A 144179-nucleotide genomic window follows, 5' to 3' on the forward strand; every position below is an offset into this window, starting at 1 on the left:
GGTGTGTTCATTAAATAGACAACGTTACTATTCATTTTTTTACCCTTGTTAATAGTAAATGACGATTTTATAAAAAATATTTTTCCTTAGACTTTCAAAAAAAGTTCCGCTTTGTACCGCTTTCTGTCCTAAATATTTACGCTTGTGCATTTGTTGACTATTAGTATTGTAAATTCTAGGAACTCAAACCAACGCATTGTGACACCAGACTCAGGTAGTCGGAGTGGACCAAGTCACTCGGAATTAAATATGAGGAAAATGGATCTAGTTTTAGTGTTAAAAAAGGAGAACTTTTACAATCACAGTCTAAGTGTATAGAACGATTAACGACTCACATACTGGATAAATTTAGTGAATATAAACAGTCAAAAGACAGTGTATGTAAAATTAAGTCAATTTTAAAAGTGTTTGTCTCAAAATTGCTACAAAAATCCAATTGGAATATGGAAAGATTTACCAAATCCAATTCAGAATGGTTAAAAAACGACTTGGCCTTGCCATCTCTAAGCACTACAACCACAAACGAAGAGTTACACGTGAAAAAAAAAAAAAACAGAGGAAGAGCTGCAAAATCTTTTAAAGAGAGCTCTCAACGATCAAAACGAAGAATTTCTATTCACAATATACATAAATGACCTGGTGGATGACATCGGAAGTTCACTGAGGCTTTTTGCAGATGATGCTGTGGTGTATCGAGAGGTTGCAACAATGAAAAATTGTACTGAAATGCAGAGGGATCTACAGCGAATTGACGCATGGTGCACGGAATGGCAATTGAATCTCAATGTAGCGAAGTGTAATGTGATGCGAATACATAGAAAGATAGGTCCCTTATCATTTAGCTACAAAATAGCAGGTCAGCAACTGGAAGCAGTTAATTCCATAAATTATCTGGGAGTACGCATTAGGAGTGATTTAAAATGGAATGATCATATAAAGTTGATCGTCGGTAAAGCAGATGCCAGACTGAGATTCATTGGAAGAATCCTAAGGAAATGCAATCCGACAACAAAGGAAGTAGGTTACAGTACGCTTGTTCGCCCACTGCTTGAATACTGCTCAGCAGTGTGGGATCCGCACCAGATAGGCTTGATAGAAGAGATAGAGAAGATCCAACGGAGAGCAGCGCGCTTCGTGACAGGATCATTTAGTAATTGCGAAAGCGTTACGGAGATGATAGATAAACTCCAATGGAAGACTCTGCAGGAGAGACCCTCAGTATCTCGGTACGAGCTTTTTTTAAAGTTCCGAGAACATACCTTCACCGAAGAGTCAAGCAGTATATTGCTCCTTTCTACGTATATCTCGCGAAGAGACCATGAGGATAAAATCAGAGAGATTAGAGCCTACACAGAAGCATACCGACAATCCTTCTTTCCACGTACAATACGAGACTGGAATCGAAGGGAGAACCGATAGAGGTACTCAGGGTACCCTCCGCCACACACCGTCAGGTGGCTTGCGGAGTATGGATGTAGATGTAGATGTAGATAGTGCATCCAATTATTGCTGGGTCAACCCCAGAGCTTTTGTGTGCTGCTGCTCAAAGCAGCCTTAATAAGAGTGGAAAAAGAACAGCTTCACAAGTAGTAAACTTAGCACTAACCACAAGCCCTCGCAGATACAAACGCATGAAACACATTCACGAAAAGCCATCATATTCGATTATGAAGCCTTACTCAGCCGAAGAAGCCTTAGCGCTCTTTATTGACTCTGACATGGAAAAAAAGATTATATTCATTTGAAAAAAGGGGCGAAATCTCGAGGCGCGAACATCTATCCACCTTACAATGTCATAGCGCAAACAAAGAAGCAATGTTACCCGAGTAACATAACAATCACGGAGACCGAAGTGAAATTGCAGTTCATGATATTTTGGACCACATAATCAAAAGACTTGCTCATGTACAGAATGATGTAGTTCTGTTACACCACGATCACACTGCAAACTCAGCGATTGAAGTCATCTACAAGTGAGGCCTTGACGGTAGTGGTGGACATTCCAATGCCAGTTTGCTGCCAACAACTCGCTGTATGGAGATACCAACATAAATCTATGTACTATAGTTCCATTGCAAATGTCAGAGATCACAACGAATGGTAAACAGATTTTCTGGCAAACCCCGAGTAGGCTACTTCTTTGTCGAGATATAATCGCATCATTCGCGTGCAGATTGAAAATGAGACAAAGGAATCAGTAAAACTCCATTGCGAAGCAATTGAGGAACAAATATCAAGTTTGCAGCCTACTGAGGTGATCCTTGGGGATAAATCTTACACATTGAAGCATCGTGCTGTATGTACAATGATGGACGGAAAAACGTGTAATGTGCTCACAGACACTTCGCAAACACAAGCGTGTAATGTGTGCACCCAAAGAACTCAACAACTTTGACTTACTTTTGCAAAAACAATAATCTGTGACTAGTTCATTTAAGTTTGGGATATCTGTTTTACACTAATACCTTAGATGTTACGAGTACTTGTTAAATATATCTTATAAATTGGAACTGAAGCAGTGCAAGCAAGAGGTCAAGAAGCCAAAGAAAATATAAAAAGAAGAAAAGAACTAAATTCTATCGTGAAATTGGATTAGTGGTAGATGAGCCCATGCAAGGAGGAGGTAACTCGAATGACGGAAATACTGCAAGAACATTTTTTGCAAAGTCCACGAAATCTGCGACTGTAACAGGTCTAAAGCCCGAAATTATAAAAAGATTTGCAAACATTTTAAGCGTTTTGTCTTGCGGATTTAATGTTAATTACAGTAATTTTAAAAATGATTGCCCCGAAACAGCAAAAATCTGTTTAAACACGTACAAGTGGTACAAAATGAGTCAATCGGTGCACAAGCTGCTAATACATGGTGCAGACATAATAAAGAAACTACCTTTGCCTGTGGGGCGTTTTTCAGAAGATGTCTTGGAATCTAGTCAGAAAGAAAATAAAGGTTTAAGACTTTTCCATGCACGGAAAACTTCAAGAATACATACCAATACGGATATTGTCCACTGGATGCTGATGGCTTCAAATCCTATCATTGCGTCCAAAAGGAGGAGGCACATCAATAAAAGAAAACCCTTTCCTAAGGAGGTACTGTTAATGTTAGAAAAATCTGTTGTGAAAATGCTTGAAGATAATGGTGACGAAGAAACAATAGATGATGATGATGATGACGCCGCCGACGACGACGGAACAATGGATGATTATGATGATAGATACTAACTGTCTCACTGTCTGTAAACCTTAAGTAAAGTATACTAATTTGATTTTGATTCTACTTCTTCATTTTAGCTACCTATAAATCACCTTTTAGGTTGGTAGGTACTTTCAGAATCTTGTCAAATCTGAATACACATCAACCGAAAAGTCAGATGCTTTTCCCAGTATCAATGCACATATTATTTAACATAATAGCGTTAATTAGTAGAACAATGATCTTCATTTTTTCCTTAGACGACATTCACGCATCACTCACACTACTAAGCATAAACAAAAATCTAAAAACATAAATAAACAAAAAAGCCTTCAATAAATAAACAGAACAATTCACAAAAACATTCTCTTGACCTGTTTCTTGAATGTCTCAGTGCGCTACTGGATTCGGCGGTCAAAACTCTTAACTACATTATAGTTCTTTCTTTTTAGTCCTGTCCGCTACGATCCTCTAGCAGATGAAAATTAAAACTACGTACTCGAATGAAACCGCTTCAAACCATCTGTCGCTGTACACGCTTGAGTCATTCTCCAGATACTCTAGGCAGGAGTGATATAAGGCGTCACGCCTCAGTTTGTTGAAATATTTCCGTTTGCTCTCTTTCTCGCCTATAAAACCCTAATTACTAGATCATTACAAACAGAGAGGTAGTACAGACGTTACGAGAACTAGGTGAAGGAACCTGTGTTGGCTGTGTTCGAGGGTCTATGCTAGTTTTTGTTTGTGGCGATTCAGGAAAGCCTCAAAGAATCTAAATAAGTTTGAGTAGTTTTTAAACCTGGACTACAGTGAAATAAAGTTAAAATTTTAACACTTACCTGTTGCACTCTAGGGATGGAATCATCGGTGATCAGTAGTTCTTCTATGGCCAGATCAAAGGATCATTACTTCTTCTAATATCATTACTCTCTCTGTGCAAACAAATGGTAAGAATTTCAGCCCCAAATAGCCGTGGATGTAAGTGTAACAAGGTTGCTATTCACTCTATTCAAGTATATGCTAGTTCGTCAACACACACAAAGCGAGTGGTTATCGTGCCAGTTAAGCATGCGTCAGTTGCAGAAGAATTTGTACTTGTTGCTAAACGCTGCCCTTGCGCCTTGCAAAAGGCCAGCTGCCGACCTCTCAATTTCGTATACTCATAAAGAAAAATGTATTCCAGCAGCCCTTCACATCTGATATCAGAAAGTCACCGAAAAGATAAACGAGCTGACCTTAGTAGTGGAGCGTTCTGCACAAAGAACAGAGAATGCATAGGGTAGGACTCTTCCTGTCGCCGTGAGTGACAGTGTAGAATTAAAGTCGCTATTTCGTTTCAAACAAACACAGGGTGACACAAATAAAATAAATAGTAAGATGCTCGCGGATCTGCTGTGAATAAACGAACGCGAAGCGACCTGGGGCCCCATTCTGTATCGTTCATACCGATCGGTGTAGTAGGTTAGTTCCGGTAGTGACGTCATTTTCGGTTCTTTATCGAAATATCCTATTCAGTAAGCTTCTGAGACTTGTTACCGAACGGTCCTCCCACCGATTTTAAGACAATTGCACCGAGAGGTTTCGGATTTCGGTCTGGCCCTGTCGATCGGTGAGCTGTGGTTTATGTACACCTATAAGGTGTTATTTGAAACATATTTAGCGGTTTTAGCTTTTGATTTAGTGATTCTGTTACTAGAGAATCACCAGAGGATGCATCCGGTTGGAAAGTGTGTTCATAATGGACTATTTTTCCTTTGATAGAAATATTGTTAGGTTAGGTTGTTACTGTGAATTATTACATCCAAAAAAAGTTATCGGTCTATACTCTCTCAAAATACGTGTTATTTTTGTGCAAATAAGAGTTTAAAGGTCATTAAATATCAAGACATCGGCTCTGCTTACGTATATTGCATGAGTGTGAACTGACGTTACTAGTGTCTTTGTGTACTTTTTCCCACAAATGGGTCAGTTAGTGTTTATCGAAACGTGTTTACAACTTTCAAGTAAAAATGGAAAGCAATTATGTAAATCCTGATATTGGAAACCTTCCAAATTATCATGCATTTATGACTTACGCAGCACCGTTTGGTAACGAAGTCAGCCTACGTTCCTCTAAACAATAATACAAGAATTGAGTACAGCTTGTCTGCTGTTTGGCGCGGCAAAAATGGTTAGGGCGAGGGATTGCGATACGAAAGGATTTTTCTGAAGTATTCGTTATTACATACATGTAAGAGTGCACTTCCTCAGTAATGAATTCGTGATTTCTGTGTGCTTAAAATACGAAATATGAAATTGTTGGAGACTAAATTGCTGTGAGTGAAGCAACCGACAGTGACCTTTATATTTTTTCTTGTCAGAAATAATTCACCATTTTTTTCCGTATATGTAGCGATTTCCGAGTACGCAGTTAGACAGGAATCTAAGAGCACAGCTTAAATTACTGGGAATGTAACTAGCAGCTGTCATCTTCATAATCTTGCTTGTCACAAGTATTTATCTGCGCTCGAATCCTCAACCACAGTAGACAGAGATGAGAGCTCTCTGCCGTAATATTTTTAGACTGTACCATCATATACGAAACATTTTCATTCATGAGAGGCATGTTATAAACTTCGACTAACTGCAGGAGCTCTCAAAAATGCGTTTTGTTTTTCTTTTTTTTCAGTTTTGTTTTTAAGACCCAAATCGTTGACGTATCATATAGGGAAGTGGGCTACTTAATCATTTGGATCTCTAGGAGCGAGTTATAACCACATTCTGTTTATCTTCTTATTCTTTGAAACTCTCAGAATCAATTTTTCGGGTGTTTTTATGGATGTATGAATACAATGTGGTACTACACACTATTCCTAACTCCTTTTCCGAAACGTAAAATCCAAACACGATGTCAGTGTGAATAAGAATAAGACGACATAATGTGGCATTTACGACAATCTGCAGAATATCGTTATTATGCATGCATGGAAACATGCGGTCAGAGAAACTGTAAAAAGGTAATGCATTTCAGTTGAGACTCGTGGAAATGTATATACTGCGCCAGATACTGTTAAGGAGGAGGCAAGAGCGATGAAGGCGGGCACGTCAGCTAGATGGAATGTGTCGTCATGCGTTATGGTAACGTAAACGCAATTTTCGGTACTTGGAAGAATAGCAGGCATGTGTCGTCTGCTGGCCGCTTTGTGTTCGTTGCGCTGTGAGCGCTGCAGTGCGCATACGCGGATCTGCGTCCGCTCGCTTTTGATTGGCCTGTGCGACGCAAACCGACAACAGCGCTTCGGTTCTCTAGACCCGAACTGTATCGCTACTGAAATGCATTCTGAATAATGCCGAAACGATCGGCACAATGGCGGAAACATTAAGAATAGACACCCTGGCACGAACCAGAAACAGAAGCTGGGTCACGTAACAGAAACAGCAGCGAAAACCAAAGTCAGGAACATAAGGAACTCCATCAATTGAAGGCGTGCCTTTGTGATGGTCGAAGAACTGGGCAAGATCTGGTTTTCACTAGCAGAAGTACTGGTACGTCACAGAAGATGAAAATTTAAAGCATTTCGTCGCGGTCCTGAAATACTCTGTATTTCCAGACTCCAACAGTTTACAGCACCCCCGAATTTAGATTTCGCAATCTGACAATGCTCTACCTACATCGTGGGAGGCGCTTTTGCAAGTGAAGTGCGTTTATAATCATCTCTGAGATGAAGCAGCCGTTAGAATGCAACCCCTGCTTCAACAGTGTAAATCATTTGCGAAATTCAGTGGAGCGTTCATTTGGAGACCGAGCCGGAAAGAACAAGATTGGAAATCCTTATGAATGCGAATTAAAACGACACCAATCACACACATCCTGCTGCTTACTTCCGTGACTCGGTGTGACGAAATCAAAATTTCGACGCACCATACTTTCCTTCCGAGCTGCTCAGAATATGTTTAACTAAACTAACCCAAAATTTCAGATGCGTAATCATAATTGCAGGGAGAGGATTACAAGATGTCATATCTTTTCAAGAGCTTGGCCGACCGCGAACTCAGAATAGTTGGAATGCAGGCTGAAATAGAGTAGAAGGCGGGCCCCCACCAAATGATGATCGCCGCAGCTGGCAGTAACACGCTACACAGCGGAAATGTGGCCAGTGGGACAGAAACAGCGGAAGGAGTAGTGGGAGGTCGCGTCCATACGAAAGTCGTAAACCACATAACATGGAGCGCGGGCCGCGAGCGATCCCCGCCGCATGTAGACGTGTGAGCCTGAGCTTTGTGCAGAACGTAATACCCGACAATGACTGAGCAACAGTGCACAGGGAAACAGAGGGTGATGAAGTCGGTATATTTGTTGCAGACTTCGGCAAGATTCGTGACGAATTACTTGGAAAAGGCGAAGAGATAACTACCGTAACGTGCTTAATAATAAGCATAGAAATTACGGTGTGATTTTGCCTTCTGTGGTAGACTCGGGCAGCTACGCGTCAGTCGTTAGGGAAGACGTTAAGCCGATGCAGTACAAATCGTAGGTGGCCGTCCGTGCCACTGAAGAAAACTACAGTCAGGGCTGTAGTACAGAGCAAGAGTGTGGATGTACGAGAGACACACTTAGAATTCATATGCCAGTCACATGAATTCAACGTCGTATTCTTGGTACTCCCGCTTCTTACGGCGGAAGTAATTCACGAACGTGATTTTCTAATTGCGTACCAGGCCGTCCTTGACTTCAAACAGAGCTTTGTTTCCTTAGCCCTGAAAGGGCTCACAGTAATCATTATTTCTGACGATAAAACGGGTTCCTACGGTGTCGGTCCGAGCTGTTTGGCATGAAGATTGCATCAGAAAGATGTTTAGGCTGTACTGAGTTCACAACCAGCACGAAAAATGAAAGCCACAGTACTAAGCTAGATTTCGACCAAACTGTGAAGGGCAAAACGAAGCCTGTAATTTCAGAGGAAGATAGGAAAGAGTTGCAGGAAATTCTGTACCACAACGCAACAGTGTTCTCAGAAATTCCAGGAACAACCCGAGAGTTTGTTTATGACATCTTTGCCGTCCGTTTACTGTACGACCGAATGGGATACCGCTAGCGAATAGAAGTGAGGCTGAGGCAGAAATACAATCAATGCTAGAACAGAAGATCATAGAAACAGCTCTAAATACCAACAATAGCCCTTTGCTCCGTGTTGCAAAACAACCGTATCTTTCTCTATTCCAGGCAAAATTACACCATAATCGAGCCAGAGACGGACTGCCGGGAAACATTAGGCAAAGTATTACAACGATTTCACTGAATGAATGTCTTGACCTCAGCTGACCTTCGCCGGAACTTCTGGCAGGTCAGCTTGGCACCCTCCTACAGAACGTACACTGCTTTCTTGCGTTACGAAACATGTTTTCTGTACTGTAAACTCCCATTCGGGCTTAATGTTTTGTCGTCCGCGTTCATACGGGCGCTTAATACGGTAGTACTGACTGAAATTAGGAACAGAGTGACACTGTACGTGGAAGATGTACTCATTGCGGAGACGTCGTGGACATAGTAAAATAAACTGCTCAACATTCCGCTTAGGACATTCAAAGACAAAGGCTTCACCGTGAATTTAAACAAACCTGGAATTGGAAAAAGAGAATTAAATATCCTGGGACACGTTGTGTCCTCTGATGGCATCCGCCCTGATCCCGGTACCTAGAATAAAACGTCAGTTGAGCAGTTTTCTTGGGGTACTCGATTTTATAAGCATTTTGTGAAAATGGCTTGTCTGACAACTCCACATCTATGTAGTCTAACTGCGAAGAACGCTGCGTCGATCTGGGATAACAATACCCAAGCTGAATTCGATGAATTATAGAAGTTACTTCTCGCTGCATCCCTTCTCCCACATACTGATTTAAGCAAAGTGCTCTGCCTATCTTCGGATAGTTCAAGGGTCAGATTGGGTATGACACTGTTTCATAAATTCGAACATGAAAGACAGTTAGTACCACGACCCATCGTGTTTGCAAATCGGGTATTGAGCAAAGCTGAACGAAAGTATATCATCACAGAGTAGGAGGCTTTATCGATCATTTAGAGTTTTACCAAATTCAGGTAATACCTGTACAGACGTACGACGAACATCTACACTAATCATAAGGTCGTCCAATTCCTCATTACGGCAAAGTCGCACAACGGTAGGCTTAGGCGATGGGCGGTCTACATGAAAGAATTCCAATACAACATTGTCTGTATTTCTGGGCCAAAGAATATAGTGCCAGGTGCCCTATCGGACTCGCGGGAGGTGTAGACATCGAACAAAATTGGGACCGGTTCGATCTCATATATACCGAAAGTTCCCTTTGAGAATTTTATTACTCAACCACTTTCTGATGTAAGAAATGAGCAAGATAAAGACTCCACGTGGTCACTCATGAACAATAGACTCAGGGAAGAAAGAGCTTCCTCACTGAGAAAATATTATGTAGTTAACAATGTTGTTCTTTTATTCCAAAACGCTGTTATGACACGAACTGGCGTCTCTTTATTCCAGACGCATTCATTAACAAACTAACCTCGTACTGTCACTTAAATTATGGTCTTTTGGGGTGCAGAAATGCTGCAAGAAGCTACAGTAGTTAGTACACTTTGACAATATGGCTAGACGCATTAGATGTGTGCTCAGTGCATGCAAGATTTGCCAGAAACCAAAATCCCCGCTAGTGCGGCACCCAGTTTCGTCGGCGCGACTTCATCCGCCGCGATTACAATCGTTTCAAGTGGCGACGAAGACGCCGTTCATACGAAGGCGATATAAGATAAGCGATATGTCGTAAGCGACATACGATACGATACGCGACATGCAGTGTGTAGGGATTGCATCAGTTGGTTTCAGAAAGTATTCACCTAGTTTATTCCGTAAGCGATTTGCTTCGTTCAAATTGTTGCTTTGACTGAACGCACTGTTACCTGGTAATGCTGGTATCACAGAACATTTATTAAATTGCTGTGGAACATACGGTTGGCCTTCTCGTCTGAGAATAAAATTATGAGGCACGCATGCTGCCTTAGTAGTCTGCACAGCGTTACTTATGTTGGTATAAATTGGTTGGTCAAACAGACGAAATTTTGAGGCTACAATTCCAAAGCTGCATGCCACACTTTTTCCGCCTCTTGATAGTCGAAAGTTGAATATTCTTCTGGCATCATTTAAAAGTCTTTTTGGAAAGGGCCGTATTACATTACGCTGGAGAGGGAATGCTTCGACATCCACAAAGTAGAACAGAAAAGGATTGTCATTTGCTTCGCCTGGCTAGGGAATTGCTTCGGGTATTCTCAATTTATTACTGTGCAATAATTCTCCAACCTCTACTGCGGTGAACATTCCAGCTGCATCAGACAAAGCCAGTAGAACTATTTCAACGAATCATTTGTAATTATAATCTGTGGACCCACTATCTGGGAAACAATGAATGTCTGCCATCGAGAGAACCAATACAGTTAGGTAAATTCCATAACTCATAATGACGTTTTGATATTTGCCTCGCAAGTTTCCTCCGTTGGTTGTGGCACATACAGCCGCAGTACAAGTCGAATAAACAATGTAACTGACAATTGATTTACTCTGTAAAATTGCAAGGAAAGACCCTCAAAACTGCTACCTGAAATAGTTACAAAAATCTTGTGTCTTCGTTTTCAACAAGTTTGACACTACAATCAATGAAAACAAAATAATGACTATAAGATATATACCGGTACTAACTAAATTGAGGGTTTTAAATCGTAAATAGTTGCATAAGAATCTCTGTTTTCATATGTATAAACAACATTATGATTTCATTTTTATAACAACATTTTTAAGTAAATCCTATTGATGTCTACTTTTTAAAATATAGTTTCAGAAAAGAACTGTCGAGAGCGATGCAAGAATATCAGCACAGAAAATGTGCATTCGCAGAGACCACCAAAGTCTTGAACTAGCCAGAATCCAAAGAAAACATTTTATTTGAGTGAGCATTTAGCTTTTCTGCGACCGTATTTAAAAGGAGAAAATACGTTCCGCAATCTGGGCGTTGAAGATACAGTAGTAGAGGGGTCCAACATTACTCGAAACGATGAAAGCGACACATTTGTTGAGGAGGAAATGTCTGACTAAGGTCCTTCCGTGCAATTACTTCAAAAACCCGTTAGTAAAAGCTCAAGTGAAACACACAAAAAACGAAATGGAAAAGACCAAGTCGACGATGCTTTTATAGAATGGATGAACATGAAGAAATGCGCTAATAAAAGTGACCAAGATGCTGAACAGCATTTTCTTATTTGTCTTTTACCTGATTTGAAAAACTTTAGCACTCATCGGAGTAGGATTTTCAAAATATAAACAATGTCTCTTTTAAATAAGTTGTTGTAAGAGGACGAATAAGAGGAATCCAGTGCTTGATTTGGTTCCAGTATTTCTACTTGGAGTTCGTCATCCCATCATGACATCTTACAAACTCAGTCTAACATGAGCAATATTCCAACGACATCGGGATTCAATCCGATTACCCCAGTGCCGTAAGAAAGTGAAACTAATTGGTACAGTTTGTAAAATATTATAAAACATTATAAAAATAAAACTTGAAAGGTCTCTGTTGGATTCCTTTCATGTTAATTTCTTAAATCTGTTGCCATTTACGGCACAAATTCCTCTTCTAAATTCACTGTGGTGTTTCTGACTATCTGGGAGGAGACTGAGCAGTGTTACTTTTCCACATAAACAAGAACGATCTGTCACACTACTACACTTTAAAACACAGTTTATATGCAATTCATGTCACACAGTCTCATACGGAACCTACGTCCGCTTTCTTTTATGTACTGTATATGATAAGATACTGTCATCCCCCTTCCCTTCTGTGTGAGAGGATGAATGAGCAAATGTATTTCTAGTTGCATGCTTGAGGGTAGCAGACAAGCCTGTCTGCTAGAGAACAGTAGGACCAACGGCGGAACAGGTAGCTATGCTTTCTAAAAGCAAAGAGGTTTCTATCCTTAGTATGGTTCTGTCCGTCCCTTGTCATGTTGGTATAGGAAGCTGCCTCTCTGGTCACTTCCGTTTTGTATCGGGAAGCACGCTCGGTAGGAGCGCAGGTCAGTCTGTCCGCGGCGAGCGTCTGAAGTGGTAAGATCTCCGGCTAAGCGCGTGTCTGCTAAGTCCGCAGGACAATGGATTTCTTAAGTTCAGCCTAACTGAAAATTTAATCAACTTTATTTCAGGTTTAGCTCTGAAATATCTAATGTTATCTTAAGTTGCAACGCAGTGTATTTCGAGTGCGAACTTCAGATTATTTTACAGTAGTTGCTTTGTCACTAGTTTGTGAGTAAAGTGGAACCACGTGTTGATCAGTAACTCTAACTAAGATCATCAATCTTAAATGCGAATGTGCGTGAGATTATAACGTCTCGCCTTAACAATATTTTTCAATATAGCAACTTTTCTTTACGTTCAATCCACGTGGGGTGTACTTCGTGAGATCAGTACCACGTGCTTGTACAATTGTTTGACCCATCAGGTTAATAGTAAGATGATAGTAACCAGTTCGAGGTTTTTCTTTTGTAAATTGCTTTTCGATCTAATTTATTTTAATTATCAAAATTATTGTGGCATTACACTCTTTGTGTAAAGCAAGTTAACCACGTGAAGCATGTGGTGTAATCATCAAAGTAGCTCTCAGGTATTCTTTTCGGGAAGATTTCACAGAGAGTTAGTATGAATTTAGTATACCAGGGTGTTGTAATTACATGACGGACAGGATTGCGCTACGAACGTTACTTCTTTGGGTGAAAATTGAATCGGTTGGTTGTGGTTAATTTCCTCTTACATATGTTTCAATGTTCTTCATGTGTTATTTTATGAATGTAGTGTTGTATGCAGTCTCCCAATCTTGGCTCCCTATTTGATGTGTTCCGTAAGATTACAAACTCACATTTTCACAATCCAAAATAAGGCACCAGCTTAGTTATGACTCAAGTTTAATATGCTGAAATTTCAATGATCAATGTTAAAATAAATTTCCAAATATAAACTGATTTATTTATTTTTATTTAAATTCTCTTTTTTATATATGTATCACCGGTTTTCGTATGACTATTAAAAGATTATAATTAATGTTAGTCTGGTTGGAAATTTGGTAAGCTAGATTGGATACCTGGTGAAACAGTTGCTCAGTAATGCAACGTTAACTTCCTCAGATAGCTCACAGGTTTTAACCCTCTTTTATTGTCTATCAGCACCGCTTTTACACTTCAAATTAATGTAACAACATTACAAACTGCTCATTTCATCAATACTACCGTTTATATTTATCTCTATTCACCTTATAGTAATCAGTTTTTCATCCGGAGAAATAACCTTCCTGAAGCGTGTATATGTTTTTCAAAGGTTTGTGACACTAGGCGCTTCAAAAAATGGAAGTTTTCAGGAGTCATTCGATAAAACTCCCTGAATTTTGATTCATGTTGAGACAGCACTCGAGAAACAGCAGCCTAGTTGTGGTAAGATCGTATCGATGTACCCAGTATTTCCTTTTTCTCATCCTACGCCTGAACCAATAAGCTACTACAACGTCTTCATTACTGGAGTTCATATTTGTAACTGAAGTAATGAGACATGTTCATACCACATTTGTATCCCTCATGTAGCGCCGATTTATCGCCCGCTGTCAGGAACCTTCCTAGAAGTATGTCGTCGCAATATATTTCTTACTACGAATCTATTAGCTTATGACGCTATAGTATGAACGATGCCTAATGCCACACTAAGCGATTTTCTCCCCTCGATAACAGTCACCTAGGGTGCCACACTTCAAACGATTATAACGGCGGCGGATATAGTGGCGCCGACGAAACTGGGTGTCGCACTGGCGACAAAAATCGATGGCTTCTGCAGCAACCAGCCACGAGAGACACCATGCATGATGACCTGTCATTCAAAACTGAAATATTTAGCTGCAGGAGCATTATATGTAGTTCGACGTCGCAGAAGGCGTAACCGCCAACGAAAATTGTGGATTCAACCAGTTATTATGAATCTTCCAAGTGAAAGAAAACTTGTGTTGTTACACAAGGAACTTAGGAGATATCCGGAGAAATTCTTTGATTATTACCGCATGTCCTCAGCATCTTTAGACTTATTGCTCCCAAATCTACATCTACATGACTACTCTGCAATTCACATTTAAGTGCTTGGCAGAGGGTTCATCGAACCACAATCATACTATCTCTCTACTATTCCACTCCCGAACAGCGAGCGGGAAAAACGAACACCTAAGCCTTTCTGTTCGAGCTCTGATTTCTCTTATTTTATTTTGATGATCATTCCTACGTATGTAGGTTGGGCTCAACAAAATATTTTCGCATTCGGAAGAGAAAGTTGGTGACTGAAATTTCGTAAAAAGGTCTCGCCGCGACGAAAAACGTCAATGCTTTAATGACTTCCATCCCAACTCGTGTATCATATCTGCCACACTCTCTCCCCTATAGCGTGATAATACAAAACGAGCTGCCCTTTTTTGCACCCTTTCGATGTCCTCCGTCAATACCACCTGGTAAGGATCCCACACCGCGCAGCAATATTCTAACAGAGGACGAACGAGTGTAGTGTAAGCTGTCTCTTTAGTGGACTTGTTGCATCTTCTAAGTGTCCTGCCAATGAAACGCAACCTTTGGCTCGCCTTCCCGACAATATTATCTATGTGGTCCTTCCAACTGAAGTTGTTCGTAATTTTAACACCCAGGTACTTAGTTGAATTGACAGCCTTGAGAATTGTACTATTTATCGAGTAATCGAATTCCAACGGATTTCTTTTGGAACTCATGTGGATCATCTCACACTTTTCGTTATTTAGCGTCAACTGCCACCTGACACACCATACAGCAATCTTTTCTAAATCGCTTTGCAACTGATACTGGTCTTCGGATGACCTTACTAGACGGTAAATTACAGCATCATCTGTGAACAGTCTAAGAGAACTGCTCAGATTGTCACCCAGGTCATTTATATAGATCAGGAACAGTAGAGGTCCCAGGACGCTTCCCTGGGGAACACCTGAATATAGAAACTAAGTTACAAAAGAAGGATACCAAGTTAAGTTACTGTGTTGGTGCGGAAGAAAAACTTGCAGTAGCATTGAGGTACGGTTTTTAATTAGAGTAAGTAATTTATGGACATGAACATACACTTAACATAACGCTAACATAAACAACTGTTTACATTACTAGCTCATGTCAGCTGCCTAATCACTTGTAAGATTCTTCTAATGACAAGATCGAGTCTTCATCCCGCAGTCCAGTAACTGGTGAAAAATATGTGACTGGACTCTCCGGTGTAGGGCTTTGTGTGCTTGCCGATGCCGACGTGCCTGACGGCTCAGTATTTATCGAGGAGTCAGTAGTAGTGCTGCTCTCTACAGTCTTTCGGCCGTAGGATTTTATTAATTTAAATGTTTTTATTTGAAAGCCTAGTTTATCGTCAGTAGCAAAAGAGATGTCAAAAACAACTCATCAGAATTATTTAGTGGTATATCACAAGTAGAACTATGTGTCAAAACTCTTATCAACTCTCTTCAGCAGTGGAAGGCTTAGCATCAGTGTTAGGTGGCACTGCACTGTCTTCCTGAAGCTTTTCCGCGTCATCATACTCGAGAATAGAAGCATCATTCATATTTCCTGAGATCCTGAGGTCCTGAAATTAAAATAAACATTTTTGGAAAAAACACATATGTTACTTTGTACTGTGCAAATGTGTGGGATGTGATAAGTATATAGTAAGTCGGTATTGAGTAGGTAATTAACTACCATGTCCATTGGAAATACATTTAAATGTTACAAATTTGCAGAAGAAAGTTTTTACTTACTGCGTCAATTTCATGGCCTCTTGTCTGCCTATAGAAGACATATGGTTTTCTTGTAGTCGTTGCGCTGCCACTCCTTTTATTTTTTTGTAATTCTTTCAGGCTGCAACTATGTATCACGCATATTTTTCCACCGTTTTTGTACTTATTTTCCTGTAGGAACGTTACAAATAATTATTCTTACACCTGCTCATTGAAATTAATTAATTTCCATCAACAAGATATTGTGTTTTATACTCTACTTATTTATCATAGGTATCTTGGAACGGGTTGCTCCATGAGGTCTCCGCCCTATGAGCTTTTAGTAGGACGCTCAACTGTTGCATCTATAATTGAAGATACATGCAGAGAAATTTGCAATTGCTTACAACCAAAGTACATGACAATGCCAAAGAAAAGTACTTACAAGAAATAGCACTGTATTTTGAAAAAACTACAAATTTTCCTCGCTGCGTAGGTGCCATTGACGGTAAGCACGTGTGGTTGGTCAAGCCCTGGAATAGTGGAAGTGAATTTTTTGGTCATAAACAGTTTCATTCCGTAGTGTTTATGGCAGTTGCAGATAGTGACTATTGCTTCCGATACATTGATACTGGAGGATATGGAGACGATGGTGATTCAAATATTTTACAAGGAATTAACTTCGGAAGATCACATTATAAATGAAGATTACCTTTTCCATACGCCAAACCTATGACTAATGAACCAAATGATGAAAATGTGCCTTTCGTATTTACAAGTGACAAAGGTTTTGCTCTTGATAAACACTTGATGCGGCCTTTTGCAAGAAAATCACTCACATTCTCGAGGAGAGTGTTTAATTATAGGCTGCGTTGAGCAAGGCGTGTGGTCGAATGTTCGTTTGACATCCTTGATGACAAGTGGCAAATTTTCCACGGGACAATAGATGTTAATATTAACTTGGCTGAAAGTATTATAAAAACTTGTTGCGTGCTGCATAACTTTGTGCGGAAGCAAGATGGCTTTCGGTTTGAAGATACTTTATTCTCTGGAATCTATGGAAAACGTAGGGCTAAGATGTAGCAACCGTGGTTGTGACGTTAGAGATACGTTTTGCAACTACTTCTGCTCTGTGGAAGGATCAGGTCCTTGACAAAATGCATACATTGTCGGCAAAGATAACTAGATGTCTGTAGGTGAGGATGTCATTGGTGTCGTAAGCTGTACTTAGTTGTATTAATAGCTGATACTTTGCAAGTTCACATTGTCATATTACACAATTTGGCTTATGACTTAAATACATAATGCTACGAATACGTTCACAAGAATACCATTCTTTCGAACAACCCTTTGTAGTTTCCGTTTTAACTTTTGAAATAACTTATTCCATAAAGCCTTAAGTTTTCGATTTTTTTTTCAACTGTATTCTCACCTTAAATAATATTTAATTAAAATATTAGTAAGAAAAATTTGTACAAATTCGGAGTATTTATTTTTCTGACTTTTATACAGTATTGAACATGGTCTTAAAATACCTCTAAAAACATTGTATTAAATCATGCAAAATTTCAACACAATTAATTAATCTGTTTTGGTGCAACAGGGTTGTATGCATGTCAAACTACTAGAGCGAGAAGGAAAAATAAAAATTAATTATTTTCTTAGTAGTTGTCTAGGCGAAAGTTACGCCGATTGTCATAAACCTTTGCATTCACCTATTTACAAGTATGTATGTATATCATCTTACCTATTGCATTTTGTGCATCCAGTGTAACGAGTTCCACGTCTCAGCCCCAACAACATCTGCACACACCTCTACTTGTTTCTGGAACCCTGGAACATTTAAGACACATCGACTGTCTTTGTGACTGCAATGGACATAGTGTACAAAATTAAACTCTTAATAAAATTAAAAAAAACTGCAGGAGGACGCAACATAAGTTAAAGGTGTGCTATTCACGAACATAGAGGAGCAGATTCAAGTTATGAAAAGCGCAAGGAAATTTGTTAAAAGTATGATTGATGAAACTGAGCAACGGTTTGATGAGAATGCAATAAAAGTGATAGAACTAAGTGCATATTTTAAAAGTTTTAAAAAATTTCTAGGGTTTAGTGATAATGATTGTAAAGAACTGTGCTTGATTTGCGACTGTTATTGCAGACTTGCATTCTTTTAGGTACGTCGTTAGTAATAAAATGGACGATTCGTCTTCTGATGTTGCTTCTTTCATTCTGAGAGCCAACATCGGCTACGAAGCACTACGGACACTCGCTGAATATGTCCTGTGCGTTCCCTTTTCGACTTGCAGTGTGGAAAGGTCATTTCGTACAATGAACGGGGTGATGACAAAATTAAGGAATAGGATGGGTCAGGAAACGCTCCAAGCTTGTGTGAAGATTTCAACTGAAGGGGACGACTAGCCAACAAAACGTTTTATTGAGGACGTCATCAAGAGATATGCTGTAAAAAAAAAGCCTCGACGTATTAGTTTGTTGTAAATGTGAGTTTTTTTTGCATGCACTAAAATTATTTTATTATTTAATATAATTAACTTAGGCTTGGCCTAACAAATTAGTACTTAACCCACATTCTACTTAATTATATATTAGCTATTCATGAAAAATTTTAAATATTAATAGCGCTGCTACGTCTTTAAAACGCCATCACTCAAATTTTAAACCTGTAACTAACTTTGTCCTCTACCCACCCCCCACCCCCCACCCCCCGTCAAGCTATATATCCCCCCCCCCCCCCCCCCCCCCCTGGGGAAAGTGGCTGTATTCATCACTGCGAGCGTTGTCATGGAGAATGTGTACGCCCTTGCTCAACATTCCTCTTCTCCGGTGCTGAATTGCCCGTTTGAGTTTTTTCAGAGTCTCATAGTACCTGTCAGAGTTCATTGTGGTCCCAGTGGGCATAAAGTCGACCAACAATACCCCTTTCCGATCCCAAAAAACGGTTGTCATGACTTTCCTGGCAGACTGTGTTTGTTTGAATTTCTGCAGCTTTGGCGAAGAAGGATGTCGCCACTGGCGTGATTGTTGCTTGGTCTCAGGTGTAAAGTGGTATGCCCAGGTTTCGTCACCTGTGACAATTGAGTCCAGAAAGTTGCCCTGTTCGGCTGCAAGGCGGTGAAGAAATGCGCGGGAAGCACCAACTCGTTGCCGCATGTGGTCCTCAGTCAGCATGCGTGGCACCCATCTTGCGCACACCTTCCGGTAGTTCAATGTTTCCGTTAAAATTCTGTGAACGGTGCTTCGGGAAACCTCAGGAACCGACTTGCAGAGATCATTCAGGGTGATCCGCCGATCTTCACGCATCCGTGCGAATGTAGAGAGGTCTGTTTAGTTGTAGGAATGTACATGAGTTAACGTTGCCCTTGTCTAGACGGCCAGATAGCGAACTAATACTTAGTATGTGTTTGGCGGTTTTCGTGACCAAATGTAACTTCGAGGATGTGATATGACTGCAATGAAGTGTTATTCCCGGCCATGTAAATTGTTCGGTTGACTGTTTGTGCACATTTTGCGTATTTATTTAGTTGAGAGAAGACCGAATGTGGTGTGTGGAAGATAGGTTTGCCCGTTCTCTAAACATGGGAAGGACCTTAGTTGGCTTGTAAATTATATGGATGATTTGGAGTATGTTAGATCAGCGAGATCGGTATTCGCGGTTGGAAATATGATTTTTCATACGTTTGTTTCTAGTTACCCAGTGGTCTAGAGGACGCCCCATGTACCTAAAGTTTGGTGTTTGTAGAGAAATCATTTCGAGTCTATATGTCGGGAATTATGTTGCGTTAGCTTTCGGGAGGCTAGTGCTGTGTACTTGATATCGAGAAGTGTAGCGAATATGGTATAATATTATGGAGAAAATACTTGTGTTCTTGTAATCTTTGAGTCTGGAGATGTGAATAGAAAAGCGAGCGGGCAAGCAAGTAGAGACAGTAACTTGCATGTGTCGAGGTGAAACGATCGCTAATTTGTAGAACAGGCCTGAGAGTGACTTCGGTTCACTGATGTAAAAGGGGTGACTTTGTATGATGTGGGATGTGAACTGTATGTTTACTAGATCGACAAGGTACTCGGTGATATATTGCTGGGATGGTGATCGGTTTCACGCTCCAATATTCTTACGAGTCTGGTATGTATTTCATGATCTGTAGAAAAAAAAAATCGCTTGCTGTACAGTTATAAAAGATAACTGCACTGTTTGTCTAAAATGTGTATAAATTGTATTGTAAAGTTACTTTGGCTTACACTGTGTTAACTGTGTATATATTGCATTGTAAAGATAGCTATTTTTTATCTTATGGCATGACTAGAGACGATGACTACATGTTCTATGGTGAGGGACGTTTAGATTGAGCAGTTTGATAAGGATGACGGTATGAGTGAGAATTTTCAAGTGGAAAATGATATTCGCTATAAGTACTGAAGTACAGTCGCCAGGAAGAGAGATTACAGGTACACTCATTGGTGTTAGACTGTAGCAGGAATAGTAATATTTAATTGTAGTTAGAGTGATAAATTTGTCCCAGGCTTGCAATATTCTTGTCAATCTGGTATGTATTTGATAATGGGGCGACAATTTTGCGGGTTTAACTGTGAATGCAATTTAGCGTTCTGTGTAATATAACGGCTGAAAGCACCAGAAAGAATAGGTGGATCGAGCTTCGATTCCGGGTGCATAAGTAATTGGGCGTGTAAGTTAAATAAGAGCAAAAAAAAAATGCTCCATCATTTGTGCTGGGATATAGGGTTCTGTACAGAGCGGAGAGAACGTTTGCGTATGTTGAAATCTGGAGGGGAAAGACGTTAGGAGCGCTGGGGTGAGTGCATTAGATGTTACTTTCGTAAGGAGGTTTGTTAGAGTAGGAATTTCCGTGTATACAAGCTGGGACATGTAGAAAGCTAGCGTTAACTATTTCTGGGAGAATATACAATTCTGGAGAGGTGAGATGGTTATTATTTTTTTTAAAGCATGATGAGGTAAGAATAAGATTGGGAACGTTGTGACATGGCGAGCCGCGACGCAAACAGGCAAACATAGCTGAACACGTCATGTATGTTCTGTTAGGTGGAAGCATGCTGCGCTATTCTTCATTCCGCGGTAAAGACATATCTGGCCTGAGGGGTCTCAGGTATGGGGCTGTGCCTTGGAGTTCTGCGACGTGAGTATAAGGGACACTATATAGACGCAACTTTCGCCTGCGTTCGGGGGCAGCTCGCCACTGCGCTCCCGCCCGAGAATTTCTCAGAAATGAAGTGTGCATGAAATGCCACCGCCTGCCGGACGCGTGGTTTGACAGTGGCTGCGCCACGTCACTGGGGCTGTCTGTGCGCTCTGCTGTACAGGGGTTGCCAGAGGGTGCTTGTAGGCATTGATTGAATCACGTTGCGAGGAGGTGTGTAGGCTGTGCTATGAGTTATCGGGATAGTTCACGAGTACTGAGCGTGTCCAGACATACCCGTGCTGAATTATTTAGGAGGAGTGTGAATGTCTGTATTCAATTATTTGCGTAAATTACGAGTTGGTTGCGTATCTGTAGATTGTGTACTGGGAGCGTAAGGATAAGATAAAGAGTGTTTTGCCTCGGTGTGATAAATATATTAGAAGTCTAACTAAAATCTTTGAAAGTAAATAGAGTGGACTCCTCCCTTACTCTCCCCAGCAATGTAGCGCAGCCTGTGTAATTTTAGGATATTTCTCGGCCCCAAAATACCACACTCTGGGGTTAGGTCATAGGAGGGATGACAGTACGATCTGATGGCAGTAATGTGTACTATGTCAGTTGGACAGTAAACCTCGTGGTGGAGACACGGCCTGCAAAATAAAGACTTTTGTTCAGATGTGTTTTCCCATCATTTCGCAGCACCATCTTGGATGATGTCATGCGCTGTGCACTTTAGTGCACGTTAGTAAACGTTAGTGCACATTAGTGCAGGTTAGTACACGTTAGCCCAAAAACATGGGTCGGTAACGGGCATGGTGCTGGGTTGAGGATCGTGGTGGAGACTTTAACTATTTGATTCCAAGTCCAGGTAAGTGTGGAACTGGTGAAAATTGATTCCAATTCCTAGGTTCAATGAAGTCCAATCACATGACTAATGCAGCAGCCAATAGGAGTGCAGATTTCTAGGGGTGGGGGGTTGCTAGGTCATGAATGAACACCGCGCTGATAGTGGGAAAATGTGGAACTTTTCATTTGATAATTGAATATTGAAATTGTAAATTGACTTATTGAATATGATTAAAATCGAAATGTAATTAAGTACTTAGGTAACTGTTAGGTTAGATGCACGATGTTGGTGTTAGTTTAGTTAGCATATTTACAGAAGACTATGTACGGCGCGAGTATGGAGGTGGCGGCCGAGGGTGTTTGATGTAAGCGGTCGGACGCCCGCGGCGAGAGAGAGAGCGGACGATCTTGTGTCATCAACCCCAGTCACGGTAGCGTCCTCTGGCGGCTACGATATGATCTAAGCTAGTTGGGCTCTGGAGCTCGTGGTGGATACATTGGGTGCAGCCATCTTGACTTACGGTACTTGCGTCGCGATCTGACATTACGATGGCGCCCTCTTCTGGCACCGATATGAACTAAGCCAGTTGGAGTCCAGACCCAGTGGAGAACACATGTGCCTGAGATTGCTTAAATAATAAAGATGTGTCCTTTTCTCGCGCCATTTTCTTTGCTTAGTAGAGATAACTGGGGTGTGATGGATTATCATATTGGAATTCGAACGTGGCGCTATTTTTCTTGGGGACGGGGGTGTGGCGCTTTACCACCAAAATTCAAACTTAACACCAAAACATGCCATTATGATTGACGTCACGGCCGCCATCTTGGATAATGGTACTTTGTCCTGAAACACAAGTTATCCCAATACTGGTGAGACTTGTGGTATTCAGCTTGTGGCACTTTCCAACTGTAGCGACAGTAGAACTGCATATTTATTTATTTATTTATGCATTTATTTTACCTGGCAAGATTAGGGCCTTCAGGCCCTCTCTTACACCTAACCAGGCATACTCAGATTGAACGAGTTACAGTTTCTACATAACATTAAGGACATATAACGTATTATGCAGTATTGATGTTAAAGAAAAAAAAAAGATATTATAACAGTAGTAAAATGATAATTATAACAATAAAAATAATTATAACAATCAAGAATAATAATGATAATAATAATAATAATAATAATCAAAATATCCACGGGTGTACTGCCGGTCTATAGTGTCCAACGGGCACAATATTTCGGCGATCAAACATGTCGCCATCATCAGGTGAACTGACGGACTGAGCTCCTGTGAACGTGCCGGCACGGAGATCCGTACGCTATGGCTGCTCAGGGGCAACTGTGTTCGGTCACTGCCACTGCCACTGCCAATTAACTTACGAGTCTGCCCTGACTCGTGGGGTTGCAGGCTAAGCTTTCGTTGCTATTCCTGCGTTAACCTAGTTATTTGGGAAATGGCTTCCTCTCTTTGTGAATGGGCCTCAGGTTGATAGCTGGGGATGATGTCCTGGCTCTGTTGCGGGGTTTTACACCCGCAAAAGGTCAGGCCAGCGCGTTGTTGGCCTGTGGTGAATAGGGTGGCCCAGGTTCCTAATGAGCCGGTTGTTGGACCGTTCGGCCCGCTCGTAGAACAACCGCGCCGACTGTCTGATTCGGTCGCGGAGGAGGGGGATTCCTGTCTGCTCGTGTAGACGAGCAGTCGAGTACCGCCTCGGCAGGCGCAGGGCAAGCTTGAGCGCCCGGTTCTGCACCCTCTGCAGCCTGTTGATGTGAGTGTCGGCTGCATTGCCCCACACCACGGCCGCGTATTCCAGCACTGGACGTACCAGTGCCAGGTACAGCGTGATGCCGTGATGGGGAGGCAGGGCAGACGACGGATTGAGCAGAGGGTACAGAACGCGTAGGCGCCCTATTGCTCTGCCCCTGACGTCCTCTATATGTGGCTTCCATGTCATCTTTCGGTCTAGGGTGACTCCCAGGTAGCGGCCAGTCTTACTCCATGGGACGGGGCTTCCCATGATGATCACTGGTGGTAGATCAGGTGGCAGTGGTCTTCGTGTGAACACCACTGCCTGGCTCTTCGCAGCATTCTGCTTAAGGCGCCACTTGGTCGACCATGCACCAAGGGCCTCACAGCCTCGCTGGAGCTGCCGACGCATCTGCACCGCATTCATGCTCCGCACGAAGAGCGCAGTGTCGTCGGCGTATAGTGCCAACTTCACCGGCGCCACGCGCGGAGCATCGGCGGTGAAAATGGAGTACAGCAGGGGGCCAAGAACGGACCCCTGCGGCACCCCAGCACGGATGGGTCGATGTGTGGAGGTTCCATCGTCCAGTCGGACGTGGAAAGTCCTGTCTGCCAGGTACGACCGGAGGAGGACCCCGTGTGACGTCGGTACCCCGTGCACAAAGAGTTTGTACACGAGGCCGTCGTGCCACACGGAGTCGAACGCTCTGGAGACGTCAAGGAACACCGCCCCGAGGAATTCCCGCGTCTCCAGGGCGCGCATGGCCTCTTCCACTAGCCGCATCAGCTGGTGAACTGTGGAATGTCCCCTCCTAAAACCGAACTGTTCATCCGGGATTACTCCCTCCGCCGTTACGTGGCGAAGCAGGCGCCTGGCGTAGAGGCGCTCAAACACCTTGGAAAGTGCTGGCAGCAGACTGATGGGTCTGTAGTTGGCGGCTTCTCGTGGGTCCTTGTTTGCCTTGGGGATAGCCACCACCTCTGCATGTTTCCATACAGAGGGGTAGACCCCAGAGCGAAGGACCTGGTTGAAGATGCCTGCCAGGAGCAGATGAGCCCCCTCTGGCAGGTTCTTCAATAGATGGTTGGTGACGCCATCAGCCCCACCAGCCTTCCTGGTGTTGAGCACCTTCAGCTGTGCGGCCACTTCCTCCTCTGAGATGGGGTCAATTTCGTCCCTTTCGTCTCTGGCTTCCAGGAACACTGGGAGCTGTTCTTCAACCTGGTGGAGGTGATTCTCGTCTAGGTTGTCATCCACCGGGGTGAATGACGCCTCGAAATGGTCCGCCAGGGCGCCTGCTTTACCGTCGGGGCTGGAGATGACGTCTTGCCCGACCGTGAGCGGTGGGATGCGTTGTCGTCTGCGCAGGAATGTTTTTACAGTGCGCCAGATACTGCCGTCCTCTGGGTTCAGGGAGGCGACGAAGTCCGACCAGACGCGGTTCCTGTGCGCTTCCGCCGCAGCTTTGATTTCTCTCCGCATGCGGTTTAGGCGCTTCTTCGTCGCGGGTTGGCGGGTTAGCTGCCACTCCCGGAACAGTCTGTTCTTCTCCCTGATTGCCTCTCGGATGGGAGGTGGTAGACTGCGGGAGAAGTCCCTGGGCCCTTGTGGCTGGGGAGGGGAGGCTGCATCTGCTGCTTCCAGCAGCTGGCGCGAGAAGACCCGCAGGGCCTCATCTGCTCCCACTGTATTAGGGTCGGGGGAGTCTGTGATCGATTCCAGGATGGTATCCCGAAACCGGTCACAGTCCATGCGTCGGTATGTTTGACGGCGTAGTGGCAGCGTGGCTCCGGCGACGTCTATTCCGAAGACCACCGGTAGATGGTCGGACGACAGCGCACACCTTGTGGATGCGGTCGTGTGGTGCCCGATGCCCTTGATGACGGCGACATCGAGCACGTCCGACCGTCCCCTGGCCGGATATATGGTGTGTTCACGTGGTCCCAGGACTAGGGCGTCGTTCCGCTGGGCGGCGCGGAGAAGTCGACGGCCACTGACGTTCGTGAGGCGGGAGTTCCATTCCGGGTGCTTCGCATTGAAGTCACCCGCAATGAAGACCCTCCCCCCAACCGCCAGCAGCGCGTCAACGTCCGCCTCCAGGAGATTTCCTCTGGGTGGCCTGTACACAGCCACGAAAGTGATCTGCCCAGCTGCTGAGGTGACAGTGACTCCGGTGGCTTCCATGGTGGCCAGGTCTGGGAGTTGTACCTGGTGGTGCCGAAGTGAGGAGCGCACATATATGGCGGTGCCCCCACCAGCTGTTGGCCTGTCGTTTCGGTAGCAAACATAGTTTGCTACTTTGACGTGGACCCCCGGCTTCAGGTGAGTTTCGCAGACCAGGCACAGGTCGATGGCCTCGTCCTGCATGAACTGCCGAAACTCTCCCTGCTGGGGGAACAGGCTGTTTGCATTGAACTCGCAAACGGTCAACCCGTGGATGTGCGGATTATCCATGGAGTGGACTATTGGCGACGGTAGCGGCCTGGAGGGCCCCCGTTACTGCCGTGACGAGCACTGGCAGTTGCTGAAGCAGGGCAGAGAGGGAGCTCAACAGGGCTCCCAGGTCTGCAGCTTCTGTTCCTGAGGGAGGTGAGGGTGCCGCCATGGGTGCCGGTGCGTGTGCGGGGGCGGCAGGGCGCGGCGTTGCGACCGCATCCGTTCGCCAGGCCACACGCCCAGCTAGCTGGGGCATGGGAGTGGTGGGGGGACGGGCAGTTTGTCGTCGTCCCTTGTGGTGGTCGGCCTGGGTGTCAGCCTGATCGGCTGGCGGGGCAGGCGCAACGATGGCAGGCGTGGACTCGGTCGAGTCCTTGTGCGGAGGTGTTGGAAAGGCCACTTGTCGTTCCTTGTTGGCGCTAGCTGCCTCTCCCTTGGTGGCAGAGACGTAGCTGGTGCCAGGTTGCACCTTCCTTGCTGGTGCTGCGCGGCCTTGTTGCCGAGGGCGTCTTCTGAATGCACTGCAGCCTCTGTAGCTCGCCACATGTGGCTCGCTACAGTTGCAGCATTTAGGTGCCTCCTGTCGTTTCTTAGTGCAGTCCCGGCTCTGGTGGGAGTCGGCGCACTTGACGCATCGCGGCGGCATGGAGCAATAGCGCGCCACGTGGTCAAGGCCTTGGCAGGAGAAGCACTCTGTGTTCGGTCGCGGCGGCGGCCGATTTAAATACCCTCCGCCCGCGGCGCGATCCCTCCGCCGTCCGCGCCCCGCGCCACGGTCGCGCGGTGGAACAGATTGCGACGGCGTCTGAGATGACGTCGGTGTGATGGCTCTGTCCGCCGTGGTCGTCACAACTATGCGTTTGCTCGATTTACTCTTGATTAACCCAATCGCTGGTTCCCAAGCCTTGCTAAGATTATAGCCACAGTCACGGTTTCTGAGGTCGTCATTGGTGCGAATTTCGATGGCCTCTCTAACAACGCTGTCCCAGTACCTCGAAGTCTGTAGCAGAATCCTCGTGCGGTCATACTCCATAGCGTTATTTTCCGACAAACAATGTTCAGCGACCGCCGACTTGTTCGGATACATCAGTCGAGTGTGCCTATGGTGTTCACGGCATCGATCCTCGACGGTACGCATCGTCTGACCAATATACGACTTGCCACATTGACACGGAATCTGGTACACGCCGGCCTTCCTCAAACCGAGGTCATCTTTGGCGCTCCCCACCAGTGCACGAGTTTTATTCGGAGGACAAAACACAGTTCCGACCTGGTGTTTCTTCAGAATGCGGGCGATTTTCCCCGAGAGTGCGCCTGTGTGTGGAATAAATGCAGTGCCTACCTCCTCCCTCGTGACTTCATCCATCTCAACAGGTTGTGCTGCAGTGGTTGGGCGGAGAGCACGTTGGATCTGCCACCCTGAGTACCCATGTTTTCGAAACACAGTTCTCAGATGTTCCAATTCCTGGGGTAGACTCTCTGTGTCAGAGATAGTGCGCGCCCTATGTACTAGAGCGACCGAACCCAGTTCCTCCTGAGCAGCCATAGCGTACGGATCTCCGTGCCGGAACGTTCACAGGAGCTCAGTCCGTCAGTTCACCTGATGATGGCGACATGTTTGATCGCCGAAATATTGTGCCCGTTGGACACTATTGACCGGCAGTACACCCGTGGATATTTTGATTATCAATTACGCCGGGAGAAACTCAAGAATCACAATAATAATAATAATAATAATAATAATAATAATGACTATGTATATGAAAGTAAACATACTTTTCTTTTGTGAATGTCAGTCCCATTGTTAGTTGAGAATTTTCTCGTTATGTTCTTGCAGCTTGTGAGTTATTCTCATCGAGCAGAGACATAAGACGATAGAATGGGGTGAAAGAGATATATAAGAGGTAGATAGGTTAGAGGAAGAGAAATAGAATGGTAAAATTCGAAGCTGTGATGGAGAGGAGAAAGAAAGTGATGGGAGAGGCACAACAATGGTGGCTATACCGTCCGTAATATGTAAGTTTTGAGTTCCCTCTTGAATGTTAAGTGGTTCGGGATAAGACGCAGATCACAGGGGAGCGCGTTCCATAGTCGTATGGCTGAGATGGAGAATGACACGGAGAAAGATTTTGTGTTATGTAAAGGTACAGCCAAGATGATAGACGTATCCGATCTGGTATTGCGATTGTGGAATGATGATAGGTGTTTAATGTGAGAAGATAAGTATTGGGGGCACCAGTGGCTAAGAAATCGATGAAATAAGCACATCGTGTGGAGATCGCGTGCCTTATGTGGGCATATCCAACCTATCTGGGAGTATGAAGGACTGAAATGATCATACAACCGAATATTGCACACGTATCTAACGCAAGCATTCATCACTAGCTCGAGGCATCTAGAATTTTCACTATTTGTGCCGTGTTGAACTACATCGCAGTAGTAAAGATTAGGCAAGACCAGTGTTTGGACTAATTTTTGTTTAACATGGGTTGGAAATATTTTTCTAAATTTTTGAATTGCATGTAGGGAGGAGAGCGATTTCCGGCAAGCTGTGACTGTTTGTTCTTCCCAGTTTAGGTGTTCATCCAAGATTATTCCAAGGTCTTTTACTGTTTTTTGGTATGGTAGTTGGGTACCATTGAGGGGTATTTAAGGGACTGTTTCGCGAAAGTACCGGCTGATTAACTTTGGATGAGATATAAGTATGACCTGGGAATTCTTGGGGTTTAGTTTCAGACCTAGGTTCTGTGCCCATCGAGAAACAGAGCAAAGATCTGCGTTCATACTCGCTACTGCGCCAGCAATGTTATTGGGGCTTGCACTTATGTACAGTTGGATGTCGTCGGCATATAGATGGTAGTTGCAGGAGTGAATCACTGAAGAAATATCATTAATGTACAGTGAGAAGCGTAGTGGACCAAGGACGGAGCCTTGGGGAACTCCAGAGCGCACGCTTTTCCATGATGACTTTTCCAACCCACAAATGACTTGTTGACTTCTGTTTTTGAGGTAGCTGTCGAACCAGTGTATTGCGCTGTCTGAGAAATTCAGCTGTTTCATTTTAATTAGTAATATATCGAAGTCAATTGTGTCAAAAGCCTTGCTAAAGTCAAGCAGTGTTAGGATAAGAGCTTCACGTCTGTCCATAGCATGTTTAATGTCATCAGTTACTTTGATTAACGCAGTTGCTGTACTATGGTGCTTTCGAAAGCCTGACTGATATTCGTCATGGATGTTATGAGTTTTGAGGTAATCCGTCAGCTGTTCATGGACGATGTATTCTAGGGCTTTAGATATTGCAGGTAATATGCTGATTGGCCTGTACTCACCTGGCGACTTAGGGTTGTCAGTCTTAGGTATAGGCTGAATTAAACTTTGCTTCCACTCAGTAGGATATGTACTACTGACAAGAGACAGGTTGAAGATGTCTGTGATAACTGGAATAATAGTGTCTACGACGTTCTTAATCATGCCAGTGCTCACTCCATCATTTCCTACTGCCTCGGAAGAGATTCTCATAATTGCCTTGTGTACTGTGCCGGTAGTGACATGTTTTAGGAAGAACTTGTCTCTCGAGAGGTTGATATCTTGGGGCTGGTAATTTGTCGCTGCGTGGTAGTTTACAGCTGTTGAGAAGAAATCGTTTAGTTCTTCTGCAGACGCTTGATAAACAGCGTCAGATCTTCGCTTCCCTATACCGAAACTGCGCAGCTTTTTCCACAGTGCAGCAGGTTTTGATATGCCGCATACGACATAGCGGGCATGTCTGATTTTGGCATTCCTCACGCTTTGCTTGGTTCTGTTTCGGAGTTTCCTATAAGCTTCGTACGCCTCGGGAGTTGGGTTACGCTTGAAGGCCCTATGTGCAGCATCACGTTTATTCATTAACTGGCGTAATGCAGTGGTGAGCCACGGAGCGCGAGCTCTCTTTACCTTGACAGTGCGTTGAGGAGCATGTTTATCATACAGTGCAATAATTTTGCGACATAATTGCCGAATTTTTCCGTCTAAAGTCGGTTCATTGCTTATATCATGCCAAGGGATGTCTGAGCAATCCTTTTGAAGAGCGTCATGGTTAACATTTTTTAAGTTTCTGTAGGTTACCAGGTGAGATTTTTCTTTGGTAGTATGCATTGAGTAATTTAAGAATATCACGTCATGAGCAGAGAGTCCCGGAGCGGATGTCTGATTGGCGCGGATTATTTTATCTGGTCGCTTTGTTGCTATTATATCTATGATTGTGTGGCTGTGTGGCGTGTGATGAGTTGGGTCCAGAGGTGTTAAACTCATATCATTGGAGTGGAACAGTCGCCTTAGTTTTTCGGCAGAGGGAGATTTTAACTGTAAGTCGATGTTTGTGTCGCCCATAATGATTATGTGTTCATACTGTGTCACGAGTGAGGACAGGGCAGACTGAAAGGAGGACATGGCACCGAGGTTTGGAGGTTTATACGTAGATTACTCCAATTAGCAGTTTCTGATTTGATGTATTTATTTCGAAAAACAAGAACTCCGCTTCTCCTTCGCCCTTTGCATCCGATGTGCATAATACAGTAGGTGTCAGATCAGAGCGAACATAGGCACCCACACCACCCGCGCGTCGTGTTTCACGATCTGCCCTTAGGAGAGAGTAACCAGCGATTCGGATAGCGTCGGAAGAAATGTTTGGTTTCAACCAAGTTTCAGAGACGAGGATAATGTGGAACAGCGATTGGCAGAACAGGTCACAGAACTCGTCGAAGTGAGCCGTTAGCGACTGCGCGTTCGCGTGGGCCACAAAGAGCCCGCCGCCGGAACCGGTCCGTCCCATTGTGGCCGCCTGTAGGACCGAGCGCGCTCCGTTTACCTGCTGGCCGGAAGAGGGACAAAAGCTGGATTTCGAGGGGCAAGACATATTTACAGGTGTGTCCAAGGTCGTGACTGACTCAAGCGTCTGTGGACTAAAGGTGAAAAACACGCTGGAAGTATCGGAGAAGGGAGCGGAAAGAAAGATGGAAAGTGGCAGTAGTGGTTATGAAAAAGATAATAGTAGTAGTAGTGGTAGTGGCGAAGATGAAAATAACAGATATAGAAAGGCGGTTGTAAGGAGATTCCTGTTAATTGACAATGTTAATTCCCATTTGACTGACAATATGAATATACATGAGCACTTATGATAGACAAATTAAAAAAATGGTTCAAATGGCTCTGAGCACTATGGGACTCAACTGCTGTGGTCATCAGTCCCCTATAACTAAGAACTACTTAAACCTAACCTAAGGACATCACACAAATCCATGCCCGAGGCAGTATTCGAACCTGCGACCGTAGCTGTCGCACGGTTCCAGACAAATAAAGAAACAATATTTTTGTGAAACAATTGACTGATTTTAAATAGAGTACTTATGATACTTATAGAAATAACGGAGCAGTATTTAAGCTAAAAAATGAAAATAAAGAATAAAAATTAACTTATATTAGATAGATTACAATATGAGACTTTGTGTCTCGCGAGATTTCGCTCAGTCTTTCAGTTCGAACATGTTTGTCACCGTTTTCCTCCCTCCTTCCGTCTCGATTACGATCCTGCCATCCTGGGTCCATACATTTTGAAGGCCGAACTGTGTGATCGCAGCGTTCGAAACTTTTAGTCTTTCGCGCGTCAGATCTTCCCTCAGGGTAACCCCACTCTTGGCGAGTTTTCTTTTCTGAGCAAATACTTCAGCTCTTTTCCGGTAAGGCACAAATTTAATTATTATGGGCCTGGGTTTCATGGTACCTGGTATCCTGCGCCCAACACGGTGGCCTCTGTCAATATCGGCCACGTCGATCTGCACGCCAAGTTTCTCACGCACGAGGCTAATGGCCAGGTCGTCGGTGTTTTCGCGATCGTTTTCAGCTACCCCGAACAAGCGCAAGCTGTTCCTTCGCTGATACTGCTCAATTTCATCGGTGGCAGCAGACAGTTTAGCTTCTAGGTCGGCGGCTTTTTTCTCTTGTGCGGGCAGGGACTTTCTAAGAGACTGGATTTCGGTGCTGTTGCGCCCGAAAGACGCTTGCAGTTTGTACATGACTGCGGCCGTCACAGAGTCCGTGATGGATTGCACGATTACGTCTAGCGTGTCTGCTGTGCAGCGCCGCACTCACCTGGGACCGGACGAGCTCTCCGATGTCGGGAAGCGGGGCCTCACCTGCCGCCGGAGACCAGGCGCCCACGCTGCCTGTGCCCCTGTAGCCTCGCCTGCTGTCGCTTACTCGCGCCCTTCCCAGTTTTCACTCACTTATCACTTATCACTTGTGGTAATCAACGGAGAACAATACACCACGGCAAGTAACACTTGTTTAGTCGGATGCACACGTTGTGGACTGCCGCACTTCTCTGTAACACCTACAATCATCGAAAAAACTCGCGAGCCGAAGAAACGCGAGTCACTCAGTGGCCGCCATCTTACGCTTCATATCATCTCGGAAATATCGTGTGTCGTGAAGGTGAACTTATTCGTCCTAAGTGGGCTGTCTGACGTTTGACAATTCCAGCAGGCGCCATCGTGCCTGTGAGTCAGGTTGGTTGGCCAGACCAGCGAACGGGTGCACCTCACACTGGACTCTGCCGGGATTTCAGGCCTCTGATAGGGAAGTTTCCCGAGTTCTGGTAATCAGAACGCCAGTCCGCATAGTTTACGAGTTTTCACTGACACATCAGAACAGTACAGCTGACGCCGCGCTCCACCCCTCGCCCACAGCATGCCGTGTCCTTCAGCAAGGTGAAAGGCTTAAGTATTGCTGCACCAGCCTTGGGTTGTTAAATGATATTCACAGCTCCCTGATCTCCATGAACCACAGTCTGTGGTGTACCTGGTCACAGTTGATTCCATTTGGCCTCACAGTGGATTAATGTAAATGAAGTCTGACTGCATTGTAAAAGGGATTAATCCACGGAAGAACTTGCATAGTTTCCATCCCAATGAATGCTTTGCCAATCAAGCACCACTCCTTCACGATTTATGTATGTCATTTTTTGTAAGATTTATGAGCTCGATTGTAGTTATAAAAGGACGAATAAAAACTTGTCATTATTTTTGTAATCTTAGATACGCGACTGTTCTCATTCATACTCCTACAGCCATACACTGCTTTTGTTTTATTGTGGTGATACATGGATACACCAGCAATTCAGAAAGCAATCGTACTAAATTAGTTACTTTGATGATTAATTTAAGTACTGAGAAACACCGCACACTAAGGCAACAAAAGTGCCAACATTAAATTCACTAATTTCATACATAAAAATTAAGGGTGTAGCTCATGATTTGAAGATTGTCGAGAAGACAATACTCTTCTACACGTAAAGGTAATAACATTAGGATCACTTGGACAACCCGCCGGGCTATCCGCGCGGTCTAACGCGGTGCTTCCCGAGCGGGAAGGCTTGCTGGTCCATGGCACGAATCCGCCCAGCGGATTTGTGTTGAGGTCCAATGCAACAGCCCGCCTGTGGATGGTTTTAAAGCGATTTTCCACCTGCCTCGGCAAATGCGGGCTGGTTCTCTTTATTCAGCCTCAGTTACACTATCTCAACGATTGCTGCGCACAGTCTCCACATACACATACACCATAATTACTCTACCACGCAAGCATTTTGGGTTAGAATTGTCTGGTATGAGACGTTCCGGGGGGGGGGGGGGGGGCACTGGGGCCGAACCGCACAATAACAATAATTACTAAATTCTATACTTGAATTGAATGACGCAGTGATGACTCGGTGTTGTGTGATGTCCTTAGGTTAGTTAGATTTAAGTAGTTCTAAGTTCTAGGGGACTGATGACCATAGATGTTAAGTCCCATAGTGCTCAGAGCCATTTGAACCATTTTGAATGACGCAATGAACACTTATGCCTGTGAGAAGTTGTATGTGCAAAAGAACACATCTATGCCTGAATGAAATGTGCGATAGATAAGCATCTTACTGGAGTTGCTTTATTGTCTTGTCTTTTATCTGCGATGTTGCTAATTTACGGGCAAGTTCCAATAGGAAAAAAGGAACTGATAAGTAAAAATGTATAAGGTAGATTTTGTCTCTGGCGATACTAACTCGTCTAACTTTTACCCAATAATTGGGTGCATGAAAGTCGGAACAAGGTGGAGAAAAGGGACATAGTAATTGTTCAGTTACTGCATAGCCAGCAGAGAAATATTGGTAAAAGGGATCTTCGTCAACCACAGCCTCTCAACCAACGCTTTGCATTAAGTTAGTGGAGTCACCTATCCTAGTCCACTGACTGTGTATCTTGATAGAACTAACTACTATTAAGCGCCAAAGAAACTGGTATAGGCATTCGTATTTTAAACATTCATGGTGGTGTCTGATTGTTCTATATCGTGTCTCCCTACCACTTTCGCGCAAGCCAGCAGAGAAATATTGGTAAAAGGGATCTTCGTCAACCACAGCCTCTCAACCAACGCTTTGCATTAAGTTAGTGGAGTCACCTATCCTAGTCCACTGACTGTGTATCTTGATAGAACTAAATACTATTAAGCGCCAAAGAAACTGGTATAGGCATTCGTATTTTAAACATTCATGGTGGTGTCTGATTGTTCTATATCGTGTCTCCCTACCACTTTCGCGCAACGACGCTCTGAGCGTGTTTTTTAGGGAATTGACTAGTTTGAACCTGGGACCTGTTGCTGGTAAGGAGACGCCAGACCACACATGACATGTAGAATTCAGAAGAGTTCAGTGAGACTAGCGATGATATAACCAAATACTAAATGATCTCAGCGTCAGCTCCAGTGCACTCCCTGTAAAAGAATCTTAATACTAACTAAATATAGTGGAAAGGGTTCAAGGCTTTCCTATTTTTAGTTAGCTGGTAAAATAACCTCGAAAAAGCAGTTCAGTTTACCATTGGAAATTTTATTCTCCTCACAAAACATCATTTATAAATTGCACTATTGATAAAAGGAAATGTTTTAATACAGGATGGTAGAAACCAACTGTGTTCAACAAAAATGTGAACGAATATTCCCTGAATGGGTTTCCAAGTTCTACAATCGATCGAAGGATGACCTATGCCATATCACATCTATAATCTAGGTTTAATTTAAGTATCACAAAAGACAAAACTATCAAAATGGTCTACCGTGACCCTCAATTATCTTTAATTACTTATCTAACTTGTCGTAAATTACAGTGGCTGATGTGGCTTCTCAGTAACTTTATAAAAGAAAAATCATCGCGTTTCAGATCTGTTCTTCAAGTGGCAAATGTGAACACCATGAGTTTTAATTAATGATCGACACTAGTATTACGCATAAAAGGGGTTAAAAGATGAGACTTCTGCAGTTCTGAGTGTAGCTTTATGCGCTTTTATGCGGCATAGCGTGTGTTCATTACCTTGTCGGTGTTCGTCAGGGGGGCGGCGGACGGCGCAGCAGCCATCCAGCTCGCCGTCTCGGAACTAACTCTCCTCTAACTTTTCCTTACTACAATTCACCGAAGTAGATTTAAAAAAGCTATCTGGTTGTGTTTTCATCTGACCAATCAGGGTCTCAATGTTCACCTTAAGCTCCGCCTACAAAGATTCTGTCTATCCAATGAGAAACGTTATACTTTTCGCGGTGGGGCAATGCTTTTAAAGTTTGCAACGTAACAGAGACGCTAAAAAGTCTCACGCTAAAACCTGCAGCTGGTGTGGTCCTTTTAGCGTTATCGTAAGATCTATACTGTTCTTCTGGAGGGCTCTATCTTTTAACATGGGCTGGGGGGTGGTCCTTGACGTACCTGAGACGCGAAAAAGTCTCACACTAAAACTTGTGGGTGGTAGTGGCCCTTTTTGTGTTATCATAAGATCTATACTGTTTTTCTGGAGGGCTATAGCTTTTAACATGGGCTGGGGGGTGGTCCTTGACGTAACAGGGACACTAAAAAGTCTCACGCTAAAACATGTGGGTGGTAGTCTTAGAGGTAGGCTGCCGACGTGGGTGTCCAGTCCGTCCCTTATTGTAGGGCCTTCTAGCTTAACACGGTTCTGCTCTCGGATTCTGTCCTCGTTTCTCCCCTCGGAACTGCGTCGGTCTCTGGGTGGGAAGTTACGACATGCATTTAGGCATTCTTGTGTTAGTCTGTGGTATTCCGTTTGCTCACTCGTTACTCATATTACTTTGGTTAATTTAATGTCACGATTTATTCGGAGCTATGTGACATACTACTGGATTTGCCTATCATGTCAGGGTTTTCATGGAAGGTGATGGTTTTGCCTGACATCTTACAGTATTGATATACATAGAAATATCTAAACAGGCAGAATCCGGCGCTGCGGTCGGCAACGCCTATACAATACAAGACAACAAGTGTCTGGCGCAGTTGTTAGACCGGTTACTGTTGCTACAATGACAGGTTATCAAGATTTAACTGAGGTTGAACGTGGTGTTACAGTCTGTGCACGAGCGATGCACACAGGATCTCCGAGGTAGCAATGAAGCAGAGATTTTCCCGTACGACCATTTCACGAGTGTACCGTGAATATCATGTATCCAGTAAAACATAAAATCTCCTACAGCTCTGAGGTCGGAAAAACATCCTGCAAGAGCGGGACCAACGACGACTGAAGAGGAACGTTCAATGTGACAGAAGTCCAACTTCCGCAAATTGCTGCGGATTTCAATGCTGGGCCATCAACAAGTGTCAGCGTACGAACCATCGAAATGGGCTTTCGGAGCCCAAGGTCCACTTGTATACCCTTGATGACTGCACAACACAAAGCTTTACCCCTCGTCTCGGCCCGTCAACACTGACATTGGATTGTTCATGACTGGAAACATGTTGCCTGATCGAACGAGTCTCGTTCCAAATTGTATCGATTGCATGGACGTGTTGGGTACAGAGACAACCTCATGAATCCATGGTCCCTATATGTCAGCTGGAGACTGTTTAAGCTGGTGGAAGCTCTGTAATGGTTTGAGGCATGTGCGGTTAGAGTGATATGAGACCCCTGATAGGTCTAGATACGTCTCTGACAGGTGACACGTACGTAAGCATCCTGTCTGATCACCTGCATCCATTCACGGTTACTGTGCCTTCCGACTACTCGGGCAATTGCAGCAGGACAATGTGACACCCCACACGTCCAGAATTACTTCAGAGTGGCTCCAAGAAGACTCTTCTAATTTTAAGCACTTCCGCTGGCCAGACATGGATATCATTGAGTATCATTGAGCATATCTGGGATGCCTTGAAACGTGCTATTGAGAAGAGATCACCACCCCCTTGGTACTCTTACGGATTCGTGGAAGGCCTTGAAAAATTCATGGTGTCAATTCCCTTCAGCACTGCTTCAGACATTAGTCGAGTCCATGCCACGTCATGTTGTGGCACTTCTACGTGCTCGTGGGGCCCTACACGATATTCGGCAGGTGTACCAGTTTCTTTGGCTCTTCAGTGTAAAATGTAATCGACTAGCACTTAAGTCACTTATGCCAATAATTAGATAAAATACTTTATATGTCGCCGGCCGGTGTGGCCGTGCAGTTCTAGGCGCTTCAGTCTTGAATCGCGTGACCGCTATGGTCGCAGGTTCGAATCCTGCCTCAGGCATGGATGTGTGTGATGTCCTTAGGTTAGTTAGGATTAAGTAGTTCTAAATTTTAGGAGACTGATGACCACATATGTCAAGTCCCATAGTGCACAGACCCAAACTTTATATGTCAATGTATGGAAAAGCTTTCTTTTGTAAACATTGTGCCAGATGTAAAGCTTCCATGGCAAATTTAGCTTAAGCACTTGTAATTTATACATCTTTTCTTGTTGACCTTTAGTTTTATGGCTGTAAGTGATACCAAGATAATTAAATTTAATAAATAGTGACATTTGAGATTAAAGAACAAATAACCTTGAAGTCTAAGCTGGATAGTTCATGGAACTAACAGTTTTTAAAAATGTAACAAAATAAGTTTGAACATGCAATATGTGTTGCGTTGGGTTGTGTTGAAAGCTAACCCCGGGACGGACGACGTACCCCACTGCAAGAGACGACATTGCGGTGGGAGCAGAGCTGCTGCAACGTGAGGCACTGGACGGCATCTTGACAGCGGCCTCTTCATGCAACACAGGCCAAGGTCATGAGTACAGAGCTGCTGGCTTCCGCGAGGAATCGTTAGCGATAGGATTTCACTCAGAACAAGTCCCTCCCACTCACCCCTCTGGAGGAAGTCCCGCCCATTCACCCCCGGTTTTCCCGTTCTTTGTTCTGCGCCTGGGCATCGTTTTAGTTGACCCACGTGGTTTACCGCGTTCCGCTGCACTTGGAGTGAATGTGAAATTAATATCTTGCTAGGCCTTAAATTTTACCAGATAGTTAAAAGACACGTTACAAAAAAGTGCACAGTTGGCCTCAGCTGTGCCAGTTGCTTCCACACCAAACATAACAGAAAACAATTTAGCACTGAATTCTTTAAATGCGAGAACTCAGTATTCAGATGAATAGCCTATGAAGAAACATACTTCTATGAGAGAAAAGCACCCAGAGCTAAAACAGGAAAAACCTTCCCTCAAAGAATAATTTGCTTGGAGAGAGAGGAACCACAGTATACTTGACACCCAAGTTTCAGAACTGAGACAGTATATGTGAAACAAGCATCAATGTTCACTATACTTCCAAAGGGCATCAAAATTACTTTGTTCTTGCTAGATCGATCCACGCTGGTTTTGCATGTTATTCAGTGAATAGTTTTGCTGAAAAGATTTGGGGGTGGAGAAGAACTATCACAGCATGGACGTTTTACAGCTGTGAGACACTGCAGTATTTATTTCCTCCATAACTGCTCTGTGACAAACATACACATCATCATTATTATTTTTTAAAAATGGTTTGAATGAAATTTAGGAAATTAACAAATCTTTTGGTTAAAAACAGATAGAACAAAGAATAACGACAGATTATTTTCCTGAGACGTTTGCAACAGCATATAGGACATTAATCACACAGAAACAGCCACAATTCTTTATAACCTCGTTTATAACGCGCAGGAAAAATTTACCAGTTAAAATTCACCCATTACCCATGCAAATACCAACGAAAAATGTCATATAAGCAAATATCTTACAGCGTTCATTAGGCATTTCTACTCTATGGCATTCTTATATTCTTTAACTTTCGGCAGCTACTATGAGGGCCTACATAAACAAAACGACTTTGACTTATTTCTATATAAGTCTGATTTTAGACACCAGTGGCTTTACTACTGTAACAGGATGACCGGAGCGGGCGACATGGCCGGGGTTGCAGGGCGTGGCTGAGTAGAAGAAGGTGGCTGTTTTCAGCAATCTTCCCCTTTACTGTAGGTTCCTCCAATACATTTTCTGGTAGCTCAGCCCCACCGCTCGTGTCGTGGTGGAGACGTGCTGACGCACGCTGCCTGGGGAACGTGACGCCGTGCTCGGTCAGCAGCTGTGCAGGCGGTAGGAGGTCATCAGCACGAGGTCCAGCCTAGCTCGCCTCCTGCAGACGCCGCGGCTCGTGACGACGCCGGCAGTCGCCGTGCAGCAGCGGGCAACGCCCTCTGTCGCCAGTCCTTGGTGACAGCGTTACTGATGTCGACTATATAACAGCTATCGAACGCCCAATCGGTCGAACCAATGGCGATGCGCACCTCTGATGCCCTTAAATAGTGCAGACCGCTGCTGAATCCGCCGGTTACATGGCGCCGTGTTTATTACAATGTTCTCGATGAGTTGGCTAATGCAACTACACCACACGTGGCCCGCACGTGCATAATTCTGCTAATGCTGTGTTCTGGCTGTTGATGGCTGCCACAAACCTACACACATACTGGTGCTCATTGCAAAACTGTGTCACCTGCGTAACGCGCCAGCCAGCCTTCATCCGCCGTCTGCCGTGAGGCTGGCGCATCGCACACTGAAACACACTAAATCACAATTTTGCACCATATTTCCTAAAAATAACCCCTTGTCCTCCACAATTCCTCCCTCGTACGAAAAGAATTCGTCCCCAAATTCAACCAAAAAGTCAAAACAACTAGAGTTCTCTTCAAAAACACCACAAAATGCGATTGACTCACTATTTACACTGTGTTCATTCACTTCTATCCTCAGTCTAATCTTTTTTCATAAACATTACTCAGTGTTCTGCTGCAGGCCCCCACCCTGCAGCGCTCCCAACACCTTCTCCAATCCCATCTTGACTGGTTCACCGCTTGGTGCAACCAGTGGTTGCTCAAGGTCAATCCCCCCAAAACCCAGACGATCATTGTAGGCAAAACCACCCCTTCCTTCCGCCTCCTTGATTTCTATCTCACCGTCTATGGCCGTCCTATCGCCCTCACCCCCACCCTCAAGTACCTTGGCGTCACCCTCGACCGTCGACTCTCCTGGACCCCACATCTCTGGACAATCCAAGCCAAGGCACGCTCCCGTCTCTATCTCCTCAAGCTCCTTTCCGTTCGTACGTGGGGTCTAGACCCCTCCACCATATTCCACACCTATAAATCCCTCATCCGCCCTATCCTTTGTTACGCCCATCCGGCCTGGATCTCTGCCCCCACTACCTTTTACAAATCCCTCCAAATCCTTGAACGCCATGCTCTCCACCTCGCCTATCGCATCCGTCTCCCCTCCCCCATGCCGATCCTGTATGATCTCATTCCATTCCCCCACCTCCTCCTTTTCCTTGAGAGGCTAAGGATCCAGTACACATCACGCAAACTCGATCCTCCTCACCCGCTTGTCTCGCCCACCCTCTCCCTCCCCCGCCCGCTGCCGCGCCTGTATTCCCACGTCCCACCCGGTCTCCATCTCTCTACCCTCCTTACCCTCTCCCAAGGTGGCTTCCGCCAGCTCCCTCTCCCTGATGATGTCCTCCTTCCCTCCATATACCTCTCCTACCAACTTTGATCCTCCTTCCCTCTTCCTGTCTCTGTTCCTTTGGGCATCCTCCCTCCCTCATCTCTTTCTCCCCACTCCTCTCCCGGGCTTCCCCTCCCCTGTCCCTCTACTACTCCTCCTATGTCCTCAGCCATTGGCGTCTTTGTCCTCCCCTCTCCACCCCCCCCCCCCCCCGCCCCTCTTCCCCTCTTGACAGGTCCCCGGACTCGCACATGCTACGTGGACTTTCACGCGCCAGAGATCATCGCCATCAGTGTCTCGTGTGTGCCGTCGTGTTTGGTGTTCAGTGTTCACCGTCGCACTCCATCATCCACCTGTGTCATCGCCGTCTTCCGTGTTTGTGCGTCGTGTCACCAGTTTTAAGTGTGGACTATCGTCAAGTGTGAACGGCTCCGTGTTTGCCTTTCTGTGTCAACTGTTTTCTTGCCCACCATTCTGTAACCTATGTGTAATCTTTCTGTCTTTTCTCATCTTGTATCCTCTGGCTGAAGAGCAGCATAGAACGCTGCTGACAGCCTGCCTGTTGTACAGGTTTTAAAATTACAATAAAGAAAAAACAGTTCTGGTGCAGTGCCTCGCACCTTTTCAATGATTTTGTCTGGCCCCTTAGATGAACGGTTGGAAGGGGCAGGATTTGGGCTACCTTCTTCTTGAGCCGATAGTACACTAATCCTACGACAAAGATAAAAATACATGTGGCGGTGGTTGATGATCAAATAACTAGCAAGTGTTGTTTATGTTCATTAAAGTACTAATGCACTCATTGAAATCAGATGTTCCATAGTTATACATCCATTCTGAGCTACTAGCATCCAGTCCAAAGAGGTGAGCAAAGTCGGGTCTAATGTGCTATTCAAAAAGAGTGATATTTTCTTTCATGACGAATTGCACTGGTTGCTCGGGTACATAGATCAATGCGCGTGTTATGTTCATCATTGTAGCTCCAGTAATCACGGCTGGTAAACGGAAAGTTGGCCCTGAAATGTCACACTGTGTGCCGTTAATTAACAGTGCCTGCCCCTGCAATTCTATTCTTTGCATACTCCCTTGCTTATCCTGGCCGTAACAAACGCAAATAACGACTGTGTTTTCCATTACTGAAAATACCAATGTGGACCCACTTGCTAAAAGAACTGCACCATGCCTGCTATAATTTCCTTAGGACACTCTGCGATTAATTCTTGAGAGCGGAATATAGAATACTCACAAGATTTGGGAACAGTGTGTAACAATTTCGCAGGGCAGATGGTAACTTGACCTGTTCGACAATGCAGCAAGTCTTGTGCATTGAGGAACGCATGAGCTTTTCTGTTATGTGCCACTGACAGTATTTCCCGTATGGTTAATTGTACGAATTTCTGCAAAATTTCCCACTTCACTGGATATGTATACACGGTGTAACGTTATAATTTACAATCCTTACATGTTAATGGTGTTATGATATGAATTCTCAGCAGCGTACCCGTCTGAGTAATGGTAACAGTGGTCATTTTGTAGTAGAGAGATAAGTGTTCGTCTGTTAATGTCGTCAGTAGCTCCAGGGATGCGGGCAGTTCCAATTGAACTTTCCGTAATCCTTCCCGAAATTGTTCTGAAGGTAACACTACCGGGGTTAGGTGCCCACGCATTGCATGCAACAAATCCCCCTGTAGTTCTGTGGCTTCTATGCGTCCTTCCGTGTCACTATCAGCAACAATACAAAGCAGCTATGAGTCGATGTTATCCAACCGGTACTTGATTATACCCAAGTCGTGATTGGCTGTGTAGGCTGTGGCCTTCATGTGGGACATCATGGTCGCGGCCAAAGCTAGCAATTGGCACGTATTATTAACTACCTCTTTCTCCAAACTCTCTAATTGGGTTATGTGAAGATCTAGCATTCCCTGGTTGCTATTCGCATTATCCTGTGCCTGCCATAGCGTGTCATTAATACTTTTAACATCTTCTGTGTCAGCGGTCCCAAAAACACTTATAGGATATGGCCACCTGCGTCTAATCATCCTCTTTTCCTATGGACGTGCAGGATTAACCCTCCAGTTTGCCACAAATGAGCTTGTAAGGATGCAAAAGCTTATCGTAGTAGCTGATATTCCCTCTGTGGGTCATTAAACCTTGACTGATTAGCCACCATGGAATGAAGTTTATTAAATGTATCCTCTGATTTACAGATTTCGTCTTCAACCGCCCAGATATTACAGTTCACCCTTAAGATCCATTGATGTCCGGACCTAATTACATCCGCTTGTCGAGAGAACAAAACACCACTTGATATAGGACATACCTTCTAGGCTTCAGCTAAGTTGCAACACCAGAACAGCATAACTATGGTGAGAGATAGTGCACACCTTCCCTCTTCCGCACAACCCATGACGTTGGAACTGCTGGTCTTACCAGAATGTCAAGCCTTCTGAGAAAAAAAATTCACATTAGTTCTTCCTTTTCACGCATGGCCTAAGAGCATAATAGTATGTCTGATCGCTTCCTCAATTAACTTGGTTCTCTTGTTTATCTACACCTTTCTTATTCTTTTTCTTAGAATCATCTTTCTCTCCACTAGAAGTTACTGCAGACAATGAATTTCCTCGAAATTACTCTTGAAAGGCCTAATTTGGTTCACATGCACAATAGTAGGGCGAGTTAGAATCTGTAATTTTACATTCAGCAATGATGTCATCTCGATCACTTGGAAAGCACCTTGATAACGGGATACATTTTTTTCGTTTTCCCTTTTGGCACATACGGATTATTCATCATCACCCATTTTCCTACATGATATTTGGGTAAAGCCACCTTCCTATTGTGAACTTTGTCCTGTCTCTCCAACGCTTTAGTGTTCATTTTTTTTCACCTGCCGCCAGATTGTTTACAACTTTGTGGATAAATCCTTAACAGCCGAAATATCGGTTCCTGGTGGGGTCTTGAGCAATTCAAACAGAGATGGCATCTTCCGACCGAACAGTACTTCATATGGGGACGATCCTGTACTTTCATGCACTTTTGAGTTATACGCCACAGCTACAAACGCCAATAGGGTATCCCAATTCTTGTGTTGCGAATTTACATTATAACTTAACATCTTAGCTATTGTACTATGAACTCCCTCGGTCTGACGAGCTAATTCTCAATTTCTTTACATGCAAACAACTTGCATAACATCAAATCGGACATAAAGTTTGTCCCTTGATCTGTAATTATCGTTTCAGGTGTTCCGAATTTCAATATCCATTGATGTACCATGTCGTGAGCCACTGCTTCAACTCGCTGGTCCGGAATAGCTGTCATAGACACATAGCGCGAAAAATGATCTATTATTGTTAAAACATAGCGATTACCCGCTGTTGTTTGCACAAACTGTCCCAAGACGTCTAAGCCAAGTAATTGGAAAGGTCTATCCACTTCCGGTAGTTACTGCAACACAATTGTCTGATGCCTGTTGAGCACATGGAATGCAAATCTTTATGCACTGCTCGACATCTTGCCTATGTGTTGACCACCAAAAACTCTGTGCTACTCTCCTTTCTGTTGCTCTTCGACCTGAATGATCAGAAAGCATAGAATCATTTGCCTGCCTTAAAATTTCGCTTCGCAATTTTTCTGGTACAACTATGCGTGGACCTTTCCTAGTTTTATGATACAATATCCCATCTTCCAGAACAAACTGTTGTTGCGAGGTAAGTCGTTGACAATTTGTGCTGGCAGTTTGTGCCTCCTCCCATACGTTCTCATTTATTCCTGTGCATTCCATGGTGCATACATTACGAATCAGACCATCCGCATTTCCATGCCATTTACCCGGTCTATGAATCACTTCAAAACCGTACTCACTAAGATGCAAAGCCCACTTAGTTAATCTACTCATTGGGTCTTTAAGCCCTAACAACCACTTAAGTGCTGCATGGTCAGTAATCACCTTGAAACGTCGTCCATACAAATAACATCAGAAATAGGTTCTTCCAAAAATTAATGCCAATAACTCCTTCTCAGTTGCTGAGTAAACTTTTTCTGCATTGTTTAGGTGTCTGGAAGCATATGCTATCAGGTGTTCCTGCCCATCTATTTCCTGAGATAATACAATACCCAAAGCAAAATTGCTAGAGTCACAAGATAATATAAACTGTTTACTAAAATCTGGAAAAGCCAAAACCAGACTAGATGTTAACAAATTTTTTAGCTTTTAAAAAGCCTCTTCGCATTCTGTTGAGCAGTGGAATTTTCCTCCCTTCTTCAACAACTGCGTGAGGGTCCTCGCTATTTCCGCAGATTTTGGAATATACCGCCTGTAAAAATTGGCAACACCTAAACAAGACTGCAAATCTTCTACTTTTGTAGGTGTTGGAAAATTCATCACTGCCTCTACTCGTTTTGGATCTGTGCGGACACCCTCCTATCCTATAATGTGAACTAAATAACGAACTTCTTGCAACAAAAAAATACATGTTTCCTTATGAAGAGTTAACCGCGCTCTTTTCAGATGATCGGAAACTTCGCGCAAACAGCGCACATGTTTTTGCACGTCCTTTGACAAAAAAATTATGTCGTCCAAATATATCATACACTGATTAGGTTCCAGCCCTCGTAACATGCTATCCAGTAACTGTTGGAAGGTTTCCGGGGTATTTTTGAGTCCGAAAGGCATTCGCTGATACTGAAAATGACCTGTAGGTGTTGAAAAAGCTGTCTTCGGTCGGTCTTCCAGGGCGACTGGTGGTACCAGCTTCAAATATCCAATTTTGTGACGTACCGACACTGACTCAAATTATCCAGAGTTTCAGTGATATTAGGCATTGGGTAGGCATCCAATATAGGTTTTTGAGTCAGGAAACGATAACCACAACAAAAACGATATTACTTGCCCCTGTCAGGTGATTTCTTACCCACTATTGCGACAGGAGCGGACCAGAGACTACTACTGGTTTCTATTGTCTCATCCCTAAGATGTTGATTAATGAATTCTTCCATGAGAGGCTGTAAAATTTTTGGAACACGATATGGACGTTTATACACCAGTGCTTCATTACCAGTGGGGATGTAATGCTGAACTAACAGTGTGACGGGCAGTGGACCCTGAGAATTAAATAATTCTTCATATTCCGTCAAAAGGTTCTCCATGACTTCTCTGTCTTGCCCTTCTAAATGTGCTACTTTACCCCTGAGCGCGGACCAGCTGACAGACTCTCCCGGCATTGTGTAATCTGCTGTGAAATCATTAGCCAGTTCATCTTCCCCTTTTATCTCCAGATTCGCTATTATGGTACCCCGTGCTAACTGCACCTCTTCAAGGCCAAAATTATCAATACTGACAGGCACAACCTTTTTTCCTTCTATCTCCCGCATGTAGGACACGCTACGGCGCGTAAAACACTTCATTTTATCCAGCGGCTCATTCTGAGACAAAGGTTCAACGACACACAATGAATTTACTGGCACACTAGCTCCAACATCTGCCCAGATTATTTTCCCTGTACCCTTTGGTATAGTGTCCCGCAAGTTAACTCTAAGGGACCTTGTACACAGTTTAGGTGGCCCACCTGACGTCTGGGCGGTTCCTTGCGACAGTAATGGTTTTTCAACCGCAGAACCTAGGTGAAGTTGTATTCTGTCCAGTTCTACTGTATGCTGTTGCAGGTTAACTTATGTGTGATACACAACCAGGAAATCCAATCTGAGTATGACATCATAGCTGCTGCCAACAATTGGAAGAACTTCTACCTTCACCTGAAGTTCCTCATTTCCACTCGGAAGTTTAACACCGCTGATCTGAGTGACTTCACCTGTCCCCACTCACGCCTATTAACGCCCAGCGTGGTGGTTTTAATTCTACTTTACCAAGTACGTTTCTACTTGCCACAGATACCTGAGACCCGGTATCCAATTAAAAATTTCCACGGTCTGCCCCTCACCAAGCCGGTCAGAAAAAAGTCTGCCACTTATTCTGCACTAGCATTAATCATTACTGGGGGTGTTGCTCAGTGAACACACCACCCCCTGCCCCTTTTAACTGAGGGGGGTGAGGCCCACCTTGCAGTTTCCTATCATGTTTCTGCCAGGACGCATTGCAATTATGCTCCTGATGACCCCAACGTCTGCGTTTCCTACACTGCTCTTCCTTATAATCACGTCTAATGTGTCCCATCCAACCACATCTGAAACATTTTATTCCTGCATTAAACACTGCTTTCTTGTCCCATGTCTTTGTTACTGCTTCAACTTCCTCTAACGCCACAGCGATTCCGACTGCTTCATTGAGATTCTTAGGGAATTCAATCCTAATCTTGCGTGAGGTTTCGGGTTGTATTCCCGCAAAAATGCGTCTAGTGCCCTCTGCTCAGCTTCCTGCAGAATGGATTCATTAACCTTATCGGAATCCGTTAGCTCATAGGTATTAACATTATTTTTTCGAATTCTATTGATTCCGCATTCCTTTGCTAAACTCTATTCAATTGTTCCTGATAATATCTAGACGTATTTTTCCTCCGATACCTTTCCAGCAGCCCTTTTTTGAATACTTCAAATGTCCGACCATCCCTTAATCCTTCATGGCATGTAATGTACGCTCTGGCATCCCCAGTTACTTTCAACTTAGGCACATGCAAAAGTGTTTCTGCACCCCAGTTTCCCAATTTAGCGGACGTGTTAAGGTTCTCAAAAAAAATCATAACATCCTCCCCAGCTTTTCCCGAGAAAGGGGTGACCAAAGATGGAGCGTTACTGTCAAGAATTACTGCATTAACAAATCTCTAATTCCAACACTCACTCAAGTAGTTGCTGAATAGCCACCTCGGCTGGCACAGACTGCTCCATCACTACCAGACAACAGTAAGACCAGAAAGAAAAACAGGAAGGGAAGACAGGCTATGCTACATGTTCAGACAAACCACCAAACGAAAAATTGGCACTTACTTGTCATGTTGCAGGTGTTGCTGATCCATTGTTGCCCTTCTCAGGTGCAACATATCCTCGTCGATTACCAACCACAATTTCTTCCAAATTCAGGGAGAAGACCACTACTGTCACCAATTAAAACACGAGTGTGTGATGCGAAGGTTGCCCGACTGACACCACTTGCTGTAGGATGACTGGAGCAGGTGACGTGGTCGGGGTCGTAGGGTTTGGCTGGGTAGAAGAAGGTGGCTGTTTTTAGCAATCTTCCTCTTTACTGTTAGTTCTCCAATACATTTTCCGGTAGCTCAGCCCCACCGCTCGTGTCGCGGTGGAGACGTACTGATGCGCGCAGCCCGGGGAACGCGACGCCGTGCTCAGCCAGTGGCTGCGTAGGTGGTAGGAGGTCATCAGCACGAGGTCCAGCCTAGCTCGCCTCCTGCAGACGCCGCGGCTCGTGACGACGCAGGGAGTCGCCGTGCAGCAGCGGGCAACGCCCTCCACCGGCCGGTCCTCGGGACAGCACCACTGATGATGACGACATAAGAGCGACCGAACGCCCAATCGGTCGAACCGATGGCGACTCGCGCCTCTGATACCCTTAAATAGTGCAGAGCGCTGCCGAATCCGCCGGCTACATTGCGCCTTGTTTATTACAATGTTCTCAATGAGTTGGCTAATGCAACTACACCACACGTGGCCCGCGCCTGCGTAATTCTGCTAATGCTGCATTCTGGCTATCGATCGCTGCCACGCACGTACACACATACTGATGCTAATTGCAAAACTGTGTCACCTGCATAACGCGACGACCAGCCTTCGTCCGACGTCTGCCGTGAGGCTGGCGCATCGCGCACTGAAACGCACTAAATCACAATTTCGCACCATATTTCCTATAAATAACCCCTTGTCCTCCAGACTACCGACATGACAGATTCAAGACCACTGTTTTCGTGCTGTGTGTTTACTCTGCTGTTTCCCTCAAATAAACATATTATAACAAGTGAATTAGTTAATGAAAATTTCGCTTTATTGTCTTTAAATAACATCACGTTCTTTTTTTCTTCTATTGCTGGCGATGCTTTCAATTCTCAATAAATACTTTTATTTCGTTAATAATGTACATTCATATTATATTACTATCCAGAAAAATTTCTTATCATTACTGAATTTCATCACAGTCAAACATGTGTTGGAGTGTGACGATAACAACTTTGATGTAGCTTCTTCCAGTCTGCGAAAGTGGCGGTGGTTGAGAGGAGGGCCTTACGCTACGAATAGGCACGGAGGGGGTTGAATGGGCGGGACTTGCTCCGGGTGAAATCCTAGCGCTAAGGGAAACGTTAGCGCTAGGATTTCACCCGGAACAAGTCCCGCCCACTCACCCTCATCGGAACAAGTCCCGCCCATTCACCACCGGTTTTCCCAGTCTTTGTTCGTCGACTGGGCATCGTTTCAGTTGACCCATGTGGTTTCCGCATTCGGCTGCACTTTGCAGTAGAGCATTGTTCTTTTAGCCGATTTATTTAACACGTTCCGCATGTGAAGTGTTTTGCTTGTTAAAAGTGTTTTATCGTGTATTGAGTGTGAAAAGTGTTAAAAGTGTTTAATCGTGTTAAAAGTGTTTTGCGTGTGTTTTATCGTGTACCATCTGTGTGTGAAATATTCACGTGTGAAAAGCGTTTCGCGTGTTGGAATAGTGTATAATAATGAGTTCTTTTAAGTGTGAAGTTTGCGGCAAAGTGTATAGTTACCGCAAGACTCTGAAGAGGCATATGTCCACAGCCCATCCACATAAGCTGAGCGAAATGATGCCTCCTGTTACAGATAAGGAGCCTTCGTGTACATTCCGATGCTACATATGGGACAAGGATTTTACTTGTAAAGGTAGTTTAAAACGCCACCAACAAAATATTCATGGCCAACCACAACAGCAAGGGTTTAAGTATACGATGTGTGCATTTGAAACCGATTCAAAAAAGTGCTGCATGGATCATTTCCAGTCTGCACACGGATTATGTGTGAAACCAGAAGCCCTGAATTCCCCAGTGAAGAAGAATTTTTAAAATGGAAGGAAGAAATGGAATGTGCTACACATTCCAAATTCATTAAAGGCTGTGGCACTAAATTTTACGATGATGGCCCCATATGTTATTACGTTTGCCATCGCTCAGGTCAGTTTACCTCCAAAGGTGATGGGAGACGACATCTGAAATTGACAGGAAGCAACAAAATTAATAGCAAGTGCCCTGCAGAGATTAAAGTACGATACAAAGAAGGAACATGCCATTTTACTTTTGTGTCCACTCACGTTGGTCACGATCTGGACCTAAGTCATCTCAACCTCAATGAGAAAGAACGGATGAAGATAGCTGAAGACATTGCCGTAGGAATCCCATTTCCTACTGTCCTCCAAAAAATTCAAGAAACAGTGCAGAGTTCAAATTTGGAGAGAGTGCATCTTACAACGATGCAGGATTTGCATAATATTGCAGCTGCGTATAACCTGTCTTCAAAGTCAGTTAGACATTCAAATGATGCGATCAGCGTTGAAGGTTGGGTGCAAGAAGTGCAGCAAAGTGACAGTCCATGTGTATTGTTCTATAAGCCTCAAGAAATAATTAATGATCTGTACCCTGAACTGAAAAGTGAAGACTTTGTATTAATTATAATGAACAACGCACAAGGCGAAATATTAACTAAATATGGAAGTGACTGTATTTGTGTCGATGGAACTCATGGCCTAAATGGCTATGATTTTGAAGTGACAACATTACTTGTACTGGATGATATGAGGCAAGGATTTCCATGTGCTTTCCTCATATCTAATAGGAATGACTCGGATGTTTTGAGTATATTTTTCAATTGTGTTAAGTCTCAGGTTGGACAGATTTCCCCAAAAGTATTCATGACGGACCTGGCAGAATCGTATGGTATCGCTTGGAACAAAACAATGGGACATCCTGAAATGAGACTTTTCTGTACCTGGCACGTCGATAGAGCCTGGAGGGCCAATATTAAGAGCAAAATTAGAAGTTTGGACAAGAGAAACGAGGTGTACAAACTTGTTAAATCGTTAATGCAGGTAAGAGACATTGCTGTATTTCAAGAATCGTTGGTACAAGCATTGCAGAAACTCAACAGCGATTCAGAGACTTCAGAATTTGGTCACTATTTCAAGACATATTATGAAAAAAATGTGAAGTGTTGGGCATATTGTCATAGGATGCGATCCGGACTCAACACAAACATGCACCTGGAGAGCATGCATAAGACATTGAAATATATACATGCTAATGCTAAGCAGGTGAAACGTTTGGACAAAGGTATATCTGCTTTGATGTTGCTTGTAACAGCAAAGCTGTTTGACAGGCTCATTGTCAACGTGAAAGGGAAGCTAACAAGTAAAATGAAAAACATTCGCTGTAAACACAAATGCAGCATTCTGATGAATAAGGACTCAATTAGGAAGGTAGGCAGAGGTTGGGAAGTACCAGCCACAAAATCACATGAAGTTTACCTTGTAGAAGAAAATAATATATTCTGTAACTCTAAATTAGTGTGCACTGACTGTAAAGTGTGCATTCATAGGTATTCCTGCATGTGTATTGATTATAGCATTAAGTTAAATATGTGCAAGCATATACATAATGTTTGCCAACTAGACAGTAGAGAACAAAATCCTTTTGAAATTTCTGAATTACAAAATGCAGTAGCTACAAATGTTGGAGATATGTCTTGCTCTAATGAGAAAGAAGTGATTCTGAAGCAAGTAAGTGGAAATGCTAAATCCTGCACCCCAGAAGCTATGGCAGAAGAGAAGAGAAAAATTATTTCTAGGTTTTCAGAAATTGTTTCTGGTATGTCAGCTACTGAAGTTCAGCTGGCTAACAAAATGGTGATGTCATTGAAGGTTAATGTAGGTGCTGTTCGCACCAGTAGTCGTATCTCTTTCATTAGCCCACAAAGAAGTCTCAAGAGGAAACTTGTGCCCCAGAGGAGGCTGTTTTCAATAAAGAAGACAAGTTCCTCAAAACGCATATCCATGGCAGTTCCTAATGCAGAAGAAACCAGTAACATCCTGAAAACACTTCTGGATGAAGGTCTGTACCATTAATTTGCAACTACATGCTATTAGTATTAAAATATTTTAAATGTTCATGTGCCCAAATCTGTTGTGATTAGTTCTACATTGGGATGTAGTATGAACATTCTGACATGAAAATCACTTCAAAATTTTATCATTACATAAATGTCTCATACAAATGAAGATAGTGACATAAGTGCCCTGTCAATTTCACCTCTTTATACAAATTGATAACCATAATCTAGGTTATAATACATATGTAGTCACTTCTTCAGGCTATCACCGTAGGCAATAATCTATTGTGAGAGTGCATATGGTGTTACTTGACATTATTATCTTTCGGTACATTTTCTACAGTATGATATAGTATCAATATCTTTCAGATATCTTACCATGTGTGCCTCAGTATTATTATTACTATTTTGCCGTACTTCCTCTTTCAGATTTTATTTATAAATTTCATGTTCATGTGATGTGGAGTTTTTTCATGTACTTTTAGTCTGTGACTAAATCACTCTCCCTGAAAAACCTGTGGATTACGATTCAGCTCCCACTATGGCTCGGATAGTATTTTTGGTAGTCTAAAAGCATTGAGGAAATTAGTTTTCTGAAAATCCCAAAATTAATACATTAGGTGATGACTGAAATAAAATATGCGCAAGCTATATTTTTTTAAAATTTAATCAGTGATATTATTTATGGTGTTCATGATTTTGTTAAGAAATGAAAGAGGAAGCCGTCTGGTAGAATTTTTCACAGAGCATAACCTAATCATAGCTAACACTTGGTTCAAGAATCATAAAAGAAGGTTGTATACATGGAAGAATCCTGGAGATACTAAAAGGTATCAGATAGATTATATAATGGTAAGACAGAGATTTAGGAATCAGGTTTTAAATTGTAGGACATTTCCAGGGGCAGATGTGGACTCTGACCACAATCTATTGGTTATGACCTGTAGGTTAAAACTGAAGAAACTGCAAAAAGGTGGGAATGTAAGGACATGGGATCTGGATAAGCTGAAAGAACCAGAGGTTGTACAGAGTTTCAAGGAGAGCATAAGGGAACAATTGGCAGCAATGGGGGAAAGAAACACAGTTGAAGAAGAATGGGTAGCTCTGAGGGATGAAGTAGTGAAGGCAGCAGAGGATAAAGTAGGTAAAAAGACGAGGGCTGCTAGAAATCCTTGGGTAACAGAAGAAATATTGAATTTAATTGATGAAAGGAGAAAATATAAAAATGCAGTAAATGAAGCAGGCAAAAAGAAATACAAACGTCTCAAAAATGAGATCGACAGGAAGTGCAAAATGGCTAAGCAGGGATGGCTAGAGGACAAATGTAAGGATGTAGAAGCTTATCTCACTAGGGGTAAGATAGATACTGCCTACAGGAAAATTAAAGAGACGTTTGGAGAGAAGAGAACCACTTGTATGAATATCAAGAGCTCAGATGGCAACCCAGTTCTAAGCAAAGAATGGAAGGCAGAAAGGTGGAAGGAGTATATGGAAGGTTTATACAAGGGCGATGTACTTAAGGACAATATTATGGAAATGGAAGAGGATGTAGATGAAGACGAAATGGGAGGTAAGATACTGCATGAAGAGTTTGACAGAGCACTGAAAGACCTGAGTCGAAACAAGGCCCCCGGATTAGACAACATTCCATTAGAACTACTGAGTGCCTTGGGAGAGCCAGTCATGACAAAACTCTACCAGCTGGTGAGCAAGATGTATGAGACAGGCGAAATACCCTCAGATTTCAAGAAGAATATAATAATTCCAATCCCAAAGAAAGCAGGTGCTGACAGATGTGAAAATTACCAACAATCAGTTTAATAAGTCACAGCTGCAAAATACTAACGCGAATTCTTTACAGACGAATGGAAAAACTGGTAGATGCGGACCTCAGGGAGGATCAGTTTGGATTCCGTAGGAATGTTGGAACACGTGAGGCAATAATGACTGACCTTACGACTTATCTTAGAAGAAAGATTAAGAAAAGGCAAACCTACGTTTCTAGCATTTGTAGACTTAGAGAAAGCTTTTGACAATGTTGACTGGAATACTCTCTTTCAAATTCTAAAGGTGGCAGGGGTAAAATACACGGAGCGAAAGGCTGTTTACAATTTGTACAGAAACCAGATGGCAGTCATAAGAGTCGAGGGGCATGAAAGGGAAGCAGTGGTTGGGAAAGGAGTGAGACAGGGTTGTAGCCTCTCCCCGATGTTACTCAATCTGTATATTGAGCTAGCAGTAAAGGAAACAAAAGAAAAATTTGGAGTAGGTATTAAAATTCATGGAGAAGAAGTAAAAACTTTGAGGTTCGCTGATGACATTGTAATTCTGTCAGAGACGGCAAAGGACTTGGAAGAGCAGTTGAACGGAATGGACAGTGTCTTGAAAAGAGGATATAAGATGAACATCAACAAAAGCAAAACAAGGATAATGGAATGTAGTCAAATTAAATCGGGTGATGCTGAGGGAATTAGATTAGGAAATGAGACACTTAAAGTAGTAAATGAGTTTTGCTATTTAGGAAGTAAAATAACTGATGATGGTCGAAGTAGAGTGGATATAAAATGTAGACTGGCAATGGCAAGGAAAGTGTTTCTCAAGAAGAGAAATTTGTTAACATCGAATATAGATTTATGTATCAGGAAGTCGATTATGAAAGTATTTGTTTGGAGTGTAGCCATGTATGGAAGTGAAACATGGACGATAACTAGTTTGGACAAGAAGAGAATAGAAGCTTTCGAAATGTGGTGCTACAGAAGAATGCTGAAGATTAGATGGGTAGATCACGTAACTAATGAGGAGGTATTGAATAGGACTGGGGAGAAGAGAAGTTTGTGGCACAACTTGACAAGAAGAAGGGACCGGTTGGTAGGACATGTTCTGAATCATCAAGGGATCACAAATTTAGCATTGGGGGGCAGCGTGGAGGGTAATAATCATAGAGGGAGACCAAGAGATGAATACACTAAGCAGATTCAGAAGGATGTAGGTTGCAGTAGGTACTGGGAGATGAAGCAGCTTGCACAGGATAGAGTAGCATGGAGAGCTGCATGAAACCAGTCTCAGGACTGAAGACAACAACAACAACAACTTATTATCCTGCATTGTTAACTCCATTATATCGTTTTAATTACTGGTACACGTACCTTTTTGACACAATTTTTTGGATGAAATAGTGTATTTCACATAAACATTTCACAGTCTTTTTTTTTTTTTTTGGTGAAGTGAACAATTCCTGGGTCGGCACAGTTATTTGCTGTGGTGTGCTGCTGTATTTCCACTCAGTCATTCTATCAGTATTGCTGTAACCTTCAAATAAGTTTGAACTTATAGTATGCAATTATATGTGATGTTTGGTTCAGTCTGACACCATCCTCTGCACAGATGACTCACAAATAATAGGCTGCTATAACACTGGTGAAAATTTAATATGCCACGTTGAGTAAAAGCTTGGAGAGTGTGCTTTCTCTGTATGGCAGGTTAAGTATACCATTAGAATTACTGAGTGAAAACACAGTGGCACACACAGCAGTGAGACATGCAACATGCATCCCTGTTATGTGTTGGTAATTCCATGAAGTGGACCACACTGCATCTGATTTATCTTCTATTTCACACATATGCAGTGCCATTTTTCTGTTCTATGGATGGAACATGATTTAAAATCCTGTACCTGTCAGTATGTATATGCAACAAACTGAGTCAACCAATGCAGCAACAGCTCCAAAATAGCACACTCGTTATTAGATTAATTCTGTGTTACACACAATACTGAAATGCCTTGTGAGACATCTCTATATTCATGTATGCCCAATGTTACTTCCCTGTTCCAATATACAATGCCTGCATTGTGATTTAATGTTTAATTGTTTACTTACAGAGCCTGACACTGAGTGTGATCAGCAAGGTTTTGGTATGCCATGGCAGCAAGAGCTTCCTCACATCACACCAGGTATGAGATTAATTCTGTGTTATGCACAATACTGAAATGCTTTGTGAGACATCTCTACATTCATGTATGTCCAATGTTACTTCCCTGTTCCAATATACAATGCCTGCATTGTGATTTAATGTTTAATTGTTTACTTACAGAGCCTGACACTGAGTGTGATCAGCAAGGTTTTGGTATGCCATGGCAGCAAGAGCTTCCTCACACCACACCAGGTATGAGATTAATTCTGTGTTATACAAATACTGAAATGCCTTGTGAGACATCTCTATCTTCATGTATGCCCAATGTTACTTCCCTGTTCCAATATACAATGCCTGCATTGTGATTTAATCTTTAACTGTTTACTTACAGGGCCTGACACTGAGCATGAGCAACAGGCTTTTGGCATGCCATGACAGCAACAGCTTCCTCACACCACACCAGGTATGAAATTGATTCTATGTTATGCACAATATTGAAATGCCTCGTGGGTCATCCTTCTATTAATGTATGTCCAATATTTCTTTCCTGTTCCAACACTCAATGCCTGCATTGTGATTTAATGTTTACTTACAGGACCTGTCAGTGAATGAGTTTAGAATGGTGCTTTCGATAAACCACGAAAGCAAGAGCTTCCATACAGCACACCAGGTATGAGATTAATTCAGTGTTATGCACTATACAGATACGCCCTGTGAATCATCCCTAAATTCACATATGCTCAATGTTACTTTTGTGTTACAATGCACTATGCCTGCACTCTGGTTTAATATTTACTTTCAGGGCCTGTCGGTTTGTCTGTGTGACATTGCAAGTGTCACTGAAAATGGCAGCAACACATCCAACATGCCACCTTAGCTAGCTATGTCTGTCCCTGTAGCTGTGTGGTTAGAGAGACTGATAGCTACACAGGGTCTCAGGTGCAATTCCTGTCCTAGTCGGAGAGTCTAGCCTCTCGGGGGCTGGGTTATGTGTTGCCATTATCACCATTTTACCTTTTTTTCAAATGCAAATCACCAAAGTGGTATCATCTGGTGAAGACTTGCAGTAGGCAGCCGAAAGATTCTGCATAGGATCTCCCACACAGAAATGCTATACGGTCATTTCGTTTCACTCTACGTAAGAGACTGATGCTATGTTATGCACATTTTTGAAATGAGTTGTGAGTTATCTCAGAATTCATATATGCTTAGTAAATTTAATATTTGTTTGCAGGGCTCTAGAGTAAGCAGTGAGTAGCTGTGTACACTATGATGCTTTGTCATGACTGACACCTAGCATGGCAATACAGCATACCACTATAATGGTGTCAACAGTGTTAGATAGTTTGTCTGCTCCAATGGATGGTGGTGCATGAGAAATAGACTAGTCAGGAAGCCCAGTCGGACCTCTGTACCCCAGGTTTGCAGTTTGGCCAGTGGATATTTGGAGCAAATCCACTAACACTCAGGTATTAAAAAGTTTATTTATTTATCTTTAACATCACAGGATCATGTTTCCATATCTGCATCCATCCCTCCATTCCCCATTCCCCAGTGACAGGGGTCATAACTATTTTGTGAGTTTGTGCATGGAGCACATGAGTCTCCTAGTAATTGAATCCTTTCTACTTTTCCAGGCTGCATTAACTCTCCCATGCTCATCCATCCCTGTCCTCACTTCTTTCCCTCTTCCCTTTCTTTATATCTCTGTTTCCTTGCTTACACTGGCTTAGCTATCCTGGTTTTTCGCTATCTCTTACAGTTTTATTCTTCTTGCTTTTCACTTTCCTATTTGGAGTGTTTGGTCCCTCTTTTGAGTTTGGACTCTAAATTTTGTCTCCATGGTGTGAGCCACAAGGGGAACGCCAACATACATGAAGTCTTTAGCATGTGGCCCTACCAGCTCTTCCATTTTTTACCTGAAGCCATTGTCCTTTTCATGCTCTGCAGCTAGCATGGTACCCATTTCATGTGCTTGGGGTGTTATGTACTCTTTTGCTTGACTCCTCTGACAACACAGGGATCACAGTTCTGATACTTGAGCTGCTACCTCCCCTTGTATGCCTAAGAGTAGTGGCTTGTCGTTCTGGAGCATTGGAACTCCCAGCAACAGCTCCTATTCCAGGTGGCCATTGGTGTGGCTGAGTAGTGCATTTCGATGTCCATTACTCCTCAATAGCCTTTGAATATGTTTCAGGGTGTCATTTCTCATAGTGACCTCATCTTTCAACTGGTGAACTGCAGGGCAGTCTGGAATAGCAAGGCATTCATTTTGTTCAGAAAGACTGTAAGGACAACCACATTGATAATGACCACATTATTCGGGTGTCAAGGTTATGGTTTATCAGTGTGATGTGATACCGTATTGCTTCACATCAGATTCCTTTTTGCTCAGTCTTGGGCTGACTCTTTGAGTCCACCACCTTCCCAATAAACTTCCTGCAATAAGGGGACTCGTACCGCATGGCCTACAGCAGATCTACTATCCTCTGATATCTTTGTATTGGTCATACCAGATTTACTCAAGCCTCTTACTCCATAATGATCTGCCCCTCCCCCTGCCCCTCACTGTAATCGATATTTGACTAGACTCCCCCATCTTTTGGCCTTTCGCATTAAACATGCTCTTCCACCCTCCATTGTTACAGACATTGGCAGACGACCTTGTGTAGTTACATCTGTCTGCAGTTATCATCCTAAAATTGGTTTGTCCCCTATATTTAAGTACCTGAATTTTCTTCTATAACTGGAGGCCTCCATCATTGCCTTCATTCGGGCCAGGTTTCCCTCCCCCATTTCTCTCCACTTTGTTTGGAATTTTGTATTGTTTCCTCCCCACCCCCCTCTTCTGGTGTCATCTTCCCCTGGTGTTGTCCCGATTGTCACATTCATGGTATGATGTGGCGACCAGCGTGGGTTTGCAGTGATTCCAGCACCCTGTTGCACATAGCATGATTGAGGCACATTATGATCTCCCCCTACTCCTGTTCTTTATTCTTCCTGCCACCCCAGGGTTCCTTCTGCATCTTTGTTTGACTGTTTTCTTTTGACATCGACTAGACTGTGCTGCTGGTTTTTTGCTCCCACAACCTCTGACATTTTGGAACTTGGGACCGATGACATCACCATTTGGTCCCTCTCCCCATTCAAACAATCAATCAATATCTGCATCCAGCAGACAAGCAGTGAGACTTAGTATCTGCTCTGTTAGCATCTGTGTCAGGATGTTACTTGTATTAATGACAAGTTTGAAATTATTACTTGTTACCAAATACAAAAGGCATTTTGTTCTCTGATAAATTAGGGGTACAAACTATGTGCCAGTATTATGGAAATAACAACCAGTTAAAAATAAAACATTCTGGAATATGAGTAATTTGGTTACAGATAACTTTTGAAATAGGAGATTTTTAAAAAAGTGAAATATATACTACAAAGTGGAATCAAAAAGGCTTTCAGCTGAGTTATATATCAGAATGACTTATCCACTCATTCCTAATTCCACCTGCATGTGTTTATACTGATCGTGAAATAATATTTATTTATGACATTTATTTTTAGGTAAATGAGTTACATTATCAGGAAAATTGATTGTGAACAATCAGATGTAGATATATTCCCAGCTAGAATAAGAAAATATTTTATCTGTTTAACAGGTATTACACTGAGCCTGAATCACAGTCATCACTGCCCAACTTGGCTTGGGAGCGGAGTGACCTAGCAATGCTACCATTCTAGGCTGGTGGCAAAAGCAGCATCAATTCCTGGCAGTGCATAATATCCCACATGTCAGCGGAACTGCCGTACCAGAGACTGGTGAAGAAGTAAGGAAGATTGACGTTTGACATCCTATCAACAGTGAAGTCATCAGAAACAGAGCACAAGTTTTGGCACTTTCAAGGACAGAGAAGAAAATCTGCCTTGGCCTTTCAAAGGAACCATTCCATCATTTGCCTTACGTGATTTAGGGAAATAATAAAAAACTAAATCTGGATGACAGGACACAGAAGATAACCAATGAGTTCCACAATACGAGACCAACATGCTAGCTAATGTGCTATAAATCTTCATATAGAAGTGGTCTCAGTAACTTGTTGGTTACTTCTGAAACACGAACTGCCATGAGTATGTGGCCTGAGGAGTTTGTTTTCTTCACTGAAAACAGTCTACTCTGCAGTTCAAGTTTTCTCTTTTGTCTACTTTGTGGGCTAATGAAAGAGATACCACTACTGATGTGAACAGCACCTACATTAACCTTCAATGACGTCACTATTTTGTTAGCCAGCTGAACTACAGTAGCTGACATACCAGAAACAATATCTGAAAACCTAGAAATAATTTTTCTCTTCTCTTCTGCCAAAGCTTCTGGGGTGCAGGATTTAGCATTTCCACTTACTTGCTTCAGAATCACTTCTTTCTCATTAGAGCAAGACATATCTCCAACATTTGTAGCTACTGCATTTTGTAATTCAGAAATTTCAAAAGGATTTTGTTCTCTACTGTCTAGTTGGCAAACATTATGTATATGCTTGCACATATGTAACTTAATGCTATAATCAATACACATGCAGGAATACCTATGAATGCACACTTTACAGTCAGTGCACACTAATTTAGAGTTACAGAATATATTATTTTCTTCTACAAGGTAAACTTCATGTGATTTTGTGGCTGGTACTTCCCAACCTCTGCCTACCTTCCTAATTGAGTCCTTATTCATCAGAATGCTGCATTTGTGTTTACAGCGAATGTTTTTCATTTTACTTGTTAGCTTCCCTTTCACGTTGACAATGAGCCTGTCAAACAGCTTTGCTGTTACAAGCAACATCAAAGCAGATATACCTTTGTCCAAACGTTTCACCTGCTTAGCATTAGCATGTATATATTTCAATGTCTTATGCATGCTCTCCAGGTGCATGTTTGTGTTGAGTCCGGATCGCATCCTATGACAATATGCCCAACACTTCACATTTTTTTCATAATATGTCTTGAAATAGTGACCAAATTCTGAAGTCTCTGAATCGCTGTTGAGTTTCTGCAATGCTTGTACCAACGATTCTTAAAATACAGCAACGTCTCTTACCTGCATTAACGTTTTAACAAGTTTGTACACCTCGTTTCTCTTGTCCTAACTTCTAATTTTGCTCTTAATATTGGCCCTCCAGGCTCTATCGACGTGCCAGGTACAGAAAAGTCTCATTTCAGGATGTCCCATTGTTTTGTTCCAAGCGATACCATACGATTCTGCCAGGTCCGTCATGAATACTTTTGGGGAAATCTGTCCAACCTGAGACTTAACACAATTGAAAAATATACTCAAAACATCCGAGTCATTCCTATTAGATATGAGGAAAGCACATGGAAATCCTTGCCTCATATCATCCAGTACAAGTAATGTTGTCACTTCAAAATCATAGCCATTTAGGCCATGAGTTCCATCGACACAAATACAGTCACTTCCATATTTAGTTAATATTTCGCCTTGTGCGTTGTTCATTATAATTAATACAAAGTCTTCACTTTTCAGTTCAGGGTACAGATCATTAATTATTTCTTGAGGCTTATAGAACAATACACATGGACTGTCACTTTGCTGCACTTCTTGCACCCAAGCTTCAACGCTGATCGCATCATTTGAATGTCTAACTGACTTTGAAGACAGGTTATACGCAGCTGCAATATTATGCAAATCCTGCATCGTTGTAAGATGCACTCTCTCCAAATTTGAACTCTGCACTGTTTCTTGAATTTTTTGGAGGACAGTAGGAAATGGGATTCCTACGGCAATGTCTTCAGCTATCTTCATCCGTTCTTTCTCATTCAGGTTGAGATGACTTAGGTCCAGATCGTGACCAACGTGAGTGGACACAAAAGTAAAATGGCATGTTCCTTCTTTGTATCGTACTTTAATCTCTGCAGGGCACTTGCTATTAATTTTGTTGCTTCCTGTCAATTTCAGATGTCGTCTCCCATCACCTTTGGAGGTAAACTGACCTGAGCGATGGCAAACATAATAACATGTGGGGCCATCATCGTAAAATTTAGTGCCACAGCCTTTAATGAATTTGGAATGTGTAGCACATTCCATTTCTTCCTTCCATTTTAAAAATTCTTCTTCACTGGGGAATTCCAGGGATTCTGGTTTCACACATAATCCGTGTGCAGACTGGAAATGATCCATGCAGCACTTTTTTGAATCGGTTTCAAATGCGCACATTGTATACTTAAACCCTTGCTGTTGTGGTTGGCCATGAATATTTTGTTGGCGGCGTTTTAAACTACCTTTACAAGTAAAATCCTTGTCGCATATGTAGCATCGGAATGTACACGAAGGCTCCTTATCTGTAACAGGAGGCATCATTTCCCTCAGCTTATGTGGATGGGCTGTGGACATATGCCTCTTCAGAGTCTTGCGGTAACTATACTCTTTGCCGCAAACTTCACACTTAAAAGAACTCATTATTATACACTATTCCAACATATAGCTACAAGTGGTAAAAACAGCCACAATGTACAATATCTCTTTAAATCAACAAAATGGTTCAAATGGCTCTGAGCACTATGGGACTTAACTGCTGAGGTCATCAGTCCCCTACACTTAGAACTACTTAAACTTAACTAACCTAAGGACATCACACACATCCATGCCTGAGGCTGGATTCGTACCAACGACCGTAGCGGTCATGCGGTTCCAGACTGTAGTGCCTAGAACCGCTTGGCCTCTCCAGCCAGCTTAAATCAACAGTTTAGTTTATGGTTCACTACTAGAAATAAGAGTAATCTACAGTAAAGATGTAACTGTAGTTACTTTGGTGTTGAAGTTGTTCATTGTTCAAGAACACACCACTTAAATAACTTATTTCTTCAAAACATGTAACTAGTAATACACTCCTGGAAATTGAACTAAGAACACCGTGAATTCATTGTCCCAGGAAGGGGAAACTTTATTGACACATTCCTGGGGTCAGATACATCACATGATCACACTGACAGAACCACAGGCACATAGACACAGGCAACAGAGACGACGCTTCATCCAGTCCCAAACATGCTCAATGGGAGACAGATCCGGAGATCTTGCTGGCCAGGGTAGTTGACTTACACCTTCTAGAGCACGTTGGGTGGCACGGGATACATGCGGACGTGCATTGTCCTGTTGGAACAGCAAGTTCCCTTGCCGGTCTAGGAATGGTAGAACGATGGGTTCGATGACGGTTTGGATGTACCGTGCACTATTCATTGTCCCTCGACGATCACCAGAGGTGTACGGCCAGTGTAGGAGATCGCTCCCCACACCATGATGCCGGGTGTTGGCCCTGTGTGCCTCGGTCGTATGCAGTCCTGATTGTGGCGCTCACCTGCACGGCGCCGAACACGCATACGACCATCATTGGCACCAAGGCAGAAGCGACTCTCATCGCTGAAGACGACACGTCTCCATTCGTCCCTCCATTCACGCCTGTCGCGACACCACTGGGGGCGGGCTGCACGATGTTGGGGCGTGAGCGGAAGACGGCCTAACGGTGTGCGGGACCGTAGCCCAGCTTCATGGAGACGGTTGCGAATGGTCCTCGCCGATACCCCAGGAGCAACAGTGTCCCTAATTTGCTGGGAAGTGGCGGTGCGGTCCCCTACGGCACTGCATAGGATCCTACGGTCTTGGCGTGCATCCGTGCGTCACTGCGGTCCGGTCCCAGGTCGACGGGCACGTGCACCTTCCGCCGACCACTGGCGACAACATCGATGTACTGTGGAGACCTCACGCCCCACGTGTTGAGCAATTTGGCGGTACGTCCACCCGGCCTCCCGCATGCCCACTATACGCCCTCGCTCAAAGTCCATCAACTGCACATACGGTTCACGTCCACGCTGTCGTGGCATGCTACCAGTGTTAAAGACTGCGATGGAGCTCCGTATGCCACGGCAAACTGGCTGACACTGACGGCGGCGGTGCACAAATGCTGCGCAGCTAGCGCCATTCGACGGCCAACACCGCGGTTCCTGGTGTGTCCGCTGTGCCGTGCGTGTGATCATTGCTTGTACAGCCCTCTCACAGTGTCCGGAGCAAGTATGGTGGGTCTGACACACTGGTTTCAATGTGTTCTTTTTCCATTTCCAGGAGTGTACATTCAATTTAAGGGAAGGTTAAATGGGTAACTGGTGGCTAACTTCCTCAACTCCATTCACAAATTTATTTGTAGAACTAGCTGATGTAACATGTCTACCAAATAACACAAATTGTTCGGAAAATTTTACCTCTGTAGATGTTCGAATGAGTAATATATTCTGCGTAAGTAAGTGTGCACTCTGATTTTCTGTTTGATGGTGCGTATCTATAAAAGGTTAAGAATGTTTTGTACTCCAGTATATTGTGGATTTACATATTGTCTTTAAAGTTTATTATTACTTCTTAAATGATGATATGATTAGGAGTTATTTATTTGCTTCATGTCCATGAAAACCACTTCACATAGAATCTGTGGATGATGTGTTAGCATATTTATTCTTTTGTAAATAGATGTATCGTGTATGTTCTCACTGTGAGCTTGTATGAATGTATGTTTCTGTGTAAATGAAAAATATTATGTCATCTCTCAGTTCTCACAGTTTGATTAGTGTAATTTGGCAATCTCATTCTCGATTTGCTATGTTATTGGTGCCCAGCATTCTTGTTTGATTGTGTAATGTCCATATAAGGACATATCATTATTTACTAAATTTTGGCACACTGTAGGATATAGTTTAATGTATACACTATTTTATTTTTTATTTGTGTCTGTTACTTTTTTTAAAAAAATGACCTTTGGGAGTTATTTGTCCTTTTATATAATTAGACTCATCAGTATTGTCTTCATTGCTTAAGTCTCAGAGTATTTTTGGAAAATGGGAAGTGAGCCAGTAATGATATTTGGCTCCCTCAGTAAAAAGTAATCATAATTTAATTCGAGTTCTGAGTTATTTCAAAACATTCAAGAAAGATTATTGTTTTCGGTAAAGCTGAAACACATGCTTCTGTCCCTTTGGAAATGTTCAGAGTTATTTCTGACTGTTGAACTTCAGCATTACTGTTGTGCATACCATACTACCAAAGCCAACTGACTATTTGACCTATCAGATGCCCACTTGTATGTCACTTACCCTTTATTTCCACATTTGTTTGATTCTGATGCATTAAGTTGTTATAAAAATTTTACAGAGGCAATAAAAGTATGTCGTATTAGAATATGTGTTTTTTTTTAATTCCTTGCTCATTTCATACAGTTCCAAGTTAGTAATTGTGTGGGAGATCTGAAGTGGTGCTGCTGAAACTTCACAGTAATGTAATAGCTTTGTGATTTTGTTCTGCATAAAAGACACTAGTAGTTTAAGACCCCTTCATTTGGATCAGTATTGTTATTTTGGCTGACAAGTAACTTCATAACCATTTCTTACTAACTGACTTTTTCAGATGATCTTTGTAACAAGTTTGCACTTATGCACCTGAAGTATGGCAAGTGGTCTCATTAGCTACAAAGAAATGAAAGTGCTACACAAGGGCCTGTTTATATGGTCTAGGTGTGACTGGATGTAATCTGGAATAACAAAAATTTTCATATTCTCAAAATATTTTACTAGCTCAAAATACTTTATTATTTACTAAAACAACCAAACCTTTTACTTTGACATGAACAAGCAATTTTTTGACACTTGGAGCACTACGCAGAAGCCCTTTGAAGAGAAGTGGCAATACTTGTGATATTTGTCTCTGTTAGTTACAATAAATGTTGGATAAATCATGAAATATATAATCATTACAAGTTACAATATGCAGTACACATAGGCTTCCCACCTATATTCAAATTCTAGGGAAGTGCTTTTGTTGTGTTACAATAAACTTACAACACATATGAAAGTTAGAGTTTTGAACCAACAAACTTAAAACCAAGCTAACTGCATAACTCGGTAATCACCATTTAAAGTTATGGATCTGTAAAAGATTATGTTAATCCAGAGTTACTATGTAGGCTACATATCAGAGGAAGAATAAATTTCTTTTGTATGTACCTACTTGTGCATTTACTGGTATCAACAATTCATTACTACATTGACTGCAGCTGTTCCAAAAGTGGCAGCTTCTATAAGAGCAAATATTGACTACATAGTTCACTTCCAGAGGATCATTTTATATCAGATGGGTTGGAACTGTGTATTTGGTCAATTGCCCGACAAATGTAATGAACACATTCATTAATCGTTCACTCGATGAAAAAAACACAAAAGGTAAACATTTTCAACTAAAATATCTGATTTCTTTCACACTCACTGCATTCAATGATCATGGTTAGTGATGAAAAACTAACAATCTGTAGAAGTATATGGCAACTCTGTGGAAATTTACAACTTTGAAACAAATTAACACATCTCAAGATAAATGACTATAATTATTATTCTAACACATGTGCAGCAATGGAAATCCTACTACTGAAAACTAAATTTCCATGGTTTTATACATGGATTCACTTACTCCAGTAACCCTTCACTGTTTCCCTCCCTACTACAGATTTTTATTGGCTAAGAATAAAGATGGCCACAGGTGTGCTGCACCTCTATTAATTTCAATCTGTTCTTCTGTGGTTTCCTTTAATAGAATAACATGCAGGAGTGTATGATATCTTTCACTTCCATTTTCATCAGTAGAATAAATAGCTGGCCAGTGTGGGTGAGCAGTTCTAGGCCCTTCAGACTGGAACCGCGGACCTCTACGGTCGCAAGTTCAAATCCAGCCTTGGGCATGGATGTGTGTGATGTCCTTAGAACTACTTAAACCTTACTAACCTAAGTTCTGTGGGACTGATGACCTAAGATGTTAAGTCCAATAATGATCAGAGCCATTTGAACCATTTGAAAATAAATAATTGTCTTTTTTATCAGTTTATTTTCTTAAATGCATAGATGATATACCAATCCATTCGTGTCATTTGTAATTCCACAAAAAGTCAAATAAAAAAGCTGAGTTCTGAAATGAAATAGATGTTGTCGTCCTGTGCATCAGTTCAAAAGTCATAATGTACAATTTCTGAAATTATACAATACTTAACACTATGAAGAGGTATAATTTATAATTTTATAGAAATGGGCAGATGATGATTTACTGAAAATGGATAAAAACCATGACATTTGGTACATTGCATTTGGTATAAAATGTTACTTTGCTATTTCATTGTTTTAGTAAATCATTTAGAGACCACCAAAAAATTTCATACAATATTTGGAAACACCTTTTTATATTTTAGAAATGATACAATAAAGTAGTTCATTTAACTCATTTACTGCCATAATTTTATATTTAACACTATGGCTGCAGGTTCCCACAACAGAGGCTGATGCTGCGTGCTTGCCAGCATGGTGGTGAAACATCCATCACTGTGCATGAAGCATTCAGAGTGTTTGAAGGAAACATTATTGTGTTCTCCAGACTGAATTAAGTGAGATCATATTAGTCATCAGAATGAGGCAAGGAGTATACGCTGAAGTAATGAACAAATCACTATTTACACAGTTATCAGTCCAATTTCATATGCCATTGTATCTGATTGCCTGCAGGATGATAAGCTAGGTGTTCATGCTATTAATCAGAAAAGAGTACTTCATGAAAAAACTTATTATCTTAAAGTGATGGAAATATTCTGTGATGGAAACATCATCAAGTTTGGTTTCGTGTGAAAGCTAGACAAACTCTCACTACTGACTGCACGTCTTCTGTGCAATGTACAAACTCCCTAATGTAAGTTCCAGTGGTGAAGGGGAAAACCTAAGCTGACCAGGTACAGCTGTACCAGAATAACACCAGGTCTCTCCCAAGCACTCAAGTGCACAGTCTTTGTACCATCAGGAAATGAACAGTAAATGAGATTGTTGTTTGGAGATGGCACAGACTTCCAGTTCATACCTAACAGCAACCAGAGTGGTCAAGAAGAAACATTCCTAAATTCTTTCACTGCCTGTTACATTAGTGGAAAATTGTCATTGTTTTTTTTTAGGAGAAGATGTGTGTGGAGTGCTTGATAAGATCTTGGTTGTATGTTGTTCATATTGAGGTATCTCCATACAAAACTAAGTAGCGTATGGATTTTATTTTCATGTTATTCCTTCACTTTCAATTGTACAAATGTTATGTCTGTAAGGATGGAACTGTCCAGATGTTTAAAAAAAATATAGTTTACAACCTATCTCTCCCTCACACACCTTATAAATGTAAACTGTCCCTCATATCTCTCCTCGTCCCTAACGCTCATGTTGGAACAACATGACAGAAACAGACGTTCCCATTATAATAAAATCCTCTCCGTTCCACTGAATCGCTCAGTCACCTTCTCCAAGTCCTTTACAGTAGCGGGAACCCGACTCTGGAATAACCTCCCTCGTTATGTTAGAGAACTTAAAAGCATGTCCAGCTTCAAAAAACAGTTAATGACCTATCTACTTAAGCAACAGTAATGCCTTCCTCTGTACATGAATGCACTTCACCTCATTACTTCCCTCTTTCCCCCTCCTTAAATCTCCATTCCCTAAAACACGCTAAACTAGTAAACATCTACTTTACGCACATCTGCACAAACCTTCATTACTATTGCCAATCCTTCTCATGTTTGTCATTATTATTTGATTTTTTTACTGTTATTATTATTGCTTTTATCATAATCTGTATGTATAGCACCTGCTGTAAAAATACTGCCACCATTTAATTTATTAGGTCTTAGTCATGTTTATCATTAAATTTTTTTACTGTTATTATTATTGCTTTTATCACAATCTGTATGTATAGCACCTGTTGTAAAAATACTGCTGCATTTACTTTATTAGGTCTTAGTCACTAGTCTTTATTCATATTGTCACTAGAGTAAGCTAATATTCTCATTTAAACTATGGTCTTGATGCAACTCTGATGTGTGAAATGCTGCATGTGTGGAACACTGGTCCTATATAAGAGAGGGCCTGATGGCCCTAATCTGATCAGATTAAATAAATAAATAAGTAAATAAATAAATATTGTCAGCACCTTGCCAGTGAAATTAATTTAAGTTGTAGAATATACAATGATGCATGTGCTCGTTAACATATAACAACAAACAATTAAAAAACAGAAGTGCTTCTTTATTCATATTGTGGCTTAGTACATATGTATAGTTCAAAAGTTTTTCCAACACATTAAAAATTGATTTCAAGGCACAATTGTGAAATTACAATAGATTTACAATAGATGCAAACAGACATAATGTTCAAACTTTTTGGAGTGAATGTTAAATTAATATCTTCTTAGGTGTTAAATTTTGCCAGATAGTTAGAAGGCATGTTACAAAAAAAGTCCACAATTGGTCTCAGCTGTGCCAGCAACTTCCACAGAAAACATAAGAGAAAACAAGTTAGCAATGAATTCTTTAAATACGAGAACTCAGTATTCACATGAACAGCCTATGAACAAACATGCTTCTATGCGAAAAAAAGCATCCAAAACTAAAACTGGAAAAACCTACCCTAAAAGAATAAATTGCTTGGAGAAAGTGGAACCACAATATACTTGACACTTCAGTTTCAGAACTCAGACAACATATTTGAAACAAGCACCAATGTTCACTATACTTCCAAAGGGCATCAAAATTACTTTGCACCACATGAAGGACGTTTTACATATGTGAAACACTGCAGCATGTATTTCCTCCATAACTACTCCGTAACAAACAAACACATCATCATTATTATTATTTGTAAAAATGGTTTGTATGACATTTACGAAATTGATAAGTCTGTTGGTTAAAAACAGACAGGGCAGAGAATAACGACAGATTATTTTCCTGAAACGTTTTCAACTGCATATAGGACACTAATTACACCGAAACAGCCACAATACTTTATAAGCTCGTTTATAATGCGCAGGGATGGCATTGAAAGAATTTACAAGTTAAAACTCACCCATTACCCATACAAATACTAACGAAATATGTCATTTAGGCAAATTTATTACTTTCATTAAGCTATCTTCTTTACGGTATTCTTATATTCTTTAATGTTCGTGAGCTACTATGAGGGCCTACACAAACAAAACGACTTTGACTTATATCTGTATAATGTTGATTTTAGACAGCAGTTATTCGACTGCTTCCGTGGTTTTACTACCGACATAACAGATTCAAGACCATTGTTTTCGCATCGTATGTTTGCTCTGCTGTATCCCCCAAATGAACGTATTATAATAAATGAGTTAGTTAATGAAAATTTGTCATTATTGCCCTTAAATAACATCACGTTATTTTTTTGCTTTCTCTTGCTGGCGATGCTTTCAATTCTCTATAAATATTTTTATTTCTTTATTAATACACATTCATATTGTATTACTATCCAGAAAAACTTAAATTTCTTATTACTGAATTTCATCGCAGTCTAAAGTGTGTTGGACTGAGACGATAGCAACTTCGCTGTAGCTTCCAGTTCGCGGAACTGGCGGCTGTTTAGGGGAGGGCCTTACACTACGGATAGGCGTGGAGGGGGGTGAATGGGCGGGACTTGTTCCGGGTGAAATCCTGGCGCTAAGGGCACGTACGTGCAGCTACGTGGCCTCGGTAGCAGTGGTGGCGGGAGACCAGTGGCGCCTTTATCGGGGAAGCGTGTCTCTGCGGGCTCTGCTGTCCGGATGGTTTAGCCGCACCAGGTATACGCGCCACGCGGTGCTGAGAGATAACCGCTGTAGAGATAGAGTAAATAAGTACATTGCCTACTGCGGTGAATTCTAACGATCACACACACGGTTATAAGGAGAGTGAGTAACTACCTTTTTGGCTCTGACTTCTTGGCATGAACAATTTATCGGGGCAGTCTACTGCCCCCTCAAAAAACTCACCCATCTCATCATCGAATAAGTCGTTATAATCATGTAGAACAAACAAGTATATATATAAATGGAATTGTTCGAGAAAAAGAAATAAGTATATTAATATTATTAGAGATAGGTAATTTTTAAAGAAAAAAAACTTACAAGTAGGCTGTTGTTGTTCTAATTGTTGCTGAATTGCCTCGATCTCCCTATCAACTTCATTAAGGTCGTCAATGGCATTTCCTGTAACAGAATGACATATAATTTTAGTTACTTTGAAAGGATAGCTAGAGTAAAAGACGATAGAGATCGACTTATTTTTCGATATACTTACGTGAGTGTCCGCAGCTCGTGGTCTCGCGGTAGCGTTCTCGCTTCCCGAGCACGGGGTCCCGGGTTCGATTCCCGGCGGGGTCAGGGATTTTTCACCTGCCTCGTGATGACTGGGTGTTTGTGTCGTCTTCATCATCATCATCAATCATCCCCATTACGGTCGGAGGAAGGCAATGGCAAACCACCTCCACTAGGACCTTGCCTAGTATGGCGGCGCGGGTCTCCCGCGTTGCTCCCCTACGCTCGGTAAACGGAGTATGGGACTCATCATCATCATCACTTACGTGAGTAGCGCTGTTCTGGCGCATATGGAGCTGGGGGCCAAATCCAATTATGTAGGGGGCTACTGGGGACAGCCCCCAGCTCTACTTCAAACTCGAATTGGATTTGCCTTAAGTGATCTAGAAACAAAGAAAAAATAATAACAAGTACGAAATAAGAAAAGAAATTTTTAAATGCTTAATATAAATGACGGACAGATTAGATGTTAAAATTATGCTCACAAGGCAATTCCGGTTGTGTGTCGACCACAGGAGGTTGCTGGGCTGCAGTCTGTTCCTCGCAATCCAGAATGAAGTATGCAAGGTCCACTATAACAATGATATATATAATTAATAAGTGGAATGTATAAGATATACAGAAAAATGGATACTAAAAAACGGAAATTATTTACGTACTGTTTAATGGCGTATCCTGGACTCTAGATCTCTTGGCTGTTGAGGGCTTGCTGCTGATGCTGGAGCCAACACGCTTCATCTTAGCAGATAACAACGAAAAACACACAAGAACAAACAAACGAACGATCCATAGGACAACAAAAAATGGTTCAAATGGCTCTCAGCACTATGGGACTTAACATCTTTATTCATCAGTCCCCTAGAACTTAGAACTACTTAAACCTAACTAACCTAAGGACATCACACACATCCATGCCCGAGGCAGGATTCGAACCTGCGACCGTAGCAGTCGCGCGGTTCCGGACTGCGGGCCTAAAACCGCGAGACCACCGTGGCCGGCTCATAGGACAACAGAAGAGTCAGAAAGATGAGCAGCGGGTGACTCCTTATATAGGTGTGATGACAAAGTATAATGTGTTCTTAGAATGAATCAATGGGTGTTGAGAATTTTGTGGGAGATGGTGATTGAGTCCACTAGCAACCCTAGTGGCTGAAAGCTGAACTAGTCAGTTGCTTCCAGGGTATGGTGGAGAGCAGAGTTTTATAATTTATAAAATTATAGAGAAATAATTGATACTAGGAGTGAAGATCTTATTTAGAATAGAGACTGGATGATAGTGAGATCATTATGTGTGTATATTAGAAGCTATTGTGTTAGGATGAATGATTTATTAAAAGTATGTGGGGGGATGCTATATATATATGTAATTCGATGTTGGTGCTATTAAGAATGGCGCTGAAGGAAATGATTTTTAGAAAGTCTGGATATGGATATTGCTAGCTATTTTTCTTGGTAGAGAGTTTATGGTAGGGAGCGAATTTGTTTTGTATGAATAAAGGGAAGGTTAAGTATTTGTGGGACAATATAGAATTTGAGTGGGTTCTTTTTTTTTAAGTACCATGGCGACAGCGCGCGTTTTCGTGAAGATCTTGGGTTAGGTAATCGGACCATGTGGAGTGAATAATGAGACTCGGGTGATCAGTTAACTTAGTGAGAGCGTTGTTTGTCCCACAAAGGCACGTCGTGGATCACCTGTTGTGACGTCGGGGAAGATTCCACTGTTGAGCAAACAACTTTGGCACAAAGCATGTTCTTTGACCGCCACGAAACCACGTGGTGGACCGCTAACCGACTGTTGTGACGTCGGCATCAGCAGGTTCGAACCTGTCCAGGAAAACAATTTTGGTGCCTAAGTATGTCACGGCGTTCTTTGTCCACCACGTGCTGGACCAACGGACCGACCATTGTGTGACGTTGGGGAAGATTCCACTCTCGGGTGAACAATTTTGGCGCGATTCGTGTGGGAGGGACGAATACACGTGTGAACAGAAAACCTACCGTTGTGAAGTCAAAATCGGCAGGTTCGAACGAGCAAAACATGTTTACGCCGCTGGACCCGAGCAGCCGCTGGCTACCGCTGACCGGTGGTGCCAGGGGTAGCCTCCTCTTCTGGCGACAGATTTGATCTAAGTCAGTTGCAGTCTGGACCTAGTGGCGAGCGCACTGGGTGTCGCCATCTCGAAGATGTGTACTAACTCTGTCGGAGAACAAATGGTGATGTTACTGCTTGAAATAAAGACTTCAGTCCTTTTTCCCTGCAAAATCAGAAGATGTGAATTACGTTAGCACAAGTGCAGTTTATTATTTGACGCGATTTTGATAGGTTAGCAGTGAAAAAATATAAGTGATAGTCGGAATTTGAACTTGTGACCGATTTTATTGTTATGGATGTAAAGCAAATGGCTTTCTTCCTGCCAAAATCGGACATCTTGAATAAATAATAAATGATAATAATAATAAATAGAAGTACAGTTTTCGAGACATTATCAAGTTGGAATTTGAATTTGGCGCAATTTTCTAGTGGAGGTAGGCCAATAATAATAAATAATAATAATATATGATAATGAATGATTATAAATGACAATAAATGATAATGAATAATAATAAAGACAAGTATAGTTTTGCAGCCATTGTCCTGTTGGAATTTGAATTTGGTGCAATTTTTTTCTGGAGGGTTAGGTTAGTGGACATAGCCCAATTGACCTATTTTCCCGACCAAATCCACCATCTTGAATGACGTCATGCACTGTTGCCAAGTCGCACACCATCTTGGATGACGTCATTGACACCATCTTGAATAAATTTGGCAACAATGCAGAGTGGAACAGAACACAGGTAGTTGTACTACTAGCAGTAACTCTAAATACGACCACTTCCGCTATTAGTCTGATTTCTGAAGAAACGTTATTCTAACCAAACCTCAGCTATGTGGCCTACATCATTTATGTGTCATTAATTTAGTTCCCGATATTATTATTACTATTGTGATATGTTATGCTCACTTTATATTACGTGAACTTGCCATCAGATAGACAATTGAACCAAAGGGTCACAAGTTGCTTGCCATCATGCAGTAGCACGCACGTGAGACATACTTTGGAGGAGTCGGTGAACAACCTCCACTAATCAGTTTTATAGTCAATGCCCATAGCTGCCCTTAGTCCCTGTATATCAATACAAAATGCCAAGTTCTTTTCGCTTCTGAAAAATGGAAGAAATGGCATATGGCGGTTACGGAACGTAGTCGCATTTACCGTCAAGACAATTCCATTATTGTAGTCTTGGCACCAACAGTTCAGCTTTACCTTTCTGCAGTTCTAGATCTCCCACTAGGTCATTGAGTTCACATTGCATTAGTTTGTGAGTCCCTGTACACTCATCGTTACACACAAAATCAGGATCTTTCGAAGATCGTTAGAATCACAGTCAAGTAGTACAGGAAAAGACAGTCTGTCTTCGTGAGGCGCTGGTAGCATGGCCGACGGTAGGTTAGCATATGTCAACGCAGACTTTTTCTTCTTGGAAATACTACGTGTTAATGGAGTTGTAATACAAAAGTAACAATCATTCACGTGGTTTGATGGTTCTCGCCAGATAATGGGTATAGCAAAGCCCATGGAAGATTTTTTACGATTCAGTCGCGAACGAACACTCGAGACACAGGGTATGCAACATAGATGAGGACCCTAAGACATGCCTTGGTCCCCGATTTCACAACCAAAGTACAGTCTGTACGTCTTCCAATACATGGCGTTTTGGACTCCTTTGCGTGTCTGCAGATGTAGCAAAAACTGTCAGCACTGTTTACGCGTTTGCGAGGCATATTGAATCACAGGAATTACAATGATCTCATGCACTAACTACATTTCAGTAACACGTTATTCCAGCACACGAACAAAGCACAGTTTGTAACACACTGAAACTAAGCTTCAATGAAACATGCTCCGCTTCCACCTTCCTCTTCCCCTTCCCCTCGTAGCTATGAGGTGTTGTTGTTGTTGTGGTCTTCAGTCCTGAGACTGGTTTCATGCAGCTCTCCATGCTGCTCTATCCTGTGCAAGCTTCTTCATCCCCCAGTACTTACTGCAAGCTACATCCTTCTGAATCTGCTTAGTGTATTCATCTCTTGGTCTCCCTCTATGATTATTACCCTCCACGCTGCCCCCCAATGCTAAATTTGTGATCCCTTGATGATTCAGAACATGTCCTACCAACCGGTCCCTTCTTCTTGTCAAGTTGTGCCACAAACTCCTCTTCTCCCCAATTCTATTCAATACCTCCTCATTAGTTATGTGATCTACCCATCCAATCTTAAGCATTCTTCTGTAGCACTACATTTCGAAAGATTCTATTCTCTTCTTGTCCAAACTAGTTATCGTCCATGATTCACTTCCATACATGGCTACACTCCATACAAATACTTTCAGAAACGACTTCCTGACACTTAAGTCTATACTCGATGTTAACAAATTTCTCTTCTTCAGAAACGCTTTCCTTGCCATTGCCAGTCTACATTTTATAGCCTCTCTACTTCGAACATCATCAGTTATTTAGCTCCCCAAATAGCAAAACTCCTTTACTACTTTAAGTGTCTCATTTCCTAATCTAATTCCCTCAGCACCACCCGACTTCATTTGACTACATTCCATTATCCTCGTTTTGCTTTTGTTGATGTTCATCTTATGTTCTCCTTTCAAGGATGAACTAAAAATAGCAACAAAATACACACAGATATTGTTGCCTGAAACTGCATATCCCCCTCTACCATCAGCGGGATTTATAATCCTATATAGGAAGCGATTGACAATGAATGCTAATAAAATATATCTATAATTGAGTGCACTTCTTGGAAACGAGAACTAATTCGAGTTCTTTATTGTCATTTTCGTTATCTGCGTGGTCGATGTAGTTAACAAACATTTATTTCATCTCAGTTTCATTATATATATATATATATATATATATATATATATATATATATATATATATATGTGTGTGTGTGTGTGTGTGTGTGTGTGTGTGTGCAAGTAAAAGATACTGTATAAGAAGGACTGAAAAATATTTATGTTTTATTATAAAGAAAACATTTTTATAATCAAGTCGGCAGTGTTAAAAAGAACTCAATGGCATTTTTGACATTGTTTGTCACCAACGAGAGAATCAAATCTGGATTAAAACTGGTTGATTTTATCCTCAAATTACTACCTAATTTCGATCTATTCCTTGTACTTATTTTTTTTAAAAAAGTAAAGTTGGAAATTCTCTATCAAAAGCTAGTTTGTTGAGAAGTGTCTCACTAAATAGCAGTTTAACGATATCGCAACAGGGAAGAGTGAAGTGGTGTAGTGGCTAGCGCCCTCAGCTCGCATTCGAGAGACCCGTGTTCAGTTCTCGGTTCGACTACACAGATAAATGGCTCAAATGGCTCTGAACACTATGGGACTTAATATCTATGGTCATCAGTCCCCTAGAACTTAGAACTACTTAAACCTAACTAACCTAAGGTCATCACACAACACCCAGTCATCACGAGGCAGACTACACAGATATTGTTTATCTATGGTCACCCAGGTCATACCATGGAAATGCCGACACAGTTCGTTAAAAGAGCCATCACCGCTTCCTTCCCCTTCAGTAGTAAGAAACCCGAGCAAAGCTCCATCTCTCATAATTTCAGCTGTGGACAGGCCGTAACCAACCGTTCTTCCTCCTTGGGTTGTGACATTAAATTAGGAAAATTAAAGTGAGTTGTGAACAGCTGTGTCCCCGTAACTAGCAGCTCGACACATTACGATCGAATAGTGGCCTTGTTATGTGTTTTTGCCATGAGCAGCGGGCCAAGGCCGTAAGCCAGCCCTGTTGCGCTGTCTGTAGGGGTGTACACTTCCAGCCGCCTTGCGGCATACGATATTCGTAATTTTTAACATTAAAAAAATACTGGTAGTCCGTCTTAGCAGGTTCTTTCTATAATTCTTTCTCTGAATAGGGTAGGCTTCGACATGACAGAATGGAGCATTCCCTTGTGAGCAGTATAGGATAGCGATAGGGTATTTCAGCTCTCATTTCATTCAGCGCTGGGTGACGTTGACGACTGACGAGTGAAAGCCCTGAAGCTTCGAATAATTTTAATTTTGTGTTGCACTGCCAACCAGCCTTCACGGCCCAGTGCCACCTTACCCGTGGATCGGAAACTGCTGAATTAACACGTGATATCTAAAGGCCTACAGAATAATATACGTATATCAAATTAATTATAAACATAATTGACAAAAACTTTTAGCTAGCGCATCTATTGTATATTATACTGACACAACAGGACATGTATTAAAACATCAAAGAATAGCTTCAATCGTACTACAGGGATCTGTAGAGAACAAAAACTACAGAATAAAACTGAGATTAGGCGGTATCCAATAACTAATTGAGGCTGGTGTATACGCAGCTCTGAGATGACTGGGTTGACACAGGAGAGAAAGTCGTGGCGGACCTCATCATATCAGACATAAGACTAATGCTGAAAAAAATAATGACAATTAATGTGTTCTGACGCATGTGCATTTTCATTCCTCGCACCTTGCTATCTAATCCCATATTTTTGTTTAATTACTCTTGCTTCACTGAAGTATACAGTTTAATCAATTAATTGATTAAAACTTATGTACACGCTTTTTAATAACTTGGAGCAATTAGTTCATGAACTCTCTCGAACAGGAAATGATTGTGTAATTCTGAAGCATCAAAACGGTTACAGGATTAGTGAACACGGGGTTGCCGCGACGGTACTGATACCGTTAACTCCCAAAACTATATCTGTTCAAAAAAGCAGATACAAATTCACTTGAAACCTTCCTGAGAGACAATCCCAACTCCTTCCAAAGCGACAGTTTCAGTGTACACCAGATGTGGCTTGAATCCAAAGAAATATTATCGACAGCAACTGAGACATTTCACAAAATAAATTAACAATCGACGGAGCTGATCCCCCGTAATAGACAAAACAGGTAAAAACACTATTGTAGAAACAACGAAAAAAGCATGCTAAATTTAAACGAACGCAAAATGTCCAACGTTGTCGATTTTTTACAGAAGCTCGAAATTTAGCGTGGACTTCAATGCGAGATGCTTATAATAGTTTCCATAACGAAACTGTGTCTCGAAACCTCGCAAAAAAATCCAAAGAGATTCTGGTCGTATGTAAAGTATGCTAGCGCCATAACAAAGTCAATGTCTTCTCTGCGCAATGGGAATGAAAATACTATCAATGACAGTGCTGGTAAACAGAATTACTAACCACAGCCTTCAGAAATTCCTTAATCAAAGAGGCGGAAGTAAACATTCCAAAATTCGAATCAAGAAGGGCTGGCAACATGAGTTAATTAGAAGTAGATATCCTCCGAGTAGTGAAGCAACTTAAAGCACTTAATAAAAGCAAGTCTTCCGGTCCAGATTGCATACCAATTACGTTCCTTTCAGGGCATGCTGATGAAATAGCTCAATACTTAACAATCATATACAACACCTCGCTCGATGAAAGATCCGTACCCAAAGACTGGAAAGTAGCACAGGTCACACCAATATTCAAGGAAGACAATAGGAGTAATCCACTATACTACAGACCCGTATCATTAACGTCGATATGCAGCACGATTTTGGAAGATATGTGTTCGAACATTATGAATTTGCTCTAACAGAACGCTCTATTGACACAAACTCAGCATGGATTTAGAAAACATCGTTCTTGTGAAACACAACTATCTCTTCACTCACACGAATACAGAATTATTGTGAAGGTGGTTCGATGGAACCTCCGTCAGACACTTAAGTATGATTTGTAGAGTATCCATGCAGATGTAGATATATACGTATTCTAGGATGCAAGACTTTTTTCCACAAGAAATTCAATAACATTCATGTGGCACCAGCATTTTTTCTGTGGCTGGCTCTGTATGCTATCCAACAGTATTACGTGCCCTATCTCGTCGCGATCTGTAGGCAAACAGTCCGCTCTGAAAGTAAACACAAACGGATGGCGAAGAGTTAACCGAAATTGTCTTGCAGAGACATGCAAGGCAACGGAAAATGTTCTCGCTGGAAAGAGTGTCCTATCATTCTACTGCAGCCAATGCCTGACAACGCAATTACAATATAATCTACATTTGTTGCTCGTTGTTCATTACACACACACACACACACACACACACACACACACACACACACACACACACACACACACGTGCATACACACACTTCTTTACTTTCACAGATTATATATCCTCCCCGTAGCATCATTTTCAGACTTTCATATTAGTCATGCAAGATGTCTAGGAGGATGTACACGAAAGCTTGCGTTCACGGTTTTACAAACTGCAACTACTTTGTGCTGTTCTGTTAGATGATCTCCTATCGCACCCCCTCCCCCCCCCCCTCACACACACACATACACCGTGAACATTAACACGTTAATTTCACGAAGCCATTGGGATCTTGTAACGAATCAACGTGATTCAGCAAAAACTGATAGCCTCTAGTTCACTCCTAATATATGCAATCTTGTGATAAGAGATAGAGTTTTGGTTGATATGTACGATCAATCACAGCGGAGGAATGAGGTGCGAAAGCTCAGGAACGAAATGTCTAAAGAGCTATTCCTAAATGAATCTTAAGCAACGAACCTATAGGTCTCCTTTAATTGTTTAATAAGCGACATTAACCAAAAGTTTGTTATATACAATGGCTTGTTTCAGTTGTTTGGTTCACGATCTTCAAATCTAAAAGGAAAAGGAAAGTTCCTTGTAATCTTAAGTAAACTATGAACAAGAATATAGCGAACAAGAATAAGTCACACTAAACGTGCAGCACTAAGAACATAGTGATGGAGAGGCCATGCTGCGCTTATACAGATAGTAGAAAACCTATTGTACAGACACGATGTGCCCCACCTTCATCGGGTAAAATGCGTTTTAGGCAAACCGACGAGAAAGAATAAAGTATTGAACCTTACATTGTCTGGATGCTGCAGGAAACAAACTCATCTTCATAATTTCAAGTAGGAAGACGGGAAAACAATTAGTACCATTGAAAAGAACACCCAAAACTGAACTCTTTCTACCTATTTTCACACCATTTCAGGGATGTCACCAACAAAAATTTCTTGCAATGCCACACCACTCAAGCAAACCCTCACCCACGTCTGTAAAGAGTCATTTTGAAGGTACACTGTGAAAGGTTTCCGCGGTGGTCTTTAGTTTATTTAAGTTGTTCGCACAGTAATGGAATAGTCTACGGAAGGACCATTTGGCAACCTATGGTACTCTGAGGAGGTCATCATTATGTAGCAGCACCACCGTTTAGGATAGGGAAAGTTAATTTTGTGCAATATTCTGAGCAAAAGTTACAGCCAGGTGCAGTGCAGATTGCAGTGAGTTACACATACCAACAGTTGCAAAGTCGAATAGAGGCCACAGGGCCATCAAATTGCTGAAAGAGTGCACGTAGGGGTTTTGCATGTCGCAAATCGCAGGCAGAAAGGGTCCACTGGCCAACCTAGCGTGTTACGAGTATGTGACGTGAAGTGGTGCGTATGGCAAAACAGAGGAGCACAGCCGCGTATAAATAGATGAGGGTTTCTAACGAGATTCATTCAAGTGTGGCACCTCTCCTGGATGGCGGGGCGTGTCACACTACCAGCTACACGCAACAGCAGACGGGATGCCAGTGTTCCAGTCCACGGCAGGTTGGTGGTTCGAGCCTCTGAGGCCAATGTGGGGTCCATAGCCAGCCAGCGACGGGCCACTCCACTCGCTACCGCGGGCAGTCGTCCTGGCTTCCGACACACGCCAGAGGCATCCCGAGGCAAGGGCCACAGATTCGGACTCCGGATCTTAGCCACGCCGGCAAGAAGCACGCAGCTGGCCGCCTGCGGCTCACACCGAGCGGTGCTGAGTCAGCAGGGACGCAGACCGCTGAGTCGACTGCCGGCAGCCTGACGACACCGCAACTCCTCTGCCATACGAGGCCGACTCACAGCAGTGCGTGCACAGGTCACTGGGGCAGCCATTCCACGCCAAGCCGTTTCACAGACAGCCAAGTGGTATCTTCGGCATTGCGGGACCCAGTGACGCAGATCGATAAGAACGGGGCACTGTAGCTGGAAACAATAAATCACTTGGAAAGCTCACACGAGTCTTAATATGGCGTCTTATACCTCTTACCGCTACATTTGGTGTTGCTGTTACATTCGGTGGCAGAAGATGCCACTACATTTGGTGTCAGAATAGCGGACATCCTCTGTCCAGTACGCGTTACATTCACGAGATGTGGTGAGTTTTGACATGTTTTATTTTGAGTATTGGGCGTTTCCTTGCCTTTTTGTGTTTTTGAGTATGACTCGTGGCAGGCCATTTTAGATGTTTTGTGTAGGCATATTTTTTTGCCACAATAAGTGACAGTGTATTTGGGGCAGTAAGATTTATTATTTTTTACTGTGGCATTTAAGAACTTTTTTATTGGTTTGAGTATAATGATACGGAGCTGTAGGAAGTCAGGTTATTCTTGGACTTAAATGATTTGTTTGGGGACTAACTGGGAACGAAAGCAACACAATGGCAGAGTCAGGGACGCAAGGTGTGTCGAAACCAGAAGTGGTACGGATTTTGTTGGAAAAAGTAACCCAATTGACAGCAGACAATACGCCATTGAGAAATGAATTAACATCTAGAAGTGAGCGGGAAACCGCATCCGATCAGTCGCTGTTGCCTAGGGTGCAAGAGATTGATCCAACTGCCAAGAGTTTGATTACTTCGTTTTCTGGCAAGGCATCTGAGGATGTGCGTTCGTTAGTGGAGGACTAGGAGACTTCAGCGGTGATGCATGGTTGGTCTCATGAGCAGTTGTTACATATACCCAAGATTAGATTAACGGGGGATGCGAAAACATGTATAAGATGTTCTGAGGGCTTAAGGAAGGAAGGACAAAAATGGTTCAAATGGCTCTGAGCACTGTGGGACTTCACTTCTGAGGTCATCAGTCCCCTAGAACTTAGAACTACTTAAACTTAACTAACCGAAGAAGATCACACACATCATGCCCGAGGCAAGATTCGAACCTGCGACCGAAGTGCTCGCGCGGTTCCAGACTTTAGCGCCTATAACCGCTCGGCCATTCCGGCCGGCGAAGGCAGGACTGTTTAAGCAGTTAAAGGAAGGGCTTTTACAAAGGTACAAAAAGTAGAATAGCGTTCGGTACTTTAGAGCAAAGTTAGGTACAATGTCAAAGAGACAGGGGTTAGACGATGGAGAAATTTGCGGACAGGATAAGGGAAATTAATAAGTTTTCTTACGAGTTGGGTCGGAGCAATAAAGCGAATTGTGATCTGTTGCAGGAGGCAAAACAAAAGGGCACTTGATATATTTTTGAGAGGGTTACCGGTGCATATGTCGCGGAAAGTGCTTGAAGGGACCCCGAAAGATTTGTATTTGGCCATTCAGCTGGCAATTCAATCTGAGGAAATAGACGTGGCAACAGGGATATGCGAGAGGCAAACAGTGTTTACAGCAGGTGTGAAATGTTTTAAATATGGTCATACGGGACATGTGCAGAGGTAATGTACCCAGTCACCAAGGAATAAAAGAAGAGGTGAACAAGCGTTAAACGGCAGAGGGGGCTCAAGACCCACCTAACGGAGCTCCCGTTTAATTTCAATGCTACAAATGCTATACAGAGGTGGAATGTTCAGTGGCTACTAGGAATGTAATGGGACGAAGGAATCTAGGCCCACCACGTTATAGGTTGCATGGAGTTGGGGATAAGGAGGTCACGCCTTTGGGATCGGTGGCAGATGACTTTCGAATAGAGAAAGTCCGAATTAATGCATGCACGGAGGTAGTACCATGGATAAACGAGGGCTATGACATGATCCTAGGAGTAGATTTCTTGCATCAACATCATGCCAAAATTGACCTTGGACAACGAACTGTGGAACTTGGTGGAATGTTATTGCCGCTAGGGGAAACAGTCGTCAGTGCCGAGCTGTAGCGAGAGTCAATGCAGACCTGTCGAGAGGAACGTTTAACGTAATGACAAATCAACTGAACCGTGTACATTAGCATTAAGGCTTAATTCGCATAAGTGTGTGTCTAGTAGCACTGGGAAGTCTCTTTGCGTAAGTGTGGAGTCAGATCTACCTGTGGGTCCAGTATGTGTTATTGAACCATTGGAAGATAATGAAGTTTTGGGTTTTCTAGGTTGTTTTGTGAAAGGTAGTGTTGTACGCGTACAGGAGGGGAACAATGGGTGAGTAGTTCCTGTGAACGTGGATAATTTTAGCACTGTAGACGCGTATTTGAGGAAAGGAGTTTTAGTAGCAAACTTGGATGTGCCAGATGATGAAGACTGGTGATCGAGAGGTAGGCGAAGCGATCAACCCCCAACTGCCGATAGAAATGCATTGCATGACAAAATTAAGCATTTGAAAGGAGGAGAAAGAGAGCATATGGAAGAATTATTGTGGGAATTTAAGAATTTGTTTTTTACACAAGGGCCGTTACCAGCAACTCCATTAGTTCAACATAGGATACCAACAGGGAATAAAGGACCTGTTTACTGTAAACCAAACAGAATACCGAGGTATTTGCAGACGATTGTGGAGAATTTCATTGTTCAGCAGCTTGCGGACGGACGGACTAGTAAGGTCATCCGAAGACCATTATCAGTTGCAAAGCGATTTAGAAAAGATTGCTGTATGGTGTGGCAGGTGGCAGTTGACGCTAAATAACGAAAAGTGTGAGATGATCCACATGAGTTCCAAAAGAAATCCGTTGGAATTCGATTACTCGATAAATAGTACAATTCTCAAGGCTGTCAATTCAACTAAGTACCTGGGTGTTAAAATTACGAACAACTTCAGTTGGAAGGACCACATAGATAATATTGTCGGGAAGGCGAGCCAAAGGTTGCGTTTCATTGGCAGGACACTTAGAAGATGCAACAAGTCCACTAAAGAGACATCTTACACTACACTCGTTCGTCCTCTGTTAGAATATTGCTGCGCGGTGTGGGATCCTTACCAGGTGGGATTGACGGAGGACATCGAAAGGGTGCAAAAAAGGGCAGCTCGTTTTGTATTATCACACAATAGGGGAGAGAGTGTGGCAGATATGATACGCGAGTTGGGATGGAAGTCATTACAGCAAAGACGTTTTTCGTCGCGGCGAGACCTTTTTACGAAATTTCAGTCACCAACTTTCTCTTCCGAATGCGAAAATATTTTGTTGAGCCCAACCTACATAGGTAGGAATGATCATCAAAATAAAATAAGAGAAATCAGAGCTCGAACAGAAAGGTTTAAGTGTTCGTTTTTCCCGCGCGCTGTTCGCGAGTGGAATAGTAGAGAGATAGTATGATTGTGGTTCGATGAACCCTTTGCCAAGCACTTAAATGTGAATTGCAGAGTAGTCATGTAGATGTTATAGAGCATAGTAATAGTTGCTGGGGAGCAGGCATTGTTGTTGTGCTTAAAAAATCTGCGGATGGAACTAAGAAATACAGATTCTGTTGTGACTACCGATACCTCAATAATAAGAGAGTAATGGACGCATATCCCATTCCACACATATTGGAGACTTTGGATCACTTAGGACAGTGCCAGTACTTTTCTTCGATGGATTTGACAGGTGGTTATCATCAGTTAGGGGTGGCTCCAGAGGATCGTCCAAAAACTGCTTACTCTGCTTCTGGAGGCCATTACCAGTACATTAGAATGCCATTCGGTTTGTAAAACGCTCCGGCAACGTTTCAGAGGTTGCTGGACAGTGTCTTGATGGGCTTGAAACCAAGGTTGTGTCCTGTCTATTTGGATGACATTATAGTGTTTTCAAGTAACATGGAGCAACATAGACAGCGGTTAAGGGAAGTCTCTATGAGGTTAAGAGCAGCTCATTTGACGTTGAGCCTCGAAAAGCGTCATTTTTCATTAGAAGAAGTAAAATATTTGGGTCATATTATTAGTAAGAATGGAGTGCGAACAGCTCCGAGGTTCGTACAGGCTGTAACGGATTTTTGAGATCCGAGAACAGTTAAGGAAGTGCATTCATTCATCTGAATTTGCAATTTCTATCGAAAGTTCGTGAAGGGTTTTGCAGATATAGCACAGCCGTTGACGCAATTTTTACGGAAGGGTGTGAAATTTGAGTGAACAGAAGAGTGTCAGAAATGTTTGACAAACTGAAAGAAGTGTTAACATCAAGTCCGATTCTTGTGTTTCCAGATTTTGAAAAGGAGTTCATACTAGCACGCGATGCATCGAATCAACCATTGGGGTGTGTTCTTAGTGAGGAAATTGATGGGAAAGAACATCCTGTAGCCTATGCATCTAGGCAGTTGAATGCAGCAGAGAGGAATTACTCAACAACAGAGAGGGAGATGCTTAGCGTAATCTATGGAATCACATATTTTAAATGTTATTTATATGGAAGAAGACTTCGGGTAGTGACAGAGCATGCTGCATTGAGGTGGTTGTTGGGGTTGAAGAATCCGTCCACTAGACTCGCTAGATGGACTGTGAGGCTTAGTGAATTCGACTACGAGGTGGTGCACAGGCCTGGGAAGAGGCACGGTAATACGGATGCACTAAGTATGATGGTGACTAAAATAGAACTCATAGGTTATGCCCTAGCAGTATGGCAAGAACTACAGGACGCGGACAACGATTGTAAATTGTACCGGACACAGCCACAATTTAATATGTGCGACGGTCTTCTGTGCAGGAAAACGAAGTTAGGACCAAGGGTAGTAGTACCAACGAAGTTGAGGGATGCGGTTTTAAAGAAATGCCATAATCATGTGTTTGGAGAGGCAGGAAAGTAGATGTGGATCAGTATGTCAAAAATTGTATACCATGAGCGGAGATAGCAAATTTGAGCCGGAAACAATTACAGGTACAACGATTACCGGTTGCGAAATGTCCATTCTCTATGCAGGTGCAGGGAGTGGCAACTGACCCTTAACATAGACAAATGTAATGTATTGCGAATACATAGAAACAAGGATCCTTTATTCTATGATTACATGATAGCGGAACAAACACTGGTAGCAGTTACTTCTGTAAAATATCTGGGAGTATGCGTGCGGAACGATTTGAAATGGAATGATCGTATAAAATTAATTGTTGGTATGGCGGGTACCAGGTCGAGATTCATTGAGAGAGTCCTTAGAAAATGTAGTCCATCAGCAAAGGAGGTGGCTTGCAAAACACTCGTTCGACCTATACTTGAGTATTGCTCATCAGTGTGGGATCCGTACCAGATCGGATTGACGGAAGAGATAGAGAAGATCCAAAGAAGAGCGGCGCGTTTCGTCACAGGGTTATTTGGTAACCGTGATAGCGTTACGGAGATGTTTAGCAAACTCAAGTGGCAGACTCTACAAGAGAGGCGCTCTGCATCGCGGTGTAGCTTGCTCGCCAGGTTTCGAGAGGGCGCGTTTCTGGGTGAGGTATCGAATATATTGCTTCCCCCTACTTATACCTCCCGAGGAGATCACGAATGTAAAATTAGAGAGATTAGAGCGCACACGGAGTCTTCCCGCGAACCATACGTGACTGGAACAGAAAAGGGAGGTAAGGAGGTAATGACAGTGGCACGTAAAGTGCCCTCCACCACACACCGTTGGGTGGCTTGCGGAGTATAAATGTATATGTAGATGTAGAACTAAATTTTGAAGTTTGGTGTACCGGAGACAATAATTACTGACCAAGGGACGAACTCCATGTCGGATTTAATGAAGGAACTGTGTAAATTATTGAACGTAAAGAAGTTGAGGACGAGCGCGTTGCATCCACAGGCCAACGGAAGGACAAAATGGGTACACAGAAAAATTGGGAAGATGTTGAGTTTTTATGTGGATTCTCATCACCGTCAGTGGGACGAGTATCTGAAGCATATTGTATGCGCGTACAAGACAAAAGTCCATACAAATATCGGTTTGTCTCCATGTGAGGTAGTGTACGGGCGAAAAATGTCGTCACTGTTTGATTTGGTGAGGCTACAGTAAGGAAGGACCAGTGAATCTATACGTCAATTCGCAAGGACAATTTGGGATGTTAGGAAACGGGTATAAAAGGCGAATACAGAGGCTTTGGAAAGGCAGGAAGACTAAGTAAAGCGGAAAGGAAATTTACTACAGCATACAGTGGGGCAATGGGTAATGTTGTCCAGCCCCTATAGGCAAAAAGGGAAAACGAAGACGTTTCTCACGAGGTATCAAGGGCCATACCAAGTTGATGAAACCACATCCCACGTTAATGTTAAGCTTCAGCTGCCTACTAGAACAACGATAGTACACATTGGGCGGTTACGGCCATTTAAGGGTTGACTGGACGTGATTCCAGCCGTGTCACAGGAAGGAAAGAGGTAGAAAGAGAGAGTGAAGAGAGGTGCTAAGCACAGAGAAAACCAGGAAGCTAGCGTACAGCATGAAATACCATATGATTTGCTGCCCAGAAAGTAACAGAGTATTTGTAGTTTTTTTGTGTCATGTATCATCGGGTTTGTGTAGAGTAATTAGGCATTGTATTTTCATAGGTTGTATGTATTTTCGAATAGCCTGCTGCGGACAGCAGTCCTTTTGAGGAAGGAGGAAGGGTGATGGTGATCCCTGTCCTCAGGTCATTGAAAGGGGAAGCGTTGGCGGTGATTCATCTCTTCATCATCGAGGTGACACCTTACAGGTACAGCATCTGGATGGGGGCGTGCTGTACTCAGAGCAGGGAGATGTGGTGTTGTCGAGTCACCAGTGGGCATTAAGGTTGGTATGGAGTGTATGGCAAATGCGGAATGAAGTAAAGAGGCTTGAGGAAGTGTTCGAAGAGCTTAGGCAATGTGCAGAGGGCAAGGGAATGCTGAAGGAAGTTGCAGGGCAGTATAAGAAATTGCATGAGGCTTATAAGACGCTACGAAAGCAGGCAAGACGGATGGAGGAAGCGGTGCCACGTGTAAGACGGAAGCGAGGATGGCTGAACGCAGGGGGAAAAAATTTTGAAGACAATTTTTGGAACCACACACGAAAGCGATATAAAAGAAGTGAACGACACGGCGGAAGCGGTGAGGCAACTCGCAGAGGAGAGGAGAGCCACGGAAGCTTGGCATGCAACTCAGATAGGGACACAGGAAGGGCAAGTCCTGAGCAACACACAGTTGCTCCACGCATGAGCAGGGCAGGTAGTGGGAAAATGCTAAGGCGTCGGAAGACGTAATAAATCGTAAACTGCCAACCCGACAGGGGTATCTAGAAGTACTAGATAGCAGGGTGGTGTTAACCAGACTTTTGCAAGGAATAGCTGACTGTGTGTGGGATGTACAGGGAGTAATAACGAATCTGCAAGAAGCGCTGCATCACACATTGCAAGGCCAGATAAGTACCGATTTGTTACCGCCGGACCAATATTTACGCAGGTTGTGCAAGGCGCAAAAGGAACTACCGTCAGGATTATATTTAATAATGGAGCCCAGCGAGCGAAATTTGCCGTTTTTCTACCATTTTGCAACGGTAGGGGTAACAACCGATTGCGCACGAGTGTATATTTTGGTCCAATTCCCGGTTATGGGGAAGAACGCGAGGTTTCAGTGTTACACGGTCCACCCACATCCAGTGACGTCGGGAGCATTCAGCAAGTTTGTGGAAGTGAAAACTAAAGAGGTATTGCTGATCTCGGTAACTAGAAACCGGTACGCCGAGATGGCAAGGGAGGAATTACGAAGCTGCCATGGACGGAAGGTAACGGTATGTCCATCCACAGTGGTAAGTATCAATCCGGATACATGCACGGTGCAGCTATTTGTAGCCAGGAGGAAAGGAATAAACTGTCCAAGCGACATCTTCGAGCCGAAATTGAGCTTGAAACGGGCCGGGATCCATTGGATCTTCTCCACCTACGAGAATTTGGTAGTAGTAGCAAGTTGTTTTGAGCGGGGAGTATTTGCAGAAGCGAAACGTATAGAGCGGAATTGTAATCAATGGAACTAAGTTTAACTTAATAGGACCAACCTTCCACCTGCCAGCATCTATCTCAGGAGTCACATAACTGAATGTTACGCAGCCACAGCTGTACTGGCCAGAAGTCGCTTTAGAGTTCTTGCCTAGACAGAGTCTCATCTTGTTAAATCAAACTCTGCAGCCAGGTCTGTTGAGATACGAAAACCAGTTCATTTTAGAGAAAGAGGGGCGTATATCAGCCGAACAGCTTGTGCAACATGTCGCTGAGTATGAGGAAAGGCAACGGCAAATAACGATCATTTTGAGCACCTCTGTGCCAAGTGTCATCGCAGCCTTAACTTTGTTTTGTGGTGTTTTCTTTATGATCAGGCGGAGTGCTAATTCCAAGAGGGAACCAAGTGTAGTCCAAGACCTACTCGGTGAACGGTATCTCAAATAATTGATCGCTCGACACGAAAATTAGTCTACTTTGCTTATTTTCATTCGCTTATGTCGTATGGTATTATATTCTGGGGTAACTCTTCCTATTCTAAAAGGATATTTTTAGCTCAGAAACGGGAGGTTCGCGCAATAAGTGGTGTAAGTCCACGAACCTCTTGTCGACTCCTGTTTACGAGTCTCGGTATTTTGACATTGGCCTCTCTCTCTATATATATATTCCTCACTGTCATTTCTTGTTAACAATATTATCTTGTTCCCAAGAATAAGCAACTTTCACTCAGTTAATACTCGGCGGAATTCAAACCTGCATTTGTATCTGAATTTCTTAACTCTTGTGCAGAAAGGTGTGCAGGATACTGCTGCATCCATTTTCAATAAGCTACCATTCGAATTCAAAAATCTTAGCAGTAATCCACGCACCTTCAAATCGAAACTGAAGAATTTCTTAATGGGTCACTCCTTCTATTCAGTCGAGGAGTTTCTTGAAAAAGTAAGGTTATTCTTGTTTTATTGTTGATTGCGTTTCCTTAAACTTATGGACAGACTTGTTTCGGGTTCATAAACATTTTATTTTTATCTGTTATTGCTTTTATGTCCGCAGCTCGTGGTCTTGCGGTAGCGTTCTCGCTTTCCGAGCACGGGGTCCCGGGTTCGATTCCCGGTGGGTTCAGGGACTTTCACTTGCCTCGAGATGACTGGGTGTTGTTGTGTCATCATCATTCGTCCCCATTACGGTCGGAGGAAGGCAGTGGCAGACCACCTTGCCTAGTACAGCTGTGCAGGTCTCCCGCACCGTCCTCTACGCTCTGTCAAGGAGTATGGGACTTCATCATCATCACTTTTATGTTGCAATTTCATGTACTGACACGTTCCATGACCTCGGAGATTTGCTCCTCAGTCTAGTCGTACGAAACTTGACGTGTAAATAAATAAATAAATAAATATATAAATAAGATTGACGGAGAGGGCAGCACGTTTTGTATTATCGCGAAATAGGGGAGATTTGGAGTGGACATAATTAAAACAGTGGCTTTTTCGTTGTGGTGGGATCTTCTCACGAAATTTCAATCACTAGCTTTCTCCTCCAAATCCGAAAATATTTTATTGACCTACATAGGGGGAAACGGTCACCATAATAAAATAAGGGAAATCAAAGATCGCACGCAAAGATACAGGTGTTCGTCTTTTCCGAGCGCTATACAGGATTGGAATAATAGAGAATTGAGTACGTGGTTTGGTGAACCCTCTGAAAGGCACTTAAATGTGATTTGCAGAGTATCCATCTAGATGTAGATGAAAGTGGAGTGGGAGATATAGTACTTCTTTGTATACAATTCAATGAAGTACCCCAGTATTTAATATAAGGTGATCATATTTTTGAAGCAAGAAAAGCGGACAATTTGAATGTTTGTCAATGAAGAAAGGGACAAAAGACAATGCGTAAAGTTGTTTCAAAACTAACGATAAATAAATAAATAAATAATGAGCATCTTACATATACAGTAGCTCTAGATTCACTCCAGTAACACAACCCTGTAGAATTATTAGTGCAGGAGTTATTCCTCATTTATATTTTGCCGGTGAATTGATCTTCTTCAGTAAGACCACTTCACCACACAACATTTTGTAAAAATTTACACAAGTGTGATTAAAGTTTACCTGACCAATCAACAGCTCTTTCAGCGTCTGTACTGAAGGAGTGTTCTTGTCATTTGTCCTCAAACCATTCATATCAGAAAACAGCCGTTCAGTGAGTCACTAGTTCCAGGCAAGCAAAAGAGAAATTCTGATCTTTTAAGAAAATTGGTGTTCAAAAAATGTTTGTGAAACCTTATGGGAGTTAACTGCTAAGGTCATCAGTCGCTAAGCTTACACACTACTTAACCTAAATTATCCTAAGGACAAACACGCACACCCATGCCCGAGGGAGTACTCGAACCTCCGCCGGGACCAGCCGTAAAGTCCATGATTGCAGCGCCCAAGACCGCTCGGCTAATCCCGCGCGGCTAAGAAAATTGGTGTAAGGCACATTGTTCATATTATAAAACGAAAAAAAAATCTGCACAACTGTCTCTAAGTGGTGTTTTTTTCGTTTTTCTAAAATTTTCGTTAATATACAGGGTGAGGCAGCTCCCCAACCGTAATAGATACAAAGATGCCGTTTGGACAGGGAATTGTTGGGACAGGGGCTACTTGAATAATCACATTTCATATTCGTGCTTTTCTTTTTTACAGATACATGAGGCCATCTTTGTTTTTTATTAACCAGTTTTTTTATTAAAAAAAGGGTCAAATGGCTCTGAGCACTATGCGACTTAACTACTGAGGTCATCAGTCGCCTATAACTTAGAACTAATTAAACCTAACTAACCTAAGGACATCACACACGTCCATGCCCGAGGCAGGATTCGAACCTGCGACGGAAGCGGTCACGCGGTTCCAGACTGAAGCGCCTAGAACCCTTCAGAACTCATCCGCATTTGCATAATGAAATTTCCTGAACATGTAAGGAATATTATTTTGGCAGGGCGTTGCAAAGACGACATTGAAGCTTTTCAGGGACTCTTACAAGAATTATAAATTGACACAGACAGTCGCGGAATGCGAAAACAGGAAAACAATCACTACAGTTCACATCCGTCACAATTCCGTGACTACAGAAACAATAACTGGACACGACAAGTCTATTCTTACAACGCAAATCGTGACCAAAACAGATACCACCCATATTACAACCACTGGCGGAGTAATAATAGTTACAGAGAAAGATCGCATTTCCGTAGTAATGACTATCACAGGGACAATCAGAGAAACAGACAATATGGAAACCAAAGTAATTATTATCAACTTAAGACGCAACGGTCCAGCGCGCAGTTACGATTCAGGGAGAAATTCTCCACCACGTGACCGACAAGAAATTAATTACAGAAATTACCGACATGACGACAGACGATATGATCGTAACGACAGACCTGAATTGCATCAGAACTGGCGAGCTTCAAACAGAGCTGGGCCCTCTCGGCAAGGTGAATTTGTAGAAGTTAGGTCTCCTAATCCCAATAACGACGCGCGCCAACAAAGAAACAGACAATGACTCGCACCGCAGGCAGCCGCGTGCGCCGGCTGGCTCAGAGAAAAATAACAAAAACTAACCTTGAGCAAAATTCCAGTGTTCCTTACCGACGTAATCACATCATAATTGCTTTTCAGTTGACAGTCTGTGTACTAGGAAGAGTAAAGGTTTACACCACATTTCACATGTAAAACCGTTTATTGAAATATAATGAGCTTTTTAACTTTGTCTTTGCCATAAAACATTTCACTTAACATTTCTAGTATGCTTTGTCACACTGAGAAACTGTTAACATGCAACAATGTTTTGAAGTTAACTATACAGTCTAGAACCTAGGGAACATTTTTAAACAGAAATTACGAATGCATTGTTATAGTGAACAGACGACACAGTGTTGTTATTTGTACATTCTTGCTTGTTAGTTGCACGATTACGTAACGACTATAAGGCTTACATACTTAGAACATATACTGTTAATGAGGTTTTAATGCAACATTTTGGTTCAGTTGAAAAGACATTCTTTATTTGAAGTACATTCTGTGAGATTAAAGATGACTTAGCATTTGGTTTTTGTGACAGCTACACGATTTTATCACGACGCTACTAAAAGATGACAATTTACAATGTTGCTTTTGCACTGTATCTGTTTTATATCTGCACAGTTTTTCTGTATTATTCTGGAAAGTAAAACACGTTTTAGTAGTAACTTTGTGGTATAGCTACAATGAGACAGCCTTTTCTGTAGCATAACAATACGTTACAGTACAGTATTTACTTCATCACGGCAATAAGCGTAGTAACTACGATATCTATACGCAAAGCATTTCACTTTTGTTTATCATGAGGTAAGTACATTGACTCCTGCACAACTTAGCTTTCGGAGGACGATAACTACGACACTTCCACAGAGATTATCTTACAACACGATGCACAGTTTAGCGCTACAGTACGCGTATTTCAGTGACTAATTTTGTACTTAAAACATTTATTTTTAAAGATATTTGAAATACAATGATAGAAAGGTTTCCCGTGATACATTTCATCCCATTGCTGTAATCTGTAACATCTGAGGATATAATTACATTAATCCTCAGCGGGGTACACGCTTACTTTGTGTACCATGTGTTTGGCAAGCACAAGGAGCCCTAGCTAATATGGTATTTACACATCGGTACCATGTTTCTCTAACACATAAATTACACAGCTATCTGATCATTTAAATGAGAGACAAACATTTTTTTATTACGTCAGTGACACATGTTTACGCAATTACACAGTTGGATAATTTCACACTTATGAAATTCTATTTTGTCTGTACTTTGTGAAATGTTCATATTTTTTCGGAACCATTGTGATACCGTGACAGTTTTGAATGATGTATTTGGTATGGGATCATGATTTTTAAAGTAGGTTTGAGGTAGATGACACTTTTGACATGAGCAGAGAATTTTTTTAGGCTTTGAAATTATTGCAGAAAGCTATGACATTTTTGAGATTTGACTGAGGTGTTATGATATTATTACGACGACGATGTGAATTATGCTGCTGAGATATGTTTAAGCTGATGCTATATGAGTTATTTGGTTATGCTACATATCTGTTATGATGACATATTGAAGAAGTGTCGACGAATTTACATATGTGTAATAAGGTAAGGAATAATGAGTAGTGGTTAGGGACTCTGGTTTGTGAAAAAGGATGTTGGAAACCGAGAATCGTACTTTAAGAGTTATAAAATGTGTGTACATGCGTGAATGTATCACTATGCTGTCGAAAATTTTTGAACACTATTATTTTTAAATGATTTTATTTCTACAGATTTGTAACGCAAATTCTTGACCTGTGAATTTTTTTTATATGAGACTGCCACTGTAGCGGAAAGTGGTGTCGTAAATATTTCGGTAAGAAAGTTAAGTGACCACCTGCACGTAATGCGTCGTGGGCGCCCAGCTGGGCGACAGCCACCAGGAAACAAGCCATTAGTGTGTGCCTTTCAGAGGCACAAGAAAAAAAAAAGGGAGGCCATTATCCTCGCTATTGACATTCCTTTGTAGAAAGCACCGCAAATACGACACGCTCATTACTGAAAAAGATACTTACATCTGACACCTGATTATAACAAACGTCTTTCTACGAGAGTTGAGTGAATTCTACTAACTTATGAAATGTCACATGACTATTGAATGATATTTTTATGCTTTGTCCATAGTTGCTTATTTCACTTGATATCTGTTTTCCAGCTGTGTTGCAGCATTGTTTTTATAAAATTAAATGCATTTGCTAATGTGAACACTTTCTGTCGACAGATCTATTAAATAATTATTTTATGATCCACATTCTTCGAAAAAGGAGCTCTTGGAATGGAAAGAGCAATAAGAAGCGACTAATAACAGTAACTGTATATATAATTTTCTTTTCAAGTACTTGGTAATTTGTTGTGGCATTAGTTTTTGTGGTGCACCACTTTAATTGCATAGACATTAAGATGTGAATAGACATTGTCCTTATCTGCATTCTTGTCTTTAGTGTAACATTTTTTCTGCTTGTGCTTTGTCATGTTTAGGTATAAGTTATAGCATTTGCTGCGGCTGTTTGCCATTCATAGTGCTCCTGAATGTCACTTTGTATTACTGGGTTAAGCCAATTTTATTACTGATTTATTTTTCTTGTTTGCTGCGAATTGCCGTATATTAGTTGTAATATTGCTGCCTTTTTTTGCCAATTTCCATTTTTTTATCATTGCTTTTTGTGTAAATTGTTTTGTGCTGCTGCATTACCTCGTCCCTTAGTTAAGCATCTGAGCTCAGTAGATTTAAGTTAGCTTAAGAGAGGGTAGCCTATATAAGAGAATGATTTGCGATGGATTTGAAGAAATGCACTGAGAGGTTATATGAGAAATGTACAGAAAGCAGGTATAGATAGGACATTTTGGAAATAATGAAGAACGAAGGGAGATCTCAGAGAAGTAAAGAAAGTTTTGTTTGCAAAATACTGCAGTAAAACAAACCCTGCCCTTTCCTTGTGTTATCCCACTATGTGTTTGTGTACCCTTGTGTATTTATGTTCTTCCTGTCTTTATATGTTCATCTGATAAGACTTATGTTGTAGAATTTTCTAATATTCAGCTACATTCACTATGATGAGGAATACTGTTATCCTCAAATATAATTTGCATTAATAATATGTCGTTTTCTTTGTAAATATGTTTAGAAATTATTTATTCTGTTCTGTTTTAATGCTCATGTGTGAAGTTGATATTTCAAAAGTTATTCTGATCTTTTATGTATGTACTTATGTAGTAATTTTGTAACACTGATGTATTTGCTATTTCGATTCTTTTGTAAAGCCTGTACTACTGCTAATGTTATCTGTATTGTTATGTTCTTCAATGATGTATTTTGTACCTTTGTTATTGTATTCTTATGTTATAAAATTGTAATTGACACCAGTTCATCAAATTAAGTAAATTGTAAATTACATTTCACTGCACACGTTTCTGTTGGTCATAGTATATGAACAATATGTGAGAAGTAGGGACTGATAGTGTTTGCACGTGTGTTAATAATTCAGTGAGGGACTGGATAACAGCATTGCTGGTTGTAAGGACATTTCAAAAACAATTTTTGTGAGTGCACAAGTGGTGGTTATGGACTTGCTATATTATCCGCAAGACTCTTCAATGGTGATTGTGCACCTGCACAGTCAAACAGATGGCTGCTGGCCATCTCTACAAGGACTACAGTGGGTCTACACCTTTGACGACCCACCGATACCATTATTTCTACAAGGACTGCAGTGGGTCTGCACCTCTGGTGGCCCACCAATACCGTAATCTCTACCAGGACTACAATGGGTCTACTCTGTGACGACCTACCTACCAATATTCTTGAAAACTTCGACTGACTCTGCTGTGGGTTTGCTCTGTTGTGGCCCATTACCTGTCTGCATGTCAAGAGTCAGCACTGTCTTTCCGTTGGAAGGACAACACTACTTCTTCAAGACTGCATGGAAATCCACTACTTCCATGTGCATTTTCTTTTACTACTCAGACTTTGAGAAAAACACTGCAATTTTACTTTGATGAATGATCAGGACTGTCTTTATGGACTGTGAGAAAATTTTAGCTTTTGACCAACATTTTATCGATAAGTGTGTGCATTTCATTTCTTTGTCATTGTACTTATGAAAAAAATTTTCAATCTGTATTGGCCACTGCCCAAAACAATTTGTAAATTTTTTGTGGGGAGCATGAGGGCTATGTAAGTAGGTTGTTTAGGTTTTTTTATTGGTAACGCCGCCGCCACGTAGTGCTCTGTATAAAAATCACTGGCTGTGCCGTGTGCAGTCTGTGGCTGGTTTGCATTGTCGTATGCCATTGTAGTGTTGGGCAGCGGCAGCTGGATGCTAACAGCGTGTAGAGTTGCGAAGTTGGAGGTGAGCCGCCAGCAGTGGTGGACGTAGGAAGAGAGATGGCGGAGTTTTGAAATTTGTAAGAATTGGTGTCATGAACTGATATATATATATATTATGACTATTAAGGTAAATACATTGTTTGTTCTCTATTAAAGTCTTTCATTTGCTAACTGTTCCTCAGTAGTTAGTGACTTCCGTAGTTTGAATCTTTTAGTTAGCTGGCGGTAGTGGCGCTCGCTGTATTGCAGTAGTTCGAGTAACGAAGATTTTTGTGAGGTAAGTGATTTGTGTAACGTATAGGTTAATGTTAGTCAAGGCCATTCTTTCGTAGGGATTTTAGGAAGTCAGATTGCGTTGCGCTAAAAATATTGTGTGTCAGTTTAAGCACATTCGTGTATAATTGTTCAAAGAGGACGTTTCACATAGACCAGTCTTGTATAATTTTTCTAAGGGGACGTTTCAATGCACACCAACGAAGAAGAGTTAGATATGTTTCTAGCCTGTGGCGAAAGCAGAAGAAATGCTGTTAGAGCAATAAAGCGATATGGAGAACTGTATCCTAATCGTGAGCATCCTACGCGCCAGCTTCTTGCTCGTATTTGCAAGAGACTACTTGAATTGGGATCATGGAACACCATACAGAGGACTAGGCAGAATACTGCAACTGGCGAGGTACATGAAGAGTGCGTTCTAGCGTTGGTGCATAACGACCCTACTGTTTCGTCGCGATGTATCACCTCGGAATGTAGTATAAGTCAGAGAAGTGTTCTACGCAGATTGCACCGGCATAGATTTCACCCGTTTCACCTCTCATTACATCAAGCACTCTCCGGTGTGGATTTCGAACGGCGCCAGGAATTTTGGCGGTCTGCTCTGCAGCACCTACAAGATGATCCAACGTTTTTTCAGCTGGTGCTTTTTACTGATAAAGTGCCTTTCACCAACCACGGTAATGTGAATTTGCATAATATGCATTACTGGTCAATAACGAACACTCATTTGCTTCGACAGATACAGCCTCAGCAACCGTCTAGTGTTAACGTGTGGTGCGGCATCGTCGGAAATGCCATTGTGGGGCCGTACGTCATTCCGGGTATACTAAATGGCAATAACTATGCACAGTTCCTGCGAAACGTTCTGCCTATTTTGCTGGAAGAGGTACCACTAACCACAGTGCATGTGGTTCCAACATGGCTGTCCTGCTCACTCTTCCCGTGTGGCTACAGAGCTGTTAAATGAAAAGTTCCCGGATTGTTGGATACGACGACGTGCTGAAGTGAAGTGTCCAGAACGGCCTCCTGATTTGACCCCTCTTGATTTTTTTCTGTGGGGAGCAATCAAATATAAAGTGTATGCTCAAATACCAACTACGCCAGACGATATGAAGCAACGTATCATCGAAGCGTGCGCTAGTATCTCACTTGACACCCTCGCAGCCGTTCACAAATCATTTGAACGGCGACTACAAATGTGCATTCCAGCAGAGGGGAAGCATTTTGAGCACATGCTTCAGTAAAGTTTTGTATCATGTACAGTATGTAATTTGCATCTTTGTGTGTATTTGCTTCGTATTGTGATGAATAGTAAATATTTTCAAATAAAAAAAAAACAAACACGTACGAAATAATTGTGACCAATAAGGGCCTCCTCATTTATATTTGGGACCCTTACTAGTTGCCGGCCGCGATGGCCGAGCGGTTCTAGGCGCTACTGTCTGGAACCACGCTACCGCTACTGTCGCAGGTTCGAATCCTGCCTTGGGCATGGATGTGTATGATGTCCGTAGGTTAGTTAGGTTTAAGTAGTTCTATGTTCTAGGGGGCTGATGACCTCAGATTTAAGTCCCATAGTGCTCAGAGCCATTTGAACCATTTTTTTTACTAAAAATGTATTAACATCTTGTAGTATTTTAATACAGTAAGTTATCTACTATTTTGGTATCACAGTTGCCAAATAACTGAATAATATTTGCTAGACGTCATCAGTTAATTTTTGCGCAAAATATCGCAGTATGAATTACTAATGTCGGGTAAATGGGCGCGTTTGTGTAAGGACGGACTCGCGACGTTTACCATGTACTCTATACTCAACAGGAAAGGTCGTATTGGATAACGCCGCTTGGAAGGACGAACACGATAGGAGAACATATCTGTGTCTCAAGAACTATTCGACTAAATATTATGATATACACATATTTGAAACCGTCTTTCTAAGCCCATTATGTTACGCTAAAATTTAGCATAGGGTTCCATTTAAAAAAAACAAATATGGCCTCATATCTCTGCAATAAAAGTAGCACAAACATGAAACATGATGTATTCAAGTAGTCCCAGTCCCTGCAATTCACTGTCCAAACGACATCTTTGTATCTATTACGGTTGCGGAGATACAAGGCAAGGGGTGTTATGACTTACCTGCCTCAACCTATATATTGTTTAATATGCACACACTCATCCTACATTTCACTAATGTGATCATCACTCTTTTATATGCAGTTGCCTTAAGTGTTAGCCAGATACACTCCCGCAGGGTACTCCTGCCTTAAGTGTTAGCCAAATGCAGTCCGGCAAACTCTCAATAGGTTCAAGCCACCTATTTAAAAATTCAGCTGCAGTCTGATAAAAAGTGTTGACCTACTGTTGGAATTTTGCAATTTCCGATAATAAAACCTCATTTTACAATTTACTACGAATTTATCGGGCATTTAACATTATGAAACAATTTTACCTATGGAAACTAAATTAGCTTTAAAATCATTTAATACAGAAATTACTTCAAAAACTGTTATTATTTCACCCTCTACTATGTTAACTGCAGTGTGCAAAATTGTTGCTTGGTTGTGAAGAAAGCGCAGCCAAGCTTCTGATAAAGGAATCTGAAAGAATGATTTGATTGGAAATGGACACTTCTTAAGATGCAGAATGTGATTTCAGAGGAACAAACATAGTCATAAGACGTTCGACTTCAGGGAGTAAAGCAAGCGACATTGGTTTGCTATAGCCTAAAGCTTGCTTGTAATCCTGGTCTTCAAACTTACAAAAGTGTCTATGATTTTCAACCCTTACAATGTAAACATAGAAACAAGAATATATTTTAGAAATAATGTCCTCAATATCAACAGAAAAAACGTCAGCAGCCATATGGATAGTACTATGGATCATATGAGCAGAACACCAATCCCCACGTAAGTTATGAGCTAAACTTTCTTTCAGATTTGTGTTGAGGTTGTTGATGCCCTTTCTAGATTCACCACCAAAATTGTAGTTCGTGTTATCTGCAAAATGTGCGAGTTTATTTTCTTTTAAGTTGTTATATTTCAAACAATCACTAAAAAATATTGCAATAATTTCTGAAGTTTCTCCTCGCAAAGATTTCAGATGTAATATTTTAAGTTGAATCCTCTCAGTAGGACTATAGTACCTAAAAAACGATGGAAATAGTTTTACCTTCTTATGGTTTGCTGCATCTGTCATTATTTAAATAAAATTAAGTTGATATACATCAGATTATAGTTGGGAAATGGCAAATGGGGTTAAAACATTCACTATCACTGCCTCGGGTTTGCTACGGCCACAAGTAAATTTTAGTTCAAAAGTACATTGGATAAGTTTCGAGTAAAGTCCATTGATCCGAAAGTTTGTTTGTGGTGGACAGTATGGTAAGTGAACGCTCCTTCAACAGCTGCTAATTTCATACCTTTATCAAATGGCTCTGAGCACTATGGGACTTAACAGCTACGGTCATCAGTCCCCTAGAACTTAGAACTACTGAAACCTAACTAACGTAAGGACATCACACAACACCCAGTCATCACGGGGCAGAGAAACATACCTTTATCACCAAAACCTTCACTTTTAAAAAAATTAGTCAATACGGTGTGGGAGGAAGTACTTGCATGCTTCACTCTTTTATGTTTTTCGCTGTTGAAACAGTATGTTGTAACATCAGATCGCCCCCACGGTTTATACTCGAAGTACATGCACACTTATTGCATCGAATACGTGAGTCTGGCATTGTTTTTTTTCATGTATGTATATTCCTTTTGTAGATCACTATTGAAAACACACATCCTTTTCGGCGGTGGCATATTATTAATTTCAAGAATTTTAGCAATCGCAGTTACAAAAATTTACTCTATTTTATTAGTTCACAAATGCAGAACACAGTAGCGTCTTCTGCCAAAGTCACGAATGTAATGAATTTCTTGTGACTCAAACTCAAACATATGCTTTTACAGTTTTCGTTGTTGTTGGCGGCACTCATATCAAATATGAGTGATTACGATTTGTTAGTTGATGCCGCAGACCGGCACAGTTCAATTTTAGCCCACAACTGTGCTTTTCCAAGCGGAGTCTCCATAAGAACCATTATATAAGCAGCAGTTGTTTTGTTTGTTGTTAGTGGCTTTAAATTTTTCCTAAAACTGATGCAAAACATGACGGGACAGAAAAAAAAGAGACTTACCCGACAAATACGGAACGTCTGGTCACTTTGGTTTATATGTAATAAATGATTAAGTTGAAGAAAAGGCAGTAATCTTGTTCGACATTTCTCTTCTCTCCTTAAAGCAACACACGGACGTTACTCTCCTGACGAACGATGTGCTGAAGTGGATAACTTACAGGAAGATCTACAAGTGTTGCCTGAACCATCAAGTCTAAAAGAGTCCGACTGCGGCGCCTGTGGTATGCATGCCATTAGCAAAAGCTCAAAATTGCTTCAGGGATGGCGTACTCGTGAAAGAATGTGAAGTAGAAACGGGAGGAGCAGTAGGTTCCGACGGTGGCACTGAACACTGTAAAACAGTTCCTCTGTCACGTATCACTGTATAAAGTCGAGTTCTTCATATTGAACATACATTAGCACAAACAGCAAACTAAACAATTTAGTTGCTGCCAGCTAACAACCCAAAGATGTTCGGGCTCACATGCGGTTCTTCTTCGTCGAAACGTCTTGGCTCAAACTCGTCTACGGGTTGAACCGCAGTTGTCACATACATTATATACTTATGACCCTTTGGTTAAATTGTTTGGCTGATGGCAGTTTTGCGAAATATAAAGTTAACATAATATATAATAACAGTAATAACTATTGGGAACTAAATTAATGACCCATACGTAAATGATGTATGCCACACAGTTGCGATTTGGTTAGAATAATGTTGATTCAGAAGGCAAATTGATAGTGAAACTGGTCGTATTTAGAGTTACTGTTACATTCGAGCGCATCTCCATTCGACACAGTTCGATCATTCACAATCTCATCGCGAATTACAAGTTCGATACTCCACCTCGTTAACTGTGCGAAAATTTAGAGTTCACACCAGGCGCGCGGCTGCCCGCCGCTCAGGGAATAAGTCCCGCGATACCTCACAATGCGAAATTTTCTACGTCGTCTCAGTTCCTAACTGCCTAAAGATCGACTCTCAGTCCGAACTGCACCCTCTGGTGCCTCCAGACGAACTGTCCGCTTTCGCGTTTGCTCCAGGACTCCCTCTGCCCGTTCCCGGCCGCGTGTCCCGCGCCGAATCTCGTCGCTCAACTGACTAGGGCACTTCCCTTTCCTGAAGCCGTCCATCTGACTGGCTACTGCTTATCCTACATTATTTTACATTCTAACATATTTAAAAAATCAAAGCTTGTCCACTTTCAGTTCCAAATAAAGTAACAATAATATCCATTACATAATAAATTTCCTTTACCTCACGCCCATGTTCACAAACGTTTCATCAACAGATAACCAGTTTCGATCTATAATGACCATCTTCAGATCTGCAGCAAAATATGGGAAAACATAAATACATTAGCAGATTGTCTACAGCCTAAAACAATAAAATAGACTATAATCAAAAGTACTACTGACATACATATACTTTTCTGAGCTTTAAATATGAAGAGGCATACCTGTTTTATAAAAACAATGTCTTAATGTACTGCAGCCATAGTGGCATCGCCAAATGTTAAATGCAAAATCAGCATCAGCATAATAAACGTTAAATTCTTTTACATAAAAGCAATACAATTTCCTTCTTAACTTTGAATGTCACGGCCAGTAGAATTACACCAACGTGCTTTCTGATAAATAAATAAAGAACAAAAGCAACTATTATGCACTAAACTTTAGAACAGATATTCAATTACCTAACGATTCAATAAGGTGTGATTCTGTCATCGTTCAATGTGTTTTGTGAAGAGAAAATGATGATCTGATGCTCAACTTAAAATACTGATGATTTAAATTTACTATATCTTTTAAACAAATAAAGTTACAGAGTTGATATTTACAACGTTTGTCGTTTTAATGATGCGCTTTTATAAGAAATGTCGATCGTTAAGATCGACCAAAGTGTTCAGATTTAAGCATTCAGGTTTTTGTTAGAAAATTTGTTAATTTCACTTTAATAGTAAATCCTAAACTATTAAAGATATGATCGATATTCAAGTTTTATGGGATCACCATGAAAATTATTAAGGATGGTAGATTTAAATTACTGAGGCTTACTTCCCTGAATTACTACAGAATTAAATAGGTTTCATAAATGTTTCCCTTTATGGCCGATCTTAGGTCCGCCATACTTAAGAAGTCTACAGTTTACAAATTATCCGTTCATACTGTCCAGAACAGAAGGAGATGCAGCCGCTTTTGAAATCATGCCGTAAGAACGGTACCCAAAACTCGCAAACTTTGCTCTTCAAATAAAACTTTTTTTTCTGATCAACATACATTTCTGAAAGTACAACTTATTCAATGCAGTATATTAAATCTGTTCAGCTATGCTTTGCTGGGTTTCCCTATGACACGGGTTCTCGTCTGTCTCACTCGCACACTAGAGCGCTTGGGCCTGATCAGCCTGGCCTCATTCAAATCAATGGGGACTTTCCTCATCTCGTGGCGAATCTGTGCTCTTTGGGGTCCACGGTCCTGGACGGCAGGGTTCGTTTCACAATTCCTGAAGGCTCACTCGTTCGGCCATATATTTAAATGAGAGCGCAATGCTCAGTAACTCACATTGCAGACTGTCGGTATTATTTTTTGTGTGAGGACAGAGTACTGATCGGACAGATCTTAGTCGACTGCTAATTATCGTTCGACTAATAATGGACTGCCGACCGGAGTGGCCCAGCGGTTCTAGGCGCTTCAGTCTGGAACGGCACGACCGCTACGGTCGCAGGTTCGAATCTTGCCTCGGGCATGGATGTGTGTGGTGTCCTTAGGTTAGTTAGGTTTAAGTAGTTCAAAGTTCTAGGGGATGAAGACCTCCAATGTTGTCCCATAGTGCTCAGAGCCATTTGAACCATTTTGAACCATTTTTTGAACCAATGAACGACTTTTCTGTACATGAAGAATTATTCGTTTTAGATCCGTTACTCAAAACAACACGTTTGGATGTTTTTAACGAAGTTAAAAAGAGTGTTGACGGAATTGATAGTTTTAAAAAGTGTCCTGCAGTTTGAACCGATGAGGCACCAACTATGATCGGTAACGAGCATAGTCAATGGAGTAAAAACGTAATAAACTGTTTAACTTTCCATTGCAGTACACATCAGAAAGCACTATGTGGGAAAAGTGTCGGAAGGTTGCTCGCAATGAAAGATGTAACGAAAATTACGAATATAATACGGAGATGAAATCTATCACTGCCTCATTGAAAATTTAAACAATGATTGGAAGAAGTTGAAGTGGAATACAGAGACGTAATACTTCATTCCGAAATTCGTTAATTGGCTGCAGGAAATTACTTAGCTTGTTTCTTTTTTTCTTGCGCTCAGAAAAGAACAGAAAATGAGATACCATGGAATCTGAAAATAAGCTGAAGGATTCTCTTTTTTTTCAGAATTAGCATTTGTAACAGATTTTATTAATCATTTAAATAATTTTAATTTGCTTTTGTTAGGAAAGGAACGCACTACTTATATGTGTGCAGATTTTAATGGACTCTAGTGTAAACTTGCATTGTTTCAAAAGCATCTAAACTAGGAAAATTTCTATTATTTACCAAGTTGCTGTGAAATGAAACAAGAATACATGGAAGTAAAAATTTTCAGATTTACTTCCGTTACTGATGAAGTCTCCAACGAATTTAAAAGTCGTTTTAAAGGCTTAAGTCTCTAGATTCGGATATAAGTTTCTTTAAAAGTCCAACCAAAATTAGTCTTGAAACTGTTGTAAGTGATCTTTAAGAAGAGTTTGCAGTTTACAAATTATCTGTTCATACTGTCCAGAACAGAAAGTGATGCAGCAGCCTTTGAAATCATGCCATACGATCGGTACTGTGAGGTAACGGACGATTTGTGGTGCACTGAAAATATTCTAAGTTGAGAGTTGGCTTGGCCGGCGGGCGCGTGGTGCCGAACTTCAGCCGGGTCAAATGGGGTAGCCCCAGCGCATGGTCCAGACCGCGTGGCTGGGAATTCCATGTTGACGCTGTGACGAGGACGGTGCTTCGTATGTGAAGGACATTTGTATGTCAGGAGTGCCAAAGGTGGCGGACTTCATGCAACCGTAATGGCAGATATTTCACAGTTCATGTAGAAATTAATAGTACCTCGAGGAATCGTGATACCTCAAAAAGAAATATGTACATAACCATTATTTGCATGACGATTCTGATAGCGTAATCAGATTTTCAATACCTTTATTAGTTTAAAGTTTAGCATCTGACTGTAAATTATACATGTAACACACAGCAAAGAATTTCCTAAATCTAAACGGTTCATCCGATTTTGACACGTCTTTAGAAAGCTGTTAATGTAAACCTAAATTGGTATCAATTACAGGCATGTAACTTGAATAGTACACGAGTTATTGAAGATCAAAGTGGCCAATTACTATTGATCGTGTCAGGCCATAAGTACTCCACAGTTACACAAAAAACGGTAGCAGCATGCTTATCAATATATTTATTCGTCTATGTCTTTGTTTATATGCGATATATACTATTCGTGAAGAAATTGGTCACTTATTTACTGTGTTTTAAAAAGCACAGAGACATTAGGCTACTGCCCCACTTTTCTTTCTGTTCCTATGATATATGTTTATATGATTTGTTTATTTATTTAAAATTTGTGTCAGATCGTGTTTATGGTTCATCCACAGGAATATTTATTTAATTTCAAGGTATTCGAATGTAAAAACCAGTATTTAGTATGTGTAGCAATATATTTGTGAGTCTGCATTGGCTTGGATAAATGGCGGGAGCGCTCTAGCCAATCACAGCACTCGTTAATGGGGAAACTGGATGACATAGGTCAGAGAGAGTGCGGGGGACAGGACACGGGAGTGCTGGATGGGAAGCAGCGACGAACGGTCGCAGGAAAGACTTGAGACTGAGGCGGTTTGCGCGTGCCCACGGAGATTAGTGTACTTCTGAGATTTCCGTCGTTTGCGCAGTGAAGACATATTATGATTTTAGAAGTGAATATCTCGCGAGCCATGTCGTTGTTCATAACGAATTACGTGAAGTAGGAATCTATTGTTTCCCTATTATTCTAGGCTCTTCAGTCCGGAACCGCACTGCTGCTACGGTGGCAGGTTCGAATCATGCCTCGGGCATGGATGTGTGTGATGTCGTTAGGTTAGTTAGGTTTGAGTAGTTCTAAGTGTAGGGGACTGATGATCTCAGATGTTAAGTCCCATAGTGCTTCGAACCATCTTTTTCCTGTTGTTCAACTTCTATTTTACTTAATTCCTGGACCATCGACACCAATAAGTGTTTTACAGTAATAAATGGCATTCTTAAAGGTACTTCTACTATCGAATTCATCATTTAAAGTCTTTAAAAATAGTACCTGCATATTTTATTTTATTGCAACCTTTCGTTTATAACTTTCTATGTTATACACTCCTGGAAATGGAAAAAAGAACACATTGACACCGGTGTGTCAGACCCACCATATTTGCTCCGGACACTGTGAGAGGGCTGTACAAGCAATGATCACACGCACGGCACAGCGGACACACCAGTAACCGCGGAGTTGGCCGTCCAATGGCGCTAGCTGCGCAGCATTTGTGCACCGCCGCCGTCAGTGTCAGCCAGTTTGCCGTGGCATACGGAGCTCCATCGCAGTCTTTAACACTGGTAGCATGCCGCGACAGCGTGGACGTGAACCGTATGTACAGTTGACAGACTTTGAGCGAGGGCATATAGTGGGCATGCGGGAGGCCGGGTGGACGTACCGCCGAATTGCTCAACACGAGGGGCGTGAGGTCTCCACAGTACATCGATGTTGTCGCCAGTGGTCGGCGGAAGGTGCACGTGCCCGTCGACCTGGGACCGGACCGCAGCGACGCACGGATGCACGCCAAGACCGTACGATCCTACGCACTGCCGTAGGGGACCGCACCGCCACTTCCCAGCAAATTAGGGACACTGTTGCTCCTGGGGTATCGGCGAGGACCATTCGCAACCGTCTCCATGAAGCTGGGCTACGGTCCCGCACACCGTTAGGCCGTCTTCCGCTCACGCCCCAACATCGTGCAGCCCGCCTCCAGTGGTGTCGCGACAGGCGTGAATGGAGGGACGAATGGAGACGTGTCGTCTTCAGCGATGAGAGTCGCTTCTGCCTTGGTGCCAATGATGGTCGTATGCGTGTTTGGCGCCGTGCAGGTGAGTGCCACAATCAGGACTGCATACGACCGAGGCACACAGGGCCAACACCCGGCATCATGGTGTGGGGAGCGATCTCCTACACTGGCCGTACACCTCTGGTGATCGTCGAGGGGACACTGAATAGTGTACAGTACATCCAAACCGTCATCGAACCCATCGTTCTACCATTCCTAGACCGGCAAGGGAACTTGCTGTTCCAACAGGACAATGCACGTCCGCATGTATCCCGTGCCACCCAACGTGCTCTAGAACGTGTAAGTCAACTACCCTGGCCAGCAAGATCTCCGGATCTGTCCCCCATTGAGCATGTTTGGGACTGGATGAAGCGTCGTCTCACGTGGTCTGCACGTCCAGCACGAACGCTGGTCCAACTGAGGCGCCAGGTGGAAATGGCATGGCAAGCCGTTCCACAGGACTACATCCAGCATCTCTACGATCGTCTCCATGGGAGAATAGCAGCCTGAATTGCTGCGAAAGGTGGATATACACTGTACTAGTGCCGACATTGTGCATGCTCTGTTGCCTGTGTCTATGTGCCTGTGGTTCTTTCAGTGTGATCATGTGATGTATCTGACCCCAGGAATGTGTCAATAAAGTTTCCCCTTCCTGGGACAATGAATTCACGGTGTTCTTATTTCAATTTCCAGGAGTGTATTAAAAACTCGCAATTGCTGAGTGATAGGAACCTTCCACGATTCGATTCATGTGTATAGTCATATTGTATACTGTAGACTCAGTGGTATTTGGCTTGTAATGCGGCAACTACGTATCCCAGACGTTAGATAACGAAACCAGCCAAAACTTTTAATATTCCAACTCTGAGTCTGAGGGTACGTAGTTGAGGGCCACCACACTCGCAGACTTCACTCTTCAAATAAAATGATTTTTTTCTGATAAATATACGTTTCTGAAAGTACATTTCCTTCAATGAAGTACATTAAATTTATTCAGCTTAATGTACTGATCGATGAGTCATTGGAGTATCAGCTTCATTTTGCGGCAACACAAATTGAAATCGATATTGCAGAACTTGTCAGGATCAACTTAAATAAATCTATCATAAATATTTGAATATATGCTTAATGTAAGTGCACAAATTTGAGACAAATAGATAACTAAGAAGTAAAGTTTTAATAGTTTATGTCTTATGAATTGACGTACAGGGATAGGTAGTGCTCAGGATCTCCTGCGGCACCGCACGAGTCGAGGTGGAGGAGGAAGCACTCGCTGGAGGGGAATAATTTGCAATAAGTGTCAAATTACGAAGAAATATTATTCAAATTTAAAGTGTGTAAGAAAAAGTTTGTCTCTCACTGTAAAATTAAAAGCGCATCCATAATCCTACAGACTTACTTTTTCTCTCATTAAGTGTCAGTCAAATCGTCAGCTCCACGAAGTATTTTTGATGATATCATCAAAACTATACTATATATAATACAAAAATTTAGGAATTAATAAACGGTGTTGCTTTCTGAGAGCACACGGCACTCGCTTTTTCATGTTTCCGTCAGAAATTCTGAAGCTGAGTTTGTTTTCACCGCTTTAAAGCCTCTTGCAGGCAAGTTAAGGTATGCCATTCTGTTCACTCTGTTCTCTTTGGCCAAACCACATTTCATCCCAACAAGATCGGACGGACGTTCCGTTTCCAAGGAAAAAAGTCTGTACGATATGTTTAAAGCATGTGGCGTACACTGTTTAACACTGGATTAGCAAGCACGCCATACAGGTTTGTTGCGCTAACGCTGCAGGCAATAAGTGTATTCGTTAAGTTACGCAGCAAGTACAATTTCTACGGACATCTACGGAGCTGACGATTAAAATTATACCATCACAAAGAATGCACGCAACAAACTTCAAACTGACAAGAAATGTGCTACATGCACTGGTATTCAAATGATTAACATTTCACCACAACCAGATAAATTAGGTAGGAGAATCGCCAGTTACATTCTGTGTATAGGGTGAAGAAAAAATGTCGCACCTGGCGGTCGGCATCCGATTCCTCGTCCTAGATCAAGACAAATGCGTATCTACCAAAACCTTGTCCTGTCAACAGGTTTAATAGAAATGTGGTTTAAAGAACGAAGCTTTGGCAACGCTGAAACTGCGTGCAGCGTGGCCAAGAACAGGTAGCACCAACTGTGCGCTTCGCCGGAGGCCGGAGGCTGAGTGACGCGAGGCAATGCCATGGGGAACGGATATGCAGACTCGACGATGTTCGAGGCTAAACACCTTTTTTCTCAGTTAAAGCATCAAACTGTATCCAATTTACACCTCCAAAATGCAGTGTCTTACGTATTTGTTTCTGTTATGTTACTTGTATTCAAACATTAAGACATAACATAAGCTTCTTACAGACGTATACGACCACCTTGTTCCGTCCATGACACAAATGAAGGCAACTGAAAATAATATTGGTTGCAGTAACATCGTCTGTATCCAATGAGGTACACAAGCACAATAGGTAAGCTACACTAGTTTGCACATTATGCCATGCACAAGAATTCCATTCTGCATATTTGACGTTCAGGCTTATCTTCACAAGAGAGAAAACAAACTTATCTTCACAGGGCTGCTGCGTACACGAAAGGGCAACGTACGCTTTAGAGAAAATGTTCAATGGAAGCACCTTGCATTTGCAAACACTTGGCCCCTCTCTGCATCGTACGCAACACACCTGCATCCATTATTGCCGAAGCAGCATGCTCGTGAGCTGTTAGGTCGTGTACATCAATGGGCGGAGTACTACAAACTTGTTCCGTTAGGTGTCCTCGCAAATAAAAATAAGACGATTCAAATGGCTCTGAGCACTATGGGATTTAACATCTGAGGTCATCAGTCCCCTAGAACTTAGAACTACTTAAACCTAACTAACCTAAGGACATCACACACATCCATGCCCGAGGCAGGATTCGAACCTGCGACCGTAGCGGTCGCGCGGTTCCAGACTGAAGAGCCTAGAACCGCTCAGCCACAACGGCCGGCCGCAATTAAAAATCTAGTGGATTAAGGACCGGGAAACGTGGAGGCCAAAACATTGGACTTCCGTGACCAATTCGTTTCCCTGGAAATGCTCCATTTTAATAGTTACGCACATTTGTTCCAAAAGTGTGCAGTGAAGCATCGCGGTGAAACCGTGGTTGTCGTCGAACAAGTGGAAAATTTTCTAATGCGTCAGGCAAGGTATTGCAAAGTAACGTACAATACTGGGGAGCACTCAACTTGTCCGGCAATACGTAAGGGCCCAGAAGCACTCCTCTCACGATTCCAGCCCACAGATTTATGCCAAAGCGTGCCTAAAAGCCACGTTCGTGGGTGACATGTGAGTTGTGTTTTGACCAATATGGCTGTTGTGGAAGATGAAAATAGTTTTAAGAGTGAAGCTAGATTCATCAGTCCATATCACGTTCTTTATAAAATGCTCGTTACCTTCCACTCTGTGCAAAGGCCATTCACAAAACTGTACTCATCGAATGCGATCTTCTGGCCTCTGGTGTTGAATTAATTTGCAATGATATAGATGCAGTTCTTCATCGTGCAGCACTTCCACAAACGGTCTTTGAGATATCTCGTACTGCACTACAGTATCGTGGGTACCGCGCCGAGGTGTTTGGTGAACGATTCGAGATTGCGAGTAAGCCTAGTCCTCGGACGATCTCTGTCAATTACTTAAGTACAGAAGTTACCGGTTTCCAGAAGACCATTGTCCAGATGATGAAAAAGACGGCGCCTTGGGAGTACCGTGCAGTATACTCACATGCAACAGCAGCAACTTGGTTGCTGGATGCATCCAGCATGTCGAAGTGTTCGTGGTTCGTGTAATTCACCGGGAAGCCGCCCTACATCAACTTCACAGGACCATTCATAATTGTGCACTGCGCATTTAGTAGACACAAGCATGCAGTTTAATGGATCCCATTGTCATGTGATAGGCTATTGTCTTGCGACAAAATGATGTCCCGCTTATATGGTACTAGGGAACAGATGTGTACAAAATAAAAAGGGAAATTCACGAGGATATGAACCATAGCTCCACGGTGGATGTGGGTTTGTTGTCTCAGCAGTCTACTCAGTGAAATACGACGATTGGTACGGTAATATGGGGTGACACATCTTCCTCTCTACTTTCCAATGCGCTGCACGATGTGACTTGCCAGATCCTCGTTTCCATTCATGTGTTTTCAAAATGCACCCGACCTCATTTTGCTACACAAACTTTTGTCACGAAAATAGATGACGAATCGCATCCCGCATTCCAACTGCATCATTTTTTTCTTCACCCTGTGCAACGAAATATTAGGCAGCCAGTTTCTTATTCAAAAATTGCGGTTGAAAGTTTTTGTTATCAGATGGTGTTACGGTTCGTGTAATAAGGAGAAAGATGTACCAGCACATGTCGGAATTCGACAGTGGTAGGATCGTAGCCCATCAAGAGTGCGGTTTACCGTTCTGCAATACTGCTGCTCGCGTTGGTCGCAGTGTCACGACTATCGTGCAGATGTGGAATTGATGCATTCAGGAGAACCTTGCTCAACACTATGCAGCCGGGCACGATTAGCGCCAGAGAGGACAGACGTAGTGTTCGCTCGACCGTGCAGCATCTTATGCCACGTCTCATACCTTGAACAATAAAACGGGTTTGTGCGTGGCAAGGCGAGAATACACACAGACATTGCGACGATGGACTGTCAACGCGGCAACCACTGTTGTGGTTTGAGTTGACGCAGCAGCAGACAGAGGAGCACCGGCAGTGATGGACACGGAAGCATCACTTGTCGTCTTCTCCGCCGATTTCCAATACTGCTTGCAGCATCACGATGAACGTATCCATGTGTGGTTTCTCCATTGGAAACGAATCCTCCGAGACAGCATTCGTCGTTATCATCCTTCGGACCCAGCAGCTAGCGTGATGGTATACCTCGACATTGCGTACACAACACAAGCACTTCGGGGTTGCATAGCTGGTAGTTTGAACAGTAGCCGTGATATTTCTGACGTGTTAAGGCTAGTCACTGTGTCCTATCTCGGTGGTCTACGTAACATTATCTTTCAACAAGATGACAGAAGACCGCCTATTTCCGTGTCGTCCTCGCTTACCTCGATACGGAGTATGTTCGACTGTTGCCCTAGCCAACACGTTAGCCAGGCTAAGGCAGGCCACAAAATCAGCAGTAGCAGATTACTGCCTAGAATTGGAACATTCCATGGATTATGAGAACACCAAGGTCATGGTCCAGACCCCCAGGTTCTGAGATAGTGTCATCACTGAATCTATAGAGATAAAGATGGCACAAAACTTGATTAACCGGGAGGCAGGATACCAGCTAAGCACTGCATGGAACCCGGCATTTGAACTGCTGAAGCAATGCCGGAGAAAATATGTTTCTATCACCAACAACGAGCCTCAGACATCCGCACACTGCGGGCACGAACCAAGAAGGGAACACCAGGAAGCCTCAGCCGCAGTCGGAGACGGCCAGAGCGGGAGCGGACGGAATAGGGAACGTCCAGAGCGGCATTGGAGCGCTACTCGCGGGTGCAGACCGAGAAGGGAACGCCAGGAGGCCACGATCCCCGTTGGAGACGGGACGGAATAGGGAACACCTAGAGCGGCAGGATAGCGCGACTAGCGGGCGCGGACCGACTAGGGAACACCAGGCACCGGGCAGGCATGAATGTGCGACCCGGTCCAGCAAGCAGCCAGTCTCAGGGAACACCTGAGGAAGACGTCAAGTAATGACGTCGAAATGTCGTGTTTGGAAGACGCTGATATCCGGCAGAAAACCCGATTTCCACGAGATGTCAAGTACTATACTACCTACTGCACTCCCCTGACTTAAGCCCTCGTGAGTTCAGCTCCGTTTCTAAACTGAAGGAAACACTTCACGACATTCGCTTCAGAACTGCTACAAATTCTCGGGCAATAGACCGCGCCGCTCGAACTGTCAACACAACTGGCACTGCTAAGAGTAACCTACGACCTCGACATCGCTAGCGACGGGTTACACACGATGCTAGTGACTACTTTGAAGGTCAGTAAAACTTTGAAACACGTATCTATTTTGTACCAGCTGTAAATAAATAGTTGCCACTATTAAAGTTCCAGCCCTCGTATTTTTGGTAGTATGCCAGTTTCATAAAACAGATATTTGAGATCCCCAGCTACCTTCGAGTGCGAAAAGACACAAGACTTAAAGTTATGTTTTTGTGTGGGGAAGAATCATGATTTATGAGAATGGCGGTGGACAGAGTAATGGTGGCATATGAGGTGTGTGATGGTTTGTAGTTTATTACTCTAGTTTATCGCCTCCATAATGAGGTGAATGTCTGCTACAAAGAAATTAAAGCATTCACAGAAAGGTGTAAGCATAGAACGTATTGCTGTGATTATCTGTAATGAGATGGGGTCCTACTGTGTGCAGCATATAAAGATGTGGATGCTGTTCACACAATGTCGAACAATTCTTTTAATGGCAAAAATGAAATGTTTGATTCTAATCTGTTTGACGACGAGTCCTGTTAAAGACTCTTGGTAGTTTGACTTAACGAACCAACAGCAGCTGCATGGTTTTGACACTGTCTGCCTATCTATACAGCCGCTTTCGTATCCGCAGATGTCGCTGTAGGTCCCTGTGTATAAACGTCAATCCAGGCTACTTTTTTAAGTTTATTTTTATTTAAGGACTTGCTGTTATTGAGCCGTTCATTAGAATGAGCGCTAATTATTTCATTATTTACTTTTAATGAAGCGGCCTATTCTAACAATTATACCTCGATAATTCTCATATGAATACTCTCCTAACCTAGAGAAAGAAACAACAGCAAAGTGAGGAACGAAGAAAGGAAGGTTAGGGTTTAACGTACCGTCGACATCCAGGTCATTAGAGACGTAACGCGAGTTCGGACTGATTTAAGGCTGGAGAGGAAACCGAGCGTGCTCTTTTAGAAACACTATTCTGATATTTGCCGGAAGATATTTACAGAAATCACAGAAAACCTGAATGAGGATGACCGGTTGTGGATTGAACCATCGTCCTCCTGAATGTGAGTCTAGCGTACTACCAACTGCGTCACCTCCCTCCATCAAAAATTCAAAAACAAAATAAAATTAAAAAAGTTACTGCAAGGACTGCTATCGAATTAATTCCCTTTGTTCTTAATTTATTGTTTTGTGACTGCCTTACACACGTTTGCCTACACTTGTCGTGTTGCAGGCATCTGTCAGTTTGGTGGTGTTTCCACTGCGTCTTTGAAATGTAAGCTTTACTCTGGAATTGCACATCGGCCGTGAAAACGTACTTCCTCGCGACTCGGTATCGTTGTAGAATATATCTGGCAATTCTGTAATAATCGAGTTGCTTCCTGGAGTGACGCAATTATCCCTACTAACTTTACTTGACATTTTCTCGATATTTCAATTAACATTCTGAACGATTTTCACTTATGGTGTATCATTTAACTATAAAAATGCATCTTTCCAGTCCAGGAAGATTATTCTACTCAGAAACTACAGCTAATTTTGTCTTTTCATTGCGAATTATCTGTCTTAGCAAAGACTAGGCACTGAGTGTCGCAGTTGCTCGCTAGCCCTGTGGAAGCGTCAACGTACTGTCAAGCCAAGGCTTAATTGGTTCTAGGTTCCATTCCCGCTGGAGGAAAGAACATTATCTCTCACGTGGCAGAAATACAACCGTTCTGATTCCTCGATGTGGTGAATAATTCGTGTCGAAACTACCGTATGTTAAGCAAGAATAGAATTTTTTGACGTGATTTCTTTGATATCACTCACCCGCATACAAATATTTAAATTTCTTCCATTTCCTTAACCCATCTATTAAATCAAAGGAGAAATAAACGTCACAAACAGTTAACCTCTTTCTGTTTAACGCTCCGTTTTCTAACCCATAAAAAACGCTACTTACAACCTTCAACCATACAATGTTCTACTTGTCGTCTCAAGTGTGAAACTAGAAACTGAAATAAAAAATTATGACTGATAAATACGCTTATAGTAACTATGTACCAACATGCCAAACAAAATCGCCAAGAATCTGTGCACCAACCTTTTTTCCTGTGGTTGCTTACTTACTTAGTAGTCGCCACACCATATGCTATGTGAGCACTGGCTACAACGATTTTGTTACTGCACGGCGTACACTCAGTTTATAGAAAATATTTCACACTGAAAACCAAACTACAAGATTAAGTAATCCTATGCTTGCAAATTTGAGTGGAGGGACATCTGCTGTAGATCGTACGCTCAAGACGCAATGCGTCGCGATTACCTGGGCTGATGCTGGCTAGCGTCCGGACAGCCAAGAGTTTGTCCAAAGTTTTGCTATTACTGGTGGGTTAGAAAATGAAATTATAGCTTAACTTCCAACAGTTTGATACTGTTAGCAGACAGACGAGGTATGGCACATAAAATGACGGTGTCATCGGGGGTCAATAACTTGACTTTTCTTTTGCACAGCAAGACGTTTATCAAGAACAAGCAATGCAGCAGAGTTGCTCAAGTGGAAGACAACATTTCCTGTGGAATCTTCCGCATCCCACAGTGTTGGCAATTTGTGTAGGTGGCCGTTATGTGGTTTTATGTCAGTGATCACAAAATCAAGTCGAATGTACGCGTCGGGTATGCGAGGCCGCTGGTTAAATGTGGATCGATCTAACAAGGAAATGAATTTAATGAAGAGGCTGTAAACCCTTCCAGAGGTTAAGGGTGTCAGAATTCTCTCAAGTATGGCACAGATGCGTTACGACAAAATCGACACCCAGCCACAAGTTAAGATCGGTGGTTTAGTTGATTTATGCTAGGTATGTGTACATAAGGTCTGGTTTCGATTCCAACATCAGTCGACTGTTTTGTACAGGCGCAAAGAAATTCTATTCACAGTTGGTTCGACAAACTGAACAAAGTACAATTGCACCGTGTTTCCTATTCACATTTTTCTTACAGAAGTAATTTTGGAAATGGAAATGAAGAAGTCCCCTGGTTCTTGGCAGAGCGTAGGGGAGACCCGCCCCGCCGAATGACGCGAGGTCCGAATGGAGGTGGCTTGCCGTAGCCTTGAAGACGCCACAACAACACCCAGCCATCTCGCGGCAACTGAAAATCCCCGACCCCGCCGGGAATCGAACCCGGGGCGCCGTGCTCGGAAAGCGAGGACGCTACCGCAAGACCACGAGCTGCGAGCAGTCGTAATTTTATTTTAGTTAATGAAACAAATGACATTTAGGTTCACGGGACACTTATTCATCTTTCGTGTTTGGTCTGAGATGTTGAACACATTGGTTCTGGACAGCGATTCGAACTCGGATCGATGACTTTCGTGATAATTATAGTTGCATCAATTAGTTGTTGATTGAAGATTCCAAACTCCTCAAGGCCTCCGCGTAAGGTGCTTGTCTGCGTTCATGACGTGGTCCGGCACAAAAGTTTTCGTCAATTCTTTTAAGCTCTGGCATAAATAACTAGCATAAAATAATTTTTATTTTCAGTGACTCTCCATTCTTTGTCAACAATAACCTTATGTGACAGTTTAGACCCTTCCAGTGAGACACACACCATTTCGTCGCATCTTCTCAAGTTCAAACACACCACTCCTACGTAATGGTGGCAAATAATTCGACACTTAACTCTCTTCGTGTATACTCAACGATAATCAGTGCAGCATTCGATTTCTAGTAGCCATTGAACTCTTCGTCACGTTATTTCTAGTTCAGTCATGCTCTCATCTCACTACTGGTGAAAGAAACGTATGTCTAACGACCATTCATGACCAGAAACTAACACCTATAGGTGTTGGTCTCAAATTCCGGGAAGGCAGAAATTATTCATTTGCCTCGTCATTTCAGTTTCATACATGTAGCTACCGCTGAGAAAACACGTTGTCAGACATTTGTTTCTGCTTAGATAAGAATCCGATTAGGTGCTGGTTCGGAACCTCGCCCAACACAAAACTTCAATTTACTTGTGAATGAAATCATATTTAATATATTGTGTGGTTAGTCAACGGGGGGAATAGTTGCTGGATAGGATTCCCAGATGAGTACAAAAATTTTCGTCATGTAGTTTCAAGTTCATATTTTCTAACTAATACTGGCTAAAAATGAGATATATCATGTCTCTTTATGTCTAGTCACCAATGAAAATCAGTCCTGTGTTTGAGCCTCTGTCACGCACAAAAACTTTCTTAATCAATATTGCCTATAGGTGCTGCGTTTTAATACCGTTGCAGGGCGGAACAGTTCGTCATGTCATTTCCAGTTCAGATATATGGACAACTAATTTCTCTGGAATAACGTAGATTTCAAATGTCACTTTGTGTTAGATGACAAGGACGATAGGTGACTTTCGAACTGCACACAGATGATTGCAGTGAAATTGCTACTGATATGTTGTTGAAGGTGATAGTAGACCGCTTCGCGCTGTTAATCGTGGTTTTTCTAACTGGTTAATTTATTAATCAGCTGATACAAAACTACTATCCAAGAAAATGACGGATAATAGGCATTTGGAAAACCTTTTAGAGAGCAATAATACTTCGAATTATCGTAGAATTTTTATTCAGATTTTTTGAAAAACCTCTTATTCGTAAGTCAATTTAGTTCTGATTAAGGATGACGAGATTATGTATGTGGCAGAGCTACGGACATTAATTGTCTCAGAAACTAATTAGAGTCGTAACATTTTAGAAAATCACTTATTGTAAAAATTTGAGTTTGGGGGGGTCAAAGACTGTTTCATGTGTAATAAGGTATTTCCTCATATTTGTAGGATCGCGGTATTTGTAAGCATCAGGAATTATTGGCATACTGGCCATTGTTCTCTAGTGGTTATTTGTGGTAATCATTTTGCATAGTCAAACGACTGTACCGACTAGTGATTAGAGCACCTGCAAGACAGTTATGTTATGCGGACTGCATGCAAATCAGGAGGAATGCAATTCAGATTGTTCAGATACCTTTGAGCATTACAGTGCATCATTAGTGCTAGACTACACATAACCTTCTGCATCACGTAGGTGCCTGTTAAATAGACTTCGCATTTCCATTCCGGAAGTGCATTCCATAACGTAGAAAGAACTCAATCCACATGATGATGATGTCATAATCATTGAAACGCTTACTGGATTTGTACACAGAAAAGTGTTCAATTCATTTAAACCAACGGCATGCCAACTTAAGCTGCATTAATGACCTTGTCTACAAAGAAAAAAACTCTACAGTACACGTTTCCTTACAGAAGCTACAATCCGAGAGGTGTTTGACTCTCCTGCAATTCTCCAAATTAATATTCCATTTCTATAAGTCGCTGAAAAATTGCCGTCACACAAGCGATGCCGAAAGACAATCTCTGACACAAATGGAATTTTTAGGCCACGAAGGTGCGTGGCTGTTTAGTAAGGTGCAGCTTGTGTAACGCCGTGCTTCCGAAACACCTGTTTTAGAGAACTTGTGAAAAACAATACTTCGCATGGTATGAGCTATGTGTCGATGACAGATCGTGCACCATACCCGTTTTTAAATCTCCGTGGATTCTGAGGAACATATCCGCCCAACGACGTCAGTGATGGATACCTAAGCTTTTAGTATAATGTCATTGGAAGTACGTTCTATTAGGGGCGATAAAGGTGTCTTCACTGACGAGTAGCATGCAACACTTAGTACAATAAGTGAGACATGCTTCGTTCCCTATCTGATTTTTCCAAGTCCAGTTTTAACAACAATTGTGGCTGTTGTAACTTCCGTTGTACATTGACAATAAACCAAGAAGTGCTGTGACTAAATGAGGTGGTACAATGGTTAGCATAATGGATTGGCATTCGGGAGGATGACGGTTTAAGTCTGCGTCCAGTCATCGAGATACAGGTTTTCCGTGATTTCCCTAAATCGCTTCAGGAAAATACCGCGATGGTTCCTTTGAAAAGGTATAGCACTATTGTCGATATGACCTATAATGGTCTTATCTAACTTTATCGTCTATTTTTACTTAATGTGACTTCTGGATAACCATGTTCTTTAATGTAATATCCATGTAAATTTTTTATTCATTATTAATGATAATTTATATTACTGCAATTAATCTACGGATTTAATTTCAAAAGTAATGTGCTGTAAAATAGAGGAAAAATCAAAACTTTATTTGTTGTACTTGTTCACGAATAGGACATGTAGGGTTGTAATCATGGAAAACATTCCTGCTACGGAATTGGCTTGGCGGGAATAGAAAAGATGGGTCTGGCGGTCGAACTGCAAAGCTCCTTTGTGGCATGAGTAACGCGGTGAGTAGCAGGCAAAGTGTTGACATTCTGTGAACTGAACGAGACAAGAAGAACTTCAGCATTATATAATATAGCCTCGGATGTAGACGAAATTTGGCTTATTATTCATGGCATACTTTCGCTGGCTCTGTACAACGAAAATCCGACGCTAAGAAGAGAATTTTCAGAGATAGTTACACAGTAAGAGCCACGGATACTTTTGCCGCCTTTTTGGAGTAGCACGACGTAGTAATAAGCATGCTGGGGAAGAGAAACAACTAAAAGATTTCAAAGCAAATTAACCACCAGGTCAGGATGGAATCCCAGTTCCATTCTACAAAGAATACGTTATGACATGGGCCCCTTACCCAGCTTGCATTTAAAGAGAATCTCTCCCCCGACGGCGAGTGTTCATCGGAGACAAGGAGTGCCCCAGAGAACTACAGACAGGGTGGCAGCAATCTGCGGTTGTTGGCTGATAACGCCGTGCTGTACGGTAAGGTGTCTATGTTGAGTGGCTGTATGGACGACTTAAGACAGAATTTGCAGTTGTCGTGATGAATGGCAGCTAGCTATAAATGTGTAAAAATGTGAGTCAATGCAGATGAGTAGGAAGAACAAACCTGTAATGTTCGGCTGCAGTATCACTAATGTATCCACATGACATGCGACCTGTAATTGAAGAAGTGTCATGATGATCTCTCCATTGGCAAAACATTCCGGAATAGTCCCCCACTCGAATCTGTGGGAGGGGACTGCCGAGGGAGAGGATACCATGAGAAAAAGATTGAATAATCAACTAAAGGAAGAATGTCAGAAGCTTGAACGTGGTAGGGAAACTAGAAAATTTGAAAAGGGAATTGCAAAGGCTCATCTACATATTGCAGGGGTCAGTGAAGTGAAGTGGAAAGACGACAAGGATTTCTGATCAGATGAGTATACGGTAATGTCAACAGCAGCAGAAAATGTTGTAACGGGAGTAGGATTCGTTATGAATAGGAAGGTAGGGCACAGAGTGTGTTGCTGTGAACAGTTCAGTGACAGGGTGGTTCTTATCAGAATCGACAACGATAGTTCAGGTATACATACCGAAGTCGAAAGCTGAAGAGATAGAGAAAGTGTATGAGGATATTGAAAAAGTAATACAGTATACAAAGGGAGATGAAAATCTAATAATCGTGGGGGACTGAAATGCAGTTTTAGAGGAAGGAGTAGAAGAAAGGAGAGAGGAGAAAGACTGAATGAGTTCGGTAACAGGTTTCAGCTAGTAATAGCGAATACTCCGTTCAAGAATCACACGAGGAGGAGGTATACTTGGGAAAGGACGAGTGATACGGGAAGATTTCAGTTAGGTTACATCACAGTCAGACAGAGATCCCGAAATCAGATACTGGATTGTAAGGCGTACCTAGGAGGAGATATAGACTCAGATCACAATATAGTAATGATGAAGAGTGGGCTGAAGTTTAAGATATTAGTCAGGAAGAATCAATACACAAAGAAGTGGGATACGGAACTACTAAGGAATGACGAGATACGGTTGAAGTTCTCTAAGGCAACAGATACAGCAAGAAGGAATAGCTCAGTAGGCAGTACAGTTGAAAAGGATTGGACATCTCTAAAAAGGGCCAGCACAGAAGTTGGGTAGGAAAACATAGGTACAAAGAAGGTAACTACGAAGAAACCAAGGGTAACAGAAGAAATACTTCAATTAATCGATGGAAGTACAAAAATGATCCGGGAAACTCAGGAACACAGAAATACAAGTCTCTGAGGAATAAAATAAATAAGAACTGGAGGGAAACTAAGACGAAATGGCTGCAGAAAAAAAGTAAAGAAATCGAAAAAGAATTGATTGTCGGAAGGGCAGACTCAGCATACAGGAAAGTTAAAACAACCTTCGGTGACATTGAAAGCAAAGGGAATAACATTAAGAATGCAACGGGAATTCCACTGTTAAATAAAGAAGAGAGAGCGGATAAGAAAGAATACATTGATAGCCTCTATGAGGGGTAAGATTTGTCTTATGTGTTAGAAGAAGAAACAGGAGTCGATTTAGAAGAGATAGGGGATCCAGTATTAGAACCATAATTTAAAAGAGCTATGGAGGACTTAAGATCAAATAAGGCAGAAGTGATAGATAACATTCCATCAGAATTTCTAATATCATTGAGGGAAGTGGCAACAAAACGACTATTCATGTTCGTGTTGCGAGCTAACATCCCAAAGATGTTCCCGCTCATATGCGGTTCCTCTTCGTTGAAATGTCTTGGCCTAAAATCGTCTAGCCGTTGAGCCGCACGTGTCGCATTACACGCCCTAAATTAGATACTTGTGACCCTTTAGTTAAATTGTCTGGCTGATGACAGTTTTGTGAAATACAAAGTTAACGTAACATGCAATAACAGGAATAATATTATCGGGAACTAAATTAACGACCCGCAAATGATGTAGGGCACACAGTTGCGATTTGGCCGGCCGAAGTGGCCGAGCGGTTCTAGGCGCTACAGTCTGGAACCGCGCGACCGCTGCGGTCGCAGGTTCGAATCCTGCCTCGGGCATGGATGTGTGTGATGTCCTTAGGTTAGAGAGGTTTAAGTAGTTCTAAGTTCTAGGGGACTGATGACCTCAGAAGTTACGTCCCATAGTGCTCAGATCCATTTGAACCATTTTTTCAGTTGCGATTTGCTTAGAATAATGTTTATTCAGAAAGTAAACTAATAGCGAAAGTGGTTGTATTTAGAGCTACTGTTACACTCGAGTGCATATCCATTTGATACAGTTGGATCATTCACAATATCATCGTGTAACACAAGCCTCCTTCACTTTGCGAAAAGTTCGTTCACACCAGGCGCGCGGCTACTCACCACTCAGAGACGAAGCCCCGCTGTACCACACAACAGTTCGTAGCTGCCTACAGACCGACTGTCGGCTTTCGCGCCTCAGTAGGAACTGTTCTGTTCCCTTTGGTGTCTGGATCAGTGCTGTCCCTCTGCCCGTCCCCGGCCGCGCGCCGAATATCCTCGCTCAACTGACTAGGGCAGTTCCCCTTCCTGAAGCCGTCCATCTCATTGGCTACAGCTTATCCTACATTATTTTACATTTTAACATATTTAAATAATCAAAGCTTAAACACTTTAACGTTTAAAAAAGTAACAATTATATCCATTACATAATAACGTTAAATTCTTTTACATAAAACCAATACAATTTCCTTCTTAACTTTGAATGTCACGGCCAGTAGCCTTGAACCAATGTGCTTTCTGATAAATAAATAAAGACCTAAAGTAACTATTATGCATTAAACTTTACAATAAATATTCTATTAACTAATGATTCAATAAGGTGTCATGCTGTCATCGTTCAATGTGTTTTGTGTGGAGTAAATGATGATCTGATGCTCAACTGAAAATACTGATGATTTAAATTTACTATATCTTTTAGACAAAAAGCTACAGAATTGATATTTACAACGTTTGTCATTTTAATGTTACACTTCTATATGAAATGTCGATCGTTAAGATCGACCACAGTGTTCACATTTTAGCATTGCTGGCCTAGTGTCAGTGGCACTCGCGGGCACAGAGCTGCGACGGCGGTATTGCACGCACGATATGCTTTGAGTGGAGCAACAACGAGGCAGGAAACTGCAGTGTTGCTTTAAGTTATTGCGATGTATGAGGCGGGACACTAGGCCAGAGCTAAGAGTTGCGATTTGTAAGTGGCTGACATGTGGGAATTTATCCCTGCCATAGTTTCTGTCTCTCTCTGACTTTAAACCAATATAAATAGACGGGCAATTTTAGCTTGGGACAGCGTGTGCCAGATCAATCATCGGGACGGACGTGTGCTGGTCTACGCTTATTGGGACCCGTCTGGAAGCAATGTTATAAGTATTTTGGATAAACTTGTAAGTAGGGGGACAACCTTTGCATCAGTGCACGTTGCATTGTTGCCAAATTTATTCAACACGGCGGCGATGACGTCATCCAAGATTGCGGAATGTAGACTTGGCAACAGCGCATGACATCATCCAAGATGGGGGCTTTTGGCGGGAGAATAGTCTAATTGTGCTATGTCCACTAACCTAACCTCTAGAAAAAATGGCGGGAAGTTTGCATTTTGGAGGGAAAATAGTCCAATTGTGCTATGTCCACTAACCTAACCTTCAGAAAAAATGGCGGGAAGTTTGAATTACAACAGGATAATGCATGCAAAGACCGTACTTGTATTTATTATTGCTTATCATTCATTAATATACATTATCATTCATTATCATTAATTAACATTCATTATCATTCATTGTCATTCATTATCACTTATTATCATTTATTATCATTCATTATCAATTATTATCATTCACTATCATTTATCATTCATTAGCATTCCTTATTATTTATTAACAGTCATTATCATTCATTGTCATTCATTATCACTCATTATCATTTATTATCATTTATTAACATTCATTATCATTCATTATCATTTATTATCATTCATTACCATTTATTATTATAGGCCTACCTCCACTAGAAAATTGCGCCAAATGCAAATTCCAACACTATATTCTCTCGAAAACTGTACTCCTATGTACTATTATCATTTATTATTTGTTCAAGATGTCCGATTTTCTCGGTGAGAAAGCCATTCTCCTTACATCCATAACAAAAATCTATCAAAAGTTCAAATCCCCAACACCATAATTGATCACATGTACGAGCTTTCTCCGTCACTTTTCCTTTTTTTTTTTTTTTTCACTGGTAGCCTATCATAATCGGGTCAAATAATAAACTGCACTTATAGTAACGTAATTCATGTCGTTTGATTTTGGAGGGTGGAAGGGACAAAGACTTTATGTCAAGCAGTACGATCATAACTTGTTCTCCACAGTCAGCACACACATCTTTGATATCGCAGTGCAGTCGCCACCGCGCTCAAACTGAATTAGTTCAAATCCTTGCCACCCCCTGGCCAGCGCGCGGATACACTGGCTACGCCTGTCACGTGAGGTGGCAGGCCACTAGTGCGGGGGGTGAGCCCAGCAATCGCTCCCACGTCGTAAACATGTTTTCGCAGGACACGCTGGAACTTGTCGAGTTTGACGTCATAGCGGCCGCTTGCGCGCTCACCACGTGCATTCGTCGCCTCCACACGTTTCTCGCCAAAATTGACTCCCTCGGAGCTGAATCACACAACGGTCGCCCGTTTCCCTGCAACACTTCTGGCACCACGTTCAAACCTACAGATACCGACCTCACACAGCCGTTCGCCACGTGTCCTTGTGCGATCGAGCACGCAGTGCTACACTTTTGGCGGCAAAGTTTGCTCTACAGTGGAATCGGCCATGACTATATAACATCACCTTTGGACCGCACTAGAACGCCCGCTAATTGACTCGCTCTCGTGGGCACATAATAATTGTACAATCGCTGCGCTCATTGCGATCATTCATAGATTACTGCTCAACACGTCCATTCACACTTAATTCTCGAACACATAAAGACAAACAAATTATACCAGACAACGCTATACATATTTCTAAGACCTCGCCCATACTACTCGATCAATGTCTCTGCGTATGGCGGTCACAGAGCTATCTTGCGTTAAAAGACCATCCTCACCTCGGAATTGACCTACCTAGCCCGCAACATCCAATACCCAATGTATTCCATGCAGTGAAAGTCTTCTAAATGGATTAAGACTGTGTTCAGCGAGTCAAAAATGGATTCATACAAAATGTGCCAAACGCTTCGTCGCAGTAAACATGAAGCGTGACAAGGGGGAAATTAGCTGCTGTTGTTTTCAACCGACGTGTTTATCAAAACAAGGCAATGCAGAGGAAGGAAACGCTGGCTATACAGGACGTACTTCAAAAGGTAAGCACAATTTGTGACTGTGGAGTAATCAGTTGTTGTTTGCGATGAATGTGTTTATTAAAACAAGCAAATATGCAGGAAAAAAACGTCGTACAAACTCTAGATCAGGATCTACTGCAAGCTAAAGAGTATACAAAGAACCTAGAAAAATCGATCAGGGAACTAAAACAAAAACAAAAAGTGGAAAAAGAGTCATTTGCTAGTCTCATAATAAGCTGGCGTGTGAAACAAGGGGTAAATTGGGATCGTAAACAAAAACAAGAAGTGGAAATCGAGCAGAGTACTAAGCATAAAATAACCTGGCGTGTGAAACAGTGTAAAAACCATCACGATTTGAAAACAACGCATAAAGTTGAGCTTTCTGACACCAGTGAAGACTCGATCAAACAGGTAACTAAAAGTAAGGATCATATGTATGAGACAAGTGAGAATAATAGAAATAAAAGTGACGTATACATCTTCTCAGACAGCCACGGAAGAGGCTTAGCAGAAAAAATGGCCAATATGCAAAACAAACTAAAAGTAAGCGGAATAACCAAGCCAGGCGTGCCATGAAGTGAAGTGTTGAAATCCTGGGAGACATCCGTAACAAAAGGTGCGAAATGTGTCATTATAGGTGGAGGAAACAACATTTATAGAAACGAAAGTATCAATGCAAGAAGAGTACTGAGGGAAACTCTAGGGAAAGCTACTCATTCTGAAGTATATGTGCTAAGCATTCCTCAAAGACACGACTAGATGGTCGAGTCCTGCGTAAATAAAGAACTTACCAGAACGAATAGGATATTTAGGAAGACATGTAGCAGCTTCCCAAATGTGACTTTCATAAATGCAACAAGCTCACAAAGAGAGTATTTCACAAGTCATGGTTTACACAGAAACAACCGTGGAAAAACTATTCTGTGCAAAGAAGTTCTGGAAAAATTTGACAAACTACAAGGGCAGACACACACACCCATAATACTACCAGTGAAGGAAGAGGCAGGAAAGTCTCCACTGTTCCATATAAAAGAAAAAGAAACAACCTCATCACTGACAGAAGCAAACCCACAAACTTCACCATGCCCGATAGAGGAAAAAGAAAAAACAGAAGAGGACCCACTACCCCCACCCCCAAAAGAGGAACAGATAACGCAAACAACAGGAAAAGAAGTAAGGTCATCATGAAGCAAAGCAAGCGCTGTATCATGTATAAGATACAGAGGCGAGCGAGTGCACGGGACTTACCCTAGTTCACTGCTAGTAGCGTCACGTCATCGTAACGCGCCTGCATATAGTATTGCACCACATTTAACATAAAAGTAAAAATTAAGATTTGTGTGTAAAACTTTGTTAAAGTATAGTTCTATGTAATAATGTTTCAGGTAACAAATCTTAATGTTATAAAATTAGTAGTTTACGTAAAATTCACGTTTTGAAAGAAAAATAGGAGGCGCTAAATAATGACGCTAGGAAGCCAAAATTTGGTGAGAAGGTGCAGTAAGAAGTCATTAATGAGTGGTGCTGGTTTCCAAAACCATAAAACTAAAATTGACTCCAGAATCCGCGTTTTTCGGAAAAATCAGAGGCGCGAAATAATAGAGCTACAATATTGAAAATTGGTAGGATGCTTCAGTTCACCCTAATAATAATAATGGAAATACCACAATCAGTTACCTCTTCTAGTTTTTTTAGTAATTTAGTAAAAACTACTTTTGTGAGTAAAATGTACATAAGCATTATAGATTAAGTACTTTAAATTTTAATGATAAAACAAATTCTTTAAGACCAATGATCAGATAGGACAATTAACAAAGCTACACCAAGTTTTAGTCTTGTAGCATAATTAACAGCTGATACAAGTCTTGATAAAGCTATGGTTCAGAGGTAACAATCTACCGTTAGTTCCATTGTAAAAATTCTAGAGAGTAAAGTTTTAATTTTAGCGGGCTGAGATTTTCTACGTGCTTCTGTACTGCTCAGATGTATGTATACAAAAATTGAGAAGTTTGTAAAGCTATTATTAAATGTGATATTTAAGATTATGTGCCTGAGATAGCGATCATTTGGAGGCTGCAGGCATCTGCATAGGAATGGAAAGAACAGATGCTCTCTTGGCGGTACGCGCCGGAGCTATATAAAAAGAGCGGCAGAGGCAGTAGTAAGCTCACTCCGCATTAGACCAACGCCTAGTCCACGCGAGCTTAACGTCCGATCGCGCCTCGCCTCGGGTGACGTCATAGCGGGCTGTGACATGCGCGTACTTAGCAATGTAAACGGACATTGAAAATCGCGAGGACTGTACACCGTCCTGGATCGTTTAGACTTCGGTAACAAACTGTTATTGTGCCGTCCGTGTGAAGTATAATTCCGCGTGGCAAGTGGTGACTAACTCCACTTTTAAGGCGAGCATTAATCTTTTTTTTTTAACATTATTGCGAACTATTAATAGAGCACCGTTAGTTAGAGTAATGAACTATTCGGGAGGAACTTGCTGTAGAAGTCGCCTCTGAACTATTAAACGATTGGCTGAATTAACAATATTTAATGTCTTTAGCATTTTCAGAAGTTTCGAGTAATTTGTGTGAGCCTTTAAGATAATAAAATCTTGTTTGGAACTTTAAATTTTATTGAAGCAGCTCTAATCCCGTGAAGAACTATGGATATTTTTCGTTTAGCTGGGCTGTACAGGAATGTGGCCGTGCAGACTGGGAACTAAGGTCAGTAAGTTTCCCTTCGCTTTCTGACTGGCCACCAAATTAGTTGCCAGGCTCGCGTGATTTAAGGTGGCAATGTTCAACTTTCATTCAACATTAAACAACGACTTCTTCGCCGTCCCACATATGTTGCATCGGCAATAGTCTGTTACGTGAAATGAACATTCAAACAACTCATTCGACGACTTCTTCGCCGCCCCACAATCAGAGAGCCAACAGATAAGATATGGGAGGGGAGAAAGAAAAAAGAAACCTATCAGGGGTCGGGACTTCCTATATAATGAAGCCGGAAACCGGCCAACCTACAAGAGACTGTCATCGAAGGAAACTCAGGATTTTCACTGGCCCAAGACCAGCAATGCCACAACATAGCAGACGATCTGAGAAGCACACCAGTACTAAAGTGTCAAACCAGATCTATCCAGAGACGACAAATCCAGGAGGAAACGAAGGGAGAAAAAACATGAAAATAATGTTATGGAATGTAGAAGGATTGAAAAACGCAGCATGTATAGCTCCAACAGACTTTCTCGAAGGTTATGACGTAGCAATATTCACAGAAACTTTTCTCACAGATCATTGGCAACACCCTTAATTCTATAGCATAAATATGCTGGCAAAGCAAGGAGAAAGGGGGCGACCCCAAGGGGGAATTACAGTCCTACTGAAACCGTGGATAACACCAATTATAGCGACAACAGAACTAAATCACTCCATTCTAATAGAAGTAAAACACATCACAATATTAGCAACCTACTACCAGCCAAGCGAATCGGCCATAGACATAATTGATGAACTGGGCCAACAAATAAGACGGAGCAAGAAAGACATCCCTTTACTTATCGCAGGGGATTTAAACTGTCGGTTGGATGTACAGAATCACAAAACAAAATTAGTAATCGAATCACTACAACAAGAAGGCCTCATCCTGCTAAACGACACAAACGTCCCTACGTACTTCTGCCATAACGGCAAAAGTGCTATTGATATCGCCCTCATAAGAGGAAACATAAAAGGGGACATAAGCCCACTTTGGAATGCAAACCACACGCCTATAAGAAAACGCATCCCGACGAACGTAGCCATACAAAGTGAATGGAAGGCAAGAGAGAACCAAGAGAAGAGACTGCTCTCGAGGAGACTGGATCCAAGGAAAGTGGAAGAATACCACGACCAGATGGAACAAATTGAGTCCTTAATCGACAACTCAAAAGTAGAGGAGGCAGCGCTTGAACTGGAGAAACTCTTAAAACAAGCAGCTACGCCCAGGAAAGTGAGAAGAGCTAAACCACGGTTCGATCGAGAGTGTTATCAGCAAAGAAAAGAAGTACTCCAAGCTTCACACCGACTAAAAACGGACACTGATAATCACTCCCTACTACAAACATACGTTGAGAAGATAAGATCCTACAAAACACTAACAAGGGAGAAGAGAATGGCACACAGGGAAGAAGAGGGAAGAAGACTAGCTGAAGAAGCCAGGAGAGACCCATTCATTGCAATCCGCCCCCAAAAGCAGGCACAGTCCCACTATAAAAGTACGGAAGAATGGACTAGACATTTCAAAGACATTCTCAACAAAGATGGTAGAGAAGGAGCACAGGTAGCAAGTCAAGAGCGCACACCGCAAGAGATGCCAGCCTGGTCCCCACTCACTACAAATGAGGTCCGAAACATCATTGAATCAACTAAAAGGAAGAAAGCAGCGGGACCGGTCATGCTTTACAACGAATACCTTAAAGACACAGCCCACCTGCTAGCACCAACCTGAACAAAACTTTATAACACATGCATTGAAATACAAAAATCCCAGGCCAGTGGAGAAAATCAATAGTAAGGGTAATGTATAAAGGGAAGGGCGACCCAAAGGACACAAACAAATACAGAGGAATAGCCTTGGAAAACAACGATAAGGTATCCACAAAACTAATCACAGGAAGAATAAGACACACTCCCAGAATCTCAATTCGGGTTCAGGGAAAAAAGATCTACTATCACAGCAGTGGAGCTGCTTTTAAAAAACATATGGGAAACCATCGATAAGAAGCAAAAATATTATGCTGTACTCATAGACTTCACAAAGGCCTTCGACCTCCTCGATCGATCATTAGTAAAAAGGATGCTCGACGAAACCCTGGGAGAGACAGCGTCTGGACGAGGATTGTAAACTCCATAAATGAATGGAATGAGATAAGGATCTCGGACAACCTCGACCTGTCGGAACCAATAAGGCAAACAAACGGAGTACTCCCAGGAGACCGATTAAGCCCGCTCCTGTACATTCTGGCAGCAAAGGACATTATGGAAATCACTCTTGACGAAGATGTGGAAGCATATGCCTACGCGGACGACATTGTGATAGGCTCAAAAAACTTAACCAAACTACAGGAGACTATAGAAGACGTGGAAAAATGGTGCACAAAACACAAGTTTGTAATCAACACCGACAAGACGGAAATGATGGTATTCAGACCAGGCGGGCAAATCCCAAATACGACAAGAGTTGCACTACAAGGAAAGCAAATATCTATCACAAAAGTTTACAAATATCTGGGGATAACACTCCAGCCGTCCGCAAAGTGCTTCACTAAACACGCAACAGACAAAGCGACACAGGCCATCAGAGCTACAAACGAAATAAGTTCCATCAGAACACTAAATCTAGACACAGCTATCGCACTCTTCAAATCAAAAATAATACCGATACTGGCTTATGGGATAGAAATCATATGGATACACCTAAATAAAAAGAACTTAGAAACGTTGGAAAAAGTAAAAGCAACCTATATCAAAAGAGCATTAGGGGAAGCAAAAACCACAAGATCAAGATTAGTCTACCTTCTCGCCCGAGAATCTTTCCTCATCGAGGATCTAAGGACAAGGTTCTTACTTCCCAACACGTGAGCATCGGAGAACCTACTAAGATCACTACTCAAGAAAAGAGAGGAAGTACCAACGGAATTCTATAGATCCGGGGCCATGGTCGACCGCGCTTGGACAGCAGCAAATTCTGAGATGAGACACGTACTTGCAAGACCCGCAGTACACGGCTTCCACCATGAAATTTGTGCAGATACAACTTACCACGAACCGACAAACCTTTGCAAGTGTACACTATGTGGACAGTCTTGTGAGGGATACCATATAGAAATATGCAACAAGAGGACCAGATCAATTAGAGACTATGCAATAAATGGTTCAAATGATAATCTGATATAATACCTGCACTGAATGAAATCTACTAAGAATTATGCAGACACTCAATACATCCTTGTAATTCACTCTCAAATGTTTATAATCTAATGTATAGCTATAATGGCTATTTTGCTGCAATAAGTCGTTTATTATTCCTCAACCGAGCAGACGAATACAGCTACACTCCACCTCTCTTGACTGAATAGAGCTTTACTAGTCCTAATCCATCCAAGTGCACCACATTTCTCGAAAAGTCTTGGAGCTTAGCACACCATATCGATCTATAGTAACAGATCTCAAAGTGCCTTAATTTAATAGCATGCAGTTAAGAAGAACAAGAACGGAGCGAAATTTATACACAACGTAGTTCACTAGATTTTTTAGCAAATTAACCAATCTCATCGGTGCATCGAAGGTTCCGGTAAGAGAGAGAGAGAGAGAGAGAGAGAGAGAGAGAGAGAGAGAGAGAGAGAGAGAACATAAACATACATACACTCCTAAGACTAGAACGTTCAGCACTTAAAAACGGGCAATAACCTTAGATCGCTTACGTTTCCGTCCTGTCAGACATACATCCTCCTCCTCGGTCACCTTACGCTGAGCTATCTTTACCCCAATGGTAAAACTTTTCCTTTCTATGATACGACCCCAATATAGCCCTGCGGACACGTCTAGTGCCCAATGATCACGAGTCAGAAATAATACTATCACTCCGTCAGGTCTATATAAAAAATGATAGTTATTGGCAGCCGGTACATGCTACAAGCATGACATCGGAAGTTCACTGAGGCTTTTTGCAGATGACGCTGTGGTGTATCGAGAGGTTGTAACAATGGAAAATTGTACTGAAATGCAGAGGGATCTACAGCGAATTGACGCATGGTGCAGGGAATGGCAATTGAATCTCAATGTAGACAAGTGTAATGTGCTGCGAATACATAGAAACATAGATCCCTTATCATTTGGCTACAAAATAGGTCAGCAACTGGAAGCAGTTAATTCCATAAATTATCTGGGAGTACGCATTAGGAGTGATTTAAAATGGATGATCATATAAAGTTGATCGTCGGTAAAGCAGACGCCAGACTGAGATTCATTGGAAGAATCCTAAGGAAATGCAATCCGAAAACAAAGGAAGTAGGTTACAGTACGCTTGTTCGCCCACTGCTTGAATACTGCTCACCGGTGTGGGATCCGCACCAGATAGGGTTGATAGAAGAGATAGAGAAGATGCAACGGAGAGCAGCGCGCTTCGTTACAGGATCATTTAGTAATCGCGAAAGCTTTACGGAGATGATAGATAAACTGCAGTGGAAGACTCTGCAGGAGAGACGCTCAGTAGCTCGGTACGGACTTATGTTAAAGTTTCGAGGACATACCTTCACCGAAGAGTCAAGCAGTATATTGCTCCCTCCTACGTATATCTCGTGAAGAGAGCATGAGGAGAGAGATTAGAGCCCACACAGAAGCATACCGACAATCCTTCTTTCCACGAACAATACGAGACTGGAATAGAAGGCAGAACCGATAGAGGTACTCAGGATACCCTCCGCCACACACCGTCAGGTGGCTTGCGGAGTGTGGATGTAGATGGAGATGTAGATACGGATACGTATAACAGCAGCGTCCAACATGTGAAAATTAAAAGTCATCGACTCTGTAAACACCCGTCTGTCGGGTAAGTATGTACACAATGATTATAGGCTCTCACAAATACCCGCAACTAACTTAGTTACGACGTTTTGTTTATAGACAGGTTGCAGAAGGTAATAGATATGTCTCTCTCCGACTTAAATTTCAGAGATCAGGGACCAGGCTTTGAATATTGTCGTATGTTCTTGATGCTTTGTATAAAAGTTTGAATCTTTAATTGGGTTTGGTATTTCTGGGTGTGTGTAAAATTAATTTTACTGTTTAAAGTGCGAAAAAGATGAGTTGATTGGTGTTTAGATAGAGGCTACGTTTGTAATTCGAAAAGAGGAGATGGGAATGGTAAATTTATTGATGCTCTGCTATGCGTTATTAGGATAGTTTACGAGTACTGAGCGTATCTACACATCTGTTTGATGTATTATTTAGTAGCAGTTTGCTACTGAAATTATGATTGGGTGCGGGTCTATGGGCTGTGCAACATGGTCCAGGGCACATCTGGGATTGGTGTTTTGTGATGGCGTCATAGATACACTGTATGGTTAAATAAGTTGTTAGAAAAAAATAAATAGTGTTCTCAATGATTACACGCGCCTCCAGCGCAGATCAGAGTGATTTTGTTTTTCCGTCACCATCTCGGTTGCATGCGAGTAGTAAATGTTTTCCCGTCCTCGTTAATCGAGTGTGTCAAAGAGCTATGAGCTATTCTGAGAATAGACGTGAACGCAGGTCCAGACCTGAGAAGAACAATGCAGCTTTCACATGTGTCTGCTGTCACGAGAGCTCGGTAGCTAAACTTGGCAGGAGACTCGGGAATCCCCTTCCCGCCGACCGCACGCGCACGTGGCCTGCCTTGGAGCGTAATCTAAGGCGCATAGGCGATATCAATTTCTCCGGCGATAGGTGCGAATGCGACTGTGTTGAGGTCATGTTTTGGGGAGGCCGAGCAGAGACTCTTGGTCAGTTTGGCAGCTGGTGGTGTTTGGGCGCGTCTGTTGCACTATTTTGCGAGCATGTCTGTGCACTGTGCGGTGCTTTATTTTTAGAGTTTAAGAGTACAGAGCTAGTCTGCTGATATTGTGTACTGCATTATTTAAGAGTTGTTTTCTATTGCGTGGTGAAATTAGGAGTTGTTTACATGTTGTTAGTGGCCTGTGTCAGATGACCACAGTCGGATCATTGCGGGTGTTTTGTGACAAATATACTCCACGAGTAAATAAAAGGGCTCCAAGTAAATAGAGTGCAGCCCTTCCTTACTTCCCCGAGCAGCACAGCGCAGTCTGAGCTGTTTTTCCGCAATAACGACAATCTGGTCAGAATGTGAGTGAGTAGACAAATAACTGGACAAATGTATCTGTAGAGGAGTTACAGGTCTGGATAGTAATAAATATCTTGATGGGTGTGGTTGTGTTGCCAAGTGAAGTGCACTACTGGAGTTCAGAAACTGCCTTATGTCAGCCTTACATATCGAAACCTATGACAAGTAAAAGTTTAAAAAAGATATGTAGCAAATAAATAAAGTACACTCGTTCTTCCTTCCATCGGCCTATGCACTGAAATTATTTGCGAAAATTAGTAGATGTTTGGCTATTTGGAGGTAAATGTTTTGCATTATTTACGAGCGGTTCGCATGTCTGTAGGCTGTGCTATGAGTTATTTTTAACAGTTTACAATTAGCAAGCGTGTGTGTAGAACATTATAAATGAGTTACGTAGGAGTGTTTTGCAGGTCTGTATGATGTGGGACATGTCGGCGTGATGTATATACTCCATTCCTAAATAAAGTAAATTCGTGGACGTAGTACAAGGTGAGTCCGTTTACCAGAAACGTGTAGGAAGAGGTTGAGTGCTGGTGGCTTAGTTCGAAACGATTTTCTTAGGTTGGTGGCGGAAGTGCAAGTGAGCTTTGTTTACTGGCTGATTCCAAACTTGGTGCTGGTTCCTGGGAGGAGGTGGCGTTCTGGTCCTCGAAAAGTAGTTGATATTAGGGAGTTGAACATGTTTGAATATGTATATGAAATTGTAAATGGACTTATTTAATATTGTGGAGTGGTGAGAGTGAATTAGCGAGCGTTCTCGCGACTAGCAAACGCGCACGGCACGCGCTCTACAGGAAACATCGTGTCCGGTGTTAAGGGCTCGCGGGCGGGGCCCTCAGGCGCCGCATCCTACCTGTCGCGCTGGCCGTGGATGTGTGCTTGACGTCGGCGGGCCAGGGGGCGGGCTAAGTTGGCCGCACCACTCTGGAGTTTCGCTGTGTGAGCACGGAGAAGTCAGTTGGGACACACCTGCATGACCGTAATGTCTGAAATAAAGGTATTTACAGAAGGCTATGACAGTCGTGTGTACGGAGGGTGTGTGAAGTAAGCGAGGCGGCGGCACAGCGATTGCACAGTTATTGCGCGCGCACGAGGGCAAGTCAATTAGCGGGCGTTTTAGTGCGTTCCTAAGGTGATGTTATATAGTCATGGCGGATTCCACTGTTGAGCAAACTTTGCCGCCAAAAGTGTAGCACTGCGTTCTCGATCGCACAAGGACACGTGGCGAACGGCTGTGTGAGGTCGGTATCTGTAGGTTTGACCGTGGTGCCGGGAAACGGCCGACCGTTGTGTGATTCAGCGCTAGTGGCCAGCCGCCTCACGTGACAGGCGTAGCCAGTGTCTCCGCGCACTGGCCAGGGGGTGGCGAGGATTTGAACTAATTCAGTTGGCGTGTGGATGTCGTGCTGACCGCACTGCGGTATCAAACATGTGTGTGCAGACTGTGTTGGAGAACAAGTGATGACCGTACTGCTTGAAATAAAGTCTTCAGTCCTTTCCACCCTGCAAAATCAAAGGATGTGAGTTACGTTGCTATAAGTGCACTTTATTATGATACGCTGCCAGTGAAAAAAAAGATAAGTGACGGAGAAACCCCGTACATGTGATCAATTACGGTGCTAGGGATTTGAACTTGTGATAGATTTTTGTTATGGATGTAAGGAGAATGGGTTTCTCACCGAGAAAATCGGACATCTTGAATAAATAATAAATGATAATAATACATAGAAGTACAGTTTTTGAGAGAATATCATGTTGGAATTTGAATTTGGCCCCATTTTCTAGTGGAGGATATTAAATGATAATGAATGATAATGAATGACAATGAATGTTAATGAATGTTAATAAATGATAATGAATGATAATGAATGACAATGAATGTTAAAGAATGTTAATAAATGATAATGAATGATAATGAATAATAAACGAAAGTAGGGTTTTCAGCTATTATCATGTTGGAATTTGGAGGGAATTTTCTAGTGGAAGTAGGTCAATAATAATAAATCATAATGAATGATAATAAATGATAATGAATGATAATAAATGATAATTAATGATAATAAATGACAGTGAATGATAATGAATGATAATGGATGTTAATAAATGATAATGAATGTTTATGAATTATAATGAATAATCAAGACAAGTACCGTCTTTGCATGCATTATCGTGATGGAATTCAAACTTCCCGCCATTTTTTCTGAAGGTTTCGCACAATTGGACTATTCTCCTGCCAAAAGCCGCCATCTTGGTTGACGTCATGCACTGTTGCCAAGTCTAGATGTCGGCATCTTGGATGACGTCATAGCCGCCATCGTGAATAAATTTGGCAACAATGCAACGTGCGCTAACGTGAAGGTTGTCCCCCTACTCTTGTATTCTGTTTTTTATGTATTGTTCAGGCTATATTCCGCCTCTGGGGAAACAGCATCAGGGTGGGATGGAATGGCAGCCTGGAACTTGGAGATCACACAGTCTGCCTGAAAGAGGGCAGGGACAGTGGGGTGCAGTGGGTCCAGGAGGGCCTCGGTTCCACTCAAGATTATGAGCCGCGTTCACTGCCCACTTGGTGTACCGAGGTCTGGGCGAGATGTACGTTGCGCACTGCAGGAGGGTGTCGCCATCCAGCAAGCACCACTAGCAGCAAGATGCGACACAGCATCCAGGAGGGCGTGGTTTGAGGCCGGTCCTGTCCTGGGAGCAACGGCGGCCCGAGGCCACGGGGGACCAGTACAGCCTCCTTCACTCCGTGATCGGACAGAGGGCGGCGATGACCAGGGACTGTAACAGTCTCTGGAATAGCAGGCAGCAGTGTGGTGCAAGACGCAACGCAACGGCGAGCGGTGACCAGGAGAGCGCGGTCGTCTTCCAGCAGGGCGGCCTCGACGACAGCAGCAGCAGCATCGGCATACCAGAAGTCTGGTGCGCCGGTTGGACTCTCAGGACAGTGCACAAACAGCACGCCGACATTCCGCTTCACTCATCGAGTACTGTAAATTATCTGAATAAACAAATGTTACATGTTACAAAATAGCACTGTATCACTCTGCACTGCCCCTTGACGCTCTTGAACTTGCTCGGCCTCCTGACAAAATACAGTGTGGTGGGTCCCAGCTTCTGCTCTGCCAACTGGAGTCTCAGGTTCGACCCCTTGACCCCGAACAATGGTCAGAGGTGCTGGTTACAATGCGGGTACCTGATTTCCACTCCCACATATTATGTCGAGCAAGTAATGTTGAGGTTTGCCTGTGTAGAGGGGTGGTTAAGGTTTTGGATGCATTTGTGACTGGTGATACTGCACTTCTTGTTATGTCTTGTCGGTTGGGAGGTGTTCATCCATACCAGTGTAGGGAGGAAAGCAGAACTGTTCACCAGTACATGAGCACGATGTGGATGGGTGAGTGATGTTTTATTTATAGTATATGTGTCATTCTTTTGTGTTTTGAAGGGTTAAGTACGAATTAGGATACACTTTTTAAAGGTGTCTATTGTAAGGCTGGGGGGAGGGGCTCTATATTTATCTGGATTCAGGAGAAATGATAACATAGCGCCTAAGTGATGTAATTTTTGTAACCTGTCAGGCCACGGATTACTGTGTACAAAGTGGGTGCCAAAGAATTGTTTTATTTGTAAGAGATTTGGTCGTTTGGCGCGCAGTTGTTCAGGATGTAGATGGGCGATCATTTGCCACAAGTTTAGGAGTAGCAGAGTTAAATTAATGGCAACAGTGGAGCTATAAGCAAGAATGGTGGAAACACGGCAAGCAGTGGAGGCTGCTGCAGTGATTACAGCAGAAGCTGTAGCCGCTCTAACCGAGTAAATTCGGTTATTGTCAGAGGCGAGGATAAGTGACAAAGAAAAATATGAAGAATTGGCAGGGAGATTTGAGGCACTGCGAGTAGGGGAAGGGATGTCGGGAGAAAGTAAATAACAGGTCATGGAGTGTCATAGACCATTTGACCCGGCAACTGCGGCATTGATTAATCCCTTTTCGGGTAAAGTAACAGAGGATGTGTCGGTATTCCTTAATGGCATTATCACAATGGCTGAGGCCAGTTGGTGATCGGATGTTGTAACGTTGAGAGTGGCGGAGTTACGCTTGATAGGGGAGGCCAAGTCATACATATTCAACCTTGAAATGTTGAACAATGTGGAGACGTTTTCAGAGCTTCAGGCTGGCTTACGCCAGAGGTATCAAAAACGAAATAGTACCACGGTTATTCGTGAAAAGTTAAGTGCGTTAGTTATGAGGATAAATGAGACTGTGGAAGTTTTCTCATACTGGATTCGAAAACAGAATGTACAAACGTGCGAACTGTCACAGAATGGGGAGACTAATAAAGTGCTGTTACAAGAGGTCGAGAACAGGGCATTCGATGTGTTTTTGCGGGGAGTACCGCCGAAGATGTCACGACAGGGGAGGATGGAGAATCCCAATGATCTTATAGAGTCCTGGCAGCGGAAATTAAGCGTTTTGGTTGTGGCCAGGTAGGGCACATTGGGAGCAATGTCAGCGTCAATTGCCGTTTTACTCATGTGGGAAAATGGGTCACTAGGCAGTGAACTGCAGGAGCAAAAGTAGGGGGAGGGACCTCGGCGGCAGCAGCCGTTTAACAGGAACGGGATTGCTTCAACCTTTAGAGAGCAGTCCCAGTGAAACTAAAGACTGTTCACCGAGAGCTGGGATGAAACATAAACAGTGCCACGTGAGCGACTACGCTCGTTTCCAGAGAAATCATTCAGTGTTCACGTGATACATAGGGGTGTGGAAAATCCATGGCGCACGCTTTGCAACTGGCGGCGTTCAGCTGGCTGCCGAGCTCTCACCGGACCGTGAGAATCCTGGGCAACAATGTATGAAATAAATTTAACAATTATGTTAAACTGAGTTGATTCTGTCGAAGCAGATTTATTTTCATTCAGGTTGCTAACAAACCGCTCCATTCAAACATAATTAATTGTTAATTTTAGTAACAATACCAGTAATAATAATGATAAAGGACGAAACAAGGTTCACTCTGTTGAACTTGAACTGTTTTCATTGAGGTTTATAACAAACCACTCCTCTCTCTCCTATATAATGCAGTCTAATTTCCACATTTGGGTTTTCACTTTTCCTACGACATGGAGGACGTATTTGTTCCAATCTTCTCCAGTCACTGTTCTTACTGCTACTTCTAGCATTACTTCCGGCATTTTGCATGTTTTGTTTTTCGCTGCAACATAGCTTTTGATTCTAGCCCACATTAACTCGATGGCATTTAATTCACAGTGGTACGGAGGAATTCTGAGAACAGTTTTCCCTGCATTCTTCGCCATTTCGTCTATTGCGTATTCGTTGTGCACTGTTCTGTGATTTTTAACTATATCTGAGTGTTCTTTCTTCAACATACCGTCTTCGAAATCGATGTTTTTAGATTTTAGCCACTCATATTTCGTGCTTATTGGAATTCGCATTGGGAACTTTCTCTTTTCTCCGAGAATGGTAAGGCGCGTTATCAAGAACAATAACTGCATTTTCCTGAAGCCGAGGAAGAACATCTTGAAACCACTTCTCGAAGGTTTCGGCGCACATCCCCTAATGATAATCTCCTCTTTTCTTGTATTCGAAAGTCCACAAACATCCTTCAACGAACCCTGCTTTGCTGCCAATGTGTGCGATAATCAGACGTTTCCCTTTACCGTATGGGCCCTTGCTTCCGGTGGATAATCCGGAAAGAAACGCTTGTTTTGAGCAATTTACATTGTCGTCTACCCAGATGTAACTTCAGGTATGTCCTGCGTTCACCCACGTCTCGTCCAAATAGTAAACGGGTCTGCCTTCATCTCTCAACCGTTTAATGGTTCGAAGATAACGCCGCCTCCATAAAATGTTGTCATCCCTGTCTATACTTACTCTAATAATCAACAACTAGTCTTTCAAGCGTCTTTACAGATGAACTTAAGACATCCTGAAATCGCCGCTGTACAACACCCACTAACGAGCTCACACCTGCAACTGAGACAGCCACACTGACTGAGCGCCGCGCCTGCGAACCGCACAATGCATCCCTCATAAAGGACAAACGGTTGCACCCATCGCATTCGAACAAACAAAAAAATTAAATTCAAACCTTTCTGAAACTATTCTCGCTTACACCCCCACAAAAAAATTTGGTTTGGTAAAAGTTCTGCATCAGACGTGAGATTTTAATTTATTACTTCACTATTATTGAATGTATTGGGCAGAAAATTTGCAGACATCATCAACATATAGTACTGTAGGCAATTATAAAATTATTTTGCTGTGCAACACACCGTTTAGGAAATATGGCGTGATAAATATAGAGTAACGTGAAAAAACAACTTTTCCTGAAAGCTTAAATATTTCTCTTTTTCAGTGACAGTAAATTTTAATGTAATGTAAAAGAAGGTGTCGGAAGGTAGTTCTCTGATCACTTTCTCATGTTCAGGTGCCAAATTATAAAAAACAAGACTTTCCTTTTTTAATTTCTGACGCCCCTGCCTTGTACACCCCTCGACAGCAGCGCTGTGGTCACGCGCCTTTGCCGTTTTTACAGTCCGTCTCTTGTTTCGGTGAATGGAGTATAGGCAAAGCGCTTGTGGGTGAACAGACGGAATGCTGCTTATTAGGCTTGGTGAACAGGAGGGGAAAAAAAGGTTTCTGATTGGCAAGGGCGCACTCATGTCTGTTATTAGTCTGGACTTTGTTAGCAGGAGAAGGGTTGAGCCAACACGTTATAGGTTACGTGGGGTGGGAGATAAAAAAGACGAGTCATTGGGTACGACAGTACTTCAATTGGCGATCCCAGTAACTAAGTTTAGTGAGCAGGTATTACCATGTGTGGGTGAGGGGTATTCAGTGATTCTCGGACTAGACTTCATTGACAAACATCATGCGAAGATAGATCTTTGGCAACAAACAGTGGAACTCGATGGAACAATGTTTCACATGGGGGAAACGGTTGCAAATGGACGAATGTCACAAGGAGTAGTTTTACTGTTCCTGGGGGATACTATCAATAGGTACGTATGCCGTTCAGGTTGAAGAATGCACTGGCCACTTTTCAGAAATTATTAGATGGGATTTTAAGGGGACTGACACCAAAGACATGTATGGTTTACCCATATTACATTACAGTATTTTCGAAGGATATACCAGAACACGTATCGCGCTTAAGAGAAGTCCTTAGAAGATTGTGATCCGCATGGTTAACATTAAGTTTAGAAAAATGTAATTCTGCGCAGACGGTCAAATATTTACGTCAGGTAATTAGTGATCAAGGGGCTCAAACCGATCCTCACTCAACAAATGGCTCAAATGGCTCTGAGCACTATGGGACTCAACATCTGAGGTCATAAGTCCCCTAGAACTTAGAACTACTTAAACCTAACCTACGGACATCACACACATCCATGCCCGAGGCAGGATCCGAACCTGCAACCGTAGCGGTCATGCGGTTCCAAACTGAAGCTCCTAGAACCGCACGGCCACACCGGACGGCCTCGGTCAACAGTGGCAGTTCAAAATTTTCCGACACCACGTACAACGAATCAGTTACAACCGTATATTGGGTTGTGTTCATATTATCGTATATTTGTAAAAGATGTTGCTAAAATAGCAGGGCCATTAACAAAGCTTTTATAGAAAGGGGTTAAATTTCAATGGATGCAGGAATGCCAGCAAGTTTTCAATGTATTAAAAATGAGGTTAGTTTCTGGTCCGGTATTGGTGTTTCCGAATTTTGAAGAAGACTTCATCTTATCATGTGACGCTTCAAATGGCGCAGTAGGATGTGATTTGGGGCAAATGGTGACTGGACAGGAGCGTCCGTTAGCCTATGCTTCTAGACAGTTAAATAGGGCAGAGCGGAATTATTCCACAACGAAAAATGAGATGTTGACTGTAATATATGGAGTAACGTATTTTCGTTGTTACCTTTATGGTAGAATCATGCAGTGTTGAGATGGTTACTGGGACTCAAGGAGCCTTCTAGTCGATTAACATGGTGCGCTCTAAAATTAAGTGAATTTGACTTTGAAGTAATTCATAAGCCAGGAAGCCAGATGCATTATGTCGCAAGTTACACACATTAGAAGTAATGGGTAAGGGTGTCGTGGAATCGCAAAGGGCTCAACCAGATTTCATTGTGGAGGGAAATTTGTAGTGTGGAGTTACCAGGTGTGGACCACGGGTAGTGGTACTAAAGAGTTTGAGAGAGGAAGTCTTAAAACAGGCCAATGATCATGTGCTCTTGGGGCACAGTGGTTGTCGAGCAACGGGAAGATGAGTAGCAGAGCGATTTTGGTGGTGCACTCAGAGAAGGGACGTGGAACAATACATAGCAAATTGTGTGCCGTGTGTGCAACGAGCGGATGTGATGTGCACAGGAATTCCATTGCAACAGTTACCAGAGCCTTCGAAACCATTCGTGTTTATCGGGCTGGATATTTGCGGGCCATACAACTAAACAACAGCACAGAATCGTTACGTTTTAACTATAATGGATCATTTTTCGCGGTTTCTAGCCATGGTCACAATACCAGACCCACAGACAAGTACAGTAGCACAAGCTTTAGTCAATAACTGGTTATTGAAGTTTGGGGTGCCTGATACCATAATTTCGGATCAGGCAACGAACTTGATGTCTGAATTAATGTCGCAGTTGTGTCGTCTATTGAGAATTAAAAAATTACGGACCAGTTCATTTCATCCGCAGGCGAATGGGAGAACAGAGCGACTACAAAGGACAATTTCGAAAATACTAAGTTAATGCGTGAATGTAAACCATGAGAACTGGGACGTTTATCTTCCATTAGTGGTATCGAGTTATAACACTTAAATACATTCGGGGGGCGGAATTTCACCGTTCAAGGTGGTCTATGGAAGAAAGATGCCATCGCCATTTGATTTGACATTCTATGTCCGAAATCGGGAGCTAAAGGGGATGCAGTGAGGGAATTTGCACGGACAATACGGGAAGTCTGGAAGAGGGTATAGAAGGCCAATACGAAAGCGTTAGAGAGGCAGGAAGAACCGAATAAGCGGGTGGGACCTTTACCACACTACAGTGTAGGTCAATGGCTATTAATCACGAATCCATATACACCTAAGGGGAAGACGAAAAAATTCTTGACGAAGTACCACATACCATACCAGGTCGTGGAAATGACTTCGCCTGTGAATGTTAAAGTGCAGCTGCCAACAAAAACACCCATTATCCACGTGAGTAGAGTAAAGTCTTTTAAAGGAATGGTGGACGGATTTCGCCGGCTGCGGTGGTCTCGCGGTTCTAGGCGCGCAGTCCGGAACCGTACGACTGCTACGGTCGCAGGTTCGAATCCTGCCTCGGGCATAGATGTGTGTGATGTCCTTGGGTTAGTTAGGTTTAAGTAGTTCTAAGTTCTAGGGGACTGATGACCACAGCTGTTAAGTCCCATAGTGCTCAGAGCCATTTGAACCAT

Source organism: Schistocerca gregaria, chromosome X (genome assembly GCF_023897955.1).
Source record: "Schistocerca gregaria isolate iqSchGreg1 chromosome X, iqSchGreg1.2, whole genome shotgun sequence".
Lineage (NCBI taxonomy): Eukaryota > Metazoa > Arthropoda > Insecta > Orthoptera > Acrididae > Schistocerca > Schistocerca gregaria.